Raw genomic sequence first — 139622 nt, forward strand, 5'->3', positions numbered from 1 at the left:
GCGTGCCAGTAATACATTTTAACATTTTTAGAAAGTCTCTTTCTATAAGTCTATAATATATAACTAAACTACAGTTATATGTAAAATAAATAAGGTATTAAAATGTTTAAGAAGCTTCATTTAAAATTAAACTAAAATGCAGAGCCCCCCAGACTGGTGGTCAGGATCCAGATAGTGTGAGTGCCACTGAAAATCAGCTTGCATGCCGACTTTGGCACATGTGCCATAGGTTGCCTACCCCTGCCCTAGCAAGTCAGTCTTTTAGGAACAGTGTGGCAAGGAAACTTGCTCTGTTACTGGTGATGCTGTTCTGTGAATAAACATAGAACTTGAGGGACCCAGGGCTGTCAATACAAGAGCAGTATAGGTAATGTGTTTAGTTACAGATGTATAAATTTAGCTCTTTCCCTCAGCGAAACATCCCAGACGAATCATTATGTTAAATGCCAACCCTATACACTGGCTATTAGTTACATTATTACTCTATTGATACACAAAAATTGACATCAGTCTAATGAAAGAGGAAGGATAAGTTTTGTATTAAAGGCACTGGACTGGGTCTCCGAAGATATGGATTCAATTTCCCCTCTACCAGCGATACCGTCTCTGATCCTTCATGAACATGACTCAGAGGAAAATATTCAAAAATGTCTATACAGTTTAGGACCCTAATTCCTATTTTCAAATGGGACCTTTGAAAATGGGACTCAAGCTGCTAAGTGATTTAGGCCCTTTTGAAAAATTCATGCTTTATCTTTCTGTGCCTAAGTTCCCCACCTGTAAAATTAGGATAATAATACTCCATGTCTCTCATCCTGTGTCTGTCCTGTCCCTTTTGATCGCAAACTTGTTGGGGCATAGATTGTCTCTTATTATGTGTTTGTATATTGCCTGGTTTTCTGGGGACCTGATCTCAGTTGTGGCATTACTGTAATGCAAATAATTATTTCAAATCATTTCTTATCAGAAGAGTCAAAATCCAAGCATATTGCTTATGTTATTTAACCCAGTCATTCCCAAACAGAAACTGAATCCAGGTTAGGAGTGAACAGTTTGGATTATTAAAAATATTTTGTTCCTTTGAACATAGAAGTTCATATAATTTTCAACTCCCACATAGCTGAATACAATTTTTTTTTAATTTCACTAATAGAGTCTCACTTACCAGGATCCAAATTGCACTATGAACACGGCTCCCATGTGGTGAAGAACATCTGAACAGAACTTCAGTTCGTGCCGGTGTCTGAAAGAAAAGCCCTGTCTCAGCTTTCTTTCAAAGCAAAGGGATTGCCAGTGATTGTAGTTGTTACTGTGAAGTATATTCAGATCTGCTCCAGAAGCTGGTAAAACCCACAGCTTGAAAGAGTAACTGGCTCTTTTTAAGAGCAGATTAGACAAACACGTGTCAGGGATGGTCTAGATGGTGCTTGGTCCTGCAATGAGTGCAGGGGACTGGACTGGAGGGCCTCTCGAGGTTCCTTCCAGTCCTATGATTCTATAAGCTGCGGAACGATTCATATCCTGATCATGCAGTAATATTTACATTATACTGGGAACTCTGGAATCACAGAGGAGACTTCCTCAAACCCCAACCCTCCTAATCTCCATTATGGGATGCACTAAGCAATTAAACAGTGCAGCCTCGGAACAGACTGGCTTAAATACATATTCAAATTTCAAAAGGAAATGGAGATGCTTAGAGCTGCACATCCTGCATGGCAGGACACTAAATGGAAAACACTAAAATCAAATCCAGCTATAGTTTTTGAGTGACTGTTCTAGGAAAATAAACCATCCAAGAGGCTGAAGATGGGAGGACAGAGTAACTCTTGGGAATGAGTTGTACTCTTTTTGCACTCAAGTCATCAGGTTGAAAGCTCGGTTGATAGTGATCAGAAATTGTCTTAAGTTTGATTGATAGCCTTTGTGCAATGAGTTGGGTGCCTCACTGCATCTTCTAACATGACAGGTGGCCACATCTAGAGCTGGTTGGGAATTTGTTTTTCCACTGAACGTTTGAAATTTTCATTGAAAAGTCATAATTTATCACATTTTGGCTTTACACTGAAATATTTTGACTTGGAAATAATGTTGAGGTGCCTCATGAGAGTTGTAGTTCAAGAGCCTCTTGCTCCCATATTTCTTTACAGGCTGCACTCCCTGGTTGGCCTACATGTTCCATGATGCATTATGGTCTCCCTTCTTGGGGACGGGAAGTGGTGTATCATTACTGATACATGGCCCCAGTGCATCATGGGAGATGAAGTCTGGCTGGGGAACGGGGCTTACCAAGGAGAACTGGAGCACGAGTTACTGGAGCTACAGCTCCATAAGGCACCTTGGCAGTATTTCGGAATTGAAATATTTTAGTTTTAAATCAAAAAATATTTAGGCTCTCAGGAATTCAAAATTTGGATGACAAAAAAATAGCCATTTAGTTGAAAGCCTACAATTTCATGAAGAATAATTTTGGTGGAAAATGTTTGACCAGCTCTGCCCACATCACAAATTCCACCATTGCACTTTGTGCTTATTGGTATCTCAATGGCAACTTCAGCAGAGAAAGCAAAGAGTGACTAGGCCACAGAGACTGAAGACTATCAGCCCCTGGAGATGTTGCTTCTAGGTCAGCACTGAGGAACATTAGTTGGAACAGGCTTGTGTGTAAGTCTTCATTGCAGCTGCACACAGCGTGTCTGACGTGGATGACTGAAAGCAGTCTTCAGTCTCCAGAGCTGTCAGTCAGACACCTATCACTTGCATCATGTTCACTTTAACAGTAGTGAGCTCTTTGAAAAGTCACTTGGTAAAAATGGCATCATGGCTCTCAGTGCTTATTGTCTCTCACTAATATCTGCACCAAGTATGCTCAGATCATATCTCACTGCTAACCAGGGAGTTTTTTCTCTCTCTGCAAATTTCACCTGCTCTCTGAGAGTCAAATGGGGCTTTGTCCACCTCATGCTTCACCATCACTAGCCTAACTGGGCCCTCAGAGAGACCTATCCAGTCACAGCACCTTCAGCAGGTTTGCCCAAACATAATCATTTGGACCTGAAGAAACAATTTAACTGATGATTCGTAAGATTGGAAAGTGTCCAGCTCCTTCTCTCTCAGCTAGGTCAGTTCTCCAGAGCCAACAGAAATAATCAGCAGTAAAAACTGATTTCTGTCACTGAAGATAGAAGACGTGACTGTAATGCAGACAGGAAGCGGGTCTGTGGTGTAGGCAGGTGACATTTTAAACAGTGGGTTTTCAGAGATTGCCTGTGCTTGGCATGAGTGGGGAAAGGAAACACACCAAAGAGTTTTATAGCCGTACTGCTCCTAGCCATTATAGGGATAGATCGGGTAAGAACGGCACAGCTGAGGAGGTTTCCTGGGAGGGGGCAGAGCTGACAAGGAGGAAGTGTGGCATTCTCTTGGCATATCTTTTTGCTACTTAGGCTTTAAAAATTAAAATATTCAAAATAAAAACCAAATCTGTTTTTCCAACATTTCTGGGTTCCAGTGGCTCAACAAAGACTAGACTGACACCTTCTAAACATGTAAATCTCTATTTTCATGCCCAGGACACATTTTTAAAAAGAACAAAGTGCAAATACAAGAAGTTACTAACATCCCTGTAAGTACAGATGTGCAACAACTCACAGTGTTGCCAACTGCCATGATTTTATTGCCTGCCTCATGACATTTGGTGCTTTTCTTAAAGCTCCAGTGCCTGGAGTCAGGTGAATCTCAGCTTTCATTTAAAGACAATTAATTGTCGAGCACTTATGATTACAAAGAAAAACTTGAAAACATGACCTATGTGCCCCACTATGGCTCAAAAACCAGAAGGCCAACAAAAAGAACCCAACTATTTGTATTTTTTTCCTTAATCTTATGCATTTGAGGGACGAGTGTCATGATTTTTGAATGTTTGGGGTTGGCAATACTACAGTCGTCTGACATGGGACATATACAGAGATTGACTCGGGATCTACTGCATTAGGGACCAGATCCAGCACCCATTGAAGTTAGTGGTAAAGCTCCCATTTCCTTTGGCTGTGTAGGGGTAGGTCCTAAAAGCAGGAGCATTTACATTTGAGCTCAAATATTAAGCGCCTCTTTTTGGCCTCAACTGTAGATTTGTTAATTTATTATGTGGACTAACCACAAAGGCGGAGGGGGAGGCAAAGACCTGCTATGTGGCTTGACAAAGGTTGGCTCATCACTCTGGTGTTTGCAGGAAGAATGTTTTGATGTGAACAGAATTTGGTAGGAAATTTTTCTATCGCTCTGACTCATTTTTGGTGGAGAAATGTTTTCCATTACAGATGCAGACAGTTTTAAAGATGAAAAGCTTTTTTTAGTCAAAAATAGCCATTTTCTATTCCTAAATTGATAATTTTCACAACAAAAAAGTCCCATGATATCATTTTTCAGTATTGCTTGCCAATATCTTTGGTTTAAGTGTCTTCCTAGTTTCTTCTTTTTTCCCTTTCCCCCCGCCCCCTTTGTCTTTCCTTTTTAATTTCAGAAGAGGCTTGAAGAAGAGAGGAAAGAAGGACAACTGGAAAAGCTAAAAGAAAATTGCCTTGCCAAACATTTAAAACGATTGTGTATTGAAACCTACAAACCAAAACTTTGAAATTTTGAATCAAATTGTTTTACATTTCTGTTTTTACCAGCTCTAGTTCCGACGTGCCTGATTCTGGGCCGCTAAGCTTGTGATGTCACTAACAATGGTGCAATATGAGATGCTGATTCACACTCCACTGAGTTAAATAGGAATCTTTCCACTGACTTCAGTGGGCTTTGGATCAGGGCCTTATGATTCAAAGGTGTACAAGACTATACAAGCTGCAAGGCAATAGAAAAACAGTCACATTGAGAGCGGGATGGGTGACGGGATGTATCACTTGATGATTACCCTGGAATGGGTTCCCTAGGGAGGTGGTGGAATCTCCTTTCTTTGAGGTTTTTAAGGTCAGGCTTGACAAAGCCCTGGCTGGGATGATTTAGTTGGGGATTAGGTCCTGCTTTGAGCAGGGGGTTGGACTAGATGCCTCCTGAGGTCCCATCTAACCCTGATATTTTATGATTCTATGTTCTGTTCATTCCCACTGAAGCACCTGGCACTGGCCACTGTCAGAAGACAGGATACTGGGCTAGATGGACCATTGGCCTTACCCAATATGGTTGTTCTTATGTTTCTTCTGTTCTTATGGGACTTTGCAGAAAGAAGCTTCAGAGGTGAGCCTTTTTTGCCTGGAAAACTAAAGAACGTTTGCTCAAAACATTTTGTAGAGGTTTAAAACAAAACGTCATTCACTCATTTTCAAAAAGAGAAGATTTGAGGGAAAATATATTAGCATTCTTTAAACATTACTGTTTTTCCCCACTCAGCCCTGTGAAAGCTAAATCCCTAGTTGGTCTGCATCAGCATACAACTCCTGGCCTTTGAACTGAATAAAAATAACAACAATAAAATTTAGTTGTTTTACTCAAACAAGGAAAAATCAGTACAAAATTAGAAAGAGTAGAAGATGTTAAAAAAAACAAAAAACAAAAGATGATTGGTAGATAGATAGAACTCCAGTGTTTCAGACCTATGTCAAGCAGGAACACATTTGCATCCTGCCTCCAAAGCAGTTCCATCTTGTTATCAGCATCAGAGTTTATCCTACCTTTTTAATGAGCAATGGGAACCCTAATCCCTGAGGCAAGATTGTGATGGGTGTTACCGAGGTGCAACCTGGAACTGGGGCACCACTGAGCTCTCTGTCCTACCAACCTGAGCTCCCTTTCATACTGTGACAATGCAAGAGGTCTTGCACTGACACAAACATTCACAAGGAGGGACACACCCAGGTGAGTTACATGAATGCTTTTGCCAGCTGCTATGAACCAACAATAGGCTTCAGTCAGTTCCCTCCTGCTCCCCAGCCTAGGGTCCTAGATCTGTACTGTCCTGCCCTTGCCAGAAGCCTTACCAGTGTAAGTTATTACTCCATCCACCCATCCCTCAATGTGGAGAGGATAATGCACCCCCCTCCTCCCCATTCCTTAGCAGATTTCCCTTTACACTTCAAATAAGACATTTCAAATAACAGGTTTATTAACTACAGAAAGACAGATTTTAATTGATTATAAGTATTAAGTGTTCTAATCAAAGCAGATTACCTAAGAAATAAAGAAAAATCACAATTCAAGTTCTATAGCCTAGACAGGATTTGAATCAAGCAGTGTCTCACCGTGATGATACAAACAGCTCATCAATCTTCCACACACAGGCTGGAATTCCTCCTTTCCCGCCTGGGGCCACTTCCCCAGTTAAAGTCTTTGTCCTCTAGCCATCTTTTCAGGTGTCCAGTGGGGGTGGGGAGAGTGAAGCCAAGTGATGATGTCACTTCCTCCTTTCATAGCTTCTGCCATGTGGAGGGAACTTCATTGTTCCAAACAAAGCCCCGAGCACAGTTAGTGGAAAAGTACAGGAACAAGATGGAGTCCAGTGTCACATGAGCTGGTCCCATGCCCTTGCATGCTTCAATGACTCATAGCAGGGGCCATTACCTATATTCTGGCTGGAACATCCACAAAAATATTTCATTATATAAGAATCATACAAAAAACAGATAATAGGACATTACAAAAAGTTTAGCACCATCCAAGACAGGCACCCAATCCCCCCCTATTTAAATTCTATGGGAGCTTTGCTACTGACTTAAATGGGATTAAGATCAGACTCTCTAACAGAAATATTTTGATGTACAATAATAGCCAGAACCTTTCCCGAGGAGAACCATCTAACATTACAGAACTGTAAGATACTAATAAATACCAATATTAATACATTAATCTGTTGCCACAACAATTGTAAGAATTTATTTAGACATTTTGTTGGTGTCAGTTTTTTCATTCTCCATATGCATAACAATTGGATAGGACCTCTAATTTTGTATATTTATTTGAGAAATTAAACCAATATATTAAACATATAGTTATTTGTAAATTTACTTGCAACACAAAAGTATTGTTAGGCACAATCAGAAAAGCTAACATAAGTGTTCATTCTATAACAAGATAAAAAGGACAGAAGAATCGAGTTCAAAGGGTGAATTAATTCGTGAGTCACTTCTCTAATAACTATGAATAATTATGATGATATATTTAGTTTTCAGTTGCCTATCAATATGAATTGTTTGATCCAGGTTTAGGGTTAGGGTTAGGGTTAGGAAAGAATGGGCCACATTAATCCCCAGGGCATGAATTACACCTAGGGTGGCTTTGGTTCACTGAAAGCATTAAATAGGTGTCATGGTGCTCTGGGCTCAGGTATTCCCAGTTGCTTCAGGAATCATGTCCCACAGATCACACATCTCAGTATAAAACTTCTCTGATGCTCCAAAATGGCAGTTTCTGTTGATGGGGAAACACCCAAGGAAGCAGCTCCAGAGGTATTAAAGGTAACCTTGGTGTAGTTAGGAAAAAGGGAAGGATTTGACTCTAAGACTGATTTTAGGGTTCTGAGCAGGTATTGCTTCCCTCTTTCTCAACTCACTGTAAGTGAAGGGAGGAAAAACAAAGAGGTACCACCGAGACATGAGCAAACGAGTCAGTTTCAGAGCACTTCAGCCTTTAATTGAAATGACATTCATGAGAAAGGAAGGAAGAAATTATGCTGAGAGTAAAAATTTCTGAACATATTTACCTATCAAAAGAAGGAAAGAGCTTTACAAGGAGGGAGAAGACTGATGGAAAAGGAGAGAAAAAAATCTAGTCAGTCCTAGGACTAATCCTATTCAACTTACTCATAAATGTTCTGGAGAAAGGGGTAAACAGTGAGGTGGCAAAGTTTGCAGATGATACTAAACTGTTCAAGATAGTTAAGACCAAAGCAGACTGTGAAGAACTTCAAAAAGATCTCGTAGGACTAAGTGATTGGGCAACAAAATGGCAAATGAAATGTAATGTGGATAAATGTAAAGGAATTCACACTGGAAAAAATAATCCCAACTATACATACAATATGCACAATATGATGGGGGCTAATTTATCTACAGCTAATCAGGAGAAAGATCTTGGAGTCATCATGAATAGTTCTCTGAAGACATCCACTCAGCGTGCAGCGGCAGTCAAAAAAGCAAACAGGATGTTAGGAATCATTAAAAAAGGATAGAGACTAAGACAGAGAATATGTTCTTTCCCTTATATAAATCCATGGTACACCCACGTCTTGAATAGAGAACAGATGTGGTCTCCTCAACTTGGGTGAAGGACATTTCGTCCCGGTGACTTGTTAAATGTATCAATTAGTTCAAAAACCTCCTCTAGTGACACTCAAAAAGGATGTACTGGCATTAGAAAAGGTTCATATTAGGAGTTTGGAATGGGTCCCATATGAGAAGAGATTAAAGAGGCTAGGACTTTTCAGCTTGGAAAAGAGGAGACTAAAGAGGGATGTGATAGAGGTATATACAATTATGAGTGGTTTGGAGAAAGCGAATAAGGAAAAGTTATTTACTTGTTCCCATAATATGAAAACTAGGGGCCATCAAATGAAATTAATGGGCAGCACCTTTAAAACAAATAAAAGGAAGTTTTTCTTCACACAGCGCACAGTCAACCTGTGGAACTCCTTACCTGAAGAGGTCGTGAAGGCTAGGACTATAACATGGAGAACTGGATAAATTCATGAAGATTAAGTCCATGAATGGCTATTAGCTAGGATGGGTAAAGAATGGTGTCCTTAGCCCTTTTTGTCAGAGGGTGGAGATGGATGGCAGGAGAGAGATCACCTGATCATTACTTGTTAGGTTCATTCACTCCGGGGCACCTGGCATTGGCCACTGTCAGTAGACATGATACTGGGCTAGATGGATCTTTGGTCTGACCCAGTACAGCCATTCTTATGTTCTCGTGTTCTTATGAGTATTGTTCATTATTATATTGTTATTATTATTAATTTGTTTGTATTCCAACAAGGTCTGCAGGGCCCAACTGAGATCAGTGAACAAAACCTGAGGAAGTCTCACAGGTCCAGAAAGTGAGAATGATTTTATAAACTGGTGGCTAGGGACATTCACCTAGAGGATGAGATGTTCAGCTTCACATCTCAGTGCATCAGGTGCCAGTTCCAAAGGGGTTTTTGTGACCCAACCTGTCACACAGAGTTTAGGAATGAAATTAGGAATAAAATTGCTAAACAATGTGTGTGTGTGTGTGGGGGGGGGGAAGGATAGGACAAGAACCGATGGACTTCAATTGCAGCAAGGGCAGTTTAGGTTGAATATTAGGAAAAACATCTCAACAATGAGGGTGGTGAAGTACTGGAATAACTTGCCCAGGGAGGCTGTGGAATCTCCACCACTGGAGATTTTTAAGAGCAGGTTAAACAAACATCTGTCCGGGATGGTTTAGATAATACTCAGTTGTGCTGTTAGTGCAGGGGATTAGAATAGATGACCTCTTGAGGTCCCTTCCAGTCCTATAAATCTATGATCTGACAAGGAACCCTCCCTGCACTGGGAGGAGGGGGAATGCCAGCCTGAGCACTGAGAGGGGCAAGGGACACACACCTGCCTACACTTGATATTCAGCTCCGCTGTACCCCCCACCACATGCACACACAGAGTGCCTAATGCACACTAAATGCACACACACACACACACACACAGTGCCCACTACACATAACACACACAGTGCCCACTGCATACCAAACACACACACACACACACAGAGTTTCCACTATACACACACACAGCCTGACACCGAGCTCCGTCAGAATGCAGAATAATGCAGAATAATCTCTACTGGGAAGCTGGGACAGCTGGAATATTTCCAACTTGCCTGAACAAAAAGAAGGACCGAAGGGGATTCTGCTGCCTTGGCAGGGAGAAAGGACTAGATTTCCCAACTGGTCTTTTCCATCAGCAGCTTCTCTGAGGCCTGGTTTATGCTAAAAAATAGATCAACAGATCTCCGTCATACTGGGGGCGAGCAGAATTTTTCACATCCTGTGCTATTGCCTGCTGGAGACGTGGATTTACTGCATCGAAGGAAAAACTCTTCCATCAATGCTGAAAGCATCTACACTACGGCACTGCTACACACCATAGCTGAGTCAATGTAATGGCTTTAGTATAGACCAGGGGTAGGCATCCTATGGCACATGTGCCAAAGGCAGTATGCGAGCTGATTTTCAGTGACACTCACATTGCCCGGGTCCTGGCCACTGGTCTAGGGGGGCTCTACATTTTAATTTAATTTTAAATGAAGTTATTAAACATTTTAAAAACCTTATTTACTTTAAATACAAAAGTTAAGTTATATATTATAGACTTAAAGAAAGAGCTCTTCTAAAAACGTTAAAATATATTACTGACATGCAAAACCTTAAATTAGAGTGAATAAATGAAGACTTGGCACACAGCTTCTGAAAGGTTGCCGACCCCTGGTATAGACATTCCCTGAATCGATGAGGGAGTTTTCCCCTTCCTGTTAAAGCTATTTCTCTCTCCTTTTCCAATCACTCTTCTCTCTCCTTTGGTAAAGCTCTTTCCTTGTTTTGACAGGTAAATATATTCAGAAAAGTTGAAATTTCTCCTCTCAGGATAATTCCTTCCTTCCCCTCCCATGAACAGCTCACTGTCATTTCAATTAAAGGCTGAAGTGCTCTAAAACTGACTTGTTTGCCCATGACTTGGTGGTACCTCTTTGTTTTTCCTCCCTTCACTTACAATGAGTTGAAGATGGAAGAAGTACCTGCTCAGAACCATAAAATCAGACGCGTAAAGTCAGAGTCGAATCTTTCCCTGTTTGCTCACCACAACAATGTTTCCCTCAATATCTCTGGAGCTGCGTCCTGGGATGACTTTGAGACTTGATCCCTGGAACATCTTTGCTCCCAGGACAACAGGTGTGCACAGCACATGCAATTAATGTTGTTGCCATGTCTTTCCTTGTGGAAATGGAACACAGGGGGCCAGAGAATCAGCTTGTTTGGATCACTGTCTCTCCCGTGAGGTCTTTTGAATATGATACGAAACAGAGGTGACTATTTCACTTCATATGTTGGTCAGCTCTCCTAAAATATTTTAAACTAATTTCCCAGGGTTGGGACACAAAAGTATCTAGAAATGGGTGAAATTCTTCTGGAGTAATAATTTATTGTAAAGAACAATGCCATTGGGGTTGACCTGAAACTATTCACAAATGTGTTACAAAGTCTCCTAATAGCCTTGTCCCAAAACAATGTTTGTGTGGAAGTTAGATTTAGGAACCGGTGGCAAAGCAGCCACCAGTAGGAGGTGGTGATGCTCCCTTTTTTTGTAATTTTTAGCTCAATAGTTGGGGTTTTCACTGGTGAGATGTGAGATCCAGGTTCAATTCCCCCTTCTGTCCAGTGCTGGGCAAAGATGTGCACTTGGGTTTCCTGTATTTACAGAAAGCATCCCAGCCACTGAGTGATGTGCTATTCCAGTCTGGGTTGCTCTCAATCTCTCCTTTCCAAGTTGTCCTATGGTGGATGACTAATTATATAACCTTTGGAACAGAGACATGAAGTTGAGCATGTTGGTGCCCTGAACCACTTGTCTGTAGACACATTCTCTCTTTCTGGCACACTGATTCTTCAAGTGTTTTATTCACAATGCAACAGCTTCAGCAAGGGAGACTGAGGCCATATCTACACTAATGGCTAAATTGGGGCTACTGGGATAGATGAAATGGTGTCTATTGAGCAGGTCTGGAAAAGACATGCTCAATCGATGGGCGAGGTCTCACCTGTTGAAATCTGTATTCCAGTTCTCTCAGACACTATATTCCATCATGGATCTTTCTCAGGGCTGGGCTACACTAACGCTGTCGGCTGATGTATGATACACTCCTTCAGTTACGTAACTCTCCCGGTGACATAGCATAGTGTGGCACCGCTGTAAATCAGACTAATTTACTCAACTTGAAGTAGCATAACTGAGATCAATTTACAGCTGTAGAGTAGACCAGTCCTGAGAATGATGCAGGACAGAACAGAGCTACAGTCAGGGTACTGTCCGGCAATGTGGGAGACCCACATTCAAATTGCTTCTCCCCAGCAGACAGAGGGGGATTGACCTGTATCTCCCACATCCCACGGGAAAGATCTAATCACTGAGTTAAAGTCTACAAGGGAAGCAGCACCATTACTGCCTCTTCCATTCCTTCCATTTTGTCAGTGTGGCCCTACATTGTCTTTGCTTTTACATCAAAAAGTATCCAGGAAAGAAAGGAAATGTTCCATTTCTGGTCATGCTAAATATTTCCTTTGACCTTACAGGACATTTTTGTCAATGTTTTATATTTGCCAAACATTTAGGGAATTTTCAGGTTTGGTTCAGATTGAACTGAATTTGTTTTTCAGTTTTTTGTAACCACCCATGAACTCAAAAATCAGCTATTGGCCCAGCTCTATCTATTTCTCACTCACAGTAACCAGAGCTGTACAATTCCCAGAAGCCCTGTTCTTCAGAGTCCATAGTACTTTCCCGCAGAACGAAGGGTAAGAACTCACTGCTAACCTGCTTCTATGGTATAAACATCTAGTGTCTGATATGACTTTTTCTTTCTGGTTCATTTATATGATAGAGAAAATTCAAGATTTCCATATTATTTTGTATTCAGTTCAGTGCAGATTCTCACAGAGGATGCACAGACACCATGCTCTCTTTTGGAAACGTTACCCTTGTTCTCACTTTGTTTGTTGCTCCTTTAACTTAAAAGAAAGTTGGAAATCACCTTTCTACTCCACACACACGGATAAAAACAGGTGATAATCTCTACAACAACCCTATAGGGGACATAAAGGGCTGCAGAGTACCAAAAGGGTGTGCAAAACGCCTTTTGGTTCAGCCATAGAAATCTCATACGTCTTACTTGCAACTGTACAACAAAACCAAACCCAGTACCAAGCAGAGGGAGCTATATTAGATGCCCCTCACTTCATTCCCAATACAAATAGGTCTGTGCTTTCGAAGCACATTGCCGATATTCACACATGTGAAACAGGAGCATCCTGGAATTTTGCTGGGGTAATCACCTAATAAAGCCCTGATTTTAGGTGGGGCCTGCAGGCCGTGTTGGAATACAAACAGATTAATAATAACAACAATACAGTAATGAACAATACCCCAAAGGGCTCTGTGAAATTACATTGCAATGGACCGGGAATTGAATTCACCTGTTTCCACTCCCCATCACTAAACCAGTACAGAGTTAAACAGATTCAGGAACTGGTTAAGAGTTTATTCATTGCTCTCCTCAGGGCGTCATTCACCTCCATGTTCCTCAGGCTGTAGATGAGGGGGTTCAACATGGGGATCACTAGCGTATAAAACACTGAGGCTACTTTGTCTGTGTCCATGGAATAGCTGGAGGTGGGACGTAAATAGATGAAGAATTGGGTGCCGTAAAGCAGGACCACCACAGTCAAGTGGAAAGAGCAGGTGGAGAAGGCTTTGCGCTGGCCCTCGGTGGAGCGGATCTGTAGGATGGTGGAGATGATATAGACATAGGAGAGGAGGACAGTCACAAAACTGCCCACTGTAAAAAGGCAGGTGAAAACAAACATCACAATCTCATTGATGCGGGTGTCAGAACAGGAGAGTGCCAACAGTGGGGGGATGTCACAGAAGAAATGCCTGAAGGTGTTGGAGTTGCAGAATGACAGCCAAAATATAAAACTTGTGTATATCACTGAATCCACCATCCCCACAGCAAACGCCCCAGCCACCAGCTGTTTACAAAGTTTCCTGGACATGGTGACTGTATAGAGCAGCTGGTTGCAGATGGCCACATAACGGTCATATGCCATCAGAGCCAGCAAGAGGCTCTCAGCATCTGAAAAAGCGATAGAGAGAGACATTTGCACAGCACAGGCAGTGTAAGAAATGCTTTTCCTCTCGGCTAAGAAATTCAGCAGCAATTTAGGGGAAATTATTGAGGAAAAGCAGAGGTCATAGAAAGACAAAATACTGAGGAAAAAGTACATGGGGGTCTAGAGCAGTGGATCACTCATGATTAACAAGATCATCCCCCCATTCCCCACCAGGAATACCATAAATCAGTAAGAACACCACAAAGAGGGGAACCTGCAGCTCCGGATGATCTGTCAGTCCTGAGAGAATGAACTCAGTCGCCTCCGAGTGATTTCCCTTTTCCATCTTCTCTGAACAGAGATCAGGCAGCTACAGAGATGTCAGCAGGTGGATGGTGTGCAAAACCTGTCCCTTCTCTGTAATGAAGTGAGTGAAAATAAACAGAGATCAATTTCTTAACGCATATCAGTATCCATTCAGGGATGGGCTTAGTTCACAGAGCCAGATGTTCACAGCTGGTCATTCCAGGTGTTCAATAAGATGCACACACTGTGCAAATACAATAACGCACAGGTTAATCATGCCCCCCACCCAAACACTCCTGTTCACTAATCCAAACAGCAAACAGTGTCTTGTGACTGTGCTGTGAGAGAATCAGTCTGAAGAGATTATTCCTTAGCTAAAGAAGGGATGAGAGTAAAGGAGTGTCAATCTTTCTGCCCTCTTTGAGCAAAGTGAGCTCTATGGCTTGGCATGTCAGGTTGGGGTAAAGTTGCTTACTGTGCTAATTAAGCTTTTTGCATTTACTTTAGCCAGTATGAAAACCCAGAGACACAATGGAAAGCACTGGCTTCAGTGACTATATAATTACCTATTTTTTCCATCCAAGAAGGTCGCTGTTTTAGCTAAGGGTAGGAGTTGGGGCTGAGGCTTTAAGTGCTGGAGGTCCTGAATTCAACACTTGCTGATCCCCATGGTGTCCACGTGTTTGTGTGACTGTAATTCAGGACAATAGCATGTACCTGCTGCAAAGAGAGAGAGAGAGATGTGGTGGCGTTTCTCCAGCGACAGAAACTGCCAGTTTGGAGCATTTGGGAAATTTTATACTGAGATGTGTGATCTGTGGGACATAATTCCTGAAGCAACTGGGAATGCCTGAGATTAGAGAGCCATATCACCTAATTAAGGCATTCCGTGAGCCAAAGCCACTCTTGGTGTAATTGGTTCCCTGGGGATTAATTTGACCTACTCTTCCTTACTGTGTTCTGAAAAGAGGCAATTTCTCCCAGAGTTACAGAGTATGAGGTTAGGGGTATATTTCATCCTGTTGTTTTCAGTGCAAGTTGGGTAGAACGGATCCACAAAGGGTTTCATTTTTTTTTTGTTGCGGAGACCAAATTCTTTTTCTAAGAACTTATTATTTTGACTCGGAAATATCACCGGGGGGGGGGGAGGGCTCAGATACTACAACCACCAATCTCTTCCATTGGCCAGGCTCCCCAGCTGGATTACATCCCCTCATGCTGAACTGCCCTGGAACTTCACCAGAGTCCCACAGCCATGGCTTGGGGAGGAGGAGAGTTTGATATTTTGATGGAAAGCTGATAATTTCCAGGGGAAAAATAATTTTAAGAAAAAAAAGTTGATTGAAAACCCAATTTCCCATAAAAAAACTTCAGAAGAAAAACATTCAACCAGCCTTAGCAAGAAATTTGGATTCAAAGGAACAGAAAGTTAGAAACAAGTGAAACATACTAATTGTTTGCAGCGGCAGCTGTTATCTTCCGAGTCATTCCTGGTTTCAGAATCACCTCATTGTCCTGGGACCAAGAGGTGGAATGTAAAACCTATAAGACATGCTATTTATAGCATGCCAATCATCATGGTATCCTTTTTCCTCCTGAGCTTCTCTGGTCATCACATAGTCTCCATAAATCAAAATGAGTGAACCTATCTTTCCTACTTTGCAAGGGAAGGTCATAGGATAACATAGTGATCAAAAATTTGGCTCTCTAAATAAATGTAAAAAATAAAATATCAGAATAACCTATGTATAAACAAAATGCAGCTGTTGCTTAATATTGTATGTAACAAAAGGTATAAATGCTTGCTGTAATTGTTTCCCTAAAAAAGCAAAAACTGTTTAGCTCTCTCCCTCCATGCAATTGCTAAAAATAATAAAGTATCTAATTTGCTGCACTCAGCCAAAAAGTAAAAACTATGTTTTTCTCCAACACTTACTAGGTTATTCCCCAAAGTAGCAAAGATAGGTTTACTCACTGTGGTCGATGGAGACCACAGGACGACCAGAGGAGCTCAGGAGGAGACCACAGCATGCTATGGACTTCTGCAGTTCAAAAAACTATCCCTCTTGCATGCACATTATCTGCACACAGAGCTCAGCTGTAAGATGCTAAATAAATCTATGAGTAAACTAGAAATAGTCATGCTTTCATCACAACTATTAGTACAATTTTTTTGATAATGTATGTGATGTTATAAGATGACACTCTATCATGCTATTAATACATGTTCCAAACTGAGGCTGGCAAATTGGTCTGTCTTAAACAAAGAAATATGTGCTCTGCTTAATTTTGTATATAAACAATAACCAGACTCATCAAGCAAGAAGGGAAACAAAGGAAGCCCAAAAAGGTGAGGAAAAAGCATCAGGGGACATTCTCCTACATACAGCTTTTGTCTTCTGGTAACCAGGTGGAAATGGTTCTCCGAGGGGGGATAGGGCTATAAAAAGAAGAGGCTGACATCCCAAGGTATCCCTCCACCCCGCTTGCCCATTGATTCACTGCATCTGAACGGAAAAGGAAGCAGCCACTGGACTGGGAGATGGGTCCTGACCTAAGAAGTTTGGTAAGTAAGACTGCTGAAAGCATGCGGTGAGGAAACTTTTGCTTTGAATTTCACATCATTTGTTAACTTGGGCACAAGTTGCATTCTAGCTTTATTTTTCTTGTAACCATGTCTAACGTCTATGCCTCCTCATTTACACTCACTTAAAATCTATCTATCTGTGTAGTCATTTAACTTTGTTTTATTGTAGTATCTAATCCAGTGCGTTTAAATAGAAGAGTCTGAGAAGCTAAGTTGCATGCATGTTTGTGCTGTTATCGAAATAATGGACAATGTAACTTGTATTGTCCAGAAGAGGACTGGGCAGCACAAGACGTACATTTCTGGAGAGAAATCGAAGACTGAGGAGTGTGATGAGGTCCTCTTGCAGTATAACTATGGGTGATGAAAGCATGAGAGTAACCTAACTATTCCTGGCCAGGCTGCAGTTACACATAAACGCTCAGGGTGTGATTTGCCTGCTAGATGGTTGTTTGTGAGTGGTCCAGGTGGAAGCCACTTCAGCAAGGCATTTAAAGGTTGCAGGCAGGTGTGGCATGGCTCCTGATTAGTCTGGGTTGGACTCTGGAGTGTCACAGCCACCAACCTAGAAACTATCCCAGTAACACCAAAGGTGTGGTGTTGACTGACAGTAGTGTTCGATTGACACGAAAGGGTGAGATCACCACAGGGATGGGCCCATGCACTGGTCCATGGCGGCAGATGAACAAGGACATTGTGTTCATCACCTACCGCCAAGGAGATCCATGGCAGGCCCAGTGATGACCCTTCCCTTCTTAACTATGGTAGCAGAAATTGTCCCCCATGGGTGTGCAGGCTTGGCTGGTATTATCAGTGCTCCAGGGCATGTTGATGTCCCCTTCTACTAAGTGGAGCCAACGTCTGAGGCATTGCAGGGTTGATTGTATTAGGAGGAAAAATTGAAGATCCAAGTCAGCTCTATTCTTTGGTATAATCTGTGGGGGAGGGGTTACAAAGAATGTACGCAAAGTCCTGCTTCCCTGAACACCAGTAGAAACAACCAACAGCCAGAAATCTCTGTATTCAGAAACTCCTAAGTCTGTCACTTGCCTACTGGTCAATGCCCAGGAAACACTATGCCCATACTTCCTCTAGGAGTCATGCTCACAACTCCTCCTCCTGGCTTCTCCGCCTCCTGTGACCCGGAGGTTCCTGGGGCAGTCCTCACTGAAACCTCCATAGTCAGGGCAGGCGGAAAAAAGGAGGATATTCCCCAAACTGGTGGTTGACATTGAAGATCTCTGCAGCATCTCTTCAGAAGTTTCTTCAAAATGTCTCTGAGCATGCCAGCTCCCTCCTGATTATTCTTTTGTTAATTTGATTTATTTCCTATAACTTATAGTCCGTGAAACAGAGTGTGACATTGCATCCCGTAATGCTCTATAGAAATATACTGATGAGTGTGAATATGACATAACTGCAATATGTTTTATGCTAGATAGGCCATGTAATATATCTCTGCAAAGGTTATGATTTACTGGATATATTCATCCTATTTTTATGCATGTATGTTTTTTTAATCGAAGTTATGAATATTGGCTGTGTACTTGTTTGAATTTAAGTAGCCTGAGTGAAGCATTTGTTTAGTTTCTTGAGCAAAGGCTGTTCTCAGTAACCGTCCAATCAAGAAACACTTAAGCTAACCATGAACTTTGAAAAAGACACCAATCCACATTTGAGCTTTCCTGGGAATGTGGCGTTGGCCTGTAAGGAACTGATTCATGCATGGACATGTGACTTTCCCATGTGACTCCAAACCTCTATCTTGGAGCTAGATTCTGCAGAGGAGTGGGGAAGGGATTTCCACACACAGAAGAGAGACTATATAAGCCCCCGGGGAAACCCTCCATTTGGTCTTCAGCTGGCACAAAAGATAGCCTCTCCACCCCAAGGAGATGCCTGAAAGAAACTGAAACAAAGGAGAGTAGCTACATGGGTGTGAGTGATCACTGGACCCAGACTAGGAGGAAGTCTAATCTGTGAAAGATGCTTATTGGAACATCTCTGAGGGTGAGATTTACCTGCATTTAGTTTTTACTGTATTAGGCTTAGACTTGCATGTTCTCTTTTATTATGTTTGGTAATTTACTTCATTCTGGCTGTTATTACTTAGAACCACTTAAATCCTACTTTTTGTATTTAATTAATCCCCTTTTTACATATAAATTAAGTAAGTGCATGTATTAATAGCTGGCGGGAGCATACGGCTGAGCATATCTCTCTATCAGTGTTATAGAGGGAAAAGAATTTATGAGTTTACCTTATATAAGCTTTATACAGGGTAAAACAGATTTATTTGGGGTTTGGACCCCATTGAGAGCTGGGTATCTGAGTGCTGGAGACAGGAGCACTTCTTGAGCTGTTTTCACTGAAGCCTGCAGCTTGTGCGGTATGTGGTTCAGACTTGGATCTGTGTTCGCAGCAGGCTAGCATGTCTGGCTCAAACAAGGCAAAGTACTGAAATCCCAAGCTGGCAGGGAAAACAGTCTCAGAGGTAGTCTCAGGGCATCGGGTGGCAGCCACAAAAGGTTTTCTGTGACCCAACCCATCACAGTGGCGAAGTAGAGTAGGATCTGTGCACAGCTGATTGGTCTGAGACACTAGTAGTGATTTTAAATGAGTTTTGGGTGTGGCGGGTGAAGAACAGACAAAGTGGTTACTGGTTTGTTATTTTCTGATTGCTTATTTCGGGTAAGGGAAATAGTGACAGAAAAATAAGCGAAATAAGTAAGAATGAAGATCAGAAGAAGCTAGAACTGTACAAGTTGCAGACTGTAGCCTGATTTCGGGTGTAAACTCACAATATTCATTTGATTTGTCAATTTTAATTTAATTATTAATAATTAATTATTAATATTAATAGTATGGGTTTTAGGCTCGCCAATCGCAGGTGCAGAGATTTCTGTGGTCAGGAGGGACCTGATCCATGAGAAGGATTTGTTGCCAGGGAAAATGGCAGAATTAGAACTGGTGAGAGGTTACAAAGTCCTTGCACCTTTACCTAAGGTACACATAGAAACTGGTGATTTGCAGGCTGAGCAGTCTGTTGCAACAGTGGCACACAATTTTGCACCATTTCTACTGGGGAAAGATTTCTTTGATGTGGTAGAATCTGTCCCCGGGTTGGTTAACAAAGAGAAGGAATCTTGTGCTGAAAGCCCCAGGGGTGGGGGTCTGTGAAGTCACATGGGCTATTGAGGGAATAGGAGAGAACTCTTAAATGCCTCTGAAGCAGTGAAGAATGCAGCTTTGGGGGCAGGAATGGCTGGAACCAGTTCCTGTAGCCCAGGGGCTCAAGGCAAGTCCCTGCAGGAGGGACTGGAGAAAGCCAGCTCCTGTCCTGTGGTCATCTGCTTGGGAGAGGAGAATGCTTCAACTTGTAACAGGGAGGCAGTCCCAGCTGCTGACTGCCAGGAAGATGCAGGTTGGCAGGGGACAGGCCCTACCTTGGGGTGCACAGAAACATGTACCCCAAAGATGGAAGTGGGGTCCTGGTAACTGCTGCGGTGGGAACAAACTCCAAGGACTCTGTGGCTGGAAGCAAGCCCAACCTGAGTGAAAAGGGGAAAATTTTGCTGGCCAGTGAAGGGTCTGTCGTAGCTGGTAGCTGTGAGCCTACAGTCAGACCAGGGTCACCTTCCTTTTTGGGGGACACAGGAGTGTCTAACCCAGAGGGGAGCCCAGAGAGGGGAGCCCAGACAGAAGGTGAGGTGGGGAGCGGAGAGTCCACCCACCTTTTGGAGGGAGAATCTATCCCAGGAGGAGGGTGAAAAATCTACATTTAAAATACCAGACCCCTCTCCTGTGAATCAGGTTAGAACGGAAAACTGGGAGTCAGATCTCCTGGAGTGGGGAGCCCATCCAGCTGACCTGTTGGGAACAGAAAGTGGGGTGTCCAAAGGGATTGTACCAATCCAAAACACCCCATTGAAATATGTTGTTCTTGCTACACTTGTAAGAGATAAAACTGTCTCTTCAAGGCAGGAGGGGAAAAAATATCTGAGTGAAGCTTCACAAGAGAGTGAGGTCCAGCCCAAAGAAATTCTTGAGGGAGGGGTCGAGGGCAGGCATGGTTGCAGTGCACCCTGTCCTTGCCAAAGCCCCAAACACATGCCTCCAAAGTGGCAGAAGAATCTGTAGCAGAGCGCCTACCAGGGGGCACAAAGAAATAGGAAAAAAGGAGTAGATATTAGACAATCTAAATTGTGTGAACAAAGCCTGTCCACCGTAGATTTGCTGTCAACCTTGTGTCTTTTGCTAATCCCTCTATGGGTTAGAACAAAGGCATTAAAACTGGTGGTAAACCCTTTAAAGACGGGGGGCATACTTGATTTGTGGAAAAAACTGTTATACATGCTGAGGATGGTGACAAAAACAGTCCCACAAGCATGTTACCTTCCAGCCCTACACCTCTAAACAGACTGGAACCTTGGCACAGCAGCAAAACCATAACAGGCCAATGCTGCTGTGCAGGTAGGGAAACTGAGGCACACTGCCTCACAGCATTGGTGGCTAAATGCCAAGAAACCTACAACTTAACAGATATTGCTGTCTGCATTCTGTTAGCAATACTACACCCCAACCTGTTTTCAGGCACCCGGGGATTAGGAACCCCAGAACTTTCTAGAATGCTTATGAATGACATCGTATGGTTTAAAGGTACTGAAAGAGGGTGTGATGAGAGACAAACAGATTTTACATGTACTGCCTCCGCTGTGGAGAGTGTCCAAGTCTCTGGCAGTAAGTTCCGAAGGAGGGTGTGAGAGTGCACCCCCATAAGGCTTTATGGAATTATGCTTATGAATGTATATATGACATAACTGGAATATGTTTTTGCTACATAGGCCACGTAACATATCTCTGCAAATGTTATGAGCTACTGAATCTATTCCTCCTACTTGTATGCATGTGTCATTTGGGTAGCTGGCGTAATGAATATTGGCTGTGTACTTGCTTGATTTTAAGTAGCCTAGTAGAGCATTTAGTCAGCTTCTGGAGAAAGAAATGTGCAAGTTCAGTGCCCAGTCAAGAAGCACTTTACAGACAATAGAGCTTGGGGATGCCAATCCACATCTGAGCTTCTCCAGGAATATGGCTTGGCTGGTAACGAACTCAATCATGCATGGACATGTGACTTGCCCATGTGACTCCAAACTCCATTTTGTAACACAGGGAGTGGAAGGGGTGTACACCCAGAGGAGAAAGTCTATAAAAATCCCTGGGAGACCCCTCCATTTTGTCTTCAGCTGCTTCAAGAGAGAGCTTCTCCACCCCCAAGAAGATACCTGAAAGAAACTGGAACAGAGGACAGTAACTACAGGGGGTGTGAGTGATTGCTGGACCCAGACTAGAGGGAGACTGGTTTGTAAAAGGAAGCTTAATGGAACACCAATAAGAGTGAGGTTTTTATCTGTGTTCAGTTTCATTACTGTATTAGAGATAGATTTGTGTGTTTTATTTTATTTTACTTGGTAATTCACTTTGTTCTGTCTGTTAGTACTTGGAACCACTCAAGTCCAATGTATGTACTTAATAAAATCACTTTTTACTTATTAATTAAACCAGAGTATGTATTAGTACTGGGGGGGGGGAAACAGGTGTGTGTATCTCTCTATCAGTGTTATAGAGGGCAAACAAACTATGAGTTTATCCTGCATAAGCTTTATGCAGGGTAAAATGGATTTATTCAGGGTTTGTACCCCATTGGGAGTTGGGCATCTGAGTGTTTAAGACAAGAACATTTCTTAAGCTGCTTCCAGATGCCCACAGCTGTAGGGGACGTGGTTCAGACCTGGGTCTGAGTTTGCTGCAGGCTAGCGGGTCTGGCTCAAACCAGGCAGGGCTCTGACGTCCCAAGCAGCCAGGGCAGGAAAGCAGGGGCAGAAGTAGTCTCGGCACATTAGGTGGCAGCTCCCAAGGTGGTTTCTGTGATCTGACACATCACAGCTGGGTGCTCAGCGCTCTCTGAAAGTCCAGTCCTTGTGAGGTGCTTCAAGCTTGGTACCCAAAACCACTATTCACTTTTGAAAAGCTTGACTCTAGTGAGCAGCTTCACTCTTCTAGCCTCTGTCCCCCACATCAGACCCAAACCCATAAAGGTAGCAAGTGCTAATGGGAATCAAACTCACATTATAATTCTTTAAACATCACTGTTTTTCCCCACTTAGCCCTGTGAAAACTAGAGCCCTGGCTGCTCTGAGTCAGCATAAGTCTATTGATGCCAGTGGACCAGGTGTAAACAATAAATGCTCTGTTCAAGTTAATTGACCAGGTCTCCGGCTAATGTACATTGGCCATAAACAAACAAGCAAATTTAAAGTTCTATGGGAGCATTTTGCCCAGGGAAAACTTTCTGAGTGCATGTAACATACTAGCCAAATGCACCCTGCCCCTGTCTAGTGGCTGGTCCATAGAGAAGATAAAAATCTACTACAGAGACCAGCAAACGGAGTTACTGTGCACTCAAGGGGTATGGGCCTATGCTTTGGTGCTGAGGGTCTTGGGTCCTATAAGCAATTATAACACATAGTTTTGATGCAGGACGTGTTTTCTACGCCTGGGGATTTGTGCACAGCTAAGTTTCTAGGGGAGCAGTTGCCTGCAAATGGTCACATTTTCCTTGCTTGAATGTGCAGGGTTAAGGATACAGTGCAAGGAAAGTTTCCACAATAGAGCCCCTGCATGGAAAGCTGGCACAACTACATTCTCTTTCTGAGTTCAAGCATCGCTCCCTGCTAATCCCCCAAGGAGGGAGGGGGGACAGGGAGGAAGCAGAGGGGAGATAGGGTCATGTTCCCCCTCCCTCTTAAAAGGCAGCAGAGATGACTGGACCTGGACAGGAGGAGGTGCTGTTCCCTATGGGCCTGCTGTAAGTCCCACTGACGCTAATAGGTCTATTGATTTTATATCCAGGCCCCATTGATCTCAATGTGAATTAGGCACCTAAATACCTGTAAGGATCTAGGCTGGCTGTCCCGAACAGGCACAATCGGGGCCCACCCGATGCAAGGAATAATTCAGCTCTTCCTTTGCTTCTATCAAATCTACTGTGCCCAGTGGAAGGTGTTGCTGTGAGTTTACCAGTCCCTTCTAGTTAGCTCCGTGTACCATGAACACAGAGATCAGCACGGTGGGCCCTCCAAGCCCTAGGCTTTTGGTGGGTTCTCCAACCCTTGGTGGGTGCCCATTAAACACTTCGCTTTCTGAGAGCCTCAGGTGCTTTAATGCTCAGCTTACAACTTCTCATCCCCGGCCTCTGGCCCTGCTCTCAGGCTGCCTACTACTTGTCCTCCTCTCCCACAACCAGCTACCAGACTGCTGCCTCTAGCCGACCACTGCCCACTCTCAGCAGCTCGCTGGCTGACCCTGATCCTCTTCTGCCCTCTGGGTGTCACTGCCTTACCTGTTCACACGGATCCCTCTACTGTCACAATGCGGAACGTGAGTAAGACAGCACTCTCTGGTGGTCATACATGAACTAGATCCCCTCCCAGAAGGAGCTGTGGCCCAATCCTTTTCCTCCAGCTAATTCTGGGGTGGGGTGGGTGGTGGGATCTGACCATGAGCCAGCAGGTTCATTACACTATCTCTAGGGCCCAACGCCATAACACACACTCACACTCGTGTTCCCGGACACACTCTGCTCCACATTCCCTCATAGCTAGTGCAATCTGTGTGATGCCTCTCAGATGCACAAGGACAGTGTGGTAGCAAAGAACTTCAGCACACCCAGTCCACGGCAGTGCTTCCTCATTCTGTATTGGTCCACAGTGAGCTTGGAACCATTGCGCAGACTAAGGTGCCTCTGGGAAGGAAATGGCCTGGGGACCTTGGACTTCCTTTAGGATGGAGATTGCAAGAAAAACCAGCCCCCCTTCAGTACACAAAGCTCCCAGTGTATAAGCAATTCTGCCCATGTTGTTCCATTACATTGCACTTCAGGCTTTATCAGCCGAAAGGAATTCAGTGTGTTTATGTACGGAATATTTTATGGAAAAGACTTTAGCAGAGCTGTGGGGGGCAAAGACTGAAACATCGGGGCAGGGGGTTGTAGCACAACAGGACTGAGGGGCATCAGCAGAGCTGTGTGGACAGGCTGTGACTGCAATTCCAGGGGATCCAGGCAAAGAATTAGCGGGGTTGTTACGGGTCAGGTCTAGCTATCTAAGTTCCTCATGTGGCTCCAATTATCACCATGTCGCAGCACCTTGCAATCTGTAGTTGGTGCTGCAGGCAGAAGTAGCTCTCTGGTGCCCTCTGCTGCTGGCTGCACGTATCAGTCAACAACTTCTTAGTCCTGGTCTACAATGGGGGGTGGGTGGGAATCGACCTAAGATATGCAATTTCAGCTATGGGAATATGTCAGTGTATCTTAGGTCGACTTACCTCGGCGTCTTCACGGCACAGAGTCGACTGCCGCTGCTCTCCCAGCAACTCCACTTGCTTCTCTCGTGGCGCTGGAGTTCTGGAGTCAATGGGAGAGTAGCTGGGGATTGATTTATTGCATCTAGACTAGACACGATAAATTGACTCCTGATCGATTGAGCACTACCTGCTGATGCGGCGGGTAGTGTAGACATAACCTACAATATGTTTGACACTCTAAGGGTATGACAGGGGGCGGGGGCATGAACTCACCTCATCTAACAGGCTAGCACCCTAAATGTTGCTCTAGCCAGTCCCCAGCCTCCAATTTTGTCTTTGCCTCCACTACAGAGCACCTCCCTGCCCTGCCATAGGCACCCCAAATTCTAGGCTGTCTACCATCTCCACTAAAGTGTGTTGGTGGAGGTTTTGTGTGTGTGTGTGCACGCGCGCACATATCCTACATATTTAGTGTAATGGAAACCAGGGTGATGCACATTAGGATTTGATGCAGAGCTGGGGGCATGTGTGGGACTCCCGCAGATTAGAGATGAGCTGGACAGGACTGGAATGCCAGGGGATCCAGGAATAGAAATAGAAATGCCAGGAGGGTTGCTACAGATGAGAAATGAAGTGCACTGTCTATTTGGGGAGTGGGTGGATTTTCAAAATGTTCTTTTCTGTCTTTAGCAACTGGTTTTAATTTTTTTAATTCCTCTCTAAATTCACTGAAATAGTTCCAAACACAGAGGTTTCTCTTTGCTTTATTTTTAAACAGGAAATTAAATTGGTACACAGGTCCATAGATTTTAAGGCCAGAAAGGGTTATGATTATCAGATAGTCTCTTGTCCTGCATGCCACAAGTCGGAGTATTCCAATCATTCCTGCAGCGAAGGGAATTATTCTATCCTATGGGAGGGCCAGTTTTGTAACCTGTGGCTGTGATAGCAGTTTCAGTTTAAAACATGTTTATTCTGTCCATATTCTTTCACTGTTTTCCCATGGTATTAAGGTGCATCCAATCAAGATGTGTCCATCCTGATCTACAAGGTCTGGGCAGAGGGTATGTGGGCTATAGAGAGAGAGGTGGATATGTAGGTCTGACATTAGTAGAATTAATAGTAATATTTGACTAATATTAATATAGTCACTGCAACAACAGTTTTGAATTTCAAATGTATCTTCTGTGCAGTTTTGCAGTTACAAATCAAATAATTAGTTTCTGTCTCCATATGTTCCCTCTTAGGGAATTCTCTGCTGGTAATTTGTTTAATTCCCCTATGAGGAACAAGGCAATGCATTTTGGTGATTATGCACTCTAGTTCAAAATATTCACCCTGGCTCTGGCCACAAAACAAAATTGCAAAATCCAGGGAAGTTACATCTCCAGGTATCTCCATCTCAGGACCTGAGATGATCAGTTTAGTGTAATTGACTCATGTCTCCAGAAACGGTATTAGCTTCTGACCGTGTCAATAAGCTCCCGGTGGGCATGATTAGAAAGTCTGTGCCTGCCAAATTGAGATTGCATAACTTGGCAAGAAAGTTCGGAAGTGTGGTTAAGTGGGTCCACTGTGTATCATTAAAATCTGAATGGGTTTCAGAGACATTGCAAACATTCTTTAAAATTAGCAGGGCAGAAGCTGCATTGTTGCAGAAGACCCTCCCTTGCAATCCAGGTCACCCTCAGCAGTGAGATAACTTCCAGGACAAACCCAGCCTGTGGAAAATGTGGGGATAGTGTTGAGTAAAGGGGCTGCCTGCAGCAGTTGGCTCTCCCCAAGACATAGGACCCCAGAGGACAGTAGGGCCTGTTGATGGTTCTCCAGATGCTTGTGGATCCACCCCCATTTCTCGCTCCCCTCAGCCAGCCAGTCAGTCTCCTTGCCCTCGGACTGGATCAGAGCCAAGACCCCTTGGAAGGGAAAGGCCTGTGTCCCATTCCCCATCCCTCTGAGCCAGCCCGTGCCCCCCTGGATCAGAGGCCCCCATACCCCATAACGCAGCAAAGGCCCTATATCCCAGAACCTGAACCCACTTCTGTATGTAATGTGGCTTTCCCCAAACCCCTGCATGGCACCTTACTCTTCAGCACCCGAAGCGTCACCCCTTACAGCTCAAGAGCACCCTCCCAGCTGTTCAAGGATTAAACATGCTCCCAATTTGGGGGGGGGATGTTAACTCTTTGTGCCCTGCCCTAGAATCCCCACCCCTCCCATCCCAAACCTACATGTTGCACACAGCAAAATGGCTTAGGGCCCCCAGCCTGTGGAGCCCAGGCTGGGATGGGTGAATCACTCAGTTCCTGCTCATCCTGTCACAAAGCTTTGCTTGCTGGACCCTCCCTTAGGGATCCCAGGACCGAGCAGGGCTCAGAGCCTGATCACCAGAGGAAATAATGTCCTTGCGTGATCTAGTCCCTGCTCCCAAAGTCAGGCCCCATCACCAAGCTCCGAGACACTCTGAGCTCATTCTCCTTCTCTCTGCAGCAAGGGAAGCACCACGAAAAAGCTCTGCACAGGGTCTGCACAACAATCAGCCTCATGCTGTAACTGCACACCTTCCTCACCCTGTAAGACTAGCTCAGCAGGGTGGAAATGCAAACACCTCTAGACTCTTCCCATTGAGCTGGGAATGGAACCCAGGAGTCCTGACAACCAGGTTACCTCTCTGCCCTTCTCTAACCACTAGACCCCACTCTCCTCCCAGAACTAGGAGTAGGTCCCAGGAGTCCTGGCTTCCAACTCTCCTGGTCTAACCCAAAAAACTTCCCTTCCCAAGCTGCAGATAGAAACCAGGTGTCCTGACTCTCTTCTCTCCCCACCCTACTCCCAGAGCCAGAAATAGAACCCAGAAGTCCTGGTTCCCAGCCCTGCCCCACCACAGCTCCTAACCCAGATGACCCCACTCTCCTCCCACAGCTGGGAATAGAGCCCAGGTGTCCTGTCTGAAGCTTAACCTCCTTCCATTTCCTAGCAGAGATTTCAAATCTCAGGCCCTAAACATTTATGGCAAGACAACTAGTTAATCTATGAGGAGTTGTATTAATAGCAACACCCGCAGCATCTCAGCAGTCCTGGTGGACTCTCCTTCCTCCAGAGCCCATCACGTGTCTATTAACACCACCAAATGAGCACAGCTACTCTGACAGCCTCAGCAGGGCTGCTGTCAGATGCTGTCCAGGCCATTAAAACCACATAGGTTTCCTTACCCAGCCCTGCTGATTCTGGTGGCCAGGAAAAGGAGTAGTTGGAAGGCCTCTCTGTAACCCCTAGAGCTGGGCTCAGTCTCTGTGGCCTGGTCAGCCCCCAGCCTCCTGTCTGAGGTTTGTGAGCAAGGGGGTCAGTTGGTACCAACTGTGGTGAATTTTGGGAGGTGGACACATTTGTCCTACACACTGGGCTGAGAACCCACCAACTCATTAAATACAATGTAACAGAATCAGGGACCTAGAGGGGAAAGATTCTGTATGCCATTCCCAGACCTCCTCCCATCCCTGCCCCTGGACAGCTAGCCTCTGGCCAAGGGTCAGATTGGAACCAGCATTCCCCAGAAGGGGAAGGTTTCCCATACCCTATTCCCAATATCCCCTTGTCAGAAGCCAGAACCTCCTGCCTGTAGAACCCTCACTCTAACATGCCCTCCTCACATAGGGTTGCCTGCAATCTTTTATTCAAGGGATATTCCCTATTTTTTCATCTCCTTACAAGATCAGGTGTTGCTGAGCATTGCAATAAGTAACAAGAAATACCCCCTGGTGAAGGTAGTGAGTCCTGCTTATTATTAAACTAAAACTGATGATAATACTGGGAGAAGGGGTGGGGCAGGGGTGCTATGAAAACAGTCCCTTATATTTGAAATACAAGGTTGGCCACCCTATCCTGACCCCACCCTCCTGCCAGCTCTTGCTAGGGCTATCAAAAGCAAGAGTGGCAGTCCAAAAGCCAGTCTGTCCAAGGGAACATGTCCCAGGGTGGGGTTGGGGCAGGAACAGAGTTGAATTTTGGCTCCAATACAGAAAGAGTGCTTGATGACTGTGAGAAATCAGCTGGGGAGAGTGAATCAACACAGAAACACTGAAAGAACAAGATGTGTGAACCACAGAAGTGTGTGTGGGGGGGATGGAGGGGGAGGTTAATATCCTGAAGCAGGAAGTTCCACAGATTAATTATGTACTCAGGAAAAGAGAAACCTGCTCTTTCATATTAACTGCATTCAGCTCCCAATGTAGTATTCTCCCCCCTTCCCCCAAAGGAATGTCTAGGTGAGATCCTGGGGTCACAACCCTAGTAGATGAATTCTCAATATCTCACACCCACACCCTACCTTGCAAATGCCTTCCCTTTAAAGGGTGGGTGTTTACTGGAGTGCCCTTAATATAGGAGAGCCTCTGAGGCGGAGCTAAGGCCCTCTAGCCCCACCCACAAATAGCCTGACTGCCTCTCTTTATAAAAGACCATGCTCAGGGATTAGTAGTTTCCTTTAGATTGAGGGGTAGAGTTTGTAAGATAGGACTGTATTTATAGGCAGTCTTAAGGAAGAGTGTTGGGCAACTTAAGATCATCCTCTATCTATGGGCTTTTGTAGGGAAGGGCTGAGAGTTAGGGCTTCTGTGTTCTGTTCCCAATTTTGGCTGGTAAGTAGGGTCTGGCTGGGGCAGAGCTGGCTGGGAACTAGAATTCCTGGTTTCTGTCTTCTATGAAGAGAACTTTGAGAGAACGTTGTCACTCCTAGCAGGGAGTTTCAGGCACAGAATGGGTGTGAAGCCTGTTTTTTCTAACCCACTAGACTGTCTCAGACCTGGGCAAAGAACCCAGGAACCCTGGCTTCCAGTATCCTCCTCCTCTGTCCCATAGGCCCTTTCTCAGGTCTCCAGAAGGGCTCTGTAGAGCTGGGAAGCTTGTCTCACCAACAGAAGCTGGTCTAATAAAAAAATCTCACTTATCTTGTCTATCCATAGACCCTATGATGGCAATTTCACACATTATCCTGCACAAACCTTACTGAATTATGTGAAAACTTATTGAATTAAATGTATGTATCATTGTGTGCTAGGGATTGTATTTAATTCCATGGGACATGAGGACTGTCGCCCTCCAAAAATTAAGAACAGGTTGAAGGGGTAAATTCACTCAAGTTGTAACATCTCCAGAGAGCTACCACCACCTGGAGAGAGGCTTACGTATACTCATTCAAACTGGATTCTTCAAGGCCCAGTGAACAAAGGAGGGACATTGAGTTAAATAGCCTTAGTTAAAACTGATTCAGAGCCTTATTTCTAGTGCTCCAAACAGACAGGAGCTTGTCTCCAAGGGCTACCTCAATCCTTCCTGGGAAGTTTTGGAAGGACATGGTCCAGTCTGTTTGTTTGTTCTGAGCAAAAGGTGTTGTGAGCTTGTAACCATAGGAAAAAAAACACTTGATGGCAAGGTTTGAAGGACAGTTCAGCATCCAGAGCCCTTGTTGGAGCTGGGGTGATCTTTGGTGAGGTTATTTGCATGCATATAGGTTCTTTTATTGCTTTTAATATTTTCTTTATAATGTTTTCCCCTTGAGAATGAATTTTCTTGCTTAGCAAGAGTGGTGTGGTAACTTATAACTGTAGCAATCACACTGTTTTCTATCACTGAGGAGAAAAGTAAAGCAGGTTGGCTTAGGCAGTCTGGCTTGCTGGGGAATTCACAGTGTAGGTAGGGAACTGTGGAACCGCAGAAAACCCCAGTCAAGAGGGAGAGAGATGTGCATCTCCACCCAAGAGAGGTGACAGCTGCGGAGCTGGAAACCTAAAAGCAGGTGTCCTTGCTGGACCATACAGAGGGGTTACAGGTTCATTGGCCCTAAATGAGACAGACTCCACTCCCCTTGGAATTTCTCTGGCATTTACTCGCAGGGACTTTTCTTAATCAATGCCCTCACCCTCAGGTTTTAGTTCCCATAGGAGCTGTGGGAACCATCCCCACTGGAGTAGAAAACAGTAATACATAAACCATTCATATAATGGAATTTAATATAATGGTCCCAAAGATACTGCATGGGGTTGCAATATCTATCACACTAGATCTCCTGAGTGTCTTATCTGTTAGACCATGCCACCTCTCTAAAACATTATTCTTAAAACTTGAACACATTAGAGTTTTGATTTTCATGATAAAGTTACATAGAGTGGAAGGGAATGCAAAACCTGATCAAATTATTCATCAAAGCTGCTGAGAGAACTTTCTTCTCTCTAACATTCTCCCCAGGGTGGCCTTCACCTCCTTGTTCCTCAGGCTGTAGATGAGGGGGTTCAGCATGGGGATCACCACTGTGTAGATCACAGAGATCACCTGGTCCTGCTCCCGTGAGGAGGTGGAACTGGGTCGTAAGTAGATAAAGACTGTCGTGCCATAGTATATAGCCACGGTTGTCAGGTGAGAGGCGCAGGTGGAGAAGGCTTTGCGCCTGCCCTCGGAAGAGCGGATCCTGACTATGGCAGCAGTAATATACAGATAAGAGAAGAGGATGATAAGTATGGTAGTCAGCTGTATGGAACCAGCAAAGATAGAAAGCAACATTTCATTGTTGTGAGTGTTGGTGCAGGAGAGCCGCATGAGCGGAAGGACGTCACAAAAGTAATGATCGATTACATTGGGCCCACAGAAGGACAGCTGAAAGGTGCAGCTGGTAAACATGGTTGCATTTGCAACCCCAGCCATGTATGAGCTAGCCAAGAGCCAGATGCAGGACCTCTTGGACATGATGAGCCTGTAGAGCAGTGGGTTACAGATGGCCACATAACGGTCATAGGCCATCACTGCAAGGAGTAAAGACTCAGCTGTGCCAAAGACAAAAAAAAAATACAGCTGTGCAGCACATCCAGCGTAGGAAATAGCCTTACTCTCCCTTGAGAAGCTCACCAGCACCCTAGGGGCGATGGATGAGGAATAGCCAAAGTCAACAAGTGACAAGTTGCTGAGCAAGATATACATGGGGGTGTGAAATCGGGAGTCCCTCCAGATTAGGCCAATCATCCCCAAATTCCCCAGCAAGGTGAGAACATAGATCACCAGAAATATGAGGAAGAGGGCAACCTGCAGTTCTGGATGGTCAGTGAATCCTGCAAGGATGAATTCAGTCACGGTGGTGTCATTTCCCCAGGCCATTGCTTCACACAGGCTTTGAAGCAGACATACACAAGGGAAATTTCTGTATAAATAAAAAATAGTGTGAGGACCTGGAATTCCGTATGACCAATGACAGTATTTTAGTCCATTTGAGACCCTTGTTTGCTGAAAGTAAGAGTACTTTTACCCATGTGTGAATAACTCATTCTTTCTCTTTCAAAGTGGACAATCTGCAAAGAACAACTATTAGCACTAAACTATAGCATAGTGCCGACTTGATTGCCAGAGGGTGAAGTTCACTGTTGGCTCAGCTGAAAAACCTCCCCCTCCCCTGCCCCCAGCAGAAATCAAGGGAGTTTACATTAGAGCTGGGTGATTTTTATTTTGCTTTGATTTGGTGATTGACCTGAAAAATCCTAAAATAACAGCAACTTGTTCCCTCCTCCCCCCAAAAAATCATTTACATGTCAGATTTTTACCCTCTGCTCCCTGTGGAACTCCTTGCCTGAGGAGGTTGTGAAGGCTAGGACTATAACAGGGTTAAAAAGAGAACTAGATAAATTCATGGAGGTTAAGTCCATAAATGGCTATTAGCCAGGATGGGTAAGGAATGGTGTCCCTAGCCTCTGTTTGTCAGAGGGTGTAGATGGATGGCAGGAGAGAGATCACTTGATCATTACCTGTTAGGTTTACTTCCTCTGGGTCACCTGGCATTGACCACTGTCAGCAGACAGAATACTGGGATGGATGGACATTTGGTCTGACCCGGTACGGCCATTCTCATGTTCTTATGTTTGTTCTTTTAAAGTTAAATCTAACACACTTTTTAAAATAAAATATCATTTCTAAACAAAACCTTGAAACACATTGTTTCAAAAATGTCAGAATGAAATATTTCACCTTTTTTTATTTTTTTTCCTCCCTGAAACCATTCGCTGAATTTGACACAAGTCTGCCAGAAGCTTTGGGTGATGCAAACCTGCATTTTTGGGTGAATAAATTATTCAGAACAATGGGAAAGATACACAGTTTTCCTGATCACCAGGTAAGGATGACTAGATTTGGGCAAGATTGTTAACTTGTCTTGCTAGGGTCAGAGCATCTGACCCCAGAGTAAGCAGGGGATTAGAATCGACTCGGGTATTTTAATCACAAAAGGGATTAAAGACCAACTTATTTTAAATGCTAAATTCTCCTGTGATACTTTACAGGAATATCAAGAGCTGAGGCGCCTCAGCACCACCTACCCTTAGCATGAGGAAGTCTTGTCTGCGTTGGCTCTAGACCTGAATTCACCAGCCAGTGGCAAGACAAGCGCAGCCTTCTAGGCCTCTGCAGGCCTCACTTTCTCTGTGCAGGTTACCCATAGGCAGACACCAACTCCCCCAAATCTTCTGAGTGTCCCTCTGGTGTACTCAGCCCCTGTTCCACTGAACACACCCAGAGCTCTCAGCCTCGCTACTCCCAAAGAAATTGTACACAGCAGCTTGCAAGACACACCTTAGGATCACCACACTACTTAACACACAGCACTTAGATATACAGAAAACAAGAATAAGTTGATTTATCAAAGAACAGAGATTCAAGTGATAGAAAGTAAGATAATTGGAAACAGTTACTTATAAAACAAAATCATAACATGCTTCCTAGAGCCTAAACTTAACTAACAAGGCACAACAACATCAAAAGACAGGCATCAGAGCTTGAATCCATAACTTTTTTAGTCACTAAAAATCATGGTTTACCCACAAGATAGCTTTCCTCAGGTCTTCCCCAGCATTTTCAAGCAGTCTGGCGGAGATCCCTTCTCAAAATCAATCCCGCTAGCAGCTTGTTTTCACAGGTTGAAGGAATAACTGGGGGTTAATCTGCATCCCAGAAGTAGTTTCAAAGATAGATTCTTACCCTTACACAGATTACCAGTGTTCTTTTCCCTGCAGCTTCTATCATTTATTGATTAGCATTTTGCTCAGGTTGCAAATGGTGTCCATACAGTAATTAATTTGCATGTGACCAGTTACAGTGAGATAAGCATCTCTTCCCCTCTGACTGCCAGGAATATGTGGTTTATTGTTTGGTGACCTGTGTTAACTCACAAACCTAGAGATCCTATTTTTTTTGTATATAAACATAAGTCTTCACATATTTTACATACATACATAAAACTGAATGATTATGATGACCAGTGGGGCCCAGGCTTTCATTAGAGACCTTACATGACACAATTTGATGGACTAGTGTGTTGATATCAGACTCAGGGGTTTCCTTGTATATCTATGTGCCCTCTGCTACTTGGTATCAAGAGATCCTTGGGTCACATTTCCCTCTTGGCCAAGTCTAGTAACTTCAGAATAACTCTTTTGGAAGATTATTTCTGTGACCTTTACACTCCCAGTATGGTGTTGCCGGGGCTAACACTGTTGCTTTGCTGTGAATGATCCCTGTGGTCAATTCTGGTGCATCCTTCTGGAAATCTCATAGGAATTATTAATCTCTACCCAATGCCGGGCAGTTGCAGAACCAGTAAAGCTCAAAAGGTGAACTGGGATTTATACACTACCCATTGGGATCCCACAAGGTGGCCTCTTACAAGGGGGCGGGAGGAGAAAGGACTCAGAGTTTGGGAGGACAATTAATAACGACAGCACATGAAATGAATCAAAAGTGTTTTGCTGTTATCTGCAGCACCATCCCTCTCCCCAGACACAGCCCAAGCCCAAGGTATGGCCTAGCAACACAACGATTCACCTGCTGTGTGCTGCTCCTTAGATCCTGGATGTAGCAGCTTCAGCTGAAGGGGTCATTTCCTACATAAGTAGCTCTCTGATCAGTTAGGAAATTTTAGGTCAAAATTATACCTTCAGCCTGATTTTCCAGTGGATCATTAGATTTTACTTGCTGCTCGCAATAGGTTTTTACTTTTCTTTCCCCGCTAGTGCTACACTCAGACAAAGCAAACCTACCTGCGTGAGGATGAATAATTAATGTGATGGCTCCAAGAAAGTCCCATCTAGAGGAAGAGCAGGGGGCTGATTTATTAGACGAAGGAGCTTCAGCTATCTTCATGTTGCTGGGGCCAGGTATCTTTGTGGAGAAGTAATTTGTATAATGCCCTGTGAGGCGGCTGTGGTGCATGTCGGTAATTGGTCCCAGCGGGTCCATTGATCGCTGAGACCGAATGATTCAAAGCACTGGGGATGGAATATGGAGACTTTTCAGTTCTCGGTGTTGTTCAGATTGTGCAGATTGGATGGCTCAAGAGACTGGGAATTATCTAACGGTTCAGGGCTACCTTGTGCTTTGATCACCCGCTCTGTGTAAGGTGCAGTACTTAACTATACCACCCCAGGAGGAGGTCAGGGATTGAATTGTGACTCAGGTGCCACAGCCGATAGCTACCCTCATCTATGATGATTCATTGGAACATAGGGGAAGAGGCAATGCTCTGCCAACTTTCCACCCATCCATGTGTCAGCTGTGCAGCCCACACTTTCCCCACAGTGTCCCCTACATAGGGTGAAGTCTGTAGGGTCCTGCTTCTCCTTATGTGTGAATGACCCCCATAGAGACAGGCCAGGCTCTGACTCTGAGAATGTAGGTCTGTTTTGTTTAAGCATCCAAAGCTTTTTTGTGCAAAGCGAACATCTGGAATCTATAATACTGGGCTGGCAATGAGCAAAACGTGGGTGGCAAACACCCACTTTCTCATGAGAGTCCCAGTACGTCAACTCTTGATCTCAATTGGATACTGAAAACACTAAGGCCACATCTACACTGACAACTGAAAGACAAAACTTTGTTATTCGCAGGTACTTAACCTGTCCCCCACCCGAAAGACAAAAGTTTGCTGTGAGCAGCGCCTGTTTGAACGTCCGCATTGTTGGCAGGAGCACTCTCCTGTCGACAATGCAAACCCCACTCGGTGGTGGTAGAAGTATTTTGTTGGCAAAAGTGCCGACCAACAGCGTTCACCCTGCCCAACTTTTAGCAACCCAGCCATGTCACTAAAAGCTGTGTAGTGTAGACATAGTCTAAGGCATAAAAATATATGTGAGTGTTTCAGAATCTTAAACCAACTCATGTCTGAATGTGCGGCTTGAAGAAGAGGTGGGATCTATGGGGGGATTAATGGTTTGTTCTGGAGGAGGGGGTTGGAACAAGTTCATTCATATTCATAGGGAATATATATTTCTCACACACACACACACGGGAATCAAAAGTCGGAATGACTTTTATTTTAGATTAAGGAAAACAACAAAACAAGAAAGAACAAATGTAAGTCCTCAGGTGAAAGCACAGTGTGTGCATGTCTTTGTCCTCAGTCACATGATGCATCACCTCTGCCTTACAAAATAGCCACTGGGTGACCCCAACAGTCTCTCAGTCCTAGATTTCCCCCCACCAAATGTGTATTCTGTACTGCACTATCCAGCCTTGTCCTGGACAACTCCTATAACAAAGGTCTCTGTTGTCCCTGTAAGGAAACAATATGCAACAACTTGCCATCCTAAATGGAGTTACCCACACAGTTCACAACACTGGATTAATTTTGATACAAGAACAAAAAAAGTTTAACTGCAAAGACATAGATTTTAAGTGATGACAAGTAATAAGGTGTTAAACTCAGAAATGGTTACAAGACAAATAAAGATAAAAGACTTTCTCAACTTATCAAACCAGCCTTGGTGTAAAGTGGAGTTCTTACCACAAGTTCCCATAATCACTGCTGTCCAAGTTTCAGATCTCAATCTGCACCCAAAGTCTATAGCCTGTTTTTGGTGGTTGTTGTCGTTGTCTTAGGCAGAAAAGAAAGAGATGGACAGGGAGAGAACTTGGGAGTATTGGTGCCCCTCACTTTTATAGTTCAGCCACCCTTTGAAATTCTAGCCTTGGGATCCCTATCCTTAGAAACTTATTAGGACTTTTAAAGCAATAGTTCTGTAGATTTTGTCACCTACCATCCATGGAAATAGCCTTTGATATGTGGTTAGCTCTATTTTCTTTTTAAAATACTTATGACCTCTCAGTAAGAAGTCTGTAGTAAGTCTTGGACACATTCCTCAAGGAATATCTAACTTTCAGGGAGGAGATATTGAGAAGTGTGGCAATGGGCACTAATGCTTGTGATGATACAAGCTTCAATCCCACTCACATACCACCAATGTATTGGCTTTCGACTTTTGTTCTCCTGTAACATTGTCATTGCAGTCGATGTCATTATGGTGATTTCCATGTTAACTGTTGCAACTTCACTGAAGAATATGCACATGGAAGAGGTGAAGAGGGACTGAGAAAAGGTTAAATGGAACCACAAAAATCTGCAGTTAGGTCAAGAGGATAGATCTTTTGGTCAAGCAAGTAATTTTGGTAACAATATTCTCTTCTCTGAAATTTTGACCAGAGAGAGAAATTTCCACATCTATGTGCCCCGACTCTTAGAATTCTGGCTCCCCACCTGTCATCTCTCTTGGGGTATGTCTACACTACTTGCCAGATTGGCGGGTAGTGATCGATCAATAAGGGATCAATTTATCGCATTTAGTGTAGACATGATAAAATCGATCCCTGATTGCTCTGCTGTCAACTTCAGAACTCCACTGCGGCGAGAGGGGGAAGTGGAGTCAATGGGGGAGTGGCAGCGGTCAACTTGCCGCCATTCTCATGGCCAGGTAAATCTATCTAAGATACGCCGACTTCAGCTACTCGAAGTTGTGTATCGTAGGTTGACACACACCACCAGTGTAGACCTAACCTTGGATGTGTAGAAGTCTCTCTCCACTTTCTGACTGAAATTTTCCAGGCTGTAAAGTTCCCTGCCTATACTGTTAATTCCCCAGTGTCATAAACAGATTGTTAACAGCTCCTGTTCCAGGTGAAGGAGGAGCACATACAGCATCTGTGGGGTAAGTGACTGTCTGCAGTGTGTGTGTTTGTGTTTGGGGGTTACTAGCTGTGTGCTGAGCTTGTGTTTGTCAGTCTGTTTGGTTTGTTTGTTTGTTTGAAGGACCGTGTGTTGTAGCTGGCAGTTGGAGGCAGAGCTACCAAGGAAGGTTTGAAAGCTAGAAGCCTCTGGTAATTGGCTGAGCCTTAACCAGTGGGTGGGGCATTCACTCAGGCCAGGGCTGTATAAAGCTGCGCACAAGCGACCAGGGAGCTTAGCGACCAGGAGCTGCTAACAGGGAGTTTCACAAGGGAGTTAGGAAGGGAGTGGGGGTCCCTTGTCGGTCTCATCCGTGACCCATTGGTCCTCTGAACCTATAAACCAAGCCCCATCCTAAACCTTTCTGTTTAAAGCAGAGCAGAGCGGACCGGGAGCTGCAGACGGGAATTTGAGAGAGTTTGACAGAGGGAGGCTTACAATGTTGAGGAGGACCCGCAACACCTGTGCCAGCACTGCTTCTGTCTCCTCCACCTGTACCTGTGGCCAGACAGAGCACCAAAGCATAGATGCTTTTACCCAGATTCTGGTGTGGTCTTGCAAAGACTGTAATTTGCAATTTCCACTTACTGATATCCAGGCTGGGGGTGGCATCCAATGTGAAAGGTGCCTACTGGTGGAATCTCTCAGGCAGCAGGTGGGAGAGCTACAGGAGGAGGTGGCTAGGCTGAGGAACATCCGTATCCATGAGCAATTCCTGGACAGTATCCATGTGGAGACAGCTGAAGTAGCTGTCCCAGATCACAGGACTACTGACACACCAGTGGAGGAGATGGCTCAGGGTGGACACAGCCAGCTGGTTACTTCTGGCAGCAGGCAGTGCTCCACCCCTGCTGCGAACCCTCCTGGTGTGGTAATAGATAACTGTTATGCTCTTCTTGATACAGGAGAGAAGGAATCACCCCCAACAGTTAAGGAGGTGAAGCCTCATACCCCTAAGGCTGGGAGGTCTGCTGCCACCACTGATAATAAGAAACATAGGGTAGTGGTGGTTGGAGACTCTCTGCCGAGGGGGATGGAGACACCCATCTGTCGCCCTGACCGTTCATCCCGGGAGGTATGCTGCCTGCCAGGGGCCCGTATCCGAGATGTTACAGAGGCATTGTCGAAGATTATCCGGCCTTCTGACTACTACCCCATGCTACTCATCCATGTGGGCACAAATGATACTGTGAGATGTGACACTGAGCAGATCAAAAGTGACTACAGGGCTCTGGGAGTACGGTTTAATGAGTTTGGAGCGCAGGTGGTATTCTCTTCGATTCTTCCTGTTGAAGGTAGGGGCCCGGGCAGAGACAGATGCATCGTGGAGGTGAATGCCTGGCTGCGAAGATGGTGTCGCCAGGAGGGCTTTGGCTTCCTTGACCACGGGATGCTATTCGAGGAAGGACTGCTAGGCACAGATGGTGTTCATCTTTCGAGGAGGGGAAAGGCCTTATTTGCACACAGACTGCCTAACCTAGTAAGGAGGGCTTTAAACTAGGTTCGACGGGGACAGGTGAGCAAAGCCCACAGGTAAGTGGGGAACAAGACCTGGGAGATGGATTGGAAACAGGAGGGAGCACGGGCTATAATGGCAGAGAGAAAGGAGGGTCAGGGCAAAGCTGGGAGGCAAGATCAAACCAGTATCTTAGATGCCTATATACAAATGCAAGAAGTATGGGTAATAAGCAGGAAGAACTGGAAGTGCTAATAAATAAATACAACTATGACATTGTTGGCATTACTGAAACTTGGTGGGATAATACACACGACTGGAATGTTGGTGTGGATGGGTATAGTTTGCTCAGGAAGGATAGACAGGGGAAAAAGGGAGGAGGTGTTGCCTTATATATTAAAAATGTACACACTTGGACTGAGGTAGAGATGGACATAGGAGATGGGAGTGTTGAGAGTCTCTGGGTTAGGCTAAAAGGGGTAAAAAACACGGGTGATGTCGTGCTGGGAGTCTACTACAGGCCACCTAATCAGGTGGAAGAGATGGATGAGGCTTTTTTCAAACAACTAACAAAATCATCCAAAGCCCAAGATTTGGTGGTGATGTGGGACTTCAACTATCCAGATATATGTTGGGAAAATAACACCGCGAGGCACAGACTATCCAATAAGTTCCTGGACTGCATTGCAGACAACTTTTTATTTCAGAAAGTTGAAAAAGCTACTGGGGGGAAGCTGTTCTAGACTTGATTTTAACAAATAGGGAAGAACTCGTTGAGAATTTGAAAGTAGAAGGAAGCTTGGGTGAAAGTGATCATGAAATCATAGAGTCTGCAATTCTAAGGAAGGGTAGAAGGGAGTACAGCAAAATAGAGACAATGGATTTCAGGAAGGCGGATTTTGGTAAGCTTAGAGAGCTGATAGGTAAGGTCCCATGGGAATCAAGACTGAGGGGAAAAACAACTGAGGAGAGTAGGCAGTTTTTCAAAGGGACGCTATTAAGGGCCCAAAAGCAAGCTATTCGGATGGTTAGGAAAGATAGAAAATGTGGCAAAAGACCACCTTGGCTTAACCACGAGATCTTGCGTGACCTACAAAATAAAAAGGCGTCATATAAAAAATGGAAACTAGGTCAGATCACAAAGGACGAATATAGGCAAATAACACAGGAATGCAGAGGCAAGATTAGAAAGGCAAAGGCACAAAATGAGCTCAAACTAGCTATGGGAATAAAGGGAAACAAGAAGACTTTTTATCAATACATTAGAAGCAAGAGGAAGACCAAGGACAGGGTAGGCCCACTGCTCAGTGAGGAGGGAGAAACAGTAACGGGAGACTTGGAAATGGCAGAGATGCTTAATGACTTCTTTGTTTCGGTCTTCACTGAGAAGTCTGAAGGAATGTCTAATATAGTGAATGCTTACGGGAAGAAGGTAGGTTTAGAAGATAAAATAAAAAAAGAGCAAGTAAAAAATCACTTAGAAAAGTTAGATGCCTGCAAGTCACCAGGGCCTGATGAAATGCATCCTAGAATACTCAAGGAGTTAATAGAGGAGGTATCTGAGCCTCTAACTATTATCTTTGGAAAGTCATGGGAGATGGGAGAGATTCCAGAAGACTGGAAAAGGGCAAATATAGTGCCCATCTATAAAAAGGGAAATAAAAACAACCCAGGAAACTACAGACCAGTTAGTTTAACTTCTGTGCCAGGGAAGATAATGGAGCAGATAATTAAAGAATTCATCTGCAAACACTTGGAAGGTGGTAAGGTGATAGGGAATAGCCAGCATGGATTTGTAAAGAACAAATGGTGTCAAACTAATCTGATAGCATTCTTTGATAGGATAATGAGCCTTGTGGATAAGGGAGAAGCGGTGGATGTGATATACCTAGACTTTAGTAAGGCATTTGATACGGTCTCACATGATATTCTTAGAGATAAACTAGGAAAGTACAATTTAGTTGGGGCTACTATAAGGTGGGTGCATAACTGGCTGGATAACCGTACTCAGAGAGTAGTTATTAATGGCTCCCAATCCTGCTGGAAAGGTATAACAAGTGGGGTTCCGCAGGGGTCTGTTTTGGGACCGGCTCTGTTCAATATCTTCAGCAACAATTTAGATGTTGGCATAGAAAGTACGCTTATTAAGTTTGCGGACGATACCAAACTGGGAGGCATTGCAACTGCTTTGGAGGACAAGGTCAAAATTCAAAACGATCTGGACAAATTGGAGAAATGGTCTGAGGTAAATAGGATGAAGCTCAATAAAGATAAATGCAAAGTGCTCCACTTAGGAAGGAACAATCAGTTTCACACATACAGAATGGGAGGAGAGTGTCTAGGAAGGAGTATGGCAGAAAGAGATCTAGGGGTCATAGTGGACCACAAGCTTAATATGAGTCAACAGTGTGATACTGTTGCAAAAAAAGCAAATGTGATTCTGGGATGCATTAACAGGTGTGTTGTAAACAAGACACGAGAAGTCATTCTTCCGCTTTACTCTGCGCTGGTTAGGCCTCAACTGGAGTATTGTGTCCAGTTCTGGGCACCGCATTTCAAGAAAGATGTGGAGAAACTGGAGAGGTTCCAGAGAAGAGCAACGAGAATGATTAAAGGTCTTGAGAACATGACCTATGAAGGAAGGCTGAAGGAATTGGGTTTGTTTAGTTTGGAAAAGAGAAGACTGAGAGGGGACATGATAACAGTTTTCAGGTATCTAAAAGAGTGTCATCAGGAGGAGGGAGAAAACTTGTTCACCTTAGCCTCCAATGATAGAACAAGAAGCAATGGGCTTAAACTGCAGCAAGGGAGATTTAGGTTGGACATTAGGAAAAAGTTCCTAACTGTCAGGGTAGTTAAACACTGGAATAGATTGCCTAGGGAAGTTGTGGAATCTCCATCTCTGGAGATATTTAAGAGTAGGTTAGATAAATGTCTATTAGGGATGGTCTAGACAGTATTTGGTCCTGCCATGAGGGCAGGGGACTGGACTCGATGACCTCTCAAGGTCCCTTCCAGTCCTAGAGTCTATGAGTCTATGAGTTAAGGGTTAATTTCTCTTGTACCTGTAAAGGGTTACAAGCAGGGAACTGGACACCTGACCAGAAGACCAATCGGAAGACAAGATACTTTTAAATTTGGGCGGAGAGAAGTTTTTGTGTGTATTCTTTGTCCATTGTGTGTTCTTCTCTCGGAAGGTCTGAGAGAGACCAGACATTACTACAGGCTCTCTAAGTTTCTTTTCATATAGTAAGTAAAAACAGGCAGTTTAGGCTTTTTGATTGTTTTACTCTATTTGCAGTTGTGGATCTGGCTGGTTAACTTTTATATGTGTAGTTGCTGGGAATATTTTGATTTGTATTGGTACTGGGGGGAAAGTCTCTTTCTGGTGTCTGTAAGCTATAGGACCCTGTAGGTTTTTAAGGTCAGGCTTGACAAAGCCCTGGCTGGGATTATTTAGTTGGGAATTGGTCCTGCTTTGAGCAGGGGGTTGGACTAGATGCAACCCTGATATTCTTTGATTCCTATTAATTCCCTCAAAAACTTCTGTTAAGCCAGGAGAGGGGTACCTGTGTATGGATTGCTAGGAGAAAGAGTCACATAAATCCAGGTGGAAGGGAGGTGCCTATCTGTGAGGAAGGGACGGTGCTTAGGAAATCAGTGGGTCCTATTGGCAAGCTTAGGAGACTCCCCACCTGGCATCATGCTGGCTGTGGTGGAATGCATTTTAAGGTGCCTCTCTGTCCCTATTCATTGTACAGGGAGACTGTGGAAGCTCCTTCACTGGAGGTTTTCAGAAAGAGGTTAGAGAGTCAGATGTATGGTTTGGCCACAACAAATCCTGCCACTTGGCAGGGGGTAAGACTCGATGACCCTTGCAGTCCCTTCAACGGCCATGGTTCTATGATTCTTCAGGGAGGTACCTAACTCAGCTTTCTGGATAGCAGTGCTGTGCTTGTGTTTGTTTAGGCACCTAAAAGTTAGATTCCATGATGCTCGGAGCTGCACTGCCTGAGTCCCTTCATGGATTCCAGCCAATGAGACTTAAACACAGCGGGCCAGATGATCATCCCCACAGACATGCCGAATAGCATCATATCCCACCATTGCTCCCATCGAAGTGAATAGCACCACAGCCCAGCTGGGGTAAGTTTGCTGCTCAGTTGAGAAAAGGTATCGGATCTGGTGCCCTGAAGGAAGGAATTTTTTTTCTTCTTCGGAAGGGCAAGGATTTAAAACAGAGCTTGTGATAAACATTGCTGTGCAACTTTAATAGCTGAGTCACTGTGGTAATCTGAGGAGTGGGTCCCGAGCAACAGGGTCAGTTTTCTGACAGGATCTAGTTTGTGACATCAGGAGCTCAGGAGTGTGAACAGGGGTCAGGCTCCTTGTGCACAAATGCTAGAGGCTCTGCGTGGAATGCTGGGGAGCCTCAGGCTGCTGAATAAAGGTCTCTTTCCTGCAACTCCCTGCTTGCCCACATCACTTATTGCTAATGAAACAACTAGCCTGGCTCCATAACAGAAAGTGCAGAAGCACCCACACCTCAGAGATGTTCACACACCAAGTAGTACTTTGCCCTGCAAAAAGTCTCATTGCCCAGGGGTCTCACTAACTGATGTTGGGGATTGTATCAGAATCTGACCCTGGAAATGATATTATGCAGGTGGGTGACTTGTCAGCAGCAAAGATTGAACTTGTCCCTGTGGCTTCAAGAGCCTGAGCCACCACTCCCTGAGCTAGAAAACCTAGCTTGAAACCGGTGGTGGACTCTGAACACTCCATGTAGTTCAGACAGTAGAGGGAAACAGATCTTCATGGTGGGTGAGAGGCTTATGGATTTCGGAGATGGTTCCACTGCCTAGAGTTAATGTTTTGTTGAAAGTGACAGAGTTTGAGGTGTTTGTATACAGCCCTTGTCATAAACAGATAGCTAAGGGTTAATGCCTCTTTTTCCTGTAAAGGGTTAAGAAGTTCATCTAGCCTAGCTGACACCTGACCAGAGGAACCAATGGAGGAACAAGATGTTTCAAAAGGAAGGAGGGAAGTTTTTCCTTTGTTTAGTCAGTTTCAGTTTCAGCCAGAGTGAAAAAGATCAAGGAACCAGCCTCTTATCAGAGTACTAAGTTTTAGAAAGGAATAAATAGGTTTATGTTTATTTTCGTTTGTGACTTGTTTGGGTGCCATTAAGGGAATTATCAAATTGGGTATTCTTGTGTGTATTAAGATTTCTGCCCAGGGGAACATCCTGTGTTTTTAATCTATTGTCTGTGAGATACGCTGGTATGCTGTCTCCCAGAGGGTTTATATTTTTTCTTTCTTTTATCTTTCTTTTCTTTAATTAAAAGCCTTCTTTTTAAGAACCTGATTGATTTTTCCTTGTTTTAAGATCCAAGGGGGTTGGATCTGGACTCACCAGGAACTGGTGGGGGAAAGGAGGGAGGATGGTTAAATTCTCCTTGTGTTAAGATCCAAGGGGTTGGATCGGTGTTCACCAGGGACTTGGTGAGGAAGTCTCTCAAGACTATCCAAAAAAGGGAGTTAGTTTGAGAGTGGTGGCAGCGAGACTAGATCTAAGCTGGTAATTAAGCTTAGAAGTGTCCATGCAGGTTTCCACATCTGTACCCTAAAGTTCAGGGTGGGGAAGGAACCTTGGCAGCCCTTGTTAGGGTTTCCTCCCCACTCTGGACTGTGGGAAACAGATGTGGGGACCCGCAGGAAAGACCTCCTAAGCATATTTCTATCAGGTTTGGTTAAAAAACTTCCCCAAGGCACAAATTCTTCCTTGTCCTTGGACGGTACCACTGCCACCACCAAGTGAGTTAGACAAAGATTCAGGAAAAGGACCACTTGGAGTTCCTGTTTTCCTTTCCTGGGGAGGCTTGAGAATAATATACCAACCACATAGATAAACAAGTTGAGCACAGACCAGACCCTTGTGTTTTTAGGACGCTAAAAACCAATCAGGTTCCTAAAAGCAGAACTTCATTATAAAGAAAAAAAGTCAAAGAAGCACCTCTGTAAAATCAGGATGGAAGGTAATTTTACAGGGTAATAAGATTTAATACACAGAGAATTCCCCTCTAGGCACTGTGGCGGTAACACCTACTATCTTGATCATCCTCATCTACATATCCATTGCAGTTGCTATCCTAAGGATCAACTCTGCCAAGGGTCAACGCAAAGCCTTCTCCACCTGCGCCTGCCACCTGGCAGCCATCACCAGCTTCTAGGGAACGGGCTTTTTCATGTATTTACAGCCCAGTTCAAAGTACCTCATGGACCACGACAAAATCATTTCTTTGTTTTATACCCTTGTGATCCCCATGTTGAACCCCCTGATCTACAGCCTGAGGAACATGAGGTGAAAAAGGCCTTTATGAGGATGTTACACAGGAAGATTTATTCTCAGTGAATTTAAATGTTGGGAGTGGGTTTTTAACAGTAAACGGGGGGAGTGAGTTCTTTACATTATCTTGTTTTTTGTGGATAACCAACCCAGTGCATCTTGCACCAAAAAGAACTAAGGGGCAGGTTTTCCAAGGAGATCTGCACCAAACAGCTATGATTTGGCAACTCATCAATTATCCAGCTTCTCAGAGCTGCTCAGCTCCCAGTTAGGAACCATTTTGTGCTAAGGCCACATTGTCATCCTCAAGTGAAGGGCAGGCTGGTCCTGTGGTTCAGGCACTGATCGAGGACATAGAAAATCTGGGTCTAATTTCTTGGTCCACAGTGACTTTCCTCTGTGACGTTGGGCAAATCACTTAGCCTCTTTGTGCCTCTGTTCTCCATCCTTACAACGGGGATGGTGGCACTGCCCCGTCTTCCAGGGGTGCTGAAAGGGGAGCAATGTTAAAAAAAAAAGACAGTAAAATGCTCGGAGAGCTACTGATACAAGCAATAGGCATTATTATTAATTATTATTATTATTTATTTATTAAGTGTTTTAAAAGCATGAGCTGGGCCCTCTAATAATGAGGAGAGTAGCTGAAAAATCATTTATATTTCATAATAATTATGATATGTGTGTAGTTATTATTTGCCTTCTAGGTTTTGAATATTTGAGTTATTTAAAGCAGTGAATATCTGGGTGAACTCTGGTCGTGTTTAGAAGATTTCATTACAAGGTCTGACCTAGAGTTCAGGGCATGCCCCAATGAGCCACTGAGGGGCATTTCATCTCTGCCTTATACAGTACTAGTCCACTAATTTTGTACAACCTTCTACTTACTCACCAACAGCCTTTTCTGTTTCATGGATGGCCACATATAATTTACATCTGTCACAGAGTGTGGGAGAGTCAGGGCCCTGCACCCCCAGCTTCCTGCGATTCACCGTGACTCTCAGCCAGCCAGTAAAGCCGAAGGTTTATTTGGACGACAAGAACACAGTCCAAGACAGGTCTTGTAGGCACAGACAACAGGATCCTCCCCAATTAGGTCCATCTTGGGGTCCCAGGAGCACCACAGCCCATTGGGGAGTCAGAACCCCATCTGTGCTTTCATCCATTCCCCAGCCTTCTCCTGAGACTCTCTCACTCCCCCGTCTCTCCTTCCCCCAGCCTTTGTTCAGCTTCCTGGACAGAGGTGTCACCTAGCCTCTAACCCCTTCCTGGGTTCTCACATTACATGCTTTCTCCCATCCCCCAATGCAGACCGTCCTCCCAGGCCAACACCTCCCACTCAGCATTCACAGACCACAGTAAGAACAGTCCCAGTTCGTCACAACATCTGATAGTTGTCTGGCCGTCTATGCTAAAAGCTTTGTATGGGTTGTTTGTCTCAGGTTTCTAAGGATCACCTGACAAAATTACATACAAACAAAGCATCGTCATTAGACATAAGTCATGCCTACTGAGAGTTTGGTCCCATAAATACGTCGTGACAAAAATGACAAACGTAGGCATGGTGTTGAGACTATTGCATTAACTTTATAAATGTTATCTGTATGTTGGTGATCAAAAACTCAGGAAACATGACAACATCATAGACTGTCACATTAAGAGGTGCCCAGAAAATATTCATAGCCCTTTGTATTCAATAAGTGTCATATGTATTTGTGTGTTCTGGTTTCGCTGGCTGGGTTTCCCTTGGAATCTGGGTGAATAATGCAGAAGCTTTGTCCTTTGGAATAAGTGGCAGTGATTCGTTTTACCTGTTTCCGGAGGCCTGAAAAACAAAGAAAGCCTTTTGGGTACAAAGTCTGAATTTAAATTAACTGAGGGGCCCTTATCTTGATCCAGCAAACTGGATCCAGCCCTGAGAAAACAGGTGAAACTTCATTAGCTCACCTTTATAAAAAAGGGGTTAGAACTCCCAAATGGACTGTCACTGAGGGAAACTGTTCCAGAAACCAAACGGACAAGAGGGGATATTGTCTGAGGAGGCCTGAGGGTCAGAGTCAGGAAATTTTGTTAGGGGAATTATTAGGGCGAGAGACTGATTTGGGAAGGACACAACTGTGCTTGCACAGGGTTTGAAGAAAGAGTCTGCAGCGGATGGGATTGTGTTTGTTAAGAAGGTTCAGTTACAGAAACTACCTCAGTTGAAGATAGTGTCCCTGGTTTCCTTGAGGAAAGCACAGATGAGCGTTACCCCGGAGAATGAGTTGACCTGGCAGAATGCAGCTCAGTCTGACAGCAGGAGGGTGCTGTAAAATAGGCCTGATCTATCACAGTGCCCTTGCTGGGACATTGAGGGGAAACACAGATGCAGTTGCCCTAAACTGTTACAGGTAGATACTCATTATTTTTAGGAGGTTGTCTCTATAGGGATTTTTGCCTTAAGAATAAAACAGGAGGGAGGGGTAGCTCAGTGGTTTGAGCATTAGCCTGATGAACTATGAGTTAAATCCTTGAGTGGGTCATTTAGGGATCTGTGGCAAAAATCTGTCAGGAGTGGTACTTGGTTCTGCTGTGAAGGCAGGGAACTAGACTTAATGACCTTTTTAAGGTCCCTTCAAGCTCTATAAGATGGGTATATCTCCAGATAGGCAGGGCAATGTAGGGAATCTACTAGACCTGCCCTGAAACTCCATTCCCCAGGGCTGCCAGTGCAGAACCTCTCAGTGCTAAACTCACTCCATGGAATTGTAAAGAGTGTTACACAGACTCAGAGTATTAAGATTCCAGGATATAACAAGTATTGATCATGGTATCACATGTATCAATAATCAGCTTCAAATGTAAACATTTCCATCTCAACCCACATGACTCCAAATGCTCATGGATGGATAATTCCCTTTGAATTGCTTCAGGAGCACCTGGCCTGGATTAGGAGCTGGAAGGGAGCAACAGGGGATTACATCCCAAGCCATGAGAGAAACCCAATATAAATATCTCTAAGCACAGATCCTTCTGGAGTTTCTTTCCTGGTGCTACAGGTATGTGATATGGTGATGGCTTTACGTGGAACTAAATAAACTAATATATGTATTTTTAATGTCATGCAAAGGTATAGTGATTTACCTACCAGTCTGTCTAGCTATAGTCTCAATAATAGAGAGAAAGAAGGATATAAAAGACTTGGTATGAATTACATTCCATGGGAAATTCAGACATTTTGAAATTTGTTTTCATTCCAAATTGAAAAATAAAGAGAGAAAACAATCCTACAAAGTGAAATTTGGGGGGGGAAAAATTGTTTCAGGTCAAGCAAAATGTTCCATTTCAAAAAAATCAAACCAATTCATTTACATGTCCATCTTTTTAATTTTAAGTTATGTTATAATATAATAAAAAATAAAATACACTTGAAACTGGAAAAAAATTGAAAAGAAAACTCAAAACAACCCTGTCTTCTCAATTTTTCCCCTTCAATTTTAACAAGACAGCCTTTCCTTATGGAAAAATGTTCTGTGGGAAAATTTTCCACTAGCTCTAATATATATATATATATATATATATATATATATATATAAAAGAACTTATAAGAACTGTTGGACTTATTAATCAGCTATTTTTCAGAGTGTCTTAATTCAGAAATCATTGCAGGAAAGCATCCTGCCTACTCCTACATTCCCTCATTCCAGGAAAAAGAAAAGCCTCCTGTTCCACAGACAAAGTAGTATGAGTTGGAACATAAGAAAGGGTGACTATTTAAGATGTATGGATGCACTGCAGGTGCCTAGTGGGAAGATGGTATTAGAAGTACAGTGCCTGGAAGTATAGTGCCCAAAATATCTTGGCTGATGCGGTGAATCCTTCATAACTAGAAGTTTTCCTTAGACACCCAGATTGTGATAGCACTCAGGCTGGCATAAACCCACGGTGTTGCCACTGAAATCAACTGAGTTCCTCTGGATTTGCACGGTTGTATATGGAAGTCATCTCTAGCACATTCATCGCCTTATTTCCCCTCTGAGATGGGGTGAGAGAGAAGCAGATCATTTTTACCCATCAGAGTATGATTTTGTTCAGAAAGTTGGATGGTTGGTCTTGCTGTTTCTCTAGGAACGGAACTGAGACTCACTGAGTGCTGTCTAGCTGTTGAATGGTTTTCAGCAATAGATCAGAGGAACCTGTTCCTGCACCCATCATCAGCAATGATGAGAGCTGAATAAGTATGTTAAGGTACAGCTACAGCGCAAAGAAAAACTCACGGCACAGAGCCTCTGAGCCTGGGTCAACTGATTTGAGCTTGTGGGGCTAAAAATAGAGGTGTAGATATTCTGGCTCAGGCTGGAGCCCAGGTTCTGAGACGTTCTGCTCTTGCCAGGTTACACAGCACAGGCTCCAGCCTGAGCCCGAACTTCCATACCACTCTTTTTAGCCCCGCAGTCCGAGCCCTGTGAGCCTGAGTCCATTGACTCCAGCTCTTTTATTGCAGATTAGAGACTCTGAGTTACCCATTCCTTGCTAGCTAACTTTCCTACTGTTGTAGCTGGGGTTTCCAGGAAAGATTGGATGATGATTATCGTCATATTAATATCTAGCTCTTACATAGCACTTTTCATCTCTAGATTTCAAAGTTCATTTTTTCTATACCTCCATGCTCCTACCACAACATATGCATAATAACACTTAGAACTTGTATACGAGTTCCCACATAGATCTCAAAGTGCTTTGCAAATGAGTGGTGTGGAGAAAGTGAATAAAGAAAAGTTATTTACTTGTTCCCATAATCTAAGAACTAGGGCCACCAAATGATATTAATAGGCAGCAGGTTTTAAACAAATAAAAGGAAGTTCTTCACACAGTGCACAGTCAACCTGTGGAACTCCTTGCCGGAGGAGGTTGTGAAGGCTAGGACTATAAGAGGGTTTAAAAGAGAACTGGATAAATTCATGGAGGTTAAGCTCATTAATGGCTATTAGCCAGGATGGGTAAGGAATGATGTCCCTTGCCTCTGTTTGTCAGAGGGTGTAGATGGATGGCAGGAGAGAGATCACTTGATCATTACCTGTTAGATTCACTCCCTCTGGGGCACCTGGCATCAGCCACTGTTGGTAGACAGGATACTGGGCTGGATGGACCTTTGGTCTCACCCAGTATAGCCATTCTTATGTTCTTAAAGGCATGTGAGCACAATTTCCCCAATTTTACAGATGAGGCACAGGGAGGTGAAGTGTCTTGCCCATGGTCATGAAGAAAGCCAGTGGCAGAGCTGGGAATAGAAACTAGATCCACTAACTCCCAGTTCTATGTTCTGTCTGGTTGCTAATAGATATTTGCCCACATCAATTTTTTCCGCAGAGATTCATAGAGTCTAAGATCAGAAGGGACAATTGTGATCATCTAGACTGATCTCCTGTATAACACAGACCAGAGAACTTCCCAAAATAATTCCTGGACCATATCCTTTGGAATTAATAACACTCCTTATGAGGGGCATACATTACCCTTCTTTGTCACTGGCAACAGACAATAAAAGGACTACATAAAACCCTCCTCTTCTCTGACTACAAAAACAACATTGACCGTAGCTAGGCAGATGGTGTGCCACAGCCACTGCCTATCATCTCATTACTTCCTTGGACTTCTGCATCTGTCAGTTTGCACCCACCTGTGATCTATTGTCTTGTACTTAAATTGTAAGCTTTTATGGGCAGGAACTGTTTTGTTGTTGTTCTGTTTTTGTACAGCATCTAGCACAATAGATTCTGCTTTATAATTAAGGTTCCTGTATGCTACCTAAATAACTGTAATAATAACAAATAATAATAAATAGTCCATGAAGTCTTGGTTCCTTTTGGAGGATAGGTCCATCAATGGCTATTGGCCAGAATGGGCAGGGATGGTGTCGCTAGCCTCTGTTTGCCAGAAGCTGGGAATGGGCGACAGGGGATGGATCACCTGATAATTCCCTGCTCTGTTCATTTCCTCTGGGGCACCTGGCACTGGCCTCTGTCGACAGACAGGATTCTGGGCTAGATGGACCTTTGGTCTGACCCAGTATGGCCATTCTCATGTTCTCTAGAAGTGATCCTTCTGAAACAAAGTGGTCAAGTTGGGGAAATAGGTTGGGATAAACTTACATTGTCGTTGTCCACACTGTATCAGCTCCCCAGAAACAGTGCATATCGCAGCCAAAGCTCCTGTTACTACCATAACTTTATAAATCAATCAATCAGTCAATCTACCCAGCTCCTTAAGTGGGCTCCCCCCACTGCAATATCTGACCAAGGAATATATGACAATAAAATAAATGATAAAATACCATAAAAAAAATCAGCAGTTTTGGGCTTGGTTTAGTTCCTTCACATCAATCATTCAATCATGTCTGAGGCTGTGTTAGAGCTAATGGAAGCAACTCTGATGGTGTATAGCTCCTAAGATCTTTTGCCTCCTTTTCCCCTTTGAGTTTAGAGGCTTTTGATGATGCCCAGAGGAAACGAGAGCTCTGTGTCTCAATTTCTGCTGCTGGGATTCTCCAGCCTGGAAGAGCAGCAGGTTCTGCTTTTCCTGGTGTTCTCCCCAATGTATGTGATAATTCTGACCTCCAGCATCGCCATCCTGGCTGCCATCAGTGTTGATCGGAGCCTCCATATCCCCATGTACTTCTTACTCTTCGCTTTGTCCTTCTCGGAAACCTGCACCACTTTCGCTGTCATCCCCAAGCTGCTGGTGAATTTGCTGTCGGGAAACCAAAAGATTTCTTTCCTGGGATGTGCGGCTCAAATGTTCTGCTTCTTCGGCTTCGGGGCCACAAATTGTTTCCTGGTGTAAGCCATGGTTTACAATCGCTAAGTGGCCATACGTAAGCCGCTGCAATACCCAGTTGTGATAACCAGGAGAGTTTGTGTTGAGCTGGTCGCCATTTCCTGGGCAACTGGCTTTCTTATAGCGCTAGGCATCAGTTCCTTGTATTCAGTTTGCCCTTCTGCGGGACCAATGCCATCAGACATTTCTTCTGTGACATCTCACCCGTTCTGAGGCTGGCTTGCAGTGACCATCATATCGCTGGGATGGCCATTGTTTTTCTGTGTGCCTTTGTTTTGCTAGACCCCTTCATGGGAATCATCCTCTCTTACATCTATATCCTCACTGCCATCCTGAAGATCCACTCTGCCCCAGGCAGGCGCAAGACCTTCCCCATCTCTGCTTCCCATCTCATCGTTGTGATCACACACTTCGGCTGTGCTTTTTTTGTCCTTTTAATACCCAAATCAACCTCTTCCCTAGATGAGGACACTTTCATTGCCTTGTCTTATACCTTCTTTAGCCCCATGTTGAACCCTGTGGTTTATAGTCTGAGAAACCAGGAAGTTAAATCAGCCCTAAGGAAATTAACTGCCCACATATTTATTTCTCCAAAAATGTGAAAAGTTGCAAATTTGGGCACTTCCAATATATCGATGAACTCTGCATTATGTCACTATTGTCCATGGTATGGTCTTCAAGGCAGTGACCTTGTCTTTCTCTTTGTCTGGGCATTAAAAGCCCCTGTGGCTCAGTATAAATAATGGACAATAAAATAATATTGTTACTCTTTATTCTGAAACCACTGTTGCCCCTCTGCCAATGTCTGGGGCCTTGCAGGTCAGCTTCCCGGTAGCATTTAAATCTACAATGCAGAATCTGGCTGTATTCTGAGGGTAACTTGCTCTATTCACACATATATACCAGTCTTGAAATGAGATGGTCAAACAACATGCAGCATAATCTCTTATTCCAGGAATCTCATCCCAACATCTATGCCCAGGGAGCAACTCTGCCTCAAGAATTGTCTTGAATCAGAGGCCAAGGCAGACAGCAAACTCTCCTGCCACTCACACAACTCCCATTCCCCCCGAAGCTGCCTCTACAACCAAAGCCTTACTTTACCCAAATATGATGATAACACCGTATGTTCCCCCAAGAGTCAAAACTTGCTTGCACACTAAGAGGATGTTTATAGTGGCGCTGGAAGTGTAATTTCCAGCTAGGGTAGACATACCCCTTTTAGCTCTGATCAAGCTAGTATGCTAAAAACAGAAGCGTAGCCATGATGGTGCGAATGGCGTGACGGGTTAGCTACCCGAGTATGATCTCATTTGAAACCCTCGGCATGTAATCGGGGATAAGCCCTCGTGCTGCTGGCTACACGATGAGAGCTAGAAGGGGTATGTCTACCTAAGATGGATGTTACACCTACCAGCTTTAGTGTAGACATACCCTAAGAAAAAGAACTGAGACCATGGTGGTGCCTGCATGACAATATTTTTTCTCTCCTATTTTTTTATTGTCTCTGCATACGTATAAGTGCAAAGTGTTATTACGGCCAGTCAGTGGTAATAGAGGAGTTCCTGACTTCCAGCCTTTTAGCCAACATGAAGCATGGACAATCAGTCTCTCTCCCCCCCCCAAATACACAGATCTTTGCTGGAATGGAAGTATCGGTATTTGGAATCTCAGCGAAGGCGGCTGAACGACTGCCACAGTTTGACTTTTAAGTAGAGCTGATGGACTTTTTCCCCACAGTAAAAAAGGGATAAGCTTTTTTTGTGAATAACGTTCCCCGTTTGACCAGTTCCAGTTTTTGTTAATAGACACCCTCACCCGCCCTTCTCCCCTCTCCCCGAGATAACTGCCGATATCCCAGCACAACCATTTCTTCCCATGTAAATATTATAAAGGAAAAGAACCTCTTAAAGCTCCCCGCTGCCAGTGCTTGCCCAGTGCATCTCCTTACTTGTGTGAGATGAGGACCAGGGGGTATTTGCTCATGCCACTAAACTTGTTAAGCTGAAAAATAACTTCAATTTTTTTCAAAGTGATAAGAGTAAAATTAAAGGCAAATAATGGTCCTAGGCAGATCATGGCATGTTCCCTCCCTCTTCCCCGTAACCTCACCCTCCACTTGGAATGGTAATGACAGAGGTGCCATCCCCTTCCAGAGAGGCAAGGCTAATGCATTTTCTCACCCAGGAGTAGCATCATGTTTGTTTGTCGCTCCCTTGGGTAGCATCAGGAGTTTCCTTTGCCCATAGAGATGAACGGGCCGTGGCAGGACATCCCCCAGTACTTACCCCAGCAGCTAGAGTGTATCTGTTTTTGAAGAGAGCAAGCCAACTGAATTCCTTCATTCCTGCCAGACAGAGCTCCCTGCTGGGTTGGGTTGACATAGCTCCCAAAGACATATGTCCTATAGTTACCTGCCCCATGCATCTGAATGGGATGTTAACAGAATAGACTCATGGTCACACGCTACACGGTATTGTTATAATGCTTGTACAAGGCTTGCCTTTTGAGGTATTATTTAAAAACACATTGCTTGCTGGTCAATATCATGGCAAAATGCACGTGGCATCATTACATGTAAAGTTATGAACATAAGATGAAATCATGACTCAAGCATGTTTCCCAGATAAGTCCAGGGAGTAGCTAAACCACTTCCTCAGAGATAAAGGGCAAGCTGACACCTCAGGCATCAAGTCTGAGTCAAGAAGTCTGAGGGACCATTACCATCTAAGTGGCCACTCTTTGATGAGGAAGTGGGCAGGGACAGAAATCTGCATTTGAGCAAAGAAACTGTATGGAGTTTCCTTTCTTCACCAGACTGCCTGTCACCTTTCTCCCATCTGGAAATGTTTCTCAGTGGGGGGCAGGACTATAAAAAGAAGGGGAAGACACCTCAAGACTCCCATCATCTCTCTCTCTGTCTATCTCTGGCATCACACCTATGAAGATAAAAGAAAACAGCCACTGCACTCGTGGAGAGGGATCCAGACTGAAGAGTTTGGTCAGTAATATGCTGGAGTCTGTCATGAGAAACTTTGTTTGAATCTAACATAGTTTATTAAGTTAGGCACTAGTGAATATTTTATTTTTATTTTTCTTATAACAGTTTGTGACTTTTAAGCCTCATTACTTGTACTCACTTAACATCTATCTCATTGTAATAATAAACTTTTTTTACTGTTTTACCTAGTCCAGAGTGTTTAAATTGGAGTGTTTGGCTACTCTCTTTAAAATAATGAGATGGCATATACTTGTTGGTTAAGACAGATGCTCATGAGAAAGAGGTGAAAGGAAAGGGATAGGAAAGAGGATATATAAGGTGAGGAAGGAAAATGTCACATGAAGGAGGGTGTGACAGCAGGAACACAAGTCTCCTATCCCAAGTATTCAGGATTTAGCTGAAGCAGGGCCAGATGGTGATATCATCTGGTTCCTTTTCTTTGGCTTTGTCTGTTGAGGATGTTTTTCAGGATCAGGACGATGAAGGACCAATTGTGTCATGGTGGATGCCAGAGGATGATGGAGGTGGAAGCCGTAATGGTAAAGCTCAGGCCTTCCAACCCACTTGTCCCTGTGCTACCATGTAGTGACCCCACCCCCCAGATAAACAACATCCTTTGAAGCATGAATACTACATCCCACTGATCATTAACCTATCAAGCACATTTGGGTTGATTCAACTATAAACATTTCCTCCCATATGTGGAATCTTTCAGCTCATTGCCCTGCCAACCCATGACTTTACAAGATGCCTTACAGACCCTTTAATGCTGTGCCTTTAACCCAACCATCCAGTTCATAGCAGTCTATCTGTCCCCATCTTTTGATGACTTTTCTACACAATTCTATGTAACAAGCTGAGTGGGATTCATGTTACCTGGGGCGTCTTAGATTTCATACATCTGCACAACCCCAGCATGTAGCACAATGGGGCTGGCTCCATGATTGGGGGCCCCAAGCAGTATAGCTAATTGAGACTGCGACCTTGTTTGCCAAGCACTGTATCAGTAGAGAGAGGGAAATAAATTTCCTGAAGGTCCTACAGCAGGACAAATTTAGGAATAAAATTCAGGTCTCCTGGCTCCCAGCCCAGTACCTAATGCACTAGACCACATTACTTCTTTGTATTAATTTAAGTGTTATTTTAGCAGCTCTGCAGCTGGGCAAACACTATTAATTGAATAACTTATATGAGGAATGACATCAACATTTGCTGAATAAATTATCCATACAATGTTTTCAAAGTTCTTGTTCAGCTCTGCAGAACACTTTGCTTTTGAAGGTACATTTCCTTTGTGAACATCACATGACCTATCAAAGCAGTACATTGAAGAGTCTCATAGATTGCTAAAAGATGTTTTTGGAAAGGAGAAGAGAGTACGAAAGAACAGGATAAGCTGTGTCTCAAAAACCTGTAGAAAAATATTATGAGATGTTTATTTGAAAAAAAAAGGTTCATAACATTAAAGAGAGTATTTTTAGGCATATCGTTGATCTCAGAGCGTCTTTTACCTCCTTGTTCCTCAAGCTGTAGATCAGAGGGTTCTACATGGGGATCACCAGGATATAGAACACTGAGACAATTTTGTCTTGTTTGTGTCAGTCTTCAGACTGGGGCAGGACATAAATGCAAATGGCCGTCCCATAGAACACTGTGACTGCCATCAGGTGGGAAGTGCAGGTGGAGAAGCTCTTTGCACCTGCCCTGAGTGGAGCGAATCCTCAGGATGGTGGAGAGGATGTAAATGGAGGATAGAAGGATGATTGAAATGGTGGAGATAGCAATAATCCCTGAGACGGCAAAATGCATCAGCTCTGAATTGTAGGTGCCGGAGCATGACAGCTTGACAACTGCAGGGATGTCGCAAAATAAATGAGTGATGATGTTGGAGCTGCAGTAGGATAATCGAAAGGCACCGCTTGTTTGTACCGAAGCTCCAATGACCTCAATGAGATATGACCCAGCCACCAGCTGGGCACAGATCTTTGGGGACATGATGATGACATAGAACAGTGGCTTACAGATGGCCACATATTGGTTGTACGCCATCACAACCAGGAAGTAACACTCTGTGGTCAAAATTGTATTGAAGAACAACATATGAGCAGCGCAAGCAGCATAAGCAATGGTTTTCCTCTCTGCTAAAAGGTTCTGCAGTGCCTTGGGGGCAATGGCTGAGAAGTAACAGATGTCAACAAAAGACAAATTACGGAGGAAGAAGTACATGGGTGTGTGGAGTCGAGGAATGAGTCTAATTCACATGATTATCCCGAGATTTCCCACCAGGGTGATAATGTAGGTCACTAGAAACACCAAGAAGAGGGAGACCTGCAGCTCTGGATGATCTGTGAATCCCTGGAGAATGAACTCGGTCACCATAGTGCAATTTTCTCCTGCCATGGAAACAATACAGGGAATCTACAGCACAGAGTATAAGAGGTAGGTTAAAATGAGAGAAATAGTCAGGGACTGAAGAAGTCTTTGCACAGGAATCCCCTTGGAATGGCAGAGCATCCCTGCTATTAAACCCATTAGGAGCAGAGGTGGCGATAGCAGGGAGGCAATTCATAATTGGGGACAATTTCTGAGTGCCACCAGGAAATATGACAATCTGGCAATGTCCTTTGTAGCAGGGAAAAGACACAGAGGGTCAGGTTCTCAGATTGTGCAAATTCCTCATCTCAGTGATCCACAGTAACTGAGGATCTGGGCCAGAGTCCGCACTATCCTAAGTGACTACCAAGGGTGGGTTTATCAAAAGCACTCCGAACTGACCTAACTCTGTTCCCATTGAATTGACTTTAGTGGGAGCAGAGTGAGGCCCAAGGATGAGTGTTTTTGCCCCATGAATCCTGTATTGAAAAGTCTTGCTAGCACATCTAAGTTGCACATACTGACCAGCTTTGAAACAGGTATCTTGTGTGACATGTACCAAAGGCAAATCACAGGAGGCTGCATCAGGTATATTTAGCAAGAGGATTAACATGGGGAACCATATTTGTTACGTAGAAGAATACAACATTTGTTACCTAGAAGAATACAGTATGTTGCTCTTTGCATTTACAATTTCAGAGGGGTAGCCGTGTTAGTCTGGATCTGTAAAAGAAGCAAGGAGTCCGGTGTCACCTTATAGACTAACAGACGTTTTGGAGCATGAGCCTTCGTGGGTGAATACCCACTTCCTCAGATGCATGTAGTGGAAATTTCCAGGGGCAGGTATATATATGCAGGCAAGCTAGAGATAATGAGGTAGTTCAATCAGGGAGGATGAGGCCCTGTTCTAGCAGTTGAGGTGTGAAAACTAAGGGAGGAGAAACTGGTTCTGTAATTGGCAAGCCATTCACAGTCTTTGTTTAATCCTGAGCTGATGGTGTCAAATTTGCAGATGAACTGAAGCTCAGCAGTTTCTCTTTGAAGTCTGGTCCTGAAGTTTTTTGCTGCAGGATGGCCACCTTAAGGTCTACTATAGTGTGGCCAGGGAGACTGAAGTGTTCTCCTACAGGTTTTTGTATATTGCCATTCCTAATATCTGATTTGTGTCCGTTTATCCTTTTCCTAAACAGATCAGCCACACCATCTCCGGTTCATTCACCTGCATGTTCACCAATGTAATATACGCCATCATATGCCAGCAATACCCGTCTGCTATGTACATTGGCCAAACTGGACAGTCGCTACGGAAAAGGATAAACGGACACAAATCAGATATTAGGAATGGCAATATACAAACATCTGTAGGAGAACACTTCAACCTCCCTGGCCACACTATAGCAGACCTTAAGGTGGCCATCCTGCAGCAAAAAAACTTCAGGACCAGACTTCAAAGAGAAACTGCTGAGCTTCAGTTCATCTGCAAATTTGACACCATCAGCTCAGGATTAAACAAAGACTGAATGGCTTGCCAACTACAGAACCAGTTTCTCCTCCCTTAGTTTTCACACCTCAACTGCTAGAACAGGGCCTCATCCTCCCTGATTGAACTACCTCATTATCTCTAGCTTGCCTGCATATATATACCTGTCCCTGGAAATTTCCACTACATGCATCTGAGGAAGTGGGTATTCACCCACGAAAGCTCATGCTCCAAAACGTCTGTTAGTCTATAAGGTGCCACAGGACTCTTTGCTGCTTTTGCATCTACAATGAGGCTTTTACGGGTGAGGGATCCTTCAGCTGGCTGAAGGAAAATGGGCCAATTTTCTTTAAACCTAAGAACAGGGAATGAAGTGAGCTCATGAAGTGAGCCCAAGTTTTGAAGACAACACATCCATGTGCAGTTAACCCCAGAGGACTTGAAAGACATTTTAATGATCCCATCTGTGCTTAGCCTGTTATGCAGAACTCTGTGGGCCACCCAGGGATTACATCTGCAAATGCCACTTCAGCTAATATATAAACAAACCCAGCAGTCTCCAAATACAATTCTTTTGGTGGGGTCAACAATGACAGACATCTACCTGCTGCAGGTGGGTTTCATCACTCTGGTTCTGGTGGAGATAGTGTAAATATTCTCTTTTGATTATTTTTTTGCAAGTGGAAATAGTTCTGATTTGGAGGCAATTCACCTGGGGGAGGGATTGTCTGAAGCATGCATCTATTATTGTTTTCCTTTTGCACAGTAACACAATGATGAGGAAAGTCACGCTGATGCCTCAAGTAATCTGGGACACACAAGTGACTGCTTAGGTAAGAGTCGTGTATGAAAAAATGCAGTGGAGGTAGATTTTACAAAAAGACCACATTCTCAATGGCTGTAATGTCTCTGAAATCAATGCTCATTTGCTCTAGTTGAGGGCCTGGCTTATGAGAGGGGAGTGGTAGCTCTGGTATACTTAATGGCGGGACTTGTGTTCTGTTTAAAAGCTGGTTTCTGTAAGTGCTTTACAACCAGCGTGCTTTCTTGGTATGTCTTGAAAATTGCGATACCTCCTGGAAGCCAAGTGTAAGGTACAAATGGATAGTCCCTTGTGCTTGGAATTCTCGAGGTACAGCCCCACGGTTCTGAGTTCTTGCTAACCCCAGCCAGACTGCGCTGAGTGTGGACTGAAGGGGACTTGGGCTCAAACCTGACCCCAAACCTGGGCTTGGCGGGCATTGTGGGCATACTCAGGCTGGCTCAAGGTGACAGTCTGTGCTCATCGAGTCTTAGCATCACTCTTCAGCTGTGAGCTTCAGTCCTGGCCTTGGCAGCTTCCTTAGCCTGTGTGTGGACGTTAGTTACATTCTGCACAGGTTTCTTTTGGAACTTTTGCCCTGAGGCAGGGCTGGCTCCAGACACCAGCTCAGCAAGCAAGTGCTTGGCTCCAGACACCAGCCAAGGGGAAGAGGTGGCACGTCCGGCTCTTTGGAGGCCATTCGGCAGCGGGTCCCTTGGTCCCTCTCGGAGGGAAGAACCTGCCACCGAATTGCCACCAAAGAAGAAAGTGGTACGGTGGAGCTGGCGCCGATTGCAATCATGGCTTTTTTTTTCCCCCGCTGTTTGTGGTGGCAAAACCCTGGAGCTGACCCTGCCCTGAGAGCAAAGCTCCTGGTTTAGGAGCTGATTTTTCGAGATGCTTCAAAATGTGTACGCATCAGGGAATTGCCTTTGAAAGTGACATGGTAGAACTGACCCAGGGATGGGATCTGAGATATAAATTTGGGATCATTTTGTTCTGAGGATCCAGCCATGCAGCCCTTCCTAAAATCAGCTGCTTATAATTTTCAGGGTACGAAAATCGACATATATATGTAAATTGATTTCCAAAGTGATATGCTGCAGAGCAGTTTGGAGTAGAGCTGGTGGTGCTATTTTGGGGTAATTCGTTTAAGATTCCTGAGAAGCCAGGGCAGGGGTTCTCAACCTTTTTCTTTCCGAATCATTGTGCGCCTCAACATGCCATAAAAACTCCAGAGCCCAGCTGTGCCACAACAACTATATTTCTGCCTAGAAAAGCCTGGGCCAGCATTAGGGGATAAAATTGCCTGAAGCCCTATACCACAGGGGATCCCGCAAAACTAAATTGCTCAGGCTTCGGCTTCAGCCTTGGATACGGGGGCTTGGGGCCATGGGCTGCCATCCTGTATGGTGGGGCATTGGCTTTCTGCCCTGGGCCCTAGCGAGTCTAATGCCAACCATGCCTGGAGTAAACCCTGAAACCTGCCCCAGACTCCTTGCTGAGAAGTACAGAGGTAGGGAACAAAACTAGGGCTCTGACTGCTGGAAACCATATATTATTGGACTGTCCTGGGATCAGCTCCTTTGTGATTTACACACACTAAGCAGTGTGCTCCCTTGGCGACTTAAGGGCACAGGTGCTGTCCCTAGAACCAAAGGACTGTGTGTCCCAACCCTTTACTCTGGTATTTTGTGTGCTGTCCACCCTGGTGCTCTCAAGGTGCCTTTCTGCTCAGTGTTTGGGACCAGAAGGAAGCAACTTTGGAAGCATGAGAGGGAACGGTCACTTTAGAGGATGTCCAGCCCTCCACAGACATCCCTCCCCCAGTGCCATAGAGCTATCTGCCAACGTGTAGGTGGGGGACAGTTTGGTGAGCAGTGCTGGCTCAGAGGTATGATGCCTGGATGGTGATGAGGAGTCTTGATGATATGGGAGAGAATCGTTGCCACACAGAAAATGACACCGGAGAGGCAAGTGTAAGAGTCCCAGCCAGGATAAATCACCTCTCTGTTGGGATAGGCTCACTGAACGTCTGCCTGGCAGCACTCAGTATGATGAACAGGGTCTGCGCCAGCCACAAGGAACAAATTCACTCAACGCACAGCACCAGCACATGGGACAGGGTGGGGAGCTGAGAACTGTGCCTGGTACAGTACATAACTCTGGGATTGTAGCTGGGAGCTGAGCATGCATCAATGAGAGCAGACTAAGGAACCAGGAATGGGCATGCTCGATGAGTGGCACATGCACACAGTGCTAGGATACGGACTGGATATGTGATCTGCATGGCACAAGTTCAACAAGGGCTGAGTTGCAATGCTACAGGCACATTTGGGGCACGTTCAGTGTGCGGCATAGTGCACAGACCAGGTGCGGTCAGTGCATGGCACAGAACACAGCTCTGAGATCATAGTTGAGAGCAGGAAGATGCATGTTTGGTGCATGCACCTGGCATACACTGAGAGACCAGCGTAGGGATCTGGGAATAAGTACGTTTGGTGCCTTGTGCAGGCAGACAACTCTTCCACTGGGATGGGGAGCTGCAAATGGGCTCTGGAGTAGGAAATGTATGTGTCCATGTGTCATATCCTTTCTCACACTGAGTAGAAGCTTGTTATGCAAAGATTCCCATTGGTTAATGGGAGAGCTCATTGACGTGGGTTATGGTCTCAGATTCTGGGTTTTCTATAACCTGTCTTGGAGGCATATGACAATACTTACCTATCTTTAGAGTTAGAGAGTTTTCCCCTCAAAACTAACCTAACCTGGAATGGTGGTTGAAGCATGAAGGGGCATACAAATGTTCAGCATATCTGGAGGTAAATACCTTTCAACACCGGCTTCAACAGTGCCATGCAAATGCCTGTTCTCACTTTCAGGTGACATTGTAAATAAGAAGCAGGCAGCATTGTCGCCTGTAAATATAAACAAACTTGTTTGTCTTAGTGATTTGCTGAACAAGAAGTAGGACTGAGTGGACTTGTAGGCTCTGAAGTTTTACACTGTTTTGTTTTTGAGTGAAGCCATATAAAAACAATTTTACATTTGTAAGTTGCACTTTCACAATGAAGACAAGATTGCAGTACAGTACTTGTATGAGGTGAATTGAAAAATACGGTTTTATCTTTTACAGCACAAATATTTGTAATAAAATAATAACATGAAGTGAGTACAATACACTTTGTCTTCTGTATTGTAACTGAAATCAATATATTGTTGAAAACATCAAAAATATTTAAGTAAATGGTGTTCTATTGTAGTTAAATCTGCAATTAATTGCAATTTTTTTAATCTCACAATTATTTTTTTAATTTGTTTGACAGACTTACTAGTTTGCTTATGAAAATGTTACGTGCAACTGTGCCAAAAACCTTACTAAAATCTATATCATATCTATTGCTTCACCTCATCTTCTAGGCTGGTTACACTGTCGAAGAAGGACATTAGGTTGAGTTGGCATGATTTCTTCTTGACAAATCTATGTTGGCTGTTACTTATTGTTGGCAATGGGGATTGAACTACGGCTCCGACTTTAACAGTATGAGCTTCTGCTGCCAGAACTAAAAGTCCCACCTGTGTAGCCTGAAGCCAGTAGCAGACTCTTAAATCTCGATATGGTCTAGTCACTACAGTGACCCAGAGAAGCATAGGTTATATTTAATAGTTATAATATCTTCAGACTTGTGCACTGACTAAAGGCCTTATTTGTCTCCTCCTTCAGTATACACCTAACATTTCTCACCTGCCAAGGACAGTGCATCTGGGATAAATGGGAGAGAGAAATCACACTCTGGTGACTGAGTTCATCTTGTTGGGATTCACAGGCAACCTGAAGCTGCAGGTCACCCTCTTTGTAGTGTTTCTGTTGATCTACTTGCTGATTCTAATGGGGAACCTCACCTTGGTCACCTTAATCAGGACTGACTCCCGACTTCACACCCCTATGTACTTTTTCATCAGCAACCTGGCCCTGTTAGATGTTGGCTACTCCACCATCATAATTCCCAGCATGCTGATGACCTTTGCAGCAAGGAGCAAGGTCATTTCATTAACTGGATGCACTGTGCAGCTTTTCTTCTTCATCATCGCCATCTCTTGCGAATGCTGGCTGTTGAGTGTGATGGCGTATGATCGCTTCACGGCTATCTGCAGCCCATTGCTCTACACCATCATCATGTCTAAGCGGTTCTGCGTGCTGTTGGTGCTGGGGTCGTACTTCATGAGCTGTCTGAATTCAATAGTGCAAACTGTATTTATATTCCGTTTGTCCTTCTGTGATGCTTATATCAATCATTTCTTCTGCGATATGCCCCCTCTTGTGAAGCTGTCCTGCTCTGACACCCGCATCACAGACATTGTTCATTTCACCTGTGCGACGATGCTGGTATCAACTACCATCCTGATTATCCTCATCTCCTATATATACATCGTGGTCACTATCCTAAGGATCAACTCTGCTAAGGACCAACGCAAAGCCTTCTCCACCTGCGCCTCCCACCTGACGGCTGTCACCATCTTCTATGGAACTGGCTCTTTCATGTATTTACAGCCTAGTTCAAAGTCTTCCATGGATCAGGACAAAATCATCTCTGTGTTTTATACCCTGATGATCCCCATGCTGAACCCCCTGATCTACAGCCTGAGGAATAAAGAAGTCAAAGAGGCCTTTAGGAGGATAAGAGAGAGGAAGGTTTTTTCTCTGTAAATGCAAATACTGGATATGACTTTAATTCAATAGAGGGAAGAAAAGGCAGGGAGTGATTTCTCTGTATTGTTAGCTTGATTTCTGTGAATAACCCAGTGTGCGCACCTTCCATGAAAAGGAAGAAAGGAAGATAGATTTTCCCAGAGCCACTGACCAGAGACGGGAGGGGTGGGCAATGGAGGCAGACCATGGGCTCTGGTGACTTAAAAGGGTCCAGGGCTCCCCGGGCCACTGCTGCTGCCAGGGTAGTACCAGCAGGAAGCTCCCTGCCACTTTTAAGTCACAGTAGTGGTGCAGTGTGATGTGTCAGCTCCCTGCCACTTTAAATCACAGTGATTTAATCACTGGCTGGGCCAGCAGCAGAGTGGGTACCCAGAGCTGCCAATGGGTGTGGTGTGGGTGCAAAAGAGGCAGCGGTAATCACTGCTGGAGCCCCAGGTGGCACTGGCCAGGCAGCGCTCAAGGCATCTCGGGGTGGGGGCTAGCTCCCAGCCCTGCCCCTTCTGCCTCAGGCCTTGCCCCTTCCGGGGGCCTGGAGCCTCCCTCACACACAGTTTCCCCAGGGGCCCAGCAATTCTGTCAGCAGCCCTGGATTTTCCAAAGAGCTCGGCACCCAACAACCACCAGAAGGGCACCTCAGGGAGTACGCAGATGGTCACAGCAGATCAGCTCTCAGTCAGGCACCAGTTTGTGCTAAGGACACATTGCCACCCCTAGGTGCTCAAAACCCGTGAGTCAAATCCTAAAATTGAGAGTGGTTGAAAAAGGCATTCTCTTTTTTTATTTTTATTTTTTTTAAATCTCTCTACTTCTTGAACCTTTGAGTCCTTTCAACCACTTAATATTTGGGTGAACTCTCGTCGTGTGTACCGGCTTTTCCTTCCAGGATTTGAGTTAGAGAAAAGGACTTGTCCCAATGAGCCAAGCTGAAGCATTTTAAACCCACTTTTATAATGCCAGGCCATTCTGTGCCACCTTCTCCCTACTCGGCAATAACCCTTTTTCTATCATGGACATCCACATGTCATTTATACTTGATGGTTGCTTGGTTGCCTAAAAGATTGACAGTAGTTTGTTTCACTAAAGTTTCTAAGGGAAACCTTCCAATTAAGCCTCATAATATGAAGTAAATTACTTCCACAGAGTTATACAGCTGAGAATTTGGCCTAGTCTACACATCTAGAGCTGCAATTTGTTTAGGTGGTTGATTTCTTCTTAGAGGAGACAGTCTGCTTTGTAGACAGCTGTCAGTTCTTCCTGGATTATTGGGTACTCACTCCACTTTGGCTGGACTGGGCTTGAGGTTAGTCAAGGTTTTATTAAATAGCACTTCCTTATCATTTCTTCTGTGATGTGCCCCCCAGCCTGAAGCTGACCTGCTCTGGCACTCACATTGCAGACATTGTTCATTTCACCTGTGCCGCTATGGTTGTAACATCTCCTCTCCTGATCATTCTCATCTCTTACATGTACATTGTGGTCACTCTTCTAAAGATCAAGCCCACGAAGGGCAGGAGCAAAGCCTTCTCCACCTGCAGCTCCCATCTGATGGCCATCACCATCCTCTATGGAACAGGCTCTTTTATATATTCACAGCCCAGCTCAAAGTACTTCATGGAAAAAGACAGGGTCACCTCTGTGTTTTATACTCTTGTGATCCACATGCTGAACTCCTGGATCTACAGCCTGAGGAACCAGGAGGTGAAAAAAATGGAGTCCCGTGCCACGTTAAAGACTAACAAATTTATTTGGGCATAAGCTGACGAAGTGGGTTTCAGCTTACGAAAGCCCAAATAAATGTATTAGTCTTTAAGGTACCACAGGACTCTGGTTGTGTTTGCTGAAGCAGACTAATACGGCTACCCCTCTGAACAGAGGTGAAAGAGTCTTTGGACGATGATAGAAAAGAAGGTTTTTCCTTGGTGTAAATGTTAGACATGGTGTTTAATCAATAAATGGGATCGAGAAGGAAAAGTGAGTTTTCTGTGTCGTTATCTTTATATGAATAACCAAATATGTTTCTTTCATTACAAAAAAAAAAAACCTAATGCCCAGATTTTTCCAAAAAGCTCTGTATCCAATAGCTAACTTTTCAGAACCCTAGCAAGTGAGTAGATTTTCCAAAAGTCTCCGCTCCCACTTAGGGACCTAAATTATTCATTTGGGACCTGTACTATTTATCTCAGTGTTGAGTGCTGACCACTGCTATAACTCGGGCTTCCTAACTGCGATGTCTAACTGAAAGCCCAGCACCTCTGAACATCTGCCTCCAATTGTAGGTGCTGCTGGACGCATTGTACTGTCTGTCCCGAAATGTACACTCAAAGCTTTCTCCTCTTTTGAGGTGTATTGCCAGTTTGGAAAGATTTCCCATTTTACCAGACTAGAGCTCTTACAAATAAAGGTCTCAGTTCTGGAAAGCCCTTAAGTACGTGCTCGCACCAATCTCTATCTAATGAAACCATTAAGTATATGATTGACATTGATCACGTGATTAAATCCCATTGATTTCTGGGGGATTTAAGCACACTCTTAAATGATTTCCAGAAGCGAAATATTTGCCTAAAATGGGAGCAGAATCTTTAAAAAAACAACAACAACAACAACAAAACAAAAAAAATCACAACCAACCATTCAAAGGCTTTGATCCTAGGACTTAAAGAAAGAATCACAACAACAGAGGACTTAGATCAGGCCTGATCAGTAATTACCTTAGCAGAATCCATGTCACATGGCAAATGACCATTTCCAAGAGACGTGTTGACTGGATGAAGGCCAGGCCCCATTGTGTACAGCCAGGTCAGAGGCACAATAGACAAACCAGATAGTTACCAGGCAGAATGCAATGGGTTGGGATTAAGATGTTTTATTTTTTTTCTTCAGAGATGTCTAAAAACCTGGCGTTGGAGTGGCAAAAATGGCTGAAGATCAGGGTTGAGAGACACTGGCAGACTCAAGGGTTCAGAATAGGGCTGCAATAGCATAGAGTGATGGGGTGACTGGATGAAGGCCAGGCCCCATTGTGTGTCCAGCCAAGTCAGAGGCATGATAGACAAACCCATCTCGCAAAGTTCTTACATCACTAAATGCGGCAGGAATAGTTATCAGAGAAGAAACATTTGTCAATGTTTGTGCAGCTGGCTCTTATAACACAAAAATTTGGAAATAGGAAACCTGTCTAACAGATAGAATCATGAACCAGCAATGCAAATTACCTTTTGGTAACTAATAGAAAATAGATGCATTCAACTCATGCAGGCAAAATATATTAATGAAAGCATGGAATTTGTTTGTTGTTGCAGCTATAAGTGCAATTAAAAAGGAGATGTGATATAACCACAATAAGAAATTAGTGAATAGGTATAGTACATTGTATTTAGAATGTTTTATATTCATGTTGAAACTGTACTGTTGTTATATGTTGTAATCTTTGCATGACGCTTGCTCTGTATACAGCAGCGGAATTCAACATGGCTATAGAAACACATTCAACTTGAGATCCTTTAGGTATTCTCTTATGCTTGGCTCCTGCAACCATCTATCTATCTATCTATCTATCTTAGTTTTATAGTGTTAGCCAATATCATATACAATATTATATACAACAGTATGTAAGTTTATACAAGTATGAATTGTATTCATCTTAAGATCTTCCAAAACTATTTTTACTTATGTTATGCTATTTAGCCATGGGGAGATGTGAACTATTGTAATCTCAGAGAACAAGGACAAGACAAATAATTTTGCTAACACCTCACTAACGTGTGTTTTATTACAAGTTTTTGCTGGTAGAGGATACTTCTAAGATATTCCCAACTTCTCAAATATAGTGGTCAAGGTATAGATAATAAACTAGTGATACATGTTGTCCTGTTTACTTTCCAGCTTGTGCAAGCCTAGCAAAAACATTCAAAAACATGTCAAAGGGTAAAAGATTAAAAAAACCTCAACTCTAATATAGATAGAGACAGAGTGAAGCTGAGATTTTCAGGCAGTCTGACCTCTGCACTGTTACCATGCAGATGACTTGGTAATATATGCAGTCTTTCTTTCTCTGTTATGCTGCATTTGTCTGTTACTAATAATCTTTTATTCCTAAAAGTTGATTAAGCGGAGACATTTGGCATTATTGAATTCAGTCAAACCTGTAACACATGGTAATGATTTAGAGCTGAACTCAGTGTGCCTTAAAAATCAAGTGCACAACTCCCACTGATTTCAGTGATGCAAATAAAACTCTTAAAGGGGGTGGGGAGAGTGAATTCTCTGAGCTTGTCCATTTTACAAATGATTTTTATTTACCCATCTTGCACAAATATCTGAAGAGCTAAATTCAGTTTGGGCCAGTAAATGCAGCAAAATGAAATTTCCTGTCTCGGTTACATGACATGACATGTCCCATTTTTGGATGGTATCTGTGCCATTAATAGTTTCTCTGTTTATACCTTGGAAATGATTTAAAGTGATGCTTTAAAATGTCATGAGATGGGAAGATGGATAAACTTAAATGCTGGTCTGTCCCTTAGGTAAGATCCATTTTGATAGTGATAGCTATGGTTTCCATGTATTTGTCTGGCACATTTCATCCACTAAAGGATCTCGGAAGATGTCACGGGAGTCATATGCACATTATTTCCCTCACTGTTTTATCACAGTTGCCTCTGTGCTGAGTCCGTTCTTGGCTAATGCAATGTAGCCAACATGAGACGTGTCAAGAGTTAACAGTTGAGTTGCCTCTCTGAACTCTCTTTGGCCAAATCCATGGAGGACTGGTGCAAAGCCTCCTCCACCTGCATCTTCCACCTGGTGGCCATCACAGTGTTCTTTGGTATTCACAATGTTTTGGGCACTCCCTCACATGTTTGGCCTCTTGCCTTCACCTGTCCTGGGATGGAATCCCCAGACTCTTCCACTCTTAGGTTATCGCCTCCTGTGTATCTACAGGGGCTTCTCATCTGGTCCATCTTGGTGTGGGGCCTGCCAGTCTTCCCTTCGGGAGCTGTGATGAGTAATTAACACAGTGACCAGCTTTCTTAAAAAAACACACACCTGTGTTTCATCTTAACAGCAAAAATACAGCACAGCATGGGAGCAAAAGGATTTTCAGAAGTAAATCAGTCTATGTGCACAAGTGTCTCACCTAAGGCTTAAGAACCCCCGGGGAGATTAGCAAGTGCCTTCTGCTGGTCCCATGGCTATGTCAGCCTACAGTCTCTCAAACAGCATCTGACAACTGCCCCACGCTCTCTAGAAATTTACTTTTTAACTATTCCATATCCTTTCACTCTATTCTCATCTGTACAGGGGCTGATCTGCACTGAAAACTGACATCAGTGTAGCTACATCCCTGGGGGCCAGTTCTTCAGGCTGCCTGCCTGGTGTGCTGCTGGAGGTGGGTTGGGGGGAGGTGATTGCCTGAATAACCAGGATCTGGGATCTCTCTGACTTCCAGAGAATTACTCAATATCATCCCATATTGTCCTGAGTTAGGATGATTCTTTTTTTTTTTTTGAAATCTCAACATTTTCCATAGGAGAGAAATTCCATTTTCAGGCCAGCTCCTGTCACTTCTATTTATTATTAAATCATGAAACTCAGCCTCTCAGTTAGATTCAGTGAGGAAAAAATTTCTGGTCTTTTGTCTTCCTCAAGGCATCCTTCACCTCCTTGTTCCTCAGGCTGTAGATCAAGGGGGTTCAACATGGGGATCACAAGCGTATAGAACATGGACACCACTTTGTCGTACTCTGATGAGTTGCTGGATGTGGGTCGTGAGTACGTAAAGAACAGAGTCCCATACAGTATTGACACAGCAATAAGGTGGGAGGCACAGGTGGAGAAAGCTTTCCGACTGCCCCGGTTGGACCGGATCCGCAAGATGGCCACCATGATAGAAACATAGGAAACAAGGATGATCAGAATAGTACTTAATGCAACAATGACGGCAAGGAGGAAATGCATAGTGTCACCCATGTGAGTGTCAGAGCAGAAGAGATTCTGGAGTAGGGGGGGTCACAGAAAAATTGATCAATGATATTCTGACCACAGAAGGACAGGCTGAACAAAGAGCCTGCATGCACAATGGCATTAATGGAGTCATAAATATATGATGCCGCTACCAGCTGAACACAGACTTTCCTGGACATAATGCGCATGTACATCAGTGGCTTGCATATAGCTATGAAGCGATCATATGCCATCACAGCCAGAAGCAAAGCCTCAGAGTTCACGCAGAAGGCTTGAAAGAAAAATTGCGTGACACACCCAGCAAAGCAAATGACTTTCCTCTCTGCTAAGAAGTTCACCAGTGCCTTAGGGGCAATAATGGAAGAGTAAGTGATGTCTCCAAAGGACAAGTTGCTGAGGAAAAAATACATGGGGGTGTGTAGCCGCGTCTCGATTCTGATTAAAGAGATCATGCTGAGGTTCCCCACTAGACTCATGGTGTAGATAAACAAAAACATCCCAAAGAGAACAGCTTGCAGCAATCGACTGCCTTTGAATCCTAGAAGGAAGAACACCGACACTCCAGTGTGATTGCCATGCACCATATATTCCAGATTCTGTTGGGGTAAAAGAAAGAAACACAGCCAAGGTAAAGCGTATGATTCAAGATTAACCGAATGGGACTGGGAGGTGGATACCACCATTGTGAAATACAGTAGAAAGCCAAGATACAAAAGCCAAGTCTTGCTGTTCTGGTTGGGTGACTTTTGCAAACTTTAACTAATTTCATGTGAGTCTTTATAATTGCCAAGATTTTACTCCTTTTGAAGGAAAATAAAATAAAATAGAAAGATCACTTCAGAATTTTCAGTCTGCATCCCTAGCAGGCAATGGCAGTTACTAATATCTCTTCATGACATTGTATGGCTTGGCATCATTTGAAAAGATGTAGGGAAAGTAGAAAGGAACCAAAGAGGAGTGTCAAAGGGATGGAATGCAAGCCGTGTGAGCAGAGGCTGAAGGAACTGGATATGTTTAGTTTGGAAAAGAGGAGATTAAGGACGGACACGGTAGCAGTCTTGAAATAGTTGAGACATGGCTATAAAAAAATTGGAGAAAAGTTTTTTCTCTCTTACCACAGAGGGCAGGACAAGAGGCAGAGGGTACAAACTCCAGCACAGCCAGTTTAGATTAAACCTCAGGAAAAGCTTCCTACCTGTCAGAGCAGTAGGACAATGGAAGAAACCTGCCAAGGGAGGTTGTGGAAGCTCCTTCACTGGAGGTTTTCAAAAGGAAGCAGGATCACCATCAGTCTTGGGTTAGTCAGACACAACAAACACTGCATCTTTGCTGGGGGTTAGACTAGAACACGACCCATGTGGTGCCTTCCAACTCTATGGTTCTATGATTCTCTGAACTCTGCAACAATCTGATATAGAGCAAAAAGGTGGATGAAGTGTTTGAAAACCAGCCTTATATTGAAGCATTAGCACTCTTCCATAATTAAATCGTCAGTTAGGAATATTCATTAAGGATATATTCATGACAAGTCAACCAAATCTCACATTTGAAATTAAGTCCCAGAGTAAATTCCACAAAGACAATTCTTTTGGAGATAACTAAGTTAATATTCGCAGAGGGGGTGTTTACATAACTAAAGGAGGTATGAATGAACAGCAGAGGTCAACAAAGAGAGGCTGTAGTTAAACCATGGTTGAAAGTAGTTCTCACACTTGTTCTGGCCCCTGGCACTGGCATGGAACTGGCATAACTCAGCGGGGAATCAGAAGCAACACAAGTGGGTTTGGAAACATCACCATTCAGGAGAGAAACAGCCTACTGAACAGTGATACAAATAAAACCCTTCTTTCTCTCTCTCTCTCTCTCTCTCTCTCTCTCTCTCTCTCTCTCTCTCTCTCTCTCTCTCTCTCTCATGTTCACTATGGCAATATCTGATCACCCTCCCACCTCGCCTGGTGTCAGAGCCCAGACTTCAACCTGAGCCTGAATGTCTACACAGCTATTTTTTGCGCTATAGCGCAAGTCACACAAGGCAGAATCAATTGACCTGGCCTCTAAGACTCTCTGCAATGGGTTATTTTTCCTTTCTGCAGTGTTGACATACTTTGAAGCTCTGTAAATCTCTCTCATGTACCCAGAGTGCATGGAGACAGTGGAAGTTGGACTAGATGACCATATGGTCCCTTCTGACCTTAAAGTCTATGAGTCTATGAGGACCAACCTTTCTTTCTCCGAAGATATTTTGAAAGGAGAGACATTAAGCAGCTTCATAGTGAATACACACCCGATAGCCACCTAGAACTCCACAATGAGTTGCCCCAGTAGCAGGTAGTGTCGGTCAGACAGCGTCCAGGGAGACGTTTCCTTGGGATCCAAGTGGGTCCAAATGTGCTTGTTCTTCCACTTCAAGCTAATGAGAAAAATCTGAAATATACACGAGCTTTTTATTTTCATTCCATTATCCCTTTGTATCCACCCTGAACCCGCAAGACCTTCCGTAGGAGCAGAGACTGCTGTGTTGGGGGAAGCCAGTGCTGCCCGTTCTGTACAGAACCTTCTTTCAACAGAGAGAGACCATCTCTCTTTAGGGCTGCCAATATAGTATATTTCACAGCAGAAAACCTGCTCAAAGAAGTTTAAAATGAAAACATTTGTTGTTCAAAAGCATGAACCTTATTTAAAAAAAAATAAAAATCCCTTGCAACTTGATTCCTGGCAAACAAGGAGTATTTTTATCTTACTTTTTCCTTTTTTTTCATTTGAGGAGCGTAAACAATAACTTAGCTCATTACAGCACATTGGGCCAGATGCTTAGTTGGTGTAAATCATCACAGCTCTATTGTGGTCCATACTGCTATGACAATCAGCAACAGCTGAGGGTCACAAGCCCCATATATGAACCTGTCAAAAAAAATCACATGCTGCATTCAGGGTATTTTAGGCTTTTTATCCCATTTTACTGCAAATTATACAATGAGAGATAATCAAGACAACATTTTGGTGGCAAAAGAGTCACCATTTTGAGAATGGGAGGGGGACTGTTTCTCATTGAAAAGAATGGATCTGGGTGTATTTACCAGGTAGCTGAAGAAAAGCAAACATTTATTTTACTCACGTTAGTCTTTGTCCTATTATATTAAAGCTGCCTGTTGCAAGAGAGACATCTCTCTTTCTTGGATTCAAAAGAAGTAATTAGAGGCAGGGAGTATTTATTTGTTCTGCTTGCATTTGGAGACAGAATCCCTTAGAGCTGTCAATCTCACACCTGGCACAAAGGGCCTCATTAAAATGCCCTTTAGGTCACATGGGAGCAGTGGCTAGTGGGATGCCAATCTGTTGGCTTCTAACTTTCTCAAGTTCTTTGAAGCACTGATGCTGCTCTCCATCCCTTTCCCCTGTTTTATGCATTCCATAAATCTAAACCTTCCCCCAGAAAGAATTGCTTCCAGTCAGCAGTAAATATTTACTGAAAATGCATTTTCTGTTACATTTACTGAATTATTTTGTAATTGCTGAGAAAATAAGAATTGAGTAATTCATGACATTGGTATTTTGAGAGCCCAAAAACAGAAACTTTATAAGCAGTTACCAGGTAGAATGAAATGGATCAGGATTAAGATGCTTTTTTTTTTTCCCAGAAATGTCTAAAAGCCTGGGACTGGAGTGGCAAAAATGACTGAAGATCAGGATTGAGGGTCACTGGCAGACTCAGTGGTTCAGAAAGGGCTGCAATAGCAGAGAGTGATGCATAGAGTATGGGATGAAGGGCATGGCTGGGGGCATATCTCACCCTATATAAGCAATAATGTGTGCATCTCTCTAGCTGTGATGATGAAATGGAATTTAAAAAATACCAAGATAAGCATGTCAAGATAGGGACTAGCAACTTGTGATTCTACTACAGAAAATCATTCCTCATTTATCTACTATAATTCTTTCATTTTGCTGACAAAAGAGTGAATATGAGAGGAACCATCTGACATAATATACTTGGATTTTCTTTGACAAAGTCCCTCACATGAGGATATTAAGGAAGTTAGGTAGACATAGAATATGAGGCAAAATGCTGTCACAAATGAGAAAATGGTTGTGCAACAGAAAACAAGTGCCAGATCCTCAGAGATATCTAGCCTCCTAACGTCCGTTGATTTCAGTGGAAATTAGGAGCCTACCTACCTTTGAGCATCTGGGCCAAAGAGTGGAATAAACCATCAATTTCAACACAGCAACAGGTAAAATATGGGTTGATACAATGTTCCGCATTAGGACTGGTGGTGTTTCAAATATTTATTAATGATCTGGTACAGGGGGCGAGCCGTGAGGTGGCAAAATTTGCAGATGACATGGAATTGCTTTGGTGAGTCCAGGCTGGGGAATGAGAGAAAAAACTTCAGAGGGACCTAGCTGAGAGTTGGGGGAATAAGCAGCTCAGTGGCAGGTAAAATTAACTGTTGATAAAGGATTTGAACAGCTCACGCACAATTCTGTGTTCTAAGGTCAGTAGCTGCCAGTGAAACATTTTCTGGTGTTACTGTGGAGAGCTGAATGACAAATTCTCCCCAGTGAAATGGAAAGTTGGCAAATTCAGACCTGAACCATGGAAATACTGGTGCTTGTCACAAAACAGGGGAGTTTTTACACAGTAAATTATTTGTTGTTGGGTTTTTTTTTAAAGAAAAAATTAAACCCCAGAAATGTTCAGCCTAAAACTTTTGGCTGAAAACCAAAAATGTCTATTTGCCCTGCAGCCTTGGGGGAGCTGTTATGTGGATGTCTCGTGTTGCAATTCTCCTCAAAGAGCTCGGGGGTGTCTGGCAGGATTGTATCTCCCATTGTTCTGATACTGGGGTGCCCAGCCTATGTCCTGCAGTCCATATATGAGCCGCCAGAGCATTTTGTAAGGTCTGCAGCCTGCTTCAACACAATCTACTGACAGCCAATTCAGGGGCTCTGAAACAATTTTTATAATGGGGCTGCTGGAAGCCATTGAACCAAACTGTAAACCCTGTATATGATGGAAACCACTTCAAGCCAGGGGGTGCAGCAGCAGCACCCCTGGGTCCAGCACCTAGGGGCCAATTCATTAGTGTTTTGGTGCCATGTTTACATCATTTTAATTTACACATGTGTGTAAATAGACAATCGTGTACATAGAAACAATCCAAAGACACATGAAACAAGCTGAACTTAAAATATAAATCAACATCAGCGACTTTAAATCTTATTAAAATGTGTAGAATCTGCTTGACCCCCAGTGTTTCGTTCATGTGGCCCACCTGTGTAATAAGGTTGGGTACCACTGTAACCTGATCCATTAAGCTAATTTCTTATGGCCCAAATCCTTGGGAGTTAGGTGCCCAAACACTGTTGAGGCTCGGGGCCTATGTTCCTATATGCAGCCATAGTCAGGAAAGCAAAACTAACATGTCAGACTGCCTAAGGGATAAGATAGATTTACAGATTTTAAGGCCAGAAGGAACCATTATTATAATTATATATTACAATGAATATTGAGCAGCACTTTTTGTTTAAAGGTCCTCTCTTCTATAAGCTTAAACATCCGATTGCTTCTTTGGATTAGATTTTCTGTTCTACGTCTCTGTTGAACCAAGAGCATTTCCAAGCAGCGTGTTAGAGCAACGTGTGTGACCCCTGAGTCTGAACTCATATGGCTAACCAAAACCACTGCCAGTGTCGTAATCGCTAAAGGGCAAGTTTTAGCACGCTAGCTCGAGAGGAGCTAAAGTGAGTCTGCCTAACCGGGTTGGGAGGCGAGCTCCCAGCTGCAGTAAAGAAATACTCTGTGTGACTTAAAGCTAGGTCCACTTAATGTAAAGGTGTTTCACACTTAAAACACTACACTGTAAACACGACCTGCACTGATGGGAGGGAGTCTCTTGTTGGGGTAGGCAATCCCCCTTCTCGAGAGGCAATAGCGAGGTTGACAGAAGAATTCTTCCTTTGACCTAACACTGTCTACATAGGACCTTAGGTTGGCCTTACTGCATTGCACAGGGATGTGGATTTCTGATGTAGAGCAGGCCTAAGATACAACCATACGCTGTGAGTTTATTCCCCTTCTTGGGGAGAAGTCATTGCCTGATAGGCTTTAGGGAAGAGGAATAGCAGAAAGGATATTGAAATGATATTTCCTGAAAAATGGAACTGAGGTATGTGTAGGCTGCATCTGGAAGCGTGCTTCCTAGAGCAGACAGACAGACACAAGTAAAGTTGTGCTATTTGATATAACATTATATAATAGAATATTTTAATTATATTAAATATCATGTTTAATATGTTATAACAACTAGTTTTGTTTCAACTTTTATAACAAAATTATTTGACATTTTCAGAGGAACTGGTAATGAATCTGTGAACAACCATCCTCCATCCTTCTGGCTCCATGGTATGTCTATCTCACCTATGTCATGGGCCAAACTGTGCTCTTGGTTTTCTCTGTGTGAATCAAGCGTAATTGCAGTAAAGTCAGTGGAGTTCCTCTGGATTTACCCTACTGTAGCCAAGGGTAGAATTTGATCCAGACAAAACTGGCCAACTTCCCAGTGGATGTAAGTCAGAATATCTTTGTTGACCTATATGGGGCTATGTTGATTTATACTTGATGAGGATCAGGCCCTATGACAGAGTTATCTGAGTGTCTTTAGCTGTCATTTGGGGTTTTAGGCTTAAAAGCAGGAAACGCTCCTTTAGTTTTGAGTCTATTTCACAACCTATTCTTGGAGAGAAGGGCTTCTCTATGTGAAGCGTATCCATATTTCTGCAATGAGCACATCCCTTTGAAAGAGGAAAAAAGAGTAAACAAAACACCCAGCAAATCCACAAGTGATTCTTCCTAGCTCCCGGGAGAGATGAGGGACATTTTGATGATCCCATCAGTGCCTGGCTAGAGATTCAGAGCTCTGAGATGCTTCAGGGACTTTGCACTAATATGCCACTAAACCAGATATAAACTGTGATACAGCATGGCCAGAGGGCAGCAGGAGAGGGTTAGAAGGGAGCCTTATTCCCTGTAAGGGGAAGAAAGTTTGCTATAGATTAACTAGAGCACCTGACACCAATTAGAGCACCTGCAGTCAGTCACATGATAAAAAAAACCCTGCTTCAATCAGACAGTGTGGGAGTTGGAGCAGAAGGGATTGGTGCTGGAGCAGAGAACAGTTTGGAGGAGTTGGAGCAGAGAAGATTGGTGTTGGAACAGAGAACAGTTTGAAGGAGTTGGAGCAGAAAGGATTGGTGCTGGAGCAGAGAACAGTTTGAAGGAGTTGGAGAAGAGAAGATTGGTGTTGGAACAGAGAACAGTTTGAAGGGAAGCAGAGGAAAGTTTGGAGGAGTGCTGCGGTGGGCTAAGAAGTCCATGACCCTAGGTACAGGGGCACCTGGTTTGTGCAGAGGAAGGGCAGGAAGCCCCCACAAGCTGAAGGGCAGGAGAGGGAAGTAGCCCAGGGGAAGGAACTGCCAGTTCAAGTGGTTCACCACTATCCTCAGGGCCTCTGGGCTGGGACCTGGAGTAAAGGGCAGGCCCAGGTCCCTCCCTCTCCACTCCCCTCCTCAAGGACACTAGTGGGGCAATTAATAGTCCAATTCAGGGGCAAGAAATGGCACCCTGAACCCCACCCCAAAGAAGAGAAAATGCGAGACCCATCATAATAGTGCTGGCAATTTGCCACAAAACCTATCCATCATCCTGATGTGATCCATTTGGAACTGAGAAGCACAGTAGAGGCAAATTAGATCATTTATTTTGGATGTGGGGGGAAAAAATCTCTTTCATTTCAAATTTCTGCAAATGGCTGCATCATTAGACTGATCCACTCAGAACTAAGATTTTTTTGGTACAAATGATTTTGGTTCTTTGCCCTTTTCTAGCTCAGCATAAGTTATACTTAAAAGGGAACCCAGCTCTTGAAAGTAGTCCATAGACAGAATGCAATAATGAGGTAAGTATGTGAGGTTTTGAGATCAGTTCTGGCATCTGCAAATGATAAAGGGAATATTGTAGAATAATAAAAGTGTGTTGTGTGGCAATAATATTGGATTTTTCAATGATGTTCAATCTGGAAATGAGGGGACGGGCAGGTGGAAGGACAAATATGTTTGTTTTAAATTCTCTGAAGTATCTTTTATGCTGGACGATAGCTGCCCTACAGACAGAAGTGCTCACTGGCTTTTGCCAAAGCCCACTGGTCAGTGGCAGTTCTTCTGGTGAGTTCAGTGGGTTTTGGATCAGGTTCCTATCTGCTGAGATGCTACTGTTTGGTTCCGAGTGGCGCGGGATTTCCCAGCACACCACCACCTCAGGAAGGGATGGAGGTGTGATGCCTGCCAGGGAGAGAATTGTCCAGGTTGTCAGCTACCAGCAGGTTGCAGCTGAACCAGAGGCAGACCCCGCCCTAGGGAGCAGACTGAAATGTGTCCCAGGGAGAAGCCCAGAGGAGGGTAACGGGATCTCAGAAACCACTGGGGTGGGTGAGGGTTCCTGTGACTCTGTAACACAGGAAGGCAGGAGGCTTCCAAGCATGGGAGGGGCTGAGAGTGGCTCCTTTCCAGCAGAAGGCAACACACCCTCAGGATCAAGGGCAGGAGAGGGGTTGTCACTGATTAAGGAAACTCTTTCAGTTGTTAGCTGGCAGAGTTTTGAACCTGAACAACGGATGGACCCCTTCCGAGGAAGCACAGAGAAATGTGTCTTAGCAGGGCACACAGACAAGGGAACTGGGGAGGAATAGTGAAAATACAGGAATGTCTCCTCACTGGTCTCTTGGGAAAAGATGCCCAGGACCGAATGGCCGAGTTAGCATCTGTGCACCCAGGCACTCAGGCCATGGCCCAGGTTTTGAGAGGGAACCGTGTGACCGACTTCCTGGACTTCTCAGGGACAGAGAAAGGGGTGGCAGAGGATACCCCAATCCAGGTCCCAGCTTTTCAGGATGCTATTTCTGATAAGTTTTTGGAAAGTATCTGTGTCCCTTTGCATCAAGATGCAACTCCAATGCCTGTGATAACAGAGGAGCTGAGACCAGGAAATTGCCAGGTGGTAGTTTGTGAGAATTGAAATGACCTGACTGATGTGGGGGAGCTGGGTTTTCCACCAGCAGGGGTGGCTCTAGACATTTTGCCGCCCCAAGCATGGAGGGTCCGCTGGTCCCGCAGGACCAGCAGACCCTCTGCAGGCACACCTGTGGGAGGTCCACCAAAGCCGCGGGACCAGTGGACCCTCCGCAGGCAAGCCACCGAAGGCATCCTGCCTGCCGCCCTAGTGGCAACCGGCAGAGCGCCCCCCGCGGCTTGCTGCCCCAGACATGCGCTTGGAGCACTGGTGCCTGGAGCCGCCCCTGTCCACCAGGCTGGTGAGACACGGAGAGCAGTGATGGGAAAGATGCTGGGAAAAGGTGACTCTGATCAAAATGTAGACACTCTTAGCCCTGACAGCAGAGACCACAGCCCTCAAGGAAAAGAGGGGAGGGAAGGACTCAGTGCTGGGAGGGGAAAACACAGGGTAACCTCAAAAAGGGAACTGGATTTTTTGCATATGTACAGTCTTGGGGTTGGGAAACTGTTCCCCAAAGGGCCAGCAACATGTACAGCCGTTGGTGAGCAAATGTAGCCTGAATCAGAAAGTAACAAGAAGTTGTCCAGGAGAGACCAGTTTGAGCACACAACACATATCCCAGGAGAAAGGAGAAAGGAATATTTATGTACACAGATTGTTCAGCATGTATTTTTTTTATTTGTCAAAGACTTAAAACAAAAATGCTCTCAAAATATTAAAGTGCTTGATTTACAGATCCTCAAGCTATTCCAGTTTATGTCATCTCAGGATCTAGCTCCGCCAGTCCTGATTACAAAAGATGTACATCTTTTTCAGGAGATCAGGGGAGGGTACGTTTGTGTCCGGATGTGTTTTGAGATGGCTGAGTTGTTCACTGCACTTGCATTTGCTGTTTCGATGTGGATTGTGTTTCTACTCATCTATTAAGGCATCTAAAGCTGGCACAGATGTCTTTTAGATCTTTAAAGTCTAAAGACAATGAATAACATATGGGAGGCACAGGAAACTGCAGTGGAAAAAGCCTAAGCTAGGACAAGGATATTCAGAGGCGGGCTAGGAAGTCAGACATAAGGATGTTCCCATGGCTGAGGTGCTAATCCTGGACTTGGTAAACCAGGATTCAACTACTTGTTCTGTCAAAGACTTCCTGAGTGATCTTCACAACTTGCTTTATCTCATTGTGCCACAGTTTCCCAACTGTGAAATGGAGATGGTCGTAATTCCCAACCTCACAGGGGTGTAATAAGGCTAAAAACATTAAAGGTTGTGAGGTGTGCAATTGTCATGCTACTGAGAGCAGGTGAATGCCATGGATGGTGGATGCCCATCTCTTACTTAATTTCAAATGGATCAGTACATCTAATTTTCATAAATTGTTTTGAACAGCCCAGATGAGATGCTTCAAACAGCAGCTCCACGCTGGTCTGAATGCATTGGATTTTATGTAGGGTTTAAACACAAAGCAGAACTGGGTTTGGGTAGAGTTTGGCTGATTAGTTAATGTAAACACTTTATTTTTTCAAAGATCACCTCCGGTTTAATTTGCTGGTCATTCTGCACTTCCATAGGTCCTTCAGTACATAGTTATCCAACACTGGGTAATGTGACATGCCATTCCACAGTGAGTCAAATCTTAAGCAAAGGCCCAGCCGTTTATTAACTGCCCTACCTGGAAAGTCATGAAAATGTGGCTGAACTAGGTATGGCTTTAGGTTAAAATCCATCTTTTCCCTATAAAGTTTTGTGCAAATAATAGCTCTTGTCTTTAGACTGACTGGAACCAGGGGGCTATCAAGTAGCTAGATATCTGGCTTCTTTTAATTGCAAACATGAAAACTTCAGGAACAAACAGGGAGGACAATTGCATCTCTCATATTGCATTTTTGCACGTTAGGTTGCTGTGCAAGTATATTGAGTACTGATACTGTGGGGAGCTGAAAAAATAACCTCCATTGAGGTAAACCAGGAAGAATGGATGTGCCCTTTGCAGGATCTAGACTGTCAGGACAGCAAAATCCACAGAAAAACGGTATAGCACTAATTGCAATCCAGACTCTCACAATGTGGCTATTTGTCCTGTCTCTGTTGGCCAGAACATGAGCAGAGCTTTCTGAGACTGCTGCTGCCTTCTAGTTGATGATCCTGGTTATTTTGCTTAAACAACACAGGCCTGTGCTTTGTGACTCTGCTTTTAATATTCTGATTTGGTGCACTGAAAAATCCCATATTTAATGTTTTGTTAAAAAAAAGGAGGATGTGTTTTCCCCTCCTCTTAGTTGACATAAATTTATAATTGTTAGTTGCCTTGAAAATATCTTATCAGTTAGCTCAGAAAGTTGAAATACATGGAATACTACTTTTCATCCCTTTGCACTCCTTTAGCTGTCAATATCAAGTTTTAACATTTTCTTAAAGGGCCTGCTCCAAAGTGCACTGTAGCCAATGGAAAAACTGCCTTTGGCTTCCATCAGTATTGGTTCAGACATTCATAGAGGGAGTGGGAACACTACCCACCAAGGAAGTAGGAAAATATGAATGTTTTTCTATGCAAAATTGCAAGATTAAATTAAAAACAAACAGTCAAAACCAATTTTCATTCAAATTGTCCATGGAAAATTTCAACTGTTTGCCCTTCCACCCAACAATTATAATTTAATTAATTGGGAATGTTGCATGGTCTTTCATGGGAGCTGTAGTTCAAGTTCCTCGTGTACCCATTCTCTTCTATAGGTAGGGCTCACTGCTTGGACTACATTTCCCGTAGTGCACAATTCACAATCAAAATACTTCTGATTTCAGACAAAATGTATTAGATTACACCAAACTATTTTATATTATTTCCCCATGAAAACATGGAATTTTCCAAGGGAAATGAAAAAAATAAAAACCCATTTTCCAATTTAGCTTTACACATTAGTCCCCTATTAAATATTCTGTTTCGTATCTCATTTCTGTGACAAGTGATAACACCAACTTTACTGTACATCAGAGGAGTCATTGGAGATATTTTGAAATACTCATTGTTCTATCCTCTCATTTGTCCCTTCTTTGGTCGCAGAGAGCATCTACAGGATAAATGGCACTAGGGAATTATACCACAGTGACTGGCTTCATCCTCCAGGGAATAACAGAAAATCCAAAGCTGCAAATCATCCTCTTCATGGTATTCTCCTTCATCTATTTCTGTACCCTGGTGGGGAATCTAGGGATGATCGTGTCAATCCGTGTTGATCCCCGACTCCACACCTCCACGTATTTTTTCCTCAGCAGCTTGTCTTTCTTAGATATTGGCTACTCCTCTGTGATTGCCCCAAAGACGCTGGTAATCTTTTCCACAGAGACTAAAGACATTTTTTTTTCAGGGCGTGTATTTCTGTTTTTCTTCCTCTCTCTCTGTGCCAACACCGAGCTTTGCCTCCTGGCTGTGATGGCCTACGATCGCTTTGTAGCCATCTGCAACCCATTGCTTTATCATGTTGTTATGTCCAGGAGAGTCTGCATCCAGTTGGTGCTGGGCTCTTATCTCTATGCCTTTGCCATTGCAATCACCCACACTAGTTCTTTGTTTTGTCTGTCCTTCTGCCACTCCCATGTCCTCGATCATTTCTTCTGTGACATCCCCCCTCTCCAAAAGATCTCATGCTCCAACATTCGCATCGATGAGCTGGTGCATTTCACTTTTTCAGCTATAGCAACCATTGTCACCATTATGATCATCCTTGTCTCCTACACATGTATCATCTTTGCCATCCTGAGGATCCGCTCTGCTGAGGGCAGCCACAAAGCCTTCAACACCTGCGCTTCCCACCTGACGGTCGTTGCTATGCTGTATGGGACTCTCTTCTTTATGTATCTGTGCCCCATCTCCAGCGACTTAGCAGATCAGGATAAAGTGTTGGCTGTGTTCTATACCCTGCTGAACCCCCTGATCTACAGCCTGAGGAAGAAGGAGGTGAAGGATGCCTTAAGGAGAATGATATATCAGAAAATTATTCCTTGCTATATGTAAATATGGGGACTTTTTTACTGATCAGTATTGGAGCACAGGCATGAGCTAGTTCTAAGTCATTACGTCAACATGCAGAAATATCCTTAATTATGTGATATACAGGAGAAGACAGTAAAGAAATGGAAACTTGAGCCAGATAATTCAGGAAGGCGTAATTTCACTTGATAACAATGTCCAGTAACAGTGTTGTAGCTTTTCCATTATGCATTGTTATGTGATGTCTGCAAGGATAAGTATCTTCCTCATTGGTTTCATTTGCTACCAAACTGTGTCAGCTAGTGTATCAAGAAACACAAAGAGATGATACCAAGAATTTAATTTCTTCAGTTTGCCACTCCTGTCACCTCAGCACTATCATAACCTTAGTCCCAGATTTGGACCTTAGCGTCCAAAATATGGGGGTTAGCATGAAAACCTCCAAGCTTAGTTACCAGCTTGGACCTGGTACTTGCTGCCACCACCCAAAAAATTAGAGTGTTTTGGGGCACTCTGGTCCCCCTGAAAAACCTTCCCTGGGGACCCCAAGACCCAAATCCCTTGAGTCTCACAACAAAGGGAAATAATCCTTTTTCCCTTCCCCCCTCTCTGTTCCCAGTCCTGGAAACAAAAATACTTTCCTATTCCCCCAGAGGGAATGCAAAATCAGGCTAGCAATCCAACACACAGATCTCCCCTTGATTTCTTCCTCCCACCAATTCCCTGGTGAGTACAGACTCAATTTCCCTGAAGTAAAGAAAAACTCCAACAGGTCTTAAAAGAAAGCTTTATATAAAAAGAAAGAAAATTATATACAAATGGTCTCTCTGTATTAAGATGATACAATACAGGGTCAATTGCTTAAAAGAATATTGAATAAACAGCCTTATTCAAAAAGAATACAAATCAAAACACTCCAGCACTTATATTCATGCAAATACCAAAGAAAAGAAACCATATAACTTACTATCTGATCTCTTTGTCCTTACACTTAGAAACAGAAGACTAGAAAGTAGAAACTGCTTCTCCAAAGCTCAGAGAAAGCAGGCAGACAGACAAAAGACTCAGACACACAATTCCCTCCACTCAGAGTTGAAAAAATCCGGTTTCCCGATTGGTCCTCTGGTCAGGTGCTTCAGGTGAAAGAGACATTAACCCTTAGCTATCTGTTTATGACAAGCACCCACACCCCACACCAACCATCACTTTACAAAGAAATAAAGTACATTGTATATGTGGAGGTATATTTGTAGATAGACTGACAGATTGATGGTTATGCACAGGGCTGGATGCATAGCTAGACAGATTGATGTGCGGATAGATAGACAAAAATCATTTTACATACACATGCAAGAAGAAGGATGACCCATTGGCCCACCTAAGGCTAATGAGGTCTCAGTTCAAGTTCCTGCCATGTGACCTTGATTAGGTCACTAAGAACTAGTTTTTCAATGTGGGTTAGGTGCCTTTAAGAATCTTGATCTCATGGCTTGTCTACAAGTAAAATGCTACGGAGGCACAGCTGTATTCCTGAAGTGCTACAGTGTGGGCACTACCTATGCTTATGGAAGGGGTTCTCCATTGGTGGAGATAATCAATCTTCCCAAGACGCGATAGCTAGGTCAACAGAAGAATTCTTCCTTGACCAAGCACTGTCTACACTGGGGATTGGGTCGGCACAGCTATGTCTCTCAGGGGAGTGGATTTTTCTAATTAAAATTCCTAGTGTAAAACGGGCCTTAGTCTCTCTGGGCCTGACATTTCCGGCTGTAAAATGGGAATAAGGGCACGTCCCTATCTCACAGGTGGGTAAGTACATTGAAGATTGTGAGGTGCGCGGCTACTGATAAGATCACATATTGCACCAAAGTAGCCACCTCGCTGTATACTTACTGGTCTACATTTGAAAAGTGAGTACTGATTTTGAATGCTTCCATTTTTCAGTTCCCAACCTGAGACCACTTCCCAGGACTGGATTATCAGGCAGCACTGAGCACCTGCCCTCTAAAATCTTTCTAAGAGGTCTCAGCTTGGGCACCTAAAAATGGAAACACCCAATACTATTAGCAGAATGAGAACTCAGCTATAGTTAAGGACAGCTTTCTGTTTAACTGTGGTGTAGCTTTTAGAGCAGTTAGAACAGTCAGATTGCCTCACAATTTGTTGTGTCTCATGGGGGCATGGGGCTCTGCTATAAACCCAATTTGGGGCCATTTGATCACAGAGTTCCTGAAATACAGCTCCTTCCCCCAAACAGCTTCTCTTAAAATTAACAGATTCTATACTTCCTCATACCCAACATTAAATCTACAAACTGCTCTTGTCTCCCACCTCACGACTGACAATACCCATGACAAGAAAAACCCGCTGCCCTGCTCCTGACATAACCTACATTGTTTGGTATTGGAATGATGTCAATAGGAACCTCAAAGGACACATACACCTGTCAGGGATGGTCCAGATAATACTTGGTCCTGCCTCACTGAAGAGGACTGGACTAGATGGACTATTGAGGTCCTCTCCAGTCCTATATTTTTATGATTTATATCAGGAGTTCTCAACCTTTCCAGACTACTGGACCCCTTTCCAGAGGTGGATTTGATCTTATGTACCCCCAAGTTCCATGTCACTTAAAAACAACTTGCTTACAAAATTAGACATAAAAATACAAGTGTTGCAGCACACTAGTACTGAAAACTTGCTTCCTTTCTCCTTTTAATCATATAATTATAAAATAGATTGCAACTCTCCCGTTGAGAAACACAGATATAGTACTGTCGGAGAAAAACTCAGTTCTCGCTTTTTGTTTGGGTGCAGCAAAATCAAATACTTTATTCTAACTCCAGCAATTGCAATAGAGGGAGGGAGTGCCCTAGGACACTGGGTCACCCCAGTCCCGGACAGGTCTCTCAACAGGTAAACAATTACAGCAATCATTTATACCTTTGTTACAGACAATAACAAGCAATAATACAGACAATAATGAGCAACAGCTGCATTTTGTTTATACATAGGCTATCCTGCTATCTTATTTGCCCCATGTTGGGCTCCAGTCTACATATTTAATTATCAGTGCAAGGTCGTGATAACTTTTTACACAGTTCTTTCCTACTCGCCTTACACAATTCTCGCTTCTACAAATCTCACGTCATTAGGGTTACAATTAGCCTAACTCTTGCTAACAGACTGACATGCATTAAGATCCCCTACAAATCCTTGTCAATTCTTTTTCTTCTGCCATAGAGCAGTATAAAGAAGCCATTGTCTGTATATAATTTTAGTTTGTAGTGACTTCGCTAGCACTTCTCATGTAGCCTGTTGGAAAACTAGGCAGATATCTAGATGAGTTGATGTACCCCATGGAAGACCTCTGCGTACCCCCAGGGCTGCACATACCCCTGGTTGAGAACTATTGATTGATATGACTCCTTTACTTCGATCACACACACTGGCGGACTGAGATCCATATCTCATCATATCTCAGTCACAGCTCCAACTTATTCCTCTGCCATTCAGTACATCTACTCTACAGTACAGTGAATGCAGCTGGAGTGCAAGCAGATAATTCCCGGTGGTTATTACCAGCTCCAGTGGGCAGAGATACGGTTGTGTGGGCATTTCCCTGAACTTTGTATTTCCTGGTTTTCACAAGTTTGAGTTTTGCTGAACTCAACATTCTGGAATGGCATGAGCCTTCATGGGGCAACCATAACTCTGTGCTAAGGTAGGTTTTTTTTTTTGCCATTTATTCTCTAGTTAGTCTGGAAAATATTGATGTAAAGCCTATAATTCTTATCTGTCTGTTGCATGCCTTTATTAGTTCTTGTCTAATACTGAGATTGTACGCCCCTTGGCGGGGGGGGGGGGAACATATGAGTCTGATTTAGTTTTGAAACACTTTGCACATTGCTGGCTGCTCTGAAAATAATAATAATAATAATAATAAACATAAGTGTGATGCTAACATGTTAACTAATCCATCATGTCCTCCTCCTCATATTGTAGCATATAGGAATAGGGTGCTATTTCTTTAGTCTGTGGGTATGTATAGGAGGAGGGAGAAAAAATATTCTTCTTAACCTCTGATGATAGGACAAGAAGCAATGGGCTTAAATTGCAGCAAGGGAAGTTAAGTTGGACATTAGGAACAACTTCCTAACTGTCGGGGTGGTTAAGCCCTGGAATAAATTGCCTGGGGAGGTTGTGGAATCTCCATCATTGGAGATTTTTAAGTGCAGGTTAGACAAACACCTGTCAGGGATGTTCTAGATGGTGCTGCCATGAGTGCAGGGGACTGGACTTGATTTCTGTGATTCTATGGTCACAGAGAACATGCCATGAATACTGACCTCCACCAACACCACCCAACAGCAGCACAGTGGACCCAGCAACAGCAATTAGACCAAACTAAATGAGACCCAGAGAAGACTAGTCTGTTATGTGCCACAGGCAGAGGACAGCAAAGACTGAGGTGCACCAGTGCTTGAGACCTCTGTAATGGCAGGGAAATAAGTGAGTGAGATATACCCAGATAATCCTGGCAAGTGACTCACAATACTATGCTTCTGAGGAAGTTGAACCACACCCCCCAGGTCACTGCCAATCTGATCTGGGGGAAAATTCCTTCTCAACCCCATGTGTGGCGATCAATTGGACCCTGAGCATGTGAGCAAGAATTAGTCAGATAGCCAAGCATGGGAGAGGGAATGCTCGGTGCCACCTCGGCGAACCAGCCCTCTCCATTCACGGTGTGAGCTCCAACCTGGGCCATCCCTGATGCTTCAGAGGGAGATATTTAACAACAACAACAAAAAAAAAACCCTCCCAGAATATAATGGTGAAAAAATATCCCTTCCTAACCTCTGCTAGTGACAAGCTGAAAGCCTGAAACTTTTGCGATAGGAACATAAGACATAAACCACAAGTGAACCCCAGGGCTATTGAGCCCTGTCCCCACCATCACAAGCAACCCCAACATGCAACTCCTTCATACAATCAGACTCATAATTCATCCCGTTCTCTATTAAAGCTAATTAAGCGGTTTGCCCCCACAACTCCTGTTGGGAGGCTGTTCCACAACCTCCCCCTTGTGGTGGTTAGAAACCTTCTTATAATTTCCAGCCTGAATTTGTTCACGTCCAGTTTATATCCATTTGTTCGTGTGACAACATCATCCATTAGTTTAAATAGCTCATCACTCTCCCTGGTAATTAGCCCCTTAATGTAGTTATAGTGCCTGATGTTAGCCCCTCTCAACCTTCTTTTTATGAGACTAAAAAAGCCAAGTTCTTCCAGTCTCCTTTCATGAAGTTCTCTGTACCTGGGTGATCAGAATTGTGCACATTATTCCAAATGACATCTTACCAGTGCCGTACAATGGCATTAATACTTCTCTCTCTCTACTGAGAATGCCTGTCCCCGTGGTTCTCAACCTATTTACCAAGGCGGGCCGCATATGCAGCTCTCTATGTAACATTTGGGCCGCATCCAGACAATGTATGTACTACCTGTATGGCCCTGAGGATGTCACATGGGCTGCAGCCATGTGCTGATTGGGCCACAAGTTGAGAATCACTGACCTAGCCTAATACATCCCAAGGTCGCACTTGCATTTTCACAGTCTCATTACAGTGGTGGTTCCTGGTCACCTTGTGATCAGCCCCACAGCTCGGTCTCTCTCCTCCTCTTTTGCTTCCAGCTTGTGATCTACAACTTGTAGAAGTTCCGATTATTAGATCCTTAGACCTTTCACTTCGTACTATTGAATTTCATCCTAAGACTGTCAATCTTGTCTTCAAGATCAATTCAAATCTTTCAGTATAATATTCTGATCCTCCTCTGTTTTGGTGATGCCTCCCAACTTTGTATCATCAGCAAATTTCATTAGCACATACCTACTTTTTGTTCCAAAGTCATTAATAAAAATATTGAACAAGATTGGTCCCAAGACGAGCCCTTGAGGAACTCCACTAGTAAGCTCTCTCCAGTCTGATCATTCATCTTTCAGCACAACCTGTGTCTTTCTCCCGTTTAGTCAATTCCTTTTCCACCTTACAAGGCCTGTTCTGTTCTCTAGTTTAACTAATAATTTCCCATGTGGTACCATGTCAATGCTTTACTAAAGTCCAAATATATTAGATTTACAGAACTCCTTTTATCTAAAAATATCAGTTATATTCCCAGAGAAGGAAATGAGGTAAGTCTGGCATGATCGTCTTGTAGTGAGCCTATGTTGCATTACATCTCCTTTACCATTTACCTCTCTGAATTTAAATATTCTGTTTTTCAAAATTTTCTCTAAAACCCAGTTCCATCTGTCAGTCTCAGTAGTGACAGTGGAATAAGACTTCAGAGACCTTGTTGAAGAATTATAGAATTCATCAAAGATTCAGAGTTTTCTATCCTCCTCCAGGCTCTGCAGCACCCTATAAAACTAGGATGCAAGGATGTATGTTTGTTTTCCCTTGCTTGTTACTATATTCTCCTCCAAATTGCTTTATAAGTGCAGCTAAACCACGGTATCTCCATAATGGACCAAAAAGGATTTGATCCGATCTGAATACCCAAACTTTGAGTTATTGACCTTTGGGCCAGTAGTGACATTGATTCAAGCCATGTGACTGGCTGGACTAGAAGTTACTAGATCACAGGCTCTGGTTCTCATGGGGAACTTCAATCACCCCGATATCTACTGGGAGAGCAATACAGCGGTGCACAGACAATCCAGGAAATTCTGCACAGAATATGAATTGGGTATGAATTCTGCTTTATGCAATTGTGCAGAATTCCCCCAGGAATAATGGGGAGAAGAGGTGAGAATAAACAATCATGTCACTCAATACACGGCAGGAGGATGCTCAGATATTATGGTGATGTAAGTCTATATAGAATAGACTCAGAAATTGGGGGGGTTATTTTAGGCTTTCTTCCACCCAAATGTGGAAGATCAATTATCATTGTGGAAAAAAAAAAACCTGGAATAGGAATAGTGAGCATATGAGTAAAAATCTCTCCTCGCATCCCCACTCCCAATAGAACAATACATCGGAGGGCAGTTATTCTGCACTCAAAATGTCTGCCTGCAACATGAGTCTTAGTCACTTAATTATGCGATTCTGTCATCAAAGAGATCTGAAAACTCCAGGGAATCTGTCTTGGCTTTATAAACTAGCAATAAACACTTCATCTTAAAAATCCGTCCTTTTACTAATGTAAATCCTTCCAAGTCTTTCGGTAAATGCCAGCTTTCATCAGCAGGTAGGTTCCACGGGGCTGTATTTGAACTAACAGGGATAAATAATGGAGTAAACCACTGTATTTTCCTGAGTTAGAAGCATCTTCTTTTTAATGTAACTCTATTTTATCTTATTTATTGGTTAGTCAAAGTGAAATGTTGCTAGCAGGCTGGAAAGCTGAAATAATAGGAAGCAAATTATGTAGAAATTGTTCATGATGAGCAAGACTTTGATACAATCTCTATTGTTGGGAAGTAACTTAACCCTCAGATTGCACCATTCATTTACATTGGTTCATCATGGTGTAGAGTATTATGCAGCCTTAGAGCTGGTTGGAGATTTTAAATTATAATTAATTTACATAATTTTTAATGATAATTAAATTTTAAATTTTGTGGGAAATTTCATGTAGCTTCCCCATCACCATCACAGATTTTACAAAAAAACCCACAAAAATAAAACAGCAGAGTCCCTCCTTTCTATGTACATATTTTGCGTTTGAAAAAATGTTATTAAAATCTGTAGGGTCTTAGGTTCCAGATTTCATCACATATTGAAAATATCCCACCCCAAATATTTGGGGTTTGTTTCCCTTTTTTTCCCCCTGACACATCAGAGGAAGTTAGACTACATCGAACATTTTCTGAAAAAATGCATTTTTCATAAAAATATGATTTGGTTAAAATAAATTCAACCACATCCACTCAACATGGGTTCCAACATATCACATTCTGGTCCTAAACAAAGCAAATGGCTACAAAGATGACAAACAGTTTTACAGAAAAGTTAGTCAACCCCAAAGTTAAAGGTACAGATGCCATTTTTAATTCTTTCCCCTTCTGCATATGCATTATTAGAGTTCAGGTAGTTTGAAGCCAATTGAAGTTTTGCCGCTTGTCTTTAGTAAGATCAGGATTTAGTGCAAAATATAGACATATATGCAACTGACATGAAAATTATCAATATATTTCTAACCAGTAAAGCAGAACTAAATGACAAACTCACTTTTCTGCAACACTAAAAAAAAGTCCATGTGGCTCTAAGTACAATGTATATACTGGATAACACGGTGGTAGTGCCACAGATAAGGCTGAGTTTGCTTCCACTTAAGCAGAAATTCACTGTGGTGTGCTGAGGTCACTACCTTTCATGTGGACCATATTAACTCCTTGTTTCCTTGTACTCCCCTATTAATCTGTCTGTGTACAGCTGTTGCCTCTGGACATATTTAAGTCATGTCCCCCTCATAGTTACAGCACTACACCCTAACTAACAAATGAATTTTCTGAGAATTTGCTAGTGCATCTGTTAATAAATTTCTGAGTTAAAATTAATTAACAAAATATGCCCTTTAAAAATTTAACACAGTGTCAAATTATTTATTTCTCCCTAAACAACCCAACCCAGGTCCTCCTTATTTCAATGGAAATTATCAAAGTCTTGGGTGGATCTGGGGCAGTGGGTGGTTTCTGAAAATAACTTTTTAGATCTTTTTCCCTTTTATTTTACTTAACTGAAAATGACCCCTTCACGGTAAAGTGTATTAACAAAACACTATTGATAGTGTCATGGCCTTTGAAACAATTCACATAGTAATTTATTTCTAAATCACTATACATGCAAGCTCATTGTCATTAGTACTCCGTGGTGTTATATTTCACGTGCTCAATGTTGTCTACATATGAATTTTAGTGTAATTGTCATGTGAATGATTTTAAGGGACACTAAGCCAAATTCTGCACTCTCTACCACTGGGTTATTTTGAGAGTAAGTGCATTAACTACTGTGCAGTCACAATGGATTCAAACAACTTTTTGTCTGAAGGATTTAGATTTATTTATAAGAATATACTCAGGTATGCAACGCGATCATACAATTGATGATGCTACAGTAATGCATATGAGTGACAGTTACTGTGTTAACCAACAAGAGGCAGTGAACTGGGACTCTCTAGAATGCAAGCAGGAGTGTCTACAGCTTGGCTAAAGTGCCAGCCATTGAAGCAATGGGCTATAACAGAAGCACGTCCTCTGTACATTAGACAGTGTTGGGACAAACGTAATGCATGCTAACCAGCAGGTTACAGATGCACTATGTACATTAAGGTCATATGTTGCTATGCATTCCAGAGTGTTTTGTCTACTGCCTACTCTATGAAGAACTTGCAGCTATTGCCAGCACTCACAGGGAGATGGTATCAAAGGGGAAGCCGTGTTAGTCTGGATCTGTAAAAGCAGCAAAGAATCCTGTGACACCTTATAGACTAACAGACGTTTTGGAGCATGAGCTTTCGTGGGTGAATACCCACTTCATCAGATGCATGTAGTGAAAATTTCCAGGAGCAGGTATATATATGCAGGCAAGCTCACAGGGAGATGGGGCACTCAAAAGCCCAGAGTGCTGAATAAATGTAAATTAGTTGCTATAAGCATCATGATTAATTATTTTTCCCTGCAGATAACAAAAAAGTTAACATGAATGACTGGAGACAATCACACCACAGTGACCAAGTTCATTCTCGTTGGATTAACAGATCGTCTGGAGCTGCAGGTCCCGCTCTTCGTCACGTTTTTTCTCATCTATCTCATCACCGTTATGGGGAATATAGGGGTGATCTTGGTAATTCAGATCGACCTCCAACTCCACACGCCCATGTACTTCTTCCTTAGCAACTTGTCTTTCTTAGATGTCTGCTATTCCTCCACCATTGCTCCCAATATGCTGGCCAATTTCTTAGAGGAGAGCAAAGCCATTTCTTATAGTGGGTGCATTATGCAATACGGCTTCTTTGTTGTGTTTGTCACCACTGAGATCTTCCTCCTGGCTGCGATGGCGCATGATCGTTATGTGGCCATTTGTAACCCACTGCTCTACATGGTCACCGTGACCAAGAGAGTCAGCATAACGCTGGTGGTTGGATGGTATTTCTCAGGCTTGATTAACTCTTTGATAAACACAAGCAGTTTGCAGAGGTTATCCTTTTGTGACTCCAATGTCATCAATAACTTTTACTGTGATCTCACCTCTCTCCTGAAACTCTCCTGCAGTGATGTCTCTGTCAACTAGAGGCTACTCTTTACCTGTGGCAGTTTGTTTGAAATGTGCACATTTCTGATCATCATCATCTTGTACATTCTTATTGTAATTGCAGTGCTGAGGATCCATTCTGTCCAGGGCAGGCATAAAGCATTCGCCACCTGCACCTCCCACTTGACAGCTGTGACTATATTCCATGGAACCATTTCTTTCATGTATTTGCGACCCAGCTCCAGCTACTCACTGGATACAGATCAAATAGCCTCTGTGTTCTATACAATAGTGATCCCCATGTTGAACCCCCTGATCTACAGCCTGAGGAACAGGGATGTGAAATGTGCTGTAAGGAAACTGCTAAGTAGAAAAGTGATTGTTACTCAGTGAAAATCTAGCATAACATCCTTCAGAGTAACTAACGGGGAAGGGTGGTAGGAGAAAGGGGTCTATGCTGGGGTGGAATCAAGAACTCCATGACAGCAGCATCGCCAGAAACAGTGTAAAGGCTCTTTCAGGTGACAGATGTGTAAGGTGTTTATCAAAACCACACAATGTGCATTGCATGATGTAAATTCACTAAAGCCAATTATATCACTTAAAAGTTCTGTGCTATCAGATCCTGGGTAGAATAGCATTGAATCAGTCTGCTCCATTTTTATTCTAAATAAATAAAACACCTTTCATGTAACCCCCACCTTCCCAAGTGCTCAGCCCACGCTCGTGGTTAACTGGATGGTGTACCAATACTCCTGACCCCTACTGAGTGGAATCAGAGTTATGTTCACAGCATACAAATAGAGACGTTAGATGTAAGCCTAAAATACACTTTTGGAAGGTTGCAACATAACACTTCTATTTCTTTAGAATTCTGAACAATAACATACAAGAACCCTGAAACAGAGAGAGACAAAGCAGGCTGCTCCCTAAGGCTATGTCTACACTGCACATTCTTTAGGGTGGCATGTAAATCCCCGCACCTGGCATGCCTCCTAGCAGCACTATAAATAGCAGTGTAGGCAAGGAGGCATTGCTTAGATGAGCAAAGACACAACTGAACCTGTAAGTTATGTACCATGCATGGTTCTGTACATGCCCAACCACTGTCTCCTCAATCTACACTGCTAAACTCACCCCCACCTTGTTCCAAATTAGCTCTCTGCAGAATGACTCGGATCATAAGTTTCCTTATAGAGCCTCCTCGCTCTGGGTGATCACTTTTCCCAAGTGCAGGACACACAGCCTCAATTGCTCTGGGACTGGGTGATGGAGCTCCAGCAACCCCTGTTCCCCATTGTGAGCTCCTATAGCAACTCCATCTTAGTTCAGACTTTACTGCAGGGCCAGATGTTATTCAAGCATGAGTGCTGAAGAAATTTGCACAACTACTAACTGTGGTATGTAACCTGTCAGTGAAATGAACCTCTGTATCAGATGACTGCAGGAAAGTTAATATAATGCTGATGTTCAAAAAATGATACCGAGATGATCCTGGCAATTACAACAGTAAGTTTAATTTCAGTACCAGACAAATTGGTTGAAACTATAGTAAAGAACAGATACATAGATGAACATGATTTGTTAGGGAAGAGTCATCATGTTTTTTTGTAATGGGCAATAATGCCTCACCTATCTATTAGGATTCCTGGAGCGGGGTCAACAAACATGCAGACAAGGGTGATCCAATGGATATAGTGTACCCGGACTTTCCGAAAACCTTTGACAAAGTCCATCACCAAAGGCTCTTAAGCGAATTAAACAGTCATGGGGTAAGAGAGAAGGTTCTGTCATGGATCAGTAACTGGTTAAAAGACAGGAAACAAAGGGTAGGAATAAACGGTCAGCTTTCACAATAGCGAGAGGTAAGCAACAGGGTTCCATAAGCAACTGTATTCAACATATTCATAAATTATTTGGAAAAAAGGGTGAGCAGCGAGGTGGCAAAACTTGCAGATGATACAAAACTACTCAAGATAGTTAAATCCAAAGCTGACTGCAAAGAGTTACAGAGGGAACTCACAAAACTGAGCGATCAAAACTTTACAATCTGGCAAGGAAATGACAAATGAATTTCAGTGTTGATAATGCAAAGTAACGCACATTAGAAAACATAAACTAGGGACGTTCTCCCATTGGCGAGCTCCCCACTCAGCATGCTGGCTTTTGGGGATCCCATTCCTAATCAGCTTTCTCTCCCCCCTCATGGCATAGGGGATCCAGGGTCCTAGCTCAGGTTTTGTGAATCCTGGAAATTTTCTAGGGACCCAAACGTTAGGCAGTATAACACTGAGCATTCCAATGCCTAAGTCCCTTGGTGAATCTGACCTTACACATTTTCTTTATTGGTTTTGATTAGAGCTCATTAGAAAAGAAAATTTCCATTCCGTGGGTAAATCCAAATTTTGAAATTCCAAATAAGAATGAAATGTTGACATTTCAAACTTTACCCGGGAATGGAAATTTCAAACAAGAATTTCAGTTCAGAAACATCGAAAAGATATTTTTGATAATCTTGATTTTTTTCAGGAATTTTAAAACAATAATGTAATGTAAGATATTGTAATATAATATAGATTAAAGTTTTAATATAATATAAAAGTAAATATGAAATAAAACAATATGATAAACTCAAAATGAAACATTTTTACCTAATCATAACAAAACATTTTGACATTATCAAAATGAGAAAGTAATACATATTTTAGTTAGACGTGTTCCCATCCAAAATTTAATCAAAATCAACGTATTCCTGCAAAATGTTCTTTTTTTGTCAAATTTGCATTTTCTGACAGAATTGTTCCATCAAAATTGTTTTGACCATCTCTAGTTTTGATGTTTCTAAAGATTGTTTTTCAGGATGTATATCTACAGGGAAGAAGGTAGACTGATGTCTTTTGAAAGTGCCTTTTCTACGCCATACACCAGAACATGCACTGGCTGTGACAATGGGACACTGCTCCTTTTTTTCAGCAGTCTGACTGTGTGACTACTCCCACTTCGAGAGAATATCAATCTAGAAAATGGACAAGTGGAGCAGGAGGTTCCTGATTCAGCTGTGGATAAAGAGTGATGAGCCAGATCTTTAGCTAGCATGAATGGGAATTGACTTCAGTGGAGCTACAGTGACTATTCTGGAGGTAGATATTCTAAGAACACTAGATCCTCAGATGGTGTCAGTCAATCACCTGCACCTCATCACTGTACAAAATTAATGAAACAGTCCACATCCTTGATCTCCAGACACATGCGGCAAATATGCCGACTGGACACATTTCTTTACAATCAAAATACATTTTAAAAAAATAGAAATAAAAGTTTTAATACTCTGAGATGCCCTTTATTTTGCAATATTTTATTCTTACCTAAGTAATCACTTCTCTTTCTCAGAATGCGAGCGGCATGGGCATCATTTCCCTTGTCACTGTGCTTATTCTGCAACAGAAAAAAACAATATAAATGTGCTGTTCAGATAATCAGGACTCTGATTTCAGTGAGTCTGAGCTCCATGTGAATTAGTTCTAAATGACAATTGTATCCACATGTCGGAACCAAAGGAGAAAATTTATACCATCTCCTTTGGAGCTTAACAAAACAAACCTACAAGAGGGAGATGTCTGATGTTCTTGATCCCAAATGGGATTGTTTTTATAGGTCAGAGGAGTTGTTTATATTTATTTTTGTGGCATATTGGGACAGAATCCTTGGAGTGCTGCCAAGTCTGAACATGAGGCCAGGCACAGGTGGGATTATTAGAACATCTTTCATGTCCCCTGGCAATAACCACCAACAATTGTGTTGCCTACAAAACCTGTGCAAACTCCCTGATGATTCTTGTATCTCTTTTTTCAAAATGAACCAGCTATTTTTCTCATGCAAGAAACCTGAACAATCCCTCTGTTGGCTTGAACACTAGCCTGATACTCAGGAGACATGGTCATTTCCTTTCTCCATCACAATCTTCCCATGTGACATAGGGCAAACCACTTAGTCTTTCTGTTCCTGCAAATTGGGGATATTAACGCTCCCCTACCTCACAAGGATGTTGTGAGGATAAATATATCAAAGCTTCTGAGATACTCTGGTCTTGGGGCCATATAAGTAGAGCCAAGCCAATAACTGATCTTTCACTTCTGAATGTAAAGTGCTCATACACCTTGCAGGCTTCCAGTTCTCAACTTGAGAGAGAGACAAGGTGGGTGAGATAATGTCTTTTAATGGACCAACTTCTGTTGGTGAGAGAGAGACCAGCTTCTGAGCTTACACAGAGCTCTTCCTCAGGCCTTGGAAGGAACCATACCCCTTTCCCACCACCTCCTTGATGCATTGTAAATATTTATTTAAACAAACAAACAAACAAAACAGTACTACCTGTATCTTATCATTATTAGCCTCCAGTCCTTCCTCAGAACTGAAAAAGTTGTCTGAGCTGGTCAGGTATCTCCGGCTTCCTCAGGGCAATAACTATTTACTTTGTCACTGGCATGGCTTTCCTAAATCGAGGCTTGTGGCATTGGAGGGTTGGGATCATCTCATCACACACAGCCCCAAGGAGGTCTTTTTCCTCATTATGAAGTTCTGAAGCCACTGTTTGTCATCCCAGTTTTCCAAAATCATGCAATCTCACAACACCAAACTGGTTCTTCTGGATCAGAGGTGGGGGTCCATCCATGGGCATACCTTGTCAATACTGGCAGTCACCATATCTGTTCCATGGCTCCAGAGGAGATTGTCAGTCACCCATTATGGCCAGCCATCTTCATCATCATGTCAGAAAGTTCTGTCCAGATTCCATCCAGCATCTTGCCAATGGCCCACCCCACTGCATGAACACTTGTCCCTCAAGAAGAAGTGTTAGGAGTGCGAGTGCCAACGTAGGATCCTGGCTTGTATTTTCGCCTGAGATAGTATTTTAAGTTTTGTTTGCCTGTTTGATTTATACACACACACACACTTACTAATATGTGTGAATAAAGGAACCCTTACTAAGGACAAAGGCAGACACCATGTATGCTGCTTTTGCCTAAGCCAGATGGGTTTATTAGTATAATGGGAACTGATAAGAGCAGTAAAAGTGTTACTGGGCATGGTGGGAGTGTAATATATGAGCACACACTTGAAGACGGCCTCAACTCCCATCTCAAGGCAAGCAACCAGTCAGGAGAAGCAAAGGGGGATTTGAGGGAAGGTAAAACACTAAAAGGCCAGAGAAATGCCTGCCCCTGACTGTAGCACAACCTCACTCCTTACCCCTCTCATGGGGCACAGAAGGGGTGGGATGAAGACCCCAGACCCACGACCCTCTGAAATGGAATGTGACGGTAATTTGTAAGGGGTGGGACTGTGCACGTGCATTTCAGATATAATTGTGCATACTGAGGAGGTGGAGAATGCTGGGAAACAAGGCTCTGTGACCTCAGAGTTATGGGACACTTTTGCTGGAAACTAACTCCAATAAACATTGCATTATCAGCACTTTGGACTTCTGGTTAGCTTTCTGTCTGTGTAACAAGAACCAGGGGAGTGAGAGGGTGAAGAGAAAGCCTGCTAACAAGGAGTAGGAGCAGAACCACCATCCTTCCATGTTTTCCACCCAGTATGGCCAGAGGGAGCGATGAGCTGGTACTGCCATGGGCAAATGTGTAAAAGGGATTGGCCGTGGCAACGGCACTCAGACAGGCAGTTCCTAGAGTGTCTCCTGTGAGGCACAGAACCTGGGATACTGGCTCTGAAGTGGTAGTGCTGCTCTGGCATAACAACAGTGGCAGTGTGGATGCAGGTATATGCCTCTACACAGGGTTTGACCTCTCTCCAGCACAGTGTATGTGGACACTACATGCAGTTCTGAGGAATATGCAGGAGCATGTACAGAGTCAACTATCCAACTATGCATGGAAGTATAGACATAGCCAGAGGAGGGATATTCCAAAAGCACAAAGGTTGGTTAAGCACTCAGCTCCCAATGAGCATCTCTGAGAACTAGGTATCCAACAGCCTTTTTGTGCCTTTGAGCCTCAGGATCACCTAAATGTTGGACTTATGTGTCTCAAATGGCAATTAGTTACCTAATGTACCTTTGTAGATCTGGCTGAAACATCTTAAAATTCTCAGACTCAAATTTCTGTGATCATCAGACATTAGCGTTGAACACATCTGGGGGGAAAATGTATGGCCATCCATTGTATCCAGCAGTGACGTCATGGCATCTCACATGCTCCCTTGTGGCTGTAAAGCCCGATCTGCGAGGATCAAGATTCTAAATGGATGTCACTTAGAGATACGCAGGCTCCCACTGAAGACTTGGCCTGATGCTTGACCGTTTTTTCAATCAGTTTTTCTTGTGCGTCTTTCTCAAACTGTTTGATAGTTGCTGTCCTTTCAGGTCTCTCCTTGGCTGTGTCTTCAAACTGATCTGTATTCATGTTGCATGAGTTGAGATTCTGTTTTCGGTTGTCTTTGAAGCATTTGTGTTGAGCACCTTGCTTGTGCTTTCCAAGTTCCCTAATCCTGCAAACACATGTGCACGTGCTTAATTTTACTCATGTGAGTAGTCCAATTGATGTCAAAGGGATTACTCACATGCATAAATTGAAGCAATCACGTAAGAATGCCCAGGACTGGGATCTATGGTACTGGAAAGTCCATGGAAAATCTCCATTGAGTCCAATGGTCAATGCTGCTGAGGTCCCAGGTTCAATCCTGCTGTCAAGGTTTTTTCCCTCACTTTGAACTTTAGCATCCAAAAAGTGGGGACCTGCATGATCTCTTTTAAGCTTAATTACCAGCTTAAATTTGGTACGCTGCCACCAGCCAAAAGTCTGTGTCTGGCACACTTCTGTTCCCCCAAAACCTTCCCTGGGGAACCCAAGAGCCAAACCCCTTGGGTCTTAAAACAAGGAGAAATTAACCATCCCCTCCTTTTCCCCCACCAATCCCTGGTGAGTTTAGACTCAATCCCTTGGATTCTAAAACAAGGGAAAAAATCAATCAGGTTCTTAAAAAGAAAGCTTTTAATTAAAGAAAGAAAAGGTAAAAATTATCTCTGTAAAATCAGGATGTAAAATGCTTTACAGGGTACTCAGATTCATATAGACTAGAAGGACTCATCCCCGCCCTTAGCCTGAGATTCAAAGTTACAGCAAACAGAGGTAAAAATCCTTTCAGCAAAAAGATACATTTACAAGTCAAGAAAACAAACATAAGACTAATCCGCCTTACCTGGCTATACTTACAGTTTGGAACATGAAAGACTGATTCAGAAAGATTGGGAACACCTGGGTATACATCTGGTCCCTCTTAGCCCCAAGAGCGAACAACGAACAAAACAAAAAACACAAACAAAGACTTCCCTCCACCAAAGATTTGAAAGTATCTTGTCCTGCTATTGGTCCTCTGGTCAGGTGTCAGCCAGGTTCACTGAGCTTCTTAACCCTTTACAGGTAAAAGAGACATTAACTCTTAATCATCTGTTTATGACACCTGCCTACCGAGGTCTATAAGTGTTACAGATGTACATCAAATTATCCATCCCCAGGGGCAAGTGTGAACTGTCTTATGTTCACAGCTTTCCAACCTTAACCCCAACCATAACTCTGCAGAGTTTGGGGAAGTTCTGAGGGAGAATCTTGTTCCATGACTGAACTAACCTGTAGAAGCTATCGGTTCCCCTCTGTCTCAGAAACATAGGGATTGCCAAACAGGATAAGACACAAGGTTTATCTAGTCCAATAGCCTGTCTATGACATTGGCTTATACCAGATGCTCTAAGGAAAGTGTAAGAACCTCACAGTAGGCAGATGTGGGAGAAGCTGCCCCCAACATTAGGTCTCCTCCTAATCTCCAATAGTCAGAGATTAGTTTAAACCTTCAAGCATGAGATTTAATCTCTCTCCCAGAAATATTTTCTTTAATTATAACTCTTGATATTCTGCATATGCATATAAACAGCCTATCCCTTGTTGAACATCACTAAATTCTTGACCACAATTACTTCTTGTGGCAATGCGTTGCCTAGAAAAATCATACATTTTTTGTGAAAATTACCTTCCTTATCTTAATTTTGAATTTCCTAACTTTAAACTTGATTGATTTTTCTCCTGTTCTTGTGTTATGAGACCCGCGAAGAGATGTTCTTGATCTATCTTCTATAGACAATTCAATCTCCACCAACTGGAGAATGAAAACAATAGTATATTAGGTGATAGTCTGTTTCCATCTTGGCATTTTGTCAGAGGCCCATGCAGTGGTTATTCTGATGTTGTTCAATTAGTTCTCCCTAAGAATCATCTGCATTGTCCAAAAAGGATGGATCTAGACTGTTCTCAGTGGTGGCAGATGACAGAACAAGGAGTAATGGTCTCAAGTTGTAGTAGGGGGGGTTTAGGTTGTATATATTAGGAAAAACTATTTCACTCGGAGGGTGGTGAAGCACTGGAATGGGTTAACTAGGGAGGTGGTGGAATCTCCTTCCTTAGAGGTTTTTAAGGCCTGGCTTGACAAAGCCCTGGCTGGGATGATTTAGTTGGGAATTGATCCTGCTTTGAGCAAGGGGTTGGACTAGATGACCTCCTGAGGTCCCTTCCAACTCTTATATTCTATGATTCTGTGATCATAAGTGATAACTAACATAAGGACTCTAACAGGGTCTAAAAATAGTTTTTTCTTCCCTCTTTGAGTATATCTATGTGCCATTCCAAGGAGTGTGATTTCAGCTTGCATATTCCTTAATCTCTGTGGCAGTGGTGTAGGTCTGAAAACCTAACTTTGACAATTGTTTTAAAGGATAATTATTTTAAGTGGTAATATTATGAGTGGGTACAGATTAGACAGAGGTGGGAAAATAATTTCCTGTCCCCTGGGTATATTCAAGATTTCAAAATATTTTCCCCATTCTACACTGGGATGAAACCTGGTCTTCTGGAAAAACTTCACAGAAAATGAGAGACAGAAGCCTGACCTATGAATAGCCAGTAGCTCAGTGGTTAGGGCACTCTTCTAGGATAAGGGATGTAGTAGAAAAACAGAGTTCTCACTCTTAGGTTGGGTGCAGCAAGTCAGATACTTTATTATCTCTAGCAATTGTGTGGAGGGAGAGAGCTAAACAGGTCTCTCTCCAGGTAAATAATTACAGCAAGCATTTATACCTTTGTTACATACAATAATGGCAACAGCTACATTTTGTTTATACATAGGTCATCCTGATATCTTATTTTTCTCACATCTATTTAGACTTGTCTACATTCCATACTTTATCTAACACAAGGTAGCAACAACTTCTCACACAGTTCTTTCCCACTCGCCTCACACAATCCTCACTTCTACAAATCTCACGTTATTAGAGTTAGAGCCAGCTTGATTCTTTCTCACTGAAGGGACTGTTTGCATTGAAATCCCCTTAAAATGTCTGCCAGTTCTTTCTTTACTTCCACAGGGATGAACTAGTGGATTTTCAACAGCTCCAGGGAGACCAGTTGACAGTCACTAATGTGACTTAGCCCTCCAGTTAAACCTCAGATACCACCACTCAAAATGCCACCAAGCAATTGCCTGGTGAGTCAAAATGACTTGACCACCCTAGAAAAGGTTGGGGGAGAAAGAATGCTGGAGAGAATGTAGTAACATTTACAGAAAGGGGTGCAACAGTTTGTCAGCATACATATCTGCGGTACCATTCCCCACAGCTCGCTTTGCTCTAGGCAGACCCACAGTTTCTTGTGGATGCTGATCCCCAGGCCATACCTAACTTTCTCCAAACTCACTATCTCTCCCCTCCACACACACACACACTGTTCACAACTCCTACTTCCCCTTTTTCAAGCTATGTTGTTTTGTTTGTTTGTTTTCCCCCTCCCCCTTCAAACTCCACCCAACTTGCATATTGCCTCTACACTTAGCTCTTCTGGAATGAGTTAGGTCTGGCTTACATAGCCCCCAGACTCCTCCTACCCACAACAGTCACTGAGAGGAGTAGATAATTAGAGTTAGCTGCTTGGTTTTTTTGTTGTTTTATTGTTCCCCCACGTGGTTCATACTGTCACACCAGGGAGACTCAGATGCAAGACCCCATTCCAAATCAGGCACTTGGACCTGGGTCTCTCACATCCCAGATCAGGCTTACAACCACTGGGCTATCAAGATAGATTTTCTCTCTGTGTCCCAATGGATCCTTTATTATTCATACAAAGTGGAACAGCTCCAAAAGGAGAGATAGAGAGGCACCATAGAATAGAAAATAGGGCAGACATTAGGGCACTCACCTGTGATATTGGAAACATAGATCTATTTCCCTGCCCTTAATTAGGCAGAGAAGTGACTTGAATAGGGGTCTCCCACATCCCAGGTGAGTGCCCTGATAGCTGGGATTTGGCTATTTTGGGGTCGCTCTTTCTATGTCTCCAGAGGTTAACCAGAGATTCCATCCTGAACCTGAGAAATATTTAATCAAAACTGAGACATTCCAACTAAAAGATTTCTATCTGGCAAATCCGTATTCTTGGTGGAAAATCCATTTTATTAAAAAGCTCCCAGCCAGCTTGAGTGCAAAGAATGGACAGGGCCCACTTTGAGAGCAGCTGTTCAGGATTTTGGTTTAGCCTCATCATTCAGTGTGTGGTCCCAGGTATGATAGGGGGCTGGGCAAGAGCTGCTGACTCAGCCCTCTGTCACGCCAGCTCCCATTAAGGGAAGCATATTGGAGCTGGCTAGAAAAACCTGCAGCTAATTGGTGAATGGGAGACAGTTACCCATCCAGTTAGCCTGGGGCTATATAAATGGCTGGGAAGAAAGAAGCCAAAACTGGAGGGAGGCTAAAGGAGTGGGGGATAGAAAGAGTGAAGCTCTTCTAGAACCCAAGCTGTGTATGGCGGAAAAGTTGTAGGAACAGAACCTGTAAGTGAATGACACCAGTGGTTACTCAACCCCAGGGTTTCTGAGTGACCTTTTTTAGCCTGGTAGGAGGCAAGAGGGACCTGTAGGGCCTTGCTACACCAGGTCTTATTAAAACTCTTCCAGCCTTGTTCTGAAGATAGAATTCATACTTTGCTCATGTGCTTTTCCATGGTGATTATCACTGTAGTGTCTGAACTTATTTTCAAAATACCTTTGTGAGGTAGGGAACTGAGGCACAGAGAAATTAAGGTCAAAACTTGCTGCTAATTTTGGGTGCCTAGTTTGAGACCTGCAACAGCCCAGATCTAGAATTGCTGTGAAAATTCTTCTCAGCCTCTGGAATCCCTGGGATGTTGCCTGCCCAGGGCAGATGGGATCTTGAGGGGATTAAACTAGGAAGCTCTAGCAAATCTCAATTGATCCTGTGAACAGCAATTTTTAAAATTAGTCAAAATTTGGGCTGATTTTCCTGGGAAATACATAAGGCACCACCCTATCAAATTTCGAGTCACTGCTGCAAAGCTGCGGGGGGCGGGTCACCAGAGCTTCTCAGAGGAAAAGGCACCAGATAGATATATTTTAATACGGGCAAAACAACATCTTTTTTTTCCCTAGCTTCAGTCTCAGAAATGGCAAATCAGACTGAAATTTTCCAAATAAATACACATCAATCTTAAAAGGCTGCTGCCTGCCTCAGTCAGGTCAAGACACCAACATGAAGCATTTCAGTTTTGGAATGTCAGTGTTTCATGTTGATCAAAAATATCAAAACAAAACATTTTGACATTTCCAAATGGATATTTTTCAGAATTTCCTTTCTGTTCAAAATGTTCATGTTTTGACTTTTTAGCCTTGATTTGGGATGCAGACACATGTTGAAAAGTCCATTTGAATTTCACTCAGCTCTACCCTGTAGCATAGCCTCAGTTGCAGCAGGGTAAAGGTTTTATTCTAGGGTAACTATAGGGAGAAAGCACTCATGCAATGTGATAGGGAGCTTTGTGGTGCACTGGCTAGTCCATGATCCCTGCTAAAGGGAATGGTGATGCAAAGATTAGGGATTCAAGACTTTCAAAATTTCCTTTATGGCCTGTATTACACAGGATGGCAGACTAGTTGGTTATAATGGTTCTGTCTGGCCTGTAATCTGTGGACCTATTCCAGTATATGGCACCTTTATATTGGTATAACTTCATCAGCACTGATGATTATACTAGTATAACTATATCAGTAGACAAGCACATCCCTAGCAGATATAGCAATACCTGTAAATCTTTTGGCTGTAGGCCAGATCTGAGAGTTGGCATGTGGCAGAGATGAAACCTGTATTTCTAAATCTAATTTCCACTTTGGACATCTGAGTCCAGAACCAATGCCATTGCTATTCCTGAAATCCCCACTCAGGTGAGGCCAAATGCTATAGGTACCTAAACTCACTTGGCACCTATATTTTTGCAGTAAAAGCTCCTTTGTACCTGTTTCAGCCTCTGAGTATGCAAACTGCTACTTCTTTCTGAGCATGGAGATGCCAAGCTCTTCTATGTCACATGCGAAGAGATTTGATCATGGGTTTCCCACCTCTCCTGTGAGTACTCTAGCCTCTGAAGTATGGAATATTCTGGTGTGGTTCTTCCTCAGTCTCTCCTGTTGGAGCTGTTCTACTTTGGACTCTGTGATTTATTATCCCCAACCTCCAGGAGACATAAAAGATATATTAACTATCTCTTCTGAGGTTCATGCTCCTTCAGGGATTTTGTCCCAGTTGCCACTGAACTAAATAAAAACCACTTGTCAGCCACACATCTTTCTACTGGGATCCAGTGATAACATACCTTTCTCTACAGGTAGGCTTAATCCACTCAGCTTTGACAGAGTAGGAATAAATATTCTGTCCATCTTTTGGACTTTAAATTAGATTCCCTGTCATTAGTTTTTCAGATATTTTGACTTGATATTAATTTTTGGCTTTTCTGCTTTGGAATAATACACAGTGGGGAAAATGTACATGATGCTACAGGATGACTTATGTTGACAGTATCTATTTGCAGAACAATCATATAGTGTAAGATAACTAGCAGACAGAGGAAAACATAAAATATAATCTCTTGTTTTCTTATGTCTTATTTTGCCATCTCATGTATTTAGAGTCAGATGTGTCCTTTTGCATGATGAATTGTGGTGTTACCTTAAAAATTCTAGAGATGATTTGGTGCTGGAGTGACAATTTGAAGAACTGAAGTTCTCTATTTACACACAGAATGGGTACAGCATAAATTAAAGGCAACTCAAGATTCCAGCGTATAATACTATCTGGCAGTCCGCAGGGCAAGGCTGATGCACACTAGCAGGTAAGAGGACCAGATACAGAGCCCTCAGGAAACTTTCTGTCACACACGTGGTTGTGTGCCTGTTCTAGGGAGGAACATAATATTTCAGCCTCAGCTTAATAGCACTTGCAACACAATGCTCTTGGTTTTGTCATTGACACTGGGGATTAAGCCCAGGACCTCGGGACTGAAAAAAATGAACTACCTGATCTAAAATGCCTGGTTTTGTTAGCTCTGTGTGGTCCAGCCTCTGGAGGGGGACAGAGAGCTCTGAAGTGTAAGCTTAGGTTACACAATCAAGCACCTTTATCAGCTCTATATATTTAATAATCAAAAAAAGGATCCGGCATTTACTACTGGAGGAGCTGGTCGTGTTCCCTGTATTCGGTTACCGAGCACTTTCCATTCTAACAGCTTCTTGCATTCTTGTTTTTGAGAAGCTAAAACACCTCCATTGTTTGAGGCAAGCTTTGGAAATTCAGTTGGGAGAAAGCCCTCAGACTTGAGAAGAGCATTTTTTGTGTTTTTGTTTTTTTTCCCCATGAAATTCTATTCAGATTTAGCTGAGTTATAGCTTTTGGCAACCGCTGTTACCCCTTCCTTGCTTCAATTGTGAGCAAAATTTGAGCTTCCTGTTGGTATAATACCTGTATTCTAAGCAGATGGGCCCGTGTTTCCATCAAAAAAATTAGCAGATGTTGACAATGGTGCACCTGGAATAGTGACTGCTTCTGGACTCCCCATAGATCCAACACATCTCCCCAGTCATCTATAGGAAAACTGCCTGCTCTTGCAAAGGCCTGTAGCACAAGTGGTAGAAGCCTGTAATGCAGGGCAGGTGGTTACAGGCGCAAACCAAGAGGATGCCGAATGGAGGTGTTGTGACAGAATTGAGTTCTGCCTTTTTAAAAACCCAGGAAATTACATATGCAAAACTACATTAACAGAACATCATTTAGGTTGTCTGCTCAGTCACCCAGAAGTTACTGTGTCCTATACACTGAAAAAGGAAGGGGTCCAGTGGTTCTAAGAAAAAACAGCATGTGATAATGTAATTAAAGACTATCCTAATGCAAACACACAAGAGGGCAGAACTAAGTTTGCATGGGCACCCACAAATTGGCATTTCCTAATTTTCATTTGCTGAACTTTTCAACCTTAATGAAGTCTTTTAAGCAGGTTTTTAGTATGTTTTATTTTGGGGAGGCAGAGGGATTGATTCATAGTATAAATATTAAGAACAGTTACATTAGGTATGACAGACATTTGCAAGGGATGTAAACCTTCATGCTTCAGAGTATGAGGCAACCACTAATTGCCTGGATGTAGGGTGAAAAGGCCTCTATAGGCATGTTATTCAATAACTTCCTACTGGGAGGGCTTTGCCTCTCTATCTGAAGCACACAGCAAAGATTGCCAATGCATAGACCGGGGATGGGCAACCTATGGCTCCAGCCATATGCTGCTCCTCAGAAGTTAATATGTGGATCTTTGTATAGGCACCTACTGCAAGGCTGGAGTTACAGGTGCCAACTTTACAATGTGCCGGGGAGTGCTCACTGCTCAATCCTTGGTTCTGCCACAGGCCCTGCCCCCACTCCACCCATTCCCGCCCCATCCCCTGCTGTACCCTTGCTCCTCCCCCTTTCGCCCACAGTCTCCTGCACGCCACGAAACAGCTGATCAGGAGGTCTGGGGAGGGAAGGGGAGGTCCTGATCAGAGGAGCTGCAGGTGGGCAGACGGAGGAGCTGATGAGGGGCTTCTGATGTATTACTGTCACTCTTTCACAATGTACATTGGTAAATTCTGGCTACATCTCAGGCTCAAGTTGGCCATCCTTGGCATAGACAATACTGAATTTGATGCGTCATTTGTCTGATCTGGTATGGAAATTCCTATGTTCCCTATATTTACTAAAAATAATTTCATTTCTTTTTACTCGTCTATCACAGGTGTAAAGACAGAAGGAATATGCAGAACCCAGAGACCTGTGTTTTTCCACCAACTAGGAAACTTCAAAATTATCTCCAACTCATTTTTTTTCTATCCTAAAGATTACAAACGGACATGAGATGCTTTGCTCCCATCTCACACTGTGTTACCATGTCACTGGCCAGATTCTGATCTCAGTCACACTAGTGTGAATGTAGAGTAGCTCTGCTGAAGTCAATTGGTTAATGAGGAGTCAAACCAGCCCGTATCTTCCTCCACCAAATACAAACCACAGTGGAATTTACTGAGTGTACACCTTCACCAGGACTGGTAAGAAACGTAATTATTCTGTTTTGAGCATCTCTTTGTGCATGTGGCAGTGAAATTCCATAGAAATATAATGGCCATTCTGGGTCAGACCAAAGGTCCATCGAGCCCAGTATCCTGTCTTCTGACAGTGGCCAATGCCAGGTGCCCCAGAGGGAATGAACAGAACAGATAACCATCAAGTGATCCATCCCATGTTGCTCATTCCCACCTTCTGGTAAACAGAGGCTAGGGACACCATCCTAGCTAATAGCCATTGATGGGCCTGTCCTCCATGAATTTATCTAGTTCTTTTTTAAACCTTGCTATAGTCTTGGTCTTCACAGCATCCTCTGGCAAGTAGTTCCACAGGTTGACTTAGTAGTTATCCCCAGGAGATGCATTTTTTCATTTCTAGGCTCTGTGAATCTATAAGTCAAAAGTAATCATGGAATCAGTTACAATCCATACCACCTACAAGTGTTATTACCTCTAGGAGGATTTGTAACATGGAGGAAAAATCATGCACGTGGTTACAAAGAATGTCTGTAAAACATACACTGACTCCAATAGAACAGGAACACTTTAAGGCTACACAGACAGTGATACCAAATGTTTCCACTGGGGCTGCCTCATATTGGGCACCCAAATCTATATTTAGGCACCTATATAAAAGGGGCACTGAGCATCCCTTGTGCCCTTTGAGGTTATTTGGATTAGGAAGAGAAAATCAATGACAATGAATAAACTCTCTCTAGCATTGATTATTTGCAGACATTGATAGGAGATTATTTGCTTCCCTTCTAAACTACAGACTCCCAATCTGTCTCTCTCTTATTTTATAGAAGATTTGACTCGCTGGATGGTTTCATGTATTTTAACACAGAGTAGGGTGATCAGAGGGCAAGTGTGAAAAATCGGGATGGGGATGGGGGTAATAGGAGCTTATAGCAAAAAAAGCCCCCAAAATTGGGACTGTCCCTATAAAATAGGGACATCTGGTCACCCTAACACAGAGTACACAATATTTCTGTAGCTGGAGCATGTCCTATCTCTAATGGAAAGCATGTGGGGAATACAAAGAGAGCATTCCCTAGGAGTGTCCTTTGATGTATTATGTTCATACTCTGTTTCACAGGGGTTATGAGCGATCTGCACTCAGTACTTTATTGGCCTGTGATTAATTGTAATCTTTATTTTTTTCACCAGCAGAGGAGAGCGTTTCTGGAATAAATGGCAGAGAGAAACCACACCACGGTGACCGAGTTCATTTTCATAGGATTCACAGATCATCCAGAGCTACAGATCCCCCTCTTTATGTTGTTCCTAGTGATGTATGTGGTCAGCCTGATGGGGAATCTTGGGATGATAGTGTTAATCGTGGTTGAAACCCGACTTCATACCCCCATGTACTTTTTCCTAAGCCAGATGTCCATTGTAGATATTGGATATTTCACTGCCATAGCTCCCAGGTTGCTAATGACCTTTGTAGCAGAGACTAGAACCATTCCTTTGATTGAGTGTGCGGCACAACTATTCTTTGTCTGTTTCTTTGTGACCAACGAATGTTGCCTCCTGGCTGTGATTGCGTATGACCATTTCAAAGCTATCTGTAATCCTCTGCTATACAGAGCCATTATGTCCAAGAGACACTGTGTCCTGTATGTGGCTGGTACATATGTATGTGGCTCTGTGAATTCAGTTGTGCAAACTCTATTTATATTCAGTCTGTCCTTCTGCAGTTCCAATGTTGTCAACCATTTCTTCTGTGATGTGCCCCCTATGCTGAAGCTGTCCTGCTCTGACACCCATGTCACTGACCTTGTACTTTTCACTTTCTCTACTGTAATTGGAATGACTAGTTTCCTGGGTGTCCTAATCTCCTACATGTGCATCCTTGTGGCCATTCTCAGGCTCCGTTCTGCCAAGGGGAGACACAAAACCTTTTCTACCTGTGCCTCCCACCTGACAGTTGTCACTATGTTTTATGAGACACTGATATGTATATATTTAAGACCCAGTTCTAGCTACGTGATGGACCAAGACAAGATTACCTCTGTGTTTTATGCCCTTGTGATCCCCACGTTGAACCCTCTGATCTACAGCCTGAGAAACAAGGAGGTGTATGGTGCCTTTAAAAGGATGATATACAGGAAGAATTTTTTTTGGTAATTATAATCATTATTATATTTTAACCAATAAACAGCAGATGGAAGAAGAGTGAGTTCTCTATATCATTATCCTTATTTCTATGACTCAGCCACTCCATGTGATGTACAAAACAAAATATAATGTAACATAGTCAAATACAACATTAGAAATTGGTGTTTTTAAGATCCATGAATGAAGGTCTGTGACACTATGTAGAATCTGCAAGATGCTCTGACATTTGTCTTAAAGGACAATTGCTGTTGCCTTTTATGTTTTAGGCCAGGTTGGAGTCCAGGTGAGAGGATGAGAAGATCATATGTATCATTCATGGGTTCTGAGATTTCATCCAGTGGAGGGCACTGTTAAACATACAGAATAAAAGCAACCAGAATGGAGGCAATGATTATCAAAGCTCAGCTTAGGTAGATAGGTCATGTTATCAGAATGTATAACAATAAATTCCCCAGAAAAGTCCTCCATGGTGAGCTTAGGGACTTAGTCCAAATAACGCAGAGTTGACCTTTATCATGCAGAACTAGCCTGCACCAAATCAGAGCATCTTTTTCTCATCGCTGCAGCGTGCCGACATTAAGAGAATGTTGTTTTACTCTTGAGTTCTCAACATAGGAGGCTGTTTCCAATCATCACAACCAGCCTCTCTGTCTTCACGGTTAGATGGAAGGGGAGCATCCCAAAACTTAATAGGGATCTCAAACCCTTTTTTCTGTTTAACATGGGGTCACAGGCCAGAGAATTCTGAGAACCACTGGTTTTACTCATTGAAAACTGTTGTCGCTTTATGTAGGGCATTTTATTTATTTATTTATCTTCTCTCCAACCCATGAAAGAGTTTCTATGGCAATCCTGAAATTATATCAATGGTCTGCTTTGTTTGGCTTTCTTTGGACTTTGTAAACCTTGAGACAGGTTCATCCTTGAAGTAACTCCCTTGAAAATACGGGGACAGATCAAGAACGAATGTAGTCCAATCAATTTATAAAGCTGTATGATTGTGATGTACTAGTACACATTATGAAGTCACAGTGTGATGGGGCTATCAATATTCATAGAACTAGCAAGTTTGCTCACACACTGTGACATTTGAATATTCATACTGGATATGCGCTGGTTAGTCCAGGGAAGTTTTGTCTGAATCATTGATCACTTAAATCCTCTTCTTGTGCTCCTAGGAATACTGCTTATGATTTTTCCATATATGTGCAAAATGGAATGGAGCTATAGTGCCATAACATAAAAGACAAAGGAAATGCGGTAGATCTAATTTACCTCGATTTCAGTAAGGCATTTGACATGGTTCCGCATGCGGAATTATTAGTCAAATTGGAAAAGATAGGGATCAATATGAAAACTGAAAGGTGGATAAGGAACTGGTTAAAGGGGAGACTACAACGGGTCGTACTGAAGGGTGAACTGTCAGGATGGAAGGAGGTTACTAGTGGAGTTCCTCAAGGATCGGTTTTGGGACCAATCTTATTTAACCTTTTTATTACTGACCTTGGCACAAAAAGCAGGAATGTGCAAATAAAGTTTGCGAATGACATGAAGCTGGGGGGTATTGCTAACACGGAGAATGACCGGGATATCATACAGGAAGATCTGGATGACCTTGTAAACTGGAGTAATAGTAATAGGATGAAATTTTAATAGTGAAAAGCGCAAGGTCATGCACTTAGGGATTAATAATAAGAACTTTAGATATACATTGGGGATGCATCAGTTGGAAGCAACAGAGGAGGAGAAGGACCTTGGGGTATTGGCATATCACAGGATGACTATGAGCCGCCTAAGTGATATGGCCATTAAAAAAGTTAATGCTGTTTTAGGATGCATCAGGCGAGGTATTTCCAGCAAAGATAAGGAGGTGTTAGTACCGTTATATAAGGCGCTGGTGAGACCCCACCTGGAATACTGTGTGCAGTTCTGGTCTCCCATGTTTAAGAAGGATGAATTCAAACTGGAACAGGTTCAGAGACGGGGTACTAGGATGATCCGAGGAATGGAAAACCTGTCATATGAAAGGAGACTCAAAGCTTGGCTTGTTTAGTCTAGCCAAAAGAAGGCTGAGGGGGGATATGCTTGCTCTTTATAAATATATCAGAGGGATTAATATTAGGGAGGGAGAGGAATTATTTAAGCTTAGTACCAATGTAGATACAAGAATGAATGGGTATAAACTGGACACTAGGAAGTTTAGACTTGAAATTAGACGAAGGTTTCTAACCACTAGAGGAGTGAAGTTTTGGAACAGCCTTCCAAGGGGAATAGTGGGGGCAAAAGACATATATGGCTTTAAGATTAAGCTTGATAAGTTTATGGAAGGGGATGGTATGATGGGATAGCCTAATTTTGGCAAGTGATCTTTGATTATCAGCAGATAAGTATGCCCAGTGGTCAGTGATGGGATGTTGGATGGGATGGGATGTGAGTTACTGCAGAGAATTCTTTTCTGAGTGCTGGCTGGTGAGTCTTGCCCACATGCTCAGGGTTTAGCTGATCGCCATATTTGGGGTCGGGAAGGAATTTTCCTCCGGGGCAGATTAGCAGAGGCCCTGGAGGTTTTTCACCTTTCTCTGCAGTTTGGGGCATGGGTCACTTGCTGGTGAATTCTCTGCAGCTTGAGGTCTTCAAACCACAATTTGAAGACTTCAATAACTCAGATATAGGTTAGGGGTTTGTTATAGAAGTGGATGGGTAGGGTTCTGTGGCCTGCTTTGTGCAGGGGGTTGGTCTAGATGATCACATTGGTCCCTTCTGACCCTAGAATCTATGAGTCTATGAGTCTATAAAAGGACGTCAAAGTTACTCTATTGATTAACATTGTGATGTTCTTAAACTGGCAATGTGTGTGTGGGCCAAAGTCATTTTGCTTCCACTGCTATTTTCCTTTCAACATTTTTAACACAGGATTGGAAACCCCACAGTGCAATTGACAACTGCCCATGAGCAAATACACATTTTATATAAGCAGTTAGACATCCAGTTCCCTGGACAACTCCCTGGAATGGGAGTTTGATGCCTTTTGAATATCTCCACTTAAAGTCCTGCAGTATGAACCAATATTGACTGAAGTCAATCAGAGCCTTTTCATTGGCTTCAATGAGCTTTGGATTTGTTCCTTGTTGGGGGTGTTTGAAAATTTTCCATCTAAACTTTCTGTTGATGGGGAAGAAAAGGAGTGGTTGCCTGGTAGGGGTATCTGGTCATCGGAAGAGACTGATCATGAGGTAACCTGACAGAGGGTAAGATGGTTATAAAAGGGCAGAAGCTGCTCTATTTGGGTTCTACCTGGCCATGTTTGACCAGCTAGATCTGAGAGGAGCTGCATGTAGGAGCTAGATGAGGAGAGGGAGGAGCAATCTGTCTGAACACAGATGGGTACCCCAGAGGACGCCCAAGGAAAGGATGAGCTAGTGAGGTTCATTGAAGTTAGGATGTGTGTCCTTTTCTAAACAAGCTTGTGCTTTATTAGTGAAGCATTAGCTCTACAGTGTTAGAATCTGGTTCAGAGTGTCCCTCTCTGTGTTACATTCTTTACACATACTGTGTGGCCCTGTGGGGGAGTTCGGCTGTAACCCAGAAGGCTCACGCTGTTCTTTGGCATTCTAGGACAGGGGGTGTTTAAGCTACAGCAGAGACTGAACAGTCATCCCTGAGCCCAGGGACGAGGCAGCTAGATAGCAGGTTCTAGTTCTTCAGAAAGGGCGCTAGGCAGAGCTCCTACACCCTGATTGTGTGCCTAGGAACCCCGAGACTGCAGCAGTGACTGGCTCCATTCAGTCTCTGGCAGCTTAAACATCTGGGGGTCCAAGCTGGGTTTCCCCTCAGTACCAGCTGGTGGGTATCCAGCAAGGGGAACTGAAAGGGGTCCGTGACAAATGTTCCATTTCGATAGTGTATTCTTTGCAGCCTCACGGCACTAATCCTAATAATTATATTAACTGAGAACAAACCTTCCTGTTTATCATCCTTCTAACGGCTTCTTTCACCTTCTTGTTCCTCAGGCTGTAGATCAGGGGGTTCAGCATAGGAATTATGAGGATATAAAACACAGAGATGATCTTTTCTGGGTCTGTGGTGTAGCCGGAACTGCGTCGTAAATACATGAAGATCACAGCTCCATAGAAAATTGTGACAGCTGTCAGGTGGGATGCACAGGTGGAGAAGGTTTTGTATCTGCCTTTGGCAGAGTGGATCTTCAGGATGGCTATGAGGATGTACATGTAGGAGAATAGTACAATGAGAATACTAGTCATGACCACTATACTGGACAAGATGAAATGCACCATGTTAGCGTTGTGGGTGTTAGAGCAGGACAGTTTAAGGATTGGGGGGATATCACAGAAGAAATGGTTGATGACATTGGAGTCACAGAAGGACAGGGCAAATATAAATGGAGTCTGAACAACTGCATTCACAAAGCCACATATGTATGAAGCAACCACTAGTAATACACAAAGTCTCTTTGACATGACGAAGCTATAGAGCAAGGGGTTACAGATGGCTATGAAGCGATCATATGCCATTACCGCCAACAAGCAAGCTTCATTGGTCAGAAAGTTACAGAGAAAGAAAAATTGTGCTGCGCATGCAGCAAGAGAAATGGGTTTGGCCTGAACCACAAAAGTCATCAGCAACCGGGGAGCAACAACAGAGGAATTACCAACATCGGCAAGAGGCAAATTGCTGAGGAAATAGTACATGAGGGTGTGGAGTCGACAGTTGAACCTGATCAACATGATCATCCCTAGATTCCCCACCAGGATGATAACATAGATCATTAGGAATGACACAAAGAGGGAGACCTGAAGCTCCGGATGATCCATGAATCCCTGGAAAATGAAGTCTGTAACCATGGTGTGATTTCCCTCTGCCATTTCTTCCAAACCATGTTTTCCTTTACAGGGGAAAAGTGAAATGTACAATTAAACAGGAGCCAAGAAAGGACCAAGAGTGGATCCTTCACACTCATTCTGACTTCCCTCGTGAAATATTGTACCAATCCTAGGCAGCAGGAATACATCAGGGGACAATCCTAGGGAATACACTGTTTGCATTACACTCACACTGTCCAGTACAGCTAAGGCTTTGTCATGCTGAGAATTAGCACATATTGTGTATTAAAGTGCATCCAACCTGAAAGCCTATACAGTCAGAGGCAACAAAGAATGGTAATGTTCCATATGAAAAGGAAAGTCAAAGGATATACAGAGAGACTAGTGAATTGTCTAGAGTTCATTCACTAGCCCTGCTTTTCTGTTCCTGATCCCATGGACATCCCTGGGAGCTCTGGTACTCATCCCCTTTAAAAACTAGAACTGGAAAAAAATTTCAATTGAATTTTTTTTTCCCCAGGAAAAATGCAGATTCAGCAACACCAAAATCTTTTTAGTTTACATGACTTGTGAGTTTCAACATTTCCTTTATTTTTTTATTAAACAATCAGTTAAAAATGCTCAGATGGAAAACAAAACTTTTTTTTAACCTGAAACATTCTGTTTGACCCTGATTTGTTTTACTATAAGATTTCCTGAAAATTTCAAATAAATTCCATGACCCAAAATGATTTTTTTCTGACTTTTTGAAATTGCTACAAACTAAAAAATCCGTTATTCACACAGCTCTATTGAAAACACAGGCCAGTTTAAAATGCATTAACTAAATATGCATTTAGATCCCTAATAGTGGACATCTGTAATAGACATCTGTTATAAACCCACTGCGATAAAACATACCTTTTGCAAATGTGCATTATAACTATTTTCTCCCACACATTGCAAATCCTTTTACACGGCAGTGATGCCTTTAGCTGGCATAAACTGAAAGCCTTTTCTATGTAGATTCAGCAGGGAAAATGATATGGCATCAGGCAACCTCGTCTGCAAGCTACTGGCTTTGGTTTATCCAACACTAGACACTGATAGGTTCTCGCTGAGCGTAGACCCAGGCAAGTCACAGGCACTGACAGAAAATGGAAGCACATAGGCAGAATTCAGGGAGAAAGTTACCACTAGGGTTCCCTGAGTGATAGGGGTGGGTTAGCTAGAGCGTGCAGAGAGCTGCATGAGCAAGTGGCTTGACAATAAACTAGAGCCTGACCTCACACCCTGTTTGTCTGATAGGACTGGTCAGCCTGAGTGGACAGAGACTGCACACTGGATATAAAATGCTTCTGTGATTAAGCTCTCCCTGCACTGATACATGACAGCCATTGCCCCCAGAACACGAGCAGAACGGGGCAGGAAATTGTTTTCCTATACCATGAAAAATGTTGAGATACTGACACTTTTTCCTGTCTTGAATTGGGACGGAATCAAAACATTGAAATTTTTTGTTAATCAAAAATCAGGAAAAGAAAGAAATTCAGGTCAACTGAAATATTTCATTCTGATACATTCTATATCATCTATATCATGGTTTGATTGCAAACATTTTTCTTAGCTGCAATTAGCTGAAATTTCAAAAAGATTTTTTACTTTGAATCATGAAAATGGATTTTCTTTTATTTTGAAACAAAAACATTTCAACAATTTATAAGCTCCCCCCCCCCCCCGCAAATGTTCATGTGGAAAAAATTGCCCAAACTGATCCTTTTCCACAAACCATTCCAGTTTTGATGACTGGGTGATGAAAAAAGTGTTCAGTGGGAACATACCTGACTAGCTCTGATCACAACATTTTCTCTGAAAGTGATGATACAGACAGACTCCCTAAAAATGAGTCTTTGATAATGTTCATTATGATCTCCATTTGCTTCCAAGAAAACAGGAAATGGGCTACATCTTAATTAGCCCAATGACTTCAGCTAAGCTACTCTGGGAGCATACCTGTGTGCATGAGAACAGTATGCGGTCAGCAATGTTGCTGAAATTAATATGAGACATATACCGATGGTAGTGAAGTATCTCATTCCTGTTTCAGATTTGTAGTCTGGATAGAAAGTTACCTGAAAATAGCATGGGTATTTCATATTTATTGAACAAACAGTTCTCAATCCTGCCAGTTCCTTCTGTCATGCTACTTTCGTCAGGGGTTTAAAAAGTTAAATTATTTGAATAAAATATACAGAAAGCAGGAATTTAAGAACAGGTCCCCTAATGATCTATTTCTTTATGGTGGTAGTCATTACAGTATGCTTCAGAGGTAGGCGCAAGTCATCATAATAAGCATTATGGAATAACATGGTTCTGGGGGAAGTTTCCTCCTCAGTTTAGTCAGTAACCTCAAGCAAACCCCATGTCCCAAAGCCTGTAAATGTTGTCACCATTCCAATGTAAATACAGATATTTTTAATATGCATACCTATGTCAAATCCCTTTTTGGATGATTAAGTAGATAGATAGATAGATAGATAGATAGATATAAGAGTGTATGGGGATAGATTCAATAGATAGTTCAATGGAACTACAGCCCACTTACACCAGCTGCAAATTTGACCCATTAATTCCAATAGAGCTGTACTGACTTAGACCATTTTGAGATCTGACCAGTTGATGGCTAAGTGATTATTGAAGGCTATTGAGATTGAAACCCTATTTTTTTATCTCAGAACAGGCACCGCAAAGAAAGTGCTTTGCAGCCTTTCCATAGACCTTTCCTTGTTTTCTCTTCCTCCTGTAATGTGAACTCTGACCTGCAGAGAATATTTGAAGACCATGGGTGAGTGTAAAGTGGAGTCATGTATTGGATCTGATTTAGGCTGCACATATTCTGTGTATAGATTGAGAACCTCTAGCCCCATGGAAGTCATTCCATCACCTTAAACCCGAACTACATCTTCTTTCTTTCAGGATCAGAATTCTTGGTATTAATGGAAAAGTGAAAGTTATTTAGACTGAATAAATTACACAAAACATAAAATATTAGACATCCAAATGCCTTATTTTCAAATTTCCCCATTACTCTATTTTGTTCTTACCAAAGTAAATACATCCAACAGTCAGGAAACTATATTTTATGCTGAAACAAAAACAAAATAAACAGAAGGTTGAAATGGCCAAAAATCCGAGTGCAGAAAAAACTAACCTCAAAAGAATAATCAGAGATAATGTTTATTCCACATTTGTTGGAGCCAGACTCGTGAGACTTACCAGTGGAGAGGGCTATTTCATTCTTCTCTCTAAACGCTGGTGTGTTGATGATGCAGAGTATTTATATTTGCTTCAGTGGCCACCAGGGACAGCACCCAAGACTCGGAATCACAGGCGAGGCAGAAATGAGATCATTAAATATCCTGTACGTCCTTTTGGAGATTGGGGATAATCACCAAGATTTGTTGTCTCCAATAGTTGGCATAAGTTCAAGTGTCCTCTGTATTCTCCTTCTTTTAGTTTCCAAATGAGCTGCCCCCATCGCCCTGAATCAGAGAAATTCTCAACTGGTAGCCCCATCGCTGCCAGGAGTACACTGTGACATATATTTGATTACAAAGTTTTGAATCTCAGTTGGCATGTTCTGTGTCTCTGGAATGATGGCTAGATGAAGAATTGATATCATTCTTTGCACAGGCAATATGGGACACAGTTTCCACAGATCATTTCTTGGCCTGGAATAACACAAGCAGAGTGGCTAATAAGATTGTGTCCCATCCCTGTGTTTCTCCAGAAGTGAGAGGGCAGTGAAAGTTAACACTACAGACAGAAGCTGCATTTTCTATCTTTGCTGTTCTTGTCTTTTCCTTTTGGTGTGTGTTTGTCTTCTAAAAACAGGATCAGAGTTCAAAACAATATGAGGCATTAATAAACAGTTCCAGAGCATCTCAACTAACTAAAAAGTGAGAAAGCCAAGCAGTAGGCATGAGCACAGCATAACCTGGAAAAAGCTAGAGAGAGCTTCTATCACTGCTGGCTACATAAGCTGGAGGGTGGTAAAGTAAAAAATTGGTCCTTTCTTTCTTAGGCCCTCCTGAGTTCAGAGAAACAGGAGACTGCGTTAAAACTAAATACTAGAGCCATCAGTTTCTACTTCCAACTGGTACATCCCCAAGGCCCTGAAATGCAGGGCCGGTGCCTGCATTTAGGCGACTTAAGGCAGTCGCCTAGGGAGCCAGGATTATGGAGGGGGCGGCATTTTGTCGTGGGGGGGCGGCAGGTGGCTCCGGTGGAGCTGCCGCAGCCGTGCCTGCGGAGGGTTTCACTGGTCCCGCGGCTCTGGTAGACCTGCCGCAGGCACAGCTACAGCAGCTCCACCGGATCTGCGAGGCCCCGGGCGCGAGGCCGGCGAAATGGCCCGGTGCCTAGGGCTCCAGAAACCCTGACGCCGGTCCTGCTGAAATGTAGCTAGCGGCTTGGCCCATGTATTCCATTAACATTAATACCGCAATACAGAGCACTCATTGACTGGATACAGCAGCATGCTCAGTTACAGTTGGTTTAAGAATATTACAGAACATTGACATATTTTTCTAATAAAATTATATGGAATTTTTCCATAAGGAATTGACTTCAGGTTGAATATAGTGTAAAACCTCTTCTACTGGAGGCTAAGGGACAGTCTTGTTTATTCACTGAATGGATTATTTTAATTTGGAGCCATAGATTCAAGCTGGGCAGGAAGTGATTTTCCTGTCCCATGAAAATTTTGGAGATTTTAAAAATGTCCCATCCCAAAAGCTAATATTTTCATTGTTTCCACAAACCAAAAATCTGGGGAAAAATTGATTTTGATCAATCAAAATATTTTGTTCCATTAGTTTAAATTATATGAACCATTTGAAAAAATTAGCTAATTATCATTTTGAAACAGAGTCATTTTGAACTAAAAAAAGGTAATTTTTTGTTTGGAAAATGTCAAAAATGAACATTTAGACAATTTTAAGCTTCTTTTTTCTTTCAGAGCAGCAAAGAGTCCTGTGGCACCTTATAGACTAACAGACATATTGGAGCATGAGCTTTCGTGGGTGATACATCCTACGAAGTGGGTATTCACCCACGAAAGCTCATGCTCCAATACGTGTTAGTCTATAAGATGCCACAGGACTCTTTGCTGCTTTTACAGATCCAGACTAAAGCTGCTACCCCTCTGATACTTCTTTCTTTCAATTTTTTTTTAAATGATAATTCATTGAAACTGGCCTTTTCCCACAAGCATATTCCATTTTTGATGAATCAATATTTTCCAGTGCAGAAAGTACTGGGCTTAATTGCAGAAAGGGAGGTTTAGGTTGGACGTTTAGGAAAAATTTCCTAACTGTCTGGGTGGTTAACCACTGAAGTAAATTGTCCAGGGAGGTTGTGGGAATCTCCGTCATTGGAGATTTTTAAGAGCAGATTAGACAAACACCTGTCGGGGATGTTCTAGATGGTGCTTTTTCCTGCCATGAGTGCAGGGGACTGGACTTATGACTTCTCGAGGTCCCTTCCAGTCTTATGATTCTATGAATGATCCAATATTGTGCTCTAATATTCTTCACTGAGACTTTATTAATGCAGATAAAAAGAACTCCTGTGAATGGGGGTTGGCTAGCCGGTCACACTCTTGAATCCCGGAGGAAGTTGCATCTGAGTGTGCTCCAGTGGATTTATGTCCTCTCATGATTTATCACAGTGGCCTAAACTCTATTATCTCTTGGCTCAAGTCTACCTAGTAGAGTTTAAGTGTAAGGCATTTCCATGGGTAGAAAGTATCCTAACCACAGCTGCCCAAATTCTTTGGCTGAAACTTTTTTTCAGAGAAAAGTGCATATTTAGCTACACCAGAATGTTTGCCCAATTGTATTGGGATCTTCAGTGATGGAAAATCATCAAATAAATTCATTTTCCCCACTGATAACCTTGCTGTTCAGCATCCCACCTCTGCATGGAGGAGTGAAAGAAGTAAAACTCTAAATCAGAGTTGGTGAGAACAGGGACTTGTTTTGTATTGGGAAGCTATTCCTGAGCAAGGTAATATGTGAATTTAAGGCAGTAGAGCTATTCCTGATAACTCCTGTTATGGACACTCTTAATTTACTGGATTAAACTAAACCAGAAAATGGCATTCTTATTTGAGACCATGTAGGGAGTTACATTAGACAGCCAGTAGAGTCAGTTTCCCATGTCGACCAGCCATAAAGCAATAGAATTGTATCATTGGTGAGAATAGGGGCTAATCAGTATATAGCAATGATGAGAAAAAAATTGTATGATCAAAAGAGTTCTGTGAATAGCTGATTTCTGAAACATAAATGAAAACTTAGTTTCTGGTTGACCCAAATTGATTTTTTTTTTCAAAAAATTTCAATTTTTTTGGCTGACTGACAAGTTGAATGAAATGGTTTGTTTGATCAGTTGTTGTTTTTTGCAATTGTTATATTTTTATTGAAATTGAAGTAAATTTTGAAACAAAAAGTCTTTAAATGGGAAACAAAATATTTAGACCTTTAGATTTTTTGAGGTTTTAGGTCAAAGCAAAACAATCCACCTCATTTGACACAGATTCATAAAATATTTCAGTTAACCCAAATCTGTGTTGCTCAGAAAAAAAGTATTTTGGCTCCAACTCTCCTCTCCCCCAGTTCTAATGAACAATATATTGTGTTTTTCAGAGTAAAACTAGCTCAATTCAGATTAGTCATGAGGATCACATTTTCAACAGTGAGGGTGGTTAACTACCATGGGAAGTGATGGTTTATCCAGCTAGAGCTGCTGTGAAATCAAGACCTGATGGCTTTCCGGAAGATACACTTAATAAAATGCCAGTTAATGGGCTTAATACCGAGGGTAACTGTGTAGCAGTGTGACCTGAGTTATACAGTCAGACTAAATGATCTCATTGTACTTTCTAGCCCTTAAAATATATGATCAATTTTTAGCATTGCTGTAAGTAAACCTATAAAATCACTATATAGCATTGACAACGAGGAGTCCTGTGGCACCTTAAAGACTAACAAATGAATTTGGGGATAAACTATCGTGGGTTGGAACCCAGAGCTTATGCCCAAATAAATTTGTTAGTCTTTAAGGTGCCACAGGACTCCTCATTGTCTTTGCTGAAACAGACTAACCCAACTACCCCTCTGAAATATATGGCATTAGTGGGAGTAACATTACATGAGCATTATTATTGATACTACTTCATTAATTCATTAGTATTGGGCTTAATCCCAGTCCCATGCTGTTAGGGGCTGTACCAACATATAACACAAAACCAACCTCGGGTCAAAGGAGCTTGTAACGTAAGCTTAAAATAAGAGCCAACGGTGCAGATGACAAACAGGTGGGGAGCAGCACAAGGTGACAAGATGATTCAGAATAAAGCTGTATAACAAGTGTATAGAGCCTTGTTAGAATTGGATTTTTAAGTTTTTTATAATTTTAATTGATAATATCAATGTTTATTTTTAAGCCTTTTTTATTTTAAATGTTTAAATCTTTACAATTGTGGGAAATTATGGGGGATCAGACAAGGGGAGGTCAGACATCAATTTTTTTAATGACAGTTGACACTGAGATTCAAAAAGTTAAAGCTTTATAACTGTTAAAACACAAACTGCGAACATCACATGTCAAAATATACAACATAAATATCCTTAAATCAAACTCTAATACATTCTCATCCTGTAATTTTTCTTACTTTGCCTATCTGTAAATGTCAATTATTATTGATGGCAACATTTGTTTCATTGGTTTGTGTGCATATGGTGAAATCAATATTTACCAACATTTACTGAGAAAAATCTGTTCCTTCCAAGCCTAAATATATACGATAACACTGTTAAGACTAGATGTATATAGCGCTAGTATGAATCTGATGTGATTAATATAAAGACAAGTGCAAAGTACTTCACTCTAGAAGGAAAACTTCAATACATAAATACAAAGTGGGGAATAACTGGCTAGGGAGAATTGCTGCTGAGACGGATCTGGGAGCTCAAAGCGCATCACAAGTTGAGTATGAGCCAACACAAGATGCAGCTGTGAAAAAGTCCGTCTAGGGTGTATTACCAGGTGCGTTGTATGTCAGACCAGGGCGGTGATTGCTTGGCTCTGCTTAGCACTGGTGAGGCCCAGTTGAAGTTCTGTGTTTAGGTTTGAGAGCCGCACTTTAGAAAAGACGTGGACAAATAGGAAGAGGAGTCCAGAGGGGAACGACAAAAAGGGTTTACAAAGCCTAATTTATTAGGAAAGGTTTAAAAAAATTGGGCATGTTATGTTTTGAGACCAGACGACTGAGAAGGGAGCTGATAACAGTCTTCAGCTCTGTTAAGGGCTGTTATACAGGGGACAGAGATCAACTGTGGCAGCCCATATGAGGCCCAGACACCAAAGAGAGCAAAAGCCTTGAATTCTCATAGTGCAAGTTACATACAGAGCATTAATTAAAAGCAACAGATTTAGAAATTGAGCAAGCTTATTTAATTTTTAATCTCCGATAACCTTGCAGGGCACCATTTCAAATAGATGAATGGTCAAGAAACAAGGAAAGGTGCCTATATTCCAACAGCCACATAATGACAGGACATGAGGTAATATTGGTCCTCTCAAGCAATTGTAAAACATAATTTCCACGTTACATCAGTTCTTTGAGTTTCATTTAATTCTTGTACAACATTTGTAATACACAAACCAAGGCAGTGACACATAGACCATACTATGATCCTTCTTCCAATTGTTCTTCTCAATTGACTGGAATTGTCCTGGTGAACAAATTAGCTGAGAATGTTTTTCCAGTATATCACCCTCTTAAGACCATCCTTAACCTCTTTGTTCCTCAGGCTTGTAGATCAGGGCGGTTCAACATGGGGGTCACCAGGGTATAAAACAGAGCAGAGATTTTCTCCTGTTCCAGTGAGTAGCTGGAACTGGGGTTGCATGTGGCTCAAGGTCACCGGTCCACAGAGGATGGTGACAGCTGTCAGATGAGAGGCACTGGTGGAGAAGGCTTTACGCCTGCCGTTGGAAGAGTGGAGCCTCAGGATAGAAAAGAGGATGTACAGATAAGAGATTATGACAATCAGGAGGGTGGACATGGCAATAACCCCAGAAAATGTTATAAGCAAAATCTCACTGATGTGGTGATCAGAGTAGGCGAGCTTCAGCAATGGATTAGCATCACAAAAGTAATGATTGATGACGTTGGGCCCACAGAATGACAACCTCAGCAAGCCACACGTGTGGGTCAGTGAGTTCACGAGCCCCCCTACATATGAGATGGCCACTAGATGAATATAGACTCTTTTAGACATAACAGCAGTGTAGAGCAGAGGGTTACAGATGGCTACATAGTGGTCGTATGCCATTACTGCCAGCAGGAACCCTTCTGTGGTCACAAACATGACAAAAGAGAAGTGTTGGGCAATACACTTTCTTGCTTTTACTCCTCACTAAGAAATTCACCAGCATCTTTGGAGTGAAGACTGAGGAGTAGAAGAGGTCAACAACAGACAGGTTACCGAGGAAGAAGTACCTGGGGGTATGGAGTTGGGGATCAACTCTGATCAACACAATCATCCCCAAGATTTCCCACCAGCGTAAGAACATAGATTAGCAGGAACACCATGAAGAAGGGGTATCGTAGCTCCTGACGATCCGTCAGCCCCAGGAGGGATGAACTGGGTCACCGTGCTATGATTGCCCTCAGCCATTTATACAGGGGTGCATGAAACCATACCTGCCGGGATAATAAGAGTGAGCAGCATGGAAGAAGGAAATTTCATGTCATGAATTAAATCTGAATAAATCTGAATGACACCATTGGTCTTGAATGTAGGTAGTGAATATAGACTCATAGACTTTAAGGTCAGAAGGGACCATTATGATAATCTAATCTGACCTCCTGCACAATGCAGGCCACAGAATCTCACCCATCCACTTTTATAACAAACTCCTAACCTATGTCTGAGTTACTGAAGTCCCCAAATTGCAGTTTGAAGACCTCAAGCTGCAGAGAATCCTCCAGCAACTGACCCATGCTTCATGCTGCAGAGGAAGGTGAAAAGCCTCCAGGGCCTCTGCCAATCTGTCCTGGAGGAAAATTCCTTCCCGACCCCAAATATGGCGATCAGTTAAACCCTGAGCATGTGGGCAAGACTCCCCAGCCAGCACCCAGGAAAGAATTCTCTGTAGTAACTCATATCCCAACCCATCTAACATCCCCTCACAGACCACTGGGCATACTTATCTGTTGATAATCAAAGATCAATTGCCAAATTAATTGCCAAAATTAGGCCATCCCATCATACCATTCCCTCCATAAACTTATCAAGCATAGTCTTGAAGCCAGATATGTCTTTTGCCCCCACTACTCCTCTTGGAAGGCTGTTCCAGAACTTCACTCCTCCAATGGTTAGAAACCTTCATCTAATTTCAAGTCTAAACTTCCTAAAGTCCACTTTATATCCATTTGTTCTTACAGGAAACCAGCCATCGTGATGTCTGGGAAGAGTTGGGATGGACCTTTAGCTTTACACTCACTTTTTAACAGGGCTGAGATTTTCAAGGCTGTTTAGGAGATTTAGACATCCAAGTCTCCATAAAATTGACTGGAATTAGGCATCCAGTTCCCTATAAGGAGTTTCCAGATTCACGTACATTATCACAAATTTTTCCAATGAAATATACCTGGTATGTGTTTGAGTTTGAGCTAGGTACTTTATATTGTCTGATTGCTGAGGGTAAGTCAGAAAGCACTCATACTTTTTAGATCCTTCCAGATTAGGGTGACCAGACAATAAATGGGAAAAATCAGGATGGAGGTAGGGGGTAATAGGAGCCTATATAAGAAAAAGACACAGAAATCGGGACTGTCCCTATAAAATCGGGACATCTGGTCACTCTATTCCAGATAATCCTTTTAGATGACCACAATGTCTGTTATGTCCCAGTCACTTGGTTACTGCTGCTTCGTAACACATCCCCTGGCAGTGTTGTTAATCCCAAGCATTTGAAAACCATGAATCAGGCTTCCAAAAATCATGCAATTGGCTTAAAATCTTGGGATCTTTTAGACACCCAGCGTTTAGAGAGGGGGCAGGGAAGTTTAATTCTGTTTTGTGCATGATTTTTATAGTTCAGAATTTGGTTTTGTAAGAAGGCAAAACTATGGAACACCTCAAAAGTGAGGCTGTGTCCATTTGCTTCCTTCTTCTGGCTTCCCCTTCCCCATTTCATCAAACACAAACAGCTTGTTTTCAATTCAAGGCCCTTCCCAGTCTAGTAACACCGTGAGGTTCATCTGCTATTGCAGTGTCATCTACCACCTCTGCCCTTCCAATGCTACCCAGTGGTGACATTTTTCAAACAAACACGACCATGACTGGGGCTGCTGCAGTGCAAATAATTATTGTTATTTCTCCCTTATGGTTAGAGATCGGCCACACCAGAACCCACTGGCTCCAAGTGTCCGTCCTCCCCCCTCCCCCACTCACACGCGTACGCAACACTGGATAATGGTCAGACTGGCACTAGGGGCACTAGACTGAGATCATCCTTCAATTCCTGGCTCTGCTACAGATCCCCTGTGTGATTTTGGACAAAGCAAAGATTTCCTCTTTGCCTCAATTTCCTCTTTGTAAAATGTGGATAATAATCCTTCCTTTCACGCACCCTCTTCTGTCTTGTTTATTAGACTGTAACCTCTTGAGGGCGGGAACTCTCTTTTACTATGTTTTTCCAGAGAACCTAGTAGAGTGGGGCATTGACCTCTAATTGACAACACAACAGCAACAAATACAAATTTTACAACCCTGACTTGTCTCTATAATTGGCTGGAACCAAAGCTCAGAATCTGAAAATCCTCAAAAGTTGAAGAAGTCGGATCTGAATCTGATTCCAGATCTGAAGTGTATAACTCAGATTCATCTCTATGTATAGTACTGGAGTATTACCTAATATCCATCTGGACCTTTCAGAGTCTTCCATGAATCATGTCCATTGCCACTGTAATTTATCCTGAGACAGAAAAATGAACAAACTAACAAACAATGTCTGTCTCAAGTTGCAAAACTGTTGATTGCGCTAACATCACATTTCCAAGTACATGGAAAAATGGAAAGTTATGTCCAGGACTCAAAAGTGACGGAAAATAGCTATGCCACCTCCACTGAAGGAAAGAAATATTGTATCATAGCTACTGGTGGAAGAGAGTGTCCATTCACTCTTTATCCCTAAGGGTTCATGTTAAGGCACCAACAACCTTTATATATTCATTTCTGAGTCTGAAGTCACACCTCCAATTATAGTCTCAAGCCAGGCACAGAGAGGCTCATTACAATGCCCTCGTTGGTGTCCTAAGTAGATTTGTTTATTTGCCTTTGCTTAGTTTTACGGAAAGCTCTTGCTGTTTTGCTGACCCACAGGGAGAAGTCTCAAGAGCAGTGTAACTGAAAATGAACTGTTCAGTCTTTCTTTCTGTAGGGAGGACTCAGTGAATTCGGTGTCAAAGTTAGATTTAAAAGAAATCTAAACATGTTAAAGCACAGTTACAGCAAACAAACATCTTTAACTTTGTTCTGCATAGATGCCAAGCAATCACCCTACCCTTACTATTAGTGCCTAATAGTGCCTTACAATTTACCACCTCTGACTGGGTAAAACTGATTTTTCATACAGTTTTAAGGCCAGAAGAGGTCAATATGATCAACTAATCTGACCTCCTGCATAACAAAACCTCACTCAATAATTTCTGTATCAAGCCCGTAATTATTATTTTTTTTTAGTTCTCACACATCTTTTAGCTAGATATTCAGCTGGAAAGACTCCAAATGACAGACAATCCACCATTAGCAGGAGTGTTGTAAGCAAGATCGGTGAAGTAATTTTTCTACTCTACACAGCTCTAATAAGGCCTCAACTGCAGTATCATGTCCAGTTCTGGGTACCACATTTCAGGAAACATGGGGACAAATTGGAGAGAGTCCTGAGAAGAGCAACAAAAATGATGAAAGGTCTAGAAAACATGATCTATGAGAGAAGATTGAAAGAATTGGGTTTGTTTAGTCTGGAAAAGAAAAGACTGCGAGGGGACATAACAGTTTTCAAATACCTAAAAGGTTGTTACAAGGAGGAGGGAGAAAAATTATTCTCCTTAACTTCTGATGATAGGACAAGAAGCAATAGGCTTAAATTGCAGCGAGGGAGGTTTAGGTTGGACATTAGGAAAAATTCTTAATCGTCAGGGTGGTTGGGCACTGGAATAAATTGCCTGAGGAGGTTGTGGAATCTCCATTATTGGGGATTTTTCAGAGCAGGTTAGACAAACACCTGTCAGGGATGTTCTTGATGGTGCTTGGTCCTGCCATGAGTGAAGGGGCCTACCCTTGATGACATCTCGACATCCCTTCCAGTCCTATGATTCTATTATGGGCTGGGTGATGTTTTCTGCTAAGATGGATGATGCTGGCAGCTGAGTGTGGTCCTGTTTTTTGCCCCCTTCCTCTGCCTGCACAGTTCTCAGCTCTAGGATACTGTTACCTCTGTAGGCCACGCAGCCGGTTCCCCAGGCTTTAGCATTGCTTTTCCCCCTGCCCTGGGTCTGAGCTGTGTTGGGCAGGGGAGTGAGATGAAAACGGCTTTGTGTTTGGATGAGGGCAGAAAGGGGGCGGCAGCAGTAGGAGGCAGAAGGGAGAAAATTGCATGAAAAAGAGGGAAAATGTTTGACTGGGCATCATGGGTCTGAAAGACAGCGGGCCTAGGGGTTAGGCTGTGATCCCTCAGACCTTTTCAATCTCTCCATTCCTGAGGGGGGAGCCCTGGTGGGTCAGACATATAAAATCAAAGGATCCTTGAAGGAGCCTGGCATGTGGTTGAAACTTGCCCGTAGTTCAATGCTGTTAGTTTTACAGTAGTGACTGGAGGTGCAAACTGAGACCAGAGCCCCAGGATCCTTGATTTTAACGGGGCTTCTTACAGTCTAAAGCGTGTTAAGCATGTGCTTATGTTTCTTTGGATTGGGGCTAGCGTGCTCAGTACCTTGCTGGTCTGAGCTTTATCTGGGTGAGCTGAAAAGTTGGGAAATGTCTGTAGATCCTAGGAAAGCTGTTAAAGCAGCACTGCAAAGAAACTGGAGGGATTTGACAGCTTTATATGGCATAGTGTATGGATGCAGATGCTTAAGGGATACTAAACATCATGCTTCAGGGCTTAAACAAATCTCTAATTATTACAGATGATGGCAGGATGTGGGGAAGGGCTGATTATTCCACATCTGCCTGTTGAAGGTTATTAAACCTTCTTTTGAAATCTCTGATACTAGCCAGTATCAGAGACAAGATACTGCACTAGATGGAGCTCAGGTCTGATCCAATCTGGCAATTTCTGTGTGTTTATTCAGTGTTTCATAAAAAGACCGGTGAATCCAAATGCTTCTGCAGATCAAATTCCTTCTAAAGAGAGAATCTGAACCAGTGGGTGCTGCCCCATTCCAAACTGAGTGACCGCAGGCACTTATCCGCCAGAGAGGGGGTGCTTGTGACAGGCGGGTTTCGAGGCTGTTACACTGAAAATTGAAATCTGAAATCAGATTTGATTCAGGTCTCTCTTAAACAGCTATAAAGAGATGCAAATCAAGAGGAACTACACTGAAATCCTCTGGCCTTCCAGCTGTGTAAAACCTGTGTAAACCAGATCAGAATAATAATAATAATAATTAATAACCTCAACCACAACAATATACTCTACTGTACAGAGATTTCTCCATGGGGTACTCCTGGGGGAATTCTGCACCAAAACAATATTTTAAAATTCTGCATATTTAATTTGTCAAAATAGCACTATATAATCACATCGGTTTCAATTATTTTGGTAATTTTTCAAAATACTTGCCAGCCACAGGGCCCCCCTGGCCCAGACACCTGCACCTCCTACTGTCCCCCAGAGCCCAGCTGCAGCCTTCCAAGCCCAGACACTCGCACCCCTCCCTTTCCAAAGTCCAGAGATCCAGAGGGAGAAACAGCCTGATACTGGGCCCTGTGCTTGTATGGAGTTTCCTGCCTGTCACCTCCTCCTTTCAGGGTGTGCCAGGAACTTTTCATCTCCATCTCTCTACCCTGGCCGCATCTTTTATGGGCAAGCTGGGAGCGGGGCTCTGCTGGGTCCAGCGGCCCCTAGTGGCAGCCAACAGCTCTGCAATACCAGATCTGGGGGAAGTGAAGGAAATTCTGCACAGAATATTAATGTGATGTGAATTGCACATTGTGCAATGGTGCGGAATTCCCCCAGGAATAATGGGGAGAAGACGTGAGAACAAATAATCATGTCACTCAATACACGGCAGGAAGATGCTCAGATATTATGGTGATGTAAGTCTATATTGAATAGAATCAGAAATTGGGGGTTTATTTTGGACCTTCTTCCACCCAAATGTGAAAGATCAATTATCCTTGTGCAAGAAAACAGGAGTAGAAATAGTGAGCATATGAGTAAAAATGTCTTCTCGCACTCCCACTCCCTACAGAACAATATATCGGAGGGCAGTTATTCTGTACCCAAAACGTCTGTCTGCAATGTGAATCTTAGTCACTTAATTGTGCGATTCTGTCATCAAGAGATCTGAAAACTCCAGGGAATCTGTCTTGGCTTTATAAACTAGAAATAAACACTTCAACTTAAAAATCCGTCCTTTTACTAATGTAAATCCTTCGAAGTCTTTCAGTAAATGCCAGCTTTCATCAGCAGGTAGGGTAATATTTGAACCAAGCTGGGATAAATAATGGAGTAAACCACTTTATTTTCCTGAGATAGAAACATTTTCTTTTTAATGTAACCCTATTTTATCTTATTTATTGGTTAGTCAAAGTGAAATGTAGCTAGCAGGCCGGAAAGCTGAAATAATAGGAAACCAACAGTGCAGAAATTATTCATGATGGACAAGATTCTGAGACAGTCTCTCTTGTTGGAAAGTAACATAATCCTCAAATTGCACCATTCATGTACATTGATGAATCATGGAGCAACATTAGAGCTGGTTAGAAATTTTAAATTATAATTAATTTAATTTTAATAACTAAAATTTAAATTTTGTGGGAAACTTCATGGAGGTTCCCCCGCAGGAACATCACAGTTTTCAGAAAAACAAAACAACAGTATCCCTCCTCTCTATGTAAATATTTTGGGTTTGAAAATATGTTATTAAAATCTGTAGGGTTTTAGTTCCAAATTTCACCACACACTAAAAATGTCCCACCCAAATATTTGGGGTTTGGTTTCCTTTGTTTTCCCCATGAAACATCAGAGGAAGTTGGACTCGACCTGGGTAGCAATATACCACATTCTGGTCCTAAACAAAGAAGGGGCTACATAGATGACAAACCATTTTACCAGTGTTACGCAAGAGTTAGGAAACAGCAAAGTTAATAGTACAGGTGCAGTCTTAACTCTTTCCCCTTCTGCATATGCATTATTAGAGTTCAGGTAGTTTGAAGTCAACTGAAGTTTTGCCACTTGTCTTTAATAAGATCAGGATTTAGTGGAAAATATAGACATATATGCAACTGAGATGAAAATTATCAATATATTTCTAACCAGTAAAGCAGAACTAAATGACAAACTAACTTTTCTGCAACACTGAAAAAAAAGTCCATGTGGCTCTAAGTAGAATGTATGTACTGGATAGCACGGAGGTAGTGCCACAAATAAGGCTGAGTTTGATTTACCATGGTGTGCTGAGGTCACTGCCTTTCATGCTGACCATATTAAGACCCTTTTCCTTGTACTCCCCTATTAATCTGTGTCCAGCTCTGGACATATTTAAGCCACGCCCTTCTCATAGTTACAGCACTACACCCTGACTAATGAATGAATTTTCTGAGAATTTGCTACTGAATCTGTTAGTTAATTTCTGAGTTAAAATTAATTTAAAAAGATGTCCTTTAAAAATTTAAGTGTCAAACCATTTATTTCTCCCTAAATAACCCAACCCAGGTCCTCCCTATCTCAATGGAAATGACCAAAGAACTAAGTCTTGGGTGGATCTGGGGCAGTGGGTAGTTTTTTAAAAGAACTTTTTAGGTCTTTTTCCCTGTTATTTTACTTAACTGAAAATGTCCCCTTCACAGCAAGATGTATTAACAAAACACTATTGATAATGTCATAGTCTTTGAAACAATTCTGACAGTAATTTATTTCTAAATCACTGTACATGCAAGCTTGTTTTCATTAGTACTCTGTCTAAAGGGTCACCACTTTTCCCAAGGGCAGGACACACAGCCTCAGTTGCTCTGAGACTGGGTGGTGGAGCTCCAGCACCCCCTGCGCCCCCTTGTGAGCTCCTATAGCAACTCCACCTTAGTTCAGACTCCCGTGGAGATTTTACCTTCCTATGGAGTGATGCAACCCAGGAAGTGTTTACAGTGACACGGGGCAGCCTTTGCAAAGTGAGGTAGCATTTCATAGGCACCTAGAGTATTGCACGAGCAAGTTCTGAGGCTAGCAGAGGAAAACCAAACTTAAGAGAAAGTCCAAGTGTAAAAATAGAATCAGGCAGGCCATAAAAGCATTTGAAGAGCAATTAGCAAAAGACACAAAAACAGAAAGTTGTTTTTAAGTACCTCAGCAGCGGGAAGCCTGCTAAACAACCAGTGGGGCCACTGGAAAATTGAGGTGCTAAAGGAGCACTCAAGGAAGATAAGGCCATTGGGAAGAATCTCAATGAATTTTTTTGCATCACTCTTTACTGCAGGACCAGATGGTATTCAAGTATGAGTTCTGAGGGAACTCAAATATGAAATTTGCACTACTACTAACTGTTGTATGTAACCTATCACTGAAATCAGCCTCTGTACCAGATGACTGCAGGAAAGTTAATATAACCCTGATTTCAAAAAAAAAGATACAGAGATGATCCTGACAATTACAACAGTAAACTTAATTCATTACCAGGCAAATTGGTTGAAACTATAGTAAAGAACAGAATTATCAGATACACAAATGACCATGATTTGTTAGGGAAGAGTCAATATGATTTTTGTAATGGGCAATAATGCCTCATCAGTCTATTAGGATTCTTGGAGGGGGTCAACAAACATGTAGACAAGAGTGATCCAATGGATATAGTGTACCCGGACTTTCTGAAAACCTTTGACCAAGCCCATCACCAAACGCTCTTAAGCGAATTAAGCAGTCATGGGGTAAGAGAGAAGGTTCTGTCATGGATCAGTAACTGGTTAAAAGACAGGAAACAAAGGGTAGGAATAAATGGTCAGCTTTCACAATGGTGAGAGGTAAACAATGGGGTTCCATAAAGAACTGCATTAAACATATTCATAAATTATCTGGGAAAAGGGGTAAACAGTGAGGTTCAAAACTTGCAGATGATACAAAACTACTCAAGATAGTTAAGTCCAAACCTGACTGCAAAGAGTTACAGAGGGATCCTACGAAACTGGATGATCAGCCAAGGGAATGACAGATGAAATTCAGTGTTGATAATGCAAAGTAATGCACATTATTAAACATAATCCTAACTAGACATACAAAATGATGGATCTAAATTAGCTGTTACCATGCAAGAAAGAGATCTTGGGAGTTATTGTGAACAGTTCTCTGAAAACTATGTGAAGTGGTGGTTCAAAAAGCTAACAAAGTTAGGAACCATTAGGAAAGGGATAAATAATAAGAAAGAAAATATCATATTGCCTATATATAAATACATCATATCCTCAGTCCCTGAATACTTTGTGCAGTTCTGGTTGCCCTCTCTTAAAAAAAAAAGAAGATAGATTAGAATTGAAAAAGTCCAGAAAAGAGAAATAAAAATGTCCAGAGTTCAAGCTTTTTTTTTTTTTTTTTGAGAAAAAGCTGAAATTTTCTGCTAAAATTGTTGATGCATAAGAATTTATGTGTATGTGTGTAAAAACTCCATAGGCAAAGGGAACATTTTCGGAAAGGTTTAATGGTAAATTGTTCTGCTTCAGAGAATTGCAACCTTTCAAAATGGCCACCAGCTCTCATAATTGTCGACAGGAATGAAGCTAAAGCTGCCTCTAAGCAAAGAGGTCTTCTTTCAATATGAACACCATCTGCCATTATTTCCAAGGCAGTAAAGTCAAGCTGCCCTCACAGAAACTGGTGGTCCATATCAGCCCAGAGAGCCGCCCTTGAGAATAGAAGATGCAAGCTGTTTTGAAAGAGGGCAGTTCCTCTTGGTATCTTCTGAACTGAGTATGGCTTTAGGTTAAAAATCCATCTTTTCCCTATAATGTTTTGTGCGCATGCGAGCTCTGATCTGCACACTGACTGGAACAAGGGGGCTCTCAAGTAGCTAGATATCTGGCTTCCTTTAACTGCAGACACAAAAACTGCAGAGACAAACAGGGAGGATGAGTTTGTAACTATTTGGACCATTGCATCTATCATATTCCACTTTTGCAGGCTAAGTTGCGACGAGAACACTCTGAGCACTGATCCCGTGGCAGGGCCGGCCCATAACATTTTGGCATCTGAGGCAGGGAGCTCAAATGACACTTTCATACCCCCTCTCTTGGGCCAAAACTTTGAAAGGTCTCAATTCTGCCTTCTTCCTGTTCTACTCCTCTCATGGTACTGCTCTGCTACCTACCCCAACAAAGGAGAAACTAATAACTTAAAATGCCTTGTTCCAAAAATTTAAGTAACATAACTTTCAAATGCCTGAACAGCAAATGTAACTTTTCTTGTTGCATGGTAAACACTGGCATTTTTATCTATTTGAATAATCAAAGCGGTGCTTTCCGTGCTTTCTTGGTTGCAAAGGTTTGAACTGCTTCTGCTTCCTGAATGTCCACAGTCTGGGCCAGCTCATGCTCTATTGAGATGGTTGCAAGGCTGACCTCTGTCACTGTGGAGTGTAGACGTATTTTTATTCATTTCAGCTTGAAGAAGCTGCGTTCTCCAGTGGCAACTGTTACAGGAAGTGTTAGAAGTATGTGCAGAGCAACAAAAGCATTTGGAAAGAGGCTGGTCATCTTATTTGTGCACATATATTCCAGAACAGCCTTTGGAGTAGATCCCGCTGAAATGTAACTTGAAAGGCTTTTCAGTTTGGGGTCTCTTATGGGATTATCCCGTGCCTCGTAATCAAAATGTCATCTTCTTCAGCGACTCTTGTATTCTTGAATGGGTGGGAAAATAGCTTCAGTGTGAAGTTCCTCTGCCAACTTCTGTGCACTCTTCAGAATGTCGTGAAATCCCTCATCTGACCGGTAAGACTGTAGGTATGACTTTGCTTTGTCCAGTTGTTCCATTGCTCCAGATATATCAAGGTCAACACCTTGGAGGCTCTCACTTACAACATTTATTTCAAACAGTATGTCATGCCACAACACTAAGCCACACAGAAATTTGAAGTTATGTATGTTTCTAGTGATTCCATTTCCCTCTGCTACTGTTCTCCCAAGAACAGTTCCTGTCATAGCATTATCTTCCATAATGGCAACTATGGCATCAAACTCAGCCATCAGCTCCACAATTTTAAGGAAGTTTCCATTGTTTGGCACATGAAGTATATGATCTGAAGCGTCACACAGTGCTGGATTTTGAGTAGCAGCATTCTCACAATGGCAATGAGCCTTTTCAGAACATTTTGCCGGTAAAGAGACTCTGATGCAATCTTCTCTTGATGCTGATCATCTGTGGTGGCCTTTAATCTTAGGTTCATCTCAAGTTCTTTCCACCTATGGAATGCTCTCTGGTGATTTGCTGCCTCCTCATGGCATGCCACATTTCTAGCCAGATTTTCCAGTCCTTTGTTCCTGTAGAACGCAATGTGGCTGGAACATTAGACTGGAGGAGTTTGCAATAAAACCAGTACGCAGCATTCTGGGTTTTTGAGTACCTAAGCCATGGCCTCTCCACTTTGTCACCATTGGAGATTTCACACCAGAAATGTGTTGGATGGAAACTTCTATTTTCATTGTCTTTGAGGAACATGAAGTTTTCACTTGCTGTGGCCCATTCAGTACAAGGAAGTCTTCAGGCTATTGCTCAAGTAGGTTCACAGTCCTGGATCATCTAGATTTAAGGAACTAAACTCAGCAGCAGCTGTTTCTTGTGCCTCCACCACATTCTTCTCTGATCTACATTTTTCTTCAGGAATGTGCATGGTTACAACCATTTCAGATGGAGATATGGATGCTGCAGTAGCTGCCAGGTCACCTGCACTCTGACTAACTGGAAGATTAGGCATTTCCTCACCAGTCACATCCTCATTGGGGCTGGAAGGCTCACCGTGAACATTTGTGTCTCTGTATCTCAAGAAAGCTCCTTCCTGCTTAGACAGAAAAGCTTCCTTTGCTTTCTTTCCTTTTCTGAATGCTGCCCCAGAGGGGCGTTTTCTTCTTTCACTCATGGCTGCTGTTCTGTGCCAGCTAGAGTAGCTCTCAACACTCAATTGAAGGGAACAAATAAGCAGACTGGTAGCAGGGCCTGAGTGAGGGAAGATATCAGCCTCTTAAGGGCCTAACCAGGTCCTACTACTTCAGTTGACTGCCTGTTCTCCTCAAGTGGGTTCAGGGAAGCAGCAGGAAACAGGAAGCTCCCTGAGAAGCTGGTGTTAATCAGTCCAGACTCCTGGGGGTGCTCAAGAGGTACATAAGAAGCTTCTCCTCCTCTCTCTCCCTGCAGCTCCTGTTGCTTTCTGTTATTCCCTCTCCCCTTTTCTCCTGCCTGTCTGTTATGTCTCTTGTGCCCCCCTTCCTCCAGCACAGCACTCCAACATCTCTGTGCATCTCGAGCAGAGAGAAAACATATGCACCAGCACCAGACATAATTTTTTTACATTCTGGGTCCTAGTGGCGCCTGCTCACAGTCTGGCATCTGAGGCAGCCGACTCAGTTCGCCTCATGGTAAGGCCAGCCCTGTCCTTTGGGCACGGAGAACCTAACTCCTATTGAGGTCAGCCAGGGAGGCTGGATGTGCACATTTCAGGAAATAGACTGTCAGGGCAGCATAATCCACTGAAAAAAACGCGATTTCCTAATTGCAACCCAGGCTCTCACTGTGTGGCTCTTTGTCCTGCCTCTGTTGGCTGGAGCATGAGCAGAGCTTTCTGAGACAGCTGCTGCAGCTGTGGCCAGCCATCAAAGTGCATTTCCCATCGTCTCTCTTCTGGCTCTGGATGTTTGACTGCAGCAGCCCCGCAAAGGCCCCAGCCTTGCTCTCTAATGTCCATTCTCCCCTTGCTTGCATGGCGCTTCATGGACCATTGAGTAGCCTCATGAGAACATCCCAGTTGCGGACACAGGCACCAGCACCAATTCCACAAGCTAAAGTCCCCTTTGCAATCCAGGGAAACAGCCTGGGTTGTCTGGAGCTCAGGGTGTGGCCCATGGTGAATGCAGACCCTGTCCCTGCTGCACAGCGACTCCTGGGACCCCTCTAGCCCATCAGCATAGCTCTCCTGCATTCTGCTGAGCGACTGAGATCTGGGGGAACAGAAAACCTTTGTTAGAGATGGAAAATCTCCTCCCAGGAACACTCTGTCAATGGCTGCCAGAGGCCGTCCCTGTGAAACCCAAATGTGCAGCCCCTTGGATTCTCACAGGGGAGATCTCAGCTCATTCACTTGTCACCGTGGCTGCAGTCTCTGACAGGGGGAATGTGAGGGGGGGTGCCAATTGCCTTCTACAGCGCCCAGAATGGAGAGGTTTGGCCTGTGATTGTGAGGTCTGGGTCTGAGAATCAGGGCTTGGGTTCTGTGGCTCTGGAATGGGGTATGGTCTAGTGTG

General features: G+C 43.0%; 5 protein-coding genes and 6 pseudogenes across 5 annotated transcripts; 5 read left to right on the forward strand and 6 right to left on the reverse strand.

The window, feature by feature from the left end:
• Window positions 1-13246: 13246 nt before the first annotated feature.
• Window positions 13247-14183, reverse strand: LOC127051073 (olfactory receptor-like protein OLF1; annotated as a pseudogene).
• Window positions 14184-31292: 17109 nt separating this feature from the next.
• On the reverse strand, window positions 31293-32263 carry LOC127051094 (olfactory receptor 1052-like). Its single transcript, XM_050952984.1, has one exon. It carries the CDS (start codon window positions 32235-32237, stop codon window positions 31293-31295), a length of 945 nt encoding a protein of 314 aa, XP_050808941.1. The 5' UTR covers window positions 32238-32263.
• Window positions 32264-52394: 20131 nt separating this feature from the next.
• On the forward strand, window positions 52395-53338 carry LOC127052363 (olfactory receptor 10T2-like; annotated as a pseudogene).
• Window positions 53339-57191: 3853 nt separating this feature from the next.
• LOC127052364 (olfactory receptor 1052-like) lies at window positions 57192-58140 on the reverse strand (annotated as a pseudogene).
• Window positions 58141-64164: 6024 nt separating this feature from the next.
• Window positions 64165-65100, forward strand: LOC127051074 (olfactory receptor 1019-like). Its single transcript, XM_050952951.1, has one exon. The coding sequence runs from the start codon at window positions 64165-64167 to the stop codon at window positions 65098-65100; it is 936 nt and encodes a 311-aa protein (XP_050808908.1).
• A 5612-nt stretch (window positions 65101-70712) lies between these two features.
• Window positions 70713-71651, reverse strand: LOC127051071 (olfactory receptor 1020-like; annotated as a pseudogene).
• Window positions 71652-83213: 11562 nt separating this feature from the next.
• On the forward strand, window positions 83214-84146 carry LOC127051076 (olfactory receptor 1020-like). Its single transcript, XM_050952953.1, has one exon. It carries the CDS (start codon window positions 83214-83216, stop codon window positions 84144-84146), a length of 933 nt encoding a protein of 310 aa, XP_050808910.1.
• Window positions 84147-93790: 9644 nt separating this feature from the next.
• LOC127051065 (olfactory receptor 1052-like) lies at window positions 93791-94777 on the forward strand (annotated as a pseudogene).
• A 15037-nt stretch (window positions 94778-109814) lies between these two features.
• LOC127051070 (olfactory receptor 1019-like) lies at window positions 109815-112009 on the forward strand. The gene is made up of 2 exons (XM_050952950.1): window positions 109815-109861; window positions 111047-112009. The coding sequence occupies exon 2, from the start codon at window positions 111071-111073 to the stop codon at window positions 112007-112009; it is 939 nt and encodes a 312-aa protein (XP_050808907.1). The 5' UTR covers window positions 109815-109861; window positions 111047-111070.
• A 3929-nt stretch (window positions 112010-115938) lies between these two features.
• LOC127051069 (olfactory receptor 1019-like) lies at window positions 115939-116883 on the reverse strand. The gene has a single exon (XM_050952949.1). It carries the CDS (start codon window positions 116881-116883, stop codon window positions 115939-115941), a length of 945 nt encoding a protein of 314 aa, XP_050808906.1.
• An 8750-nt stretch (window positions 116884-125633) lies between these two features.
• Window positions 125634-126569, reverse strand: LOC127051075 (olfactory receptor-like protein COR8; annotated as a pseudogene).
• Window positions 126570-139622: the final 13053 nt, after the last annotated feature.

Source organism: Gopherus flavomarginatus, chromosome 5 (genome assembly GCF_025201925.1).
Source record: "Gopherus flavomarginatus isolate rGopFla2 chromosome 5, rGopFla2.mat.asm, whole genome shotgun sequence".
NCBI lineage: Eukaryota > Metazoa > Chordata > Testudines > Testudinidae > Gopherus > Gopherus flavomarginatus.

Excerpts from the sequence above, each read along its gene's own strand:
- LOC127051069 (XM_050952949.1), bottom strand. The coding sequence starts at position 116,883 with ATGGCAGAGGGAAATCACACCATGGTTACAGACTTCATTTTCCAGGGA.
- LOC127051076 (XM_050952953.1), top strand. The coding sequence starts at position 83,214 with ATGGCACTAGGGAATTATACCACAGTGACTGGCTTCATCCTCCAGGGA.
- LOC127051074 (XM_050952951.1), top strand. The coding sequence starts at position 64,165 with ATGGGAGAGAGAAATCACACTCTGGTGACTGAGTTCATCTTGTTGGGA.
- LOC127051094 (XM_050952984.1), bottom strand. The coding sequence starts at position 32,237 with ATGGCCTGGGGAAATGACACCACCGTGACTGAATTCATCCTTGCAGGA.
- LOC127051070 (XM_050952950.1), top strand. The coding sequence starts at position 111,071 with ATGGCAGAGAGAAACCACACCACGGTGACCGAGTTCATTTTCATAGGA.